This window comes from Capra hircus (genome assembly GCF_001704415.2).
Source record: "Capra hircus breed San Clemente chromosome X unlocalized genomic scaffold, ASM170441v1, whole genome shotgun sequence".
Classification (NCBI taxonomy): Eukaryota; Metazoa; Chordata; class Mammalia; order Artiodactyla; family Bovidae; genus Capra; species Capra hircus.
The window spans coordinates 20,470,000-20,614,178 of record NW_017189517.1 but is presented as its reverse complement, the minus strand read 5'-3'; the positions used below and the strand labels follow the sequence as shown (position 1 = coordinate 20,614,178).

Sequence of the window (144,179 nt, the reverse complement as noted above, 5' to 3'; positions counted from 1 at the left end):
TGTAGGAGGCTGGCTGTGTGAATGAGCCTAGGGGAAAAAAACCTACCAGGAAAAAATCCCCCACCTTCCACTCCAGACACAACAATTATCCATGTTTTGTTTGAGATGAGGAAGTAACCCTCAGGGTTCAAATTCTTCCCATGATTATTAGAAAATATCTCTGCTTAAGAATAGGATGTAGCCAGTGATCAAATCTCTTACAATTACCTGTTGACCATGATGGGATTCAGATGGTCTTTCATGGCCCTGAAATTGTAGGTACAATTTTGTGCTAATGTGAATTTGAGAGAGTGTCTGTCACTTTCATCAGTTTCCTAAGGTGGCCTGCGGTCAAAAGAAATATAAGATACACTGATCTAAAGGTTTCCTGGATTGAGACTCGGAAGTAGCAAACTGATGAAAGACATTCCTTTACCCCTACTTCCCTCTAATTCTTCAAAGACAGCTTTGAGCCTGGGGTTGTCCATGTATCTGAAGTTTCTTTGACATTATACCCAGGCAGAGGATGGAAACACTGATGGGATGGCTGGAGGCAGCAAAATCTGATGATGGTAGAAGGGTGCTTACAAGCTCCTAAACTGAAAGTGTCTTCAGGGAGAAAGATCTCTTCCAACTTTGAGAGTAGCTCCAGTCTTAGCCAGCTTGTGGAGCCAAGAGGAGAGGGAAGCTGGATTTTCTTGGATGTGAGGATCAGGTAATGAGTAATGACTGACATGTTAGGCACCATCATAGACCCAGTCCAGAAATCTGAGTCCTTTTCTAATTGCATGCACTTGGGCAAGACCCTTAACCTTTGGAGATCTCATTTCCTTCTCAGCAGACTGATTTTTGGACTAATGACACAAGAGTGCATAATTTTGAGTTTGGGGTTTTAAGTTTTGTTTATGTTTCCTATGGAGAAGGCAAAAGCACCCCACTCCAGTACTCTTGCTTGGAAAATCCCATGGATGGAGGAGCCTGGTAGGCTGCAGTCCATGGGGTCACTAGGAGTCGGACACGACTGAGTGACTTCCCTTCCCTATGTTTCCTAAACTTGGAAAAGCCTGACTTAGAAGCTAATTTGAAACAAAGCAAGATGTGACTGAGGTATCAACTATAAACAGTATCTACCTGTGACCCTGAGATGCCTCACATCACACTAGAGTAGACCTTAATGTCTCAATTTCTATCTTAGAGTGTGGAGATTTGAATGAGATACCAAGAGGAAAAGGCAAGAAGTGAAGTGATGCTCCAAAAATCGCTGCCTGAAAAGAAGAACTAGATTCATTAGTCCCTCTGGCAGAAGCAGCAAAATTGATCCAAGGGAAACTGGAAGAAGATCCATCTTGAAGGGATGATTCTTAGTCTATGTAGAGAATAACCACAGAGGCTCACCTGTTCCCTCAAAGCTGAAGCCTGTATCTATGGAGTGTTAAACTTCAGAAGTAGTTAATGAAATATATGGGAACACCAGTATATTACTGGTAAGAATGTCAATTGCTCTAATCCTTTTTAGAAACAGTTTTCAAATATTTAGTAAGAGCCATGAAACTCTGTGTACCTTCTAAAGTTCCCATTTTGGATACCATCTTAAAGAAATGATCCAAATGATTGAAAATTCATCGTGCACAGACCGTCATCAAGGTGCCATTGCTCCTACCAGAGTATGGGGAAATGATGCATAAATTATGTGAAACAACTGATGCTCACTGTCTTCTAACCTCTCCCCACATCCCCAGCCTCCACCAGCTGCCTAGCATCCCCATGTATCCTCTTCTTTCCATTCATTTACTTGCAAAAATTCTCCTTATCATAACATCACTGTGTGACCTTGTTGTTGTTGTGCTCAGTTGTTTCTGACTCTTTGTGACCCCATAGACTGTAGCCCGCCAGGCTCCTCTGTCCATGAAATTTTCCAGGTAAGAATACTGGAGCAGGTAGCCATTTCCTACTCCAGAGGATCTTCCCAGCCCAGGGATCAAACTTGCATCTCCTGCATTGGTAGGTGGATTCTTTACCTCTAGTGCCACCTGGGAAGCCCAGGTCACCTGCGTTATGCCAAGGGCACTCACCCCCTTCCCAAAGGAGATAACCCAAAGTCTCATCCTTGTTTTACATCAAGCTTCAGGTGCAGTACCTCTGGATACTTCTTGTTTCTTTCTGAATGTGACACCTCATAATTTAAAGACCTACAGTTAAGGATGACATTAAACATCCCCAATAGTCTCAATACAAGGTGACAATAAGATAACAGAATATGTGCAATGCAATATCCATTTAGAAAGGAAGAAGGGAGAAACCAACCTTGGTGGTCCCCAAATTCTCACACACCTCATGTTCTGCTGGAGAAGAGAAGGAGGGGCTCCCTGATGAAGGCATGAGTTACTTGGGCTACATTTCTGTTGCCCCTGGCTTCTGTTCTCTCAGAAGATCATCCTTGTCCATTTTTGTCATGGCCACATCTGAGGAAGGCATGGGGAAGGAGTCCATGTAGCAGCCCATTTGTTGGTAGGCTACATGCGTGGTGGGGTAAGCTCTCTCAGGTCCTTGATGGTGACGCTGGAGGTTTCTCCAGCAAGACGATCCTTTATCTACTGAGGAGATTAGACATCTCTTTGTTGTTGTTGTTGTTCAGTCACTCAGTCCTGTCCGACTCTTTGTGACCCATGGACTACAGCATGTCAGGTTTCCCTGTCTTTCACCATCTCCCAGAGTTTGCTCAAACTCATGTCTATTGAGTTTGTGCTGCCATCCAACCATCTCATCCTCTGTCATCCCCTTCTCCTCCTGCCTTCAATCTTTTCCAGCATTAGGCACTTTTCCAATGAGTTGGCTCTTTGCATCAGATGGCCAAAGTATTGGAGCTTCAGCTTCAGCATCAGTCCTTCCCATGGATATTCAGGGTTTATTTCCTTTAGGATTGACTGGTTGGATCTCCTTGCAGTCCAAAGGACGCTCAAGAATCTTCTCCAACACCACAGTCCAAAAGCATCAGTTCTTCGGTGCTCAGCCTTCTTTATGGTCCAACTCACATCCGTACATGACTACTGGGGAAACTATAGCTTTGACTATATGGACCTTTGTTAGCAAAGTAATGTCTCTGCTTTTTAATATGTTGTCTAGGTTTGTCATAGCTTTTCTTCCAAGGAACAAGTGTCTTTTAATTTCATGCCTGCAGTCACCATCTGCAGTGATTTTGGAGCCCAAGAAAGTAAAGGCAGCTTCTTTTCAAGACATCTCTTTTCTTCTAGTCAATTCTATGGACTGATGGCTAAAGCAGACATTTACCAAACACTAGATTCCAGACTGGGTGATTTTGTCCATAGCATCAGTACTTGTTGCCTAAGCCCATTCCCCTGTTTCTGATTTTAATGACTTCCTTGGTTTATGCTTTAGGATAATTCACAGAAATACCCTGGGATGGAGAGGCTGCAGGAAGGTAATTGTTATCTTTCCCAGGCTGGGGATGTCCAGCCTAAGGTGTTTGGTAAAAGCTGAAAGGATCAGGTTCTGGCTCCTCCAAGGTCTCTGTCTCTGCCTTCACTAATCTTACCTTCACCTTGGGGCAGATAATTGGGCTTTGTCCAGTGTGCACAATTGTCTGACTCAGCCAACTTGGAGTGTCAACTGCAGGGCTTCTATTAGGAGAGCTATATTTTCTGTCTCTCCTTTCAGACGGATCAGCTTCACCACCCAAAACTTGTCTCTTGCTTGTAGCACCTTTTTAAATGTCACAAGGAGAAACTAAAACAACACCAGTATCTCAGTTCTGTACAAAATCCCATAAAGCCCTAACCTTACTAGACACACAGTTAACAAAAAATGATCTCTTTGAAGCCACATAACTGGTTTGTCCATTTCCCAACTCAAGACAGAGGGCTTTCACTGTCATTTACCCAACCTAGGCTTAGACAGACCACCTAACCTGCCTCTTGAGAAACCTATATGCAGGTCAGGAAGCAACAGTTAGAACTGGACATGGAACAACAGACTGGTTCCAAATAGGAAAAGGAGTACATCAAGGCTGTATATTGTCACCCTGCTTATTTAACTTATATGCAGAGTACATCATGAGAAATGCTGGGCTGGAAGAAACACAAGCTGGAATCAAGATTGCTGGGAGAAATATCAATAACCTCAGATACGCAGATGGCACCACCCTTATGGCAGAAAGTGAAGAGGAACTAAAAAGCCTCTTGATGAAAGTGAAAGAGGAGAGTGAAAAAGTTGGCTTAAAGCTCAACATTCAGAAAACAAAGATCATGGCATCTGGTCCCATCACTTCATGGGAAATAGATGGGGAAACAGTGGAAACAGTGTCAGACTTTATTTTGGGGGGCTCCAAAATCACTGCAGATGGTGATTGCAGCCATGAAATTAAAAGACACTTACTCCTTGAAAGGAAAGTTATAACTAACCTAGATAGTATATTGAAAAGCAGAGATATTACTTTGCCAACAAAGGTCCATCTAGTCAAGGCTATGGTTTTTCCAGTGGTCATGTATGGATGTGAGAGTTGGACTGTGAAGAAAGCTGAGTGTGGAAGAATTGATGCTTTTGAACTGTGGTGTTAGAGAAGACTCTTGGGAGTCCCTTGGACTGCAAGGAGATCCAACCAGTCCATCCTAAAGGAGATCAGTCCTAGGTGTTCATTGGAAGGACTGATGCTGAAGCTGAATCTCCAATACTTTGGCCACCTCATGCGAAGTGTTGACTCATTGGAAAAGACCCTTATACTGGGAGGGATTGGGGGCAGGAGGAGGGGACGACAGAGGATGAGACGCCTGGATGGCATCACCGACTCGATGGACATGAGTTTGAGTGAACTCCGGAAGTTGGTGATGGACAGGGAGGCCTGCATGCTGTGATTCATGGGGTCACAAAGAGTCAGACACGACAGAGCAACTGAACTGAATTGAGGCTTAGACAATCCTACATTATTTGACTTGCTCCTTTGCCAGACCTTACTAGGGACCAGTTTCTGCACAGGAATCCTTTAGTTGCCTATGACAGAAAAAATCTAATTGCTGTGTTCTTGTGGTAAATTCAACTGAATGGGTGTTAAGTAATGCTGGGTCATGATATGGAGGTGAAGGAGTAGACATTTTCCATGCTTCAGTTTTAGTCTTTCTGATGCCTATCAGTGCTTCTTATGCTCCAATATTTGGGTAACTTGAAAGGGTGCCCTTCTGGCAATGATCACCAGGAGCACATCTGCAGTCAAAATAAGTTGTGTTTTCTACTGGTTTTGCAGTGAGGACAGATGAACCACAGGGAGAAACAATGAGATCTTTTAGTAAAAGAAGTGTGATGGTGTTCTTCCAACTATGTAGCACTGAAGGGTAAAGGGAACCAGAAAGTGGTAGTAGCAAGAAGATAATTGAAGGGTTGGATCTTGCTGTTCAGGCTCAGTAAGAAGTCGTGCCTGAAAGATAATTTTGGGAGTGGAGCAGAGGAGGACTGCAATCAACAATGTCCAATACTAGAGAGATGACCAGTAAAAAAGACAATATTATCAAAGCTATATCAATAGAATGATGGGGAGTAAAAGTCAGATTGAAGTAGTTGAGGAGTAAATAAGTCAGATATGAAGGCAGCAAATACAGACAATTTTTTTGAGGAGCATGATCTTGAAGGCAAAACAACAACAACAACAACAACAACAACAGGCCAATAGCTAAAGATGGACTGGGGACTTCCCTGGTGGTCCAGTCGTTAAGAATCCACCTTTGAGGGGGTGTACAGAATGATCACTTACCCTGAAGTTTCAAAAAAAAATCCTAGATTTATAAAGGGTTATGCCAGGTAACTAGGGGCTTCACTGAGCCACTAGACTCTTTCTTATGTCAACCCAACTTTTGCTGGTGGTCCTAGGGCACCCCCAGAGAAAGCTAGGGGTTCAGAATAAAGGACTTCCCCAAGGCAACCATTTGGGGATCAAATGAAGCCTCTCTTGCTCTCACCAAACATGGCTACAAGACTTTTTGTGTGAAATTGTAATGGCAAACAGACATTCAGTTCACCAGAGGGTGACTTCCTTTGGCCGTCACTAGGCAACAAATCAAGATGGATTTGTCTGTAACTAATTAGATGCTTGTCACAAAAAGATACTTTCTTTAGGAAGCAAACCTACCAGTTTTGTACAAGACTATACCCAAAGCAGAAATCCTTTACTTGGCTAAATACGCTTTCATCCTTTGAAGTTTCTTCAGGATGAAGGCCAAAATTTCATGCCATATACTGGGTTACATGTGTTGTTAGGACACTCGTTTTTGTATGAGGAATGTCTGGTTTTGTTTTGTAAAGTGAAGATGGCAGGTGACCCATTTCATTGACCTACTTTCAGTCTAAATTGGAAGTGTCAACTAAAACCCATTTCATGTCACTTGCAGAGATCTGTCTTTCAAAATTGATGTATGAAAGAAAAATATTACTTCAGGTTTCCTGATAATCAGCAACAAATGTCTATTGGACATTGACTCCAAAGATAAATAGGGCACAGTTCCTGCCCTCAATGTTATGTGCTACAACTTAATTGGGGAGACAGAACATGTAGATAGAAAGGTAATAATACAAAGCAGCATAGAAATGTTCTCATTTAATACCCAAAAGACTCCTGTGAGGGAGGTACTATTATTGTGGTCATTTTACAAATGAGGAAATCAAGGCACATAGAGGTTACATAACTTGCCTAAGAAAACAGAGCTATCATCTAGTATGTCCAGTATTTGACTCCATTTAGTCTGGTTTCAGAGTCCACACTGTTAAAGCTAAACTACAGTAAAAATAAATGACTCTTTTAATGAAAGCTTCTTAGGGACTCTGGGCTTTCCAGGTGGTGTTAGTGGTAAAGAACCCACCTGCCAATGCAGGAGATTCAAGTTCGACCCCTGAAGGAGGGCATGGCAACCCACTCCAGTATTCTTGATTGGAGAATTCCATTAACAGAGAAGCCTGGTGGACTGTAGTCCATGGGGTCACAGAGTTGGACACAACTGAAGAGGCCTAGCATGCACACACTTAGGTACTCTAAGTTTTGGAATAGAATGAGAAAATGGATTATTGAGACTTCCCTGGTGGTCTGGTGGCTAAAACTCCACACTTTCAGTGCAGGGGTCCTCAGTTTGTTCCCTGGCCAGGGAACTAGATCCCACATGCCACAGTAAGCCCTGGTTCAGTCAAATAAATAAATAAAAATGAATATTTTTAAACAAGATGGACTATTGAGATAGAAAAGCTTTTAAACAAAATTTCATTGTCAGATTCATAGAAGCTTTATAATATGCATAGCTTTTTAAAAGTACACTAGGTTGTTAACATATGAAAAAGATCATACATCATGACCAAGTGGGCTTTATCCCAGGGATCTTAAGAAAGAAGTATGGAACTGGAGGGATCAACGTGCCTGACTTCAGGCTCTACTACAAAGCCACAGTCATTAAGACAGTGTGGTACTGGCACAAAGACAGAAATATAGATCAATGGAACAAAATAGAAAGCTCAGATAAATCCATGCACCTATGGACACCTTATCTTTGACAAAGGAGGCAAGAATATACAATGGAGAAAAGACGATCTCTTTAACAAGTGGTGCTGGGAAAACTGATCAACCACTTGTAGAAGAATGAAACTAGAACACTTTCCAACACCACACACAAAAATAAACTCAAAATGGATTAATGATCTACATGTAAGACCAGAAACTATAAAACTCCTAGAGGAAAACATAGGCAAAACACTCTGACATAAATCATAGCAGGATCGTCTATGACCCACCTCCCTGAGTAATGGAAATAAAAGCAAAAATTAAAAAATGGGACCTAATTGAACTTAAAAGCTTTTGCACAACGAAGGAAACTATAAGCAAGTGACAAGACAGCCTTCAGCATGTGATAAAATAACAGCAAATGAAGCAACTGAAAAAGAATTAATCTCAAAAATATACAAGCAACTCCTGAAGCCCAATTCCAGAAAGATAAGCGACCCAATAAAGAAATGGGCCAAAGAACTAAACAGACATTTCTCCAAAGAAGACATACAGATGGCTAATTAACACATGAAAAGATGCTCAACATCACTCATTATCAGAGAAATGCAAATCAAAACCACAATGAGGTACCATCTCAGGCCGGTCAGAATGACTGCTATCATATAGTCTACAAACAATAAATGCTGGAGAGGATGCGGAGAAAAACGAACCCTCTTACACTGTTGGTGGGAATGCAAACTAGTACAGCCACAACGGAGAACAGTGTGGAGATTCCTTGAAAAACTGCAAATAGAACTGCAATCAGTTCAGTTTAGTTCAGTTCAGTCACTCAGTCGTGTCCAACTCTTTGCAACCCCATGAATCACAGCACGCGAGGCCTCCCTGTCCATCACCAATTCCCAGAGTTTACTCAAACTCATGTCCATTGAGTGGGTGATGCCATCCAGCCATCTCATCCTCTGTTGTCCCCTTCTCCTCCTGCCCCCAATCCCTCCTGGCATCAGGATCTTTTCCAATGAGTCAACTCTTCGCATCAGGTGGCCAAAGTATTGGAGTTTCAGCTTTAGCATCAGTCCTTTCAATGAACACCCAGGACTGATCTCCTTTAGGATGGACTGGTTGGATCTCCTTGCAGTCCAAGGGACTCTCAAGAGTCTTCTCCAACACCACAGTTCAAAAGCATCAATTCTTCGGCGCTCAGCTTTCTTTATAGTCGACCTCTCACATCCATACATGACTACTGGAAAAACCATAGTCTTGACTAGACGGACCTTTGTTGGCAAAGTAATATCTCTGCTTTTGAATATGCTATCTAGTTTGGTCATAACTTTTCTTCCAAGGAGTAAGCGTCTTTTAATTTCATGGCTGCAATCACCATCTGCAGTGATTTTGGAACCCAGAAAAACAAAGTCTGACACTGTTTCCACTGTTTCCCCATCTATTTCCCATGAAGTGATGGGACCAGATGCCATGATCTTCATTTTCTGAATGTTGAGCTTTAAGCCAACTTTTTCACTCTCCTCTTTCACTTTCATCAAGAGGCTTTTTAGTTCCTCTTCACTTTCTGCCAGAAGGGTGGTGCCATCTGCATATCTGAAGTTATTGATATTTCTCCCGGCAATCTTGATTCCAGCTTGTGCTTCTTCCAGCCCAGCGTTTCTCATGATGTACTCTGCATAGAATTTAAATAATCAGGGTGACAATATACAGCCTTGATGTACTCCTTTTCCTATTTGGAACCAGTCTGTTGTTCCATGTCCAGTTCTAACTGTTGCTTCCTGATCTGCATATAGGTTTCTCAAGAGGCAGGTCAGGTTTGGTCTGGTATTCCCATCTCGTTCAAAATTTTCCACAGTTTATTGTGATCCACACAGTCAAAGGCTTTGGCATAATCAATAAAGCAGAAATAGATGTTTTTCTGGAATTTTCTTGCTTGAGTAACAGGCAAATTTGGCCTTGGAGTACAGAATGAAGCAGGGCAAAGGCTATTAGAATTTTACCAAGAGAACGCACTGGTCATAGCAAACACCCTCTTCCAACAACACAAGAGAAGACTCTACACATGGACATCACCAGATGGTCAACACTGAAATCAGATTGATTATATGCTTTGCAGCCAAAGATGGAGAAGCTTTATACAGTCAGCAAAAACAAGACCGGGAGCTGACTGTGGCTCAGATCATGAACTCCTTATTGCCAAATTCAGAGTTAAATTGAAGAAAGTAGGGAAAACCACTAGACCATTCAGGTATGACCTAAATCAAATCCTTTATGATTCTATAGTGGAAGTGAGAAATAGATTAAAGGGACTAGATCTGATAGCTAGAGTGCCTGATAAACTATGGATGGAGGTTCATGACATTGTACAAGAGACAGGGATCAAGACCATCCCCAAGAAAAAGAAATGCAAAAAAGGAAAATGGCTATCTGAGGAGGCCTTACAAATAGTTGTGAAAAGAAGAGAAGTGAAAAGCAAAGGAGAAAAGGAAAGATATAAGCATCTGAATGCAGAGTTCCAAAGAATAGCAAGGAGAAATTAAAAAAAGCCTTCTTCAGCAATCAATGCAAAGAAATAGAGGAAAACAACAAAATGGGAAAGACTAGAGATCTCTTCAAGAAAATTAGAGATACTAGACTTCATGCAAAGATGGGCTCGATAAAGGACAGAAATGGTATGGACCTAACAGAAGCAGAAGATATTAAGAAGAGGTGGAAAGCATACACAGAAGAACTGTACAAAAAGAAAAATCTTCACGACCCAGATAATTGTGATGGTGTGATCACTCACCCAGAGCCAGACATCCTGGAATGCAAAGTTAAGAGGGCCTTAGGAAGCATCACTATGAATAAAGCTAGTGGAGGTGATGGAATTCCAGTTCAGCTATTTCAAATCCTGAAGGAGGACATTGTGAAAGTGCTGCACTCAATATGCCAGCAAATCTGGAAAACTCAGCAGTGGCCACAGGACTGGAAAAGGTCAGTTTTCATTCCAATCCCAAAGAAAGGCAATGCCAAAGAATGCTCAAACTACTGCACAATTGCACTCATCTCACATGCTAGTAAAGTAATGCTCAAAATTCTCCAAGCCAGGCTTTAGCAATACATGAACCATGAACTTCCAGATGTTCAAGCTGGTTTTAGAAAAGGCAGAGGAACCAGAGATCAAATTGCCAACATCCACTGGATCATGGAAAAAGCAAGAGAGTTCCAGAACTGCCATACGGCCCTGCAATCCCACTGCTGGGCATACACACTGAGGAAACCAGAATTGAAAGAGACATGTGTACCCCAATGTTCATCGCAGCACTATTTACAATAGCCAGGACATGGAAGCAACCTAGATGTCCATTGGCAGACGAATGAATAAGAAAGCTGTGGTACATATACACAATGGAATATTACTCAGCTATTAAAAAGAATGCATTTGAATCATTTCTAATGAGGTGGATGAAACTGGAGCTTATTATACAGAGTGAAGTAAGCCAGAAAGAAAAACACCAATATAGTATATTAACACATATATATGGAGTTTAGAAAAATGGTAACGATGACCCTATATGCGAGACAGTGAAGGAGACACAGATGTAAAGAACAGACTGTTGGACTGTGGGAGAGGTGAGGGTGGGATGATTTGAGAGAATAGCACTGAAACATGTATATTACCATATATGAAATAGATCACCAGTCCAGGTTCAATCCATGAGACAGAGTGCTCAAGGCTGGTGCACTGGGATGACCCTGAGGGATGGGATAGGGAGGGAGATGGGAGGGAGGGTCAGGATGGGGAACACATGTACACCCATAGCTGATTCATGTGAATGTATGGCAAAAACCACCACAATATTGTAAAGTAATTAGCCTCTAATTAAATAAGTAAATAAAAACAAAGTACACTAGTTTGTTATAGAAGGCAGCCAGTTGTTGTTAGTCACTAAGTTGTGTCTGCCTTTTGCAACCCCATGGACTGTATGTAGCATACCAGGCTGCTCTGTCCGTGGGATTTCCCAAGCAAGAATACTGGAATGGGTTGCCATTTCCTTCTCCATAGGATCTTCCAGACCCAGGGATCAAACTCACATCTCCTGCGTTCTTTACCCCTGAGATAAAGAAAGCAGTGAGGTTAAAGCACAGGGGTAAAGAATGCTTGGTGGATTCTTTACCACTGGGCCAGCAGGGAATACCAATGTAGCCAGTACTTGTTGTTGTTGTTCAGTTGCTAAGTCATGTCCGACTCTTTGCAACCGCATGGACTCCAGCATGCCAGGCTTCCCTGTCCTTCACTATCTCCCAGAGTTGGTTCAAATTCATGTCCACTGAGTCAGTGATGCCATTCAACCATCCTCTGTTGCCCCTTTCTCCTGCCTTCATCTTTCCCAACATCAGGGTCTTTTCCAATGAGTTAGCTCTTCACATTAGGCAGCCAAAGTATTGGAGCTTCAGCTCAGCATCAGTCCTTCCAATGAATATTCAAGGTTGATTTCCTTTAGGATTGACGAGTTTGATCTCCTTGCAGTTCAAGGAACTCTCAAGAGTCTTCTCCAGCACCAAAATTCTAACACACCAATTCTTTGGCACTCAACCTTCCTTATGGTCCAACTCTCACATCCATACATGACTACTGGAAAAACCATAGTTTTAACATTGACCATTATCAGCAAAGTAATGTCTCTGCTTTAAACATGCTGTCTAGGTTTGTCATAACTTTTCTTCCAAGGAGCAAGCATCTTTTAATTTCATGCCTGAAGTCACCATCCACAGTGATTTTGGAGCCCAAGAATATGAAGTCTGAAACTGTTACCACTTTTCCTCCATGTATTTACTATGAAGTGATGGGACCAGATGCTATGATCTTAGTTTTTTGAATGTTGAGCTTCAAGCCAGCTTTTTCATTCTTGTCTTTCACCTTCATCAAGAGGCTCTTTAATGCCTCTTCACTTTCTTCCATTAGAGTGGTATCATCTGCATATGTGATGTTATTTCTCAGGCAATCTTGATTCAAGCTTGTGATTCATCCAGCCTGGCATTTCACATGATGTACTCTGCATAGAAGTTAAATAAGAAGGGTGAAAATATACAGCCTTGATGTTGTACTCCTTTCCTAATTTTGAAGAAGTCTGTCTTTCCATGTCTGGTTCTAACTGTTGTTTCTTGACTGGGTATTCAGATTCCCATCTCGAATGCATGTACACCCGTGGTGGATTCATGTCAATGTATGGCAAAACCAATACAGTATTGTAAAGTAAAATAAAGTAAAAATAAAAAATTAAAAAAAAAAAAGAATTTTCCACAGTTTGTGATCCACACAGTCAAAGGCTTTAGTGTAGTCAATGAAGCAGAAGTAGATGTTTTCTGGAATCCCCTTGCTTTTTCTATGATCCAATGGATGTTGGCAATTTGATCTCTGGTTCCTCTGCCTTTTCTAAAACCAGCTTGAACATCTGGAAGTTTCTTGGTTTACATACTGCTGAAGCCTACCTTGAAGGATTTTGAGCATTACCTTGTTAGCATGTGAAATGAGTGCAATTGTGCGGTAGTCTGAGCATTCTTTGGCATTGCCTTTCTTTGGGAGTGGAAAGAAAACTGACCTTATCCAGTCCTGTGGCCACTGCTGAGTTTTCCAAATTGGCTGACATATTGAGTGCAGCACTTTCACAGCATCATCTTTCAGGATTTGAAATAGCTCAGCTGGAATTCCATCACCTCCACTGGCTTTGTTCGTAGTGATGCTTCCTAAGGCCCACTTGAATTTGCACTCCAGGATGTCTGGCAATAGGTGAGTGATCACACCACTGTGGTTATCTGGATTATTAAGACATTTTTTGTATAGTTCTTCTGTGTATTCTTTCCACCTCTTCTTAATATCTTCTGCTTCTATTAGGTCCATACCATCTCTGTCCTTTATTGTGCCCATCTTTGCATGTAATGTTCCCTTGGTATCTCCAATATTCTTGAAGCTATCTCTAGTCTTTCCCATTCTGTTGTTTTCCTCTATTTCTTTGCATTGTTCACTTAAGAAAGCTTTCTTATCCAGTCAATTACAAAAATCATAGGCGAGTGTGATGAAAGCTCAGTGGAGATTCTTCTCTCTGGATTCTTGTCTTAATTATTTCCATCATCATCTACTGACTCTACTGTGATGGTTGGCCATCTGGCCAGTTGAGAAAATACTACCACCAATAAGGAAATTGAAACCTTCCATTTGTATTTAAAGAGCAATGGCTATTATGACTATCTGTGAATATAGCCAAGACATGGGTGTAAGCCAAATGTCCATCAGCAGATGAATGGATAAAGAAGATATGGTACATATATACAACAGAATAGTACTCAGCCATGAAAAGCATGAAATAATGCCATTTATAGCAATATGGATGGACCTAGAGATTATCATAATAAGTGTAGTGAGACAAAAACAAAGTATCATATGATATTACTCATGTGAAATCTAAAATATAAAAGGAACTTATTTATAAAACAGAAATAGACTCACAGATATACATGTGTGCATCTCTCCTACACTTCCACAATCACTATGAAAGGGGGAAGGGAAAATGGAAGGTCTCACAGCAAAAACTGAAATATGTCATGAAGTAGCACTTCATCTCACAAGTTATTGGCCAGAGTGAGTGACGTGGTCCCTCTCATTGGCAAAGGGGAAAAGAGAAGTGGAATTTTCCAAAGTGCTCAAAAGATGATAGGAACCTGCTAGACTAGCAGTGGCTAGACTAATACAGGCTAGGTGAGTGCGAGACTTCTCTTAAACATATTACTTAGGATTATTGTGTGCTAAGTGAGTCCATTGGCTTATTGTGTTCAGGAAGTCAAGTATCCAAATGTTTGGGCTTAGATGGTTTTGTTACAGTTGTTACGTTTTCTGGCTGGAATCTATGCCTTCATCTTGGGCTTGAGCCAACAATGCTAGGTCATTTGGCAAGGTGATTACATTACTCGAGCCACAGTATTAGTGAAGTGCTGTCACCATTTGGAAAATGTGATTTGTACATGATATTAATGAAACAAGACAAAGCCAAGTGGCAGATCCAGGACAGATCCACTATACTCACTAGGTCTTCTTATCTATGATTTTTGATGGGCAATTTGTTTCCTTGGATCAACCTAGTTTGTAACCTAAGTCACGGCTATTATCCATTTCTATCTAAAATTCCTATATACAAACTCTATGAAGTAATATATACAAGACATATGTCTGATGTGTGCTCCCAGAGTGTGAACCTAATGTGCCAGGTCCTGGAAAAATGGCCCTTGGTACTTTGTGAAGATATTTGCAACTTATATGGAAGACTGACACAGGCTAGTAAACACTAGCTTCCTTGTTGTTGTTGTTCAGTCACTCAGTCATATTCAACTCTTCGAGATCCCATGAACTGCAGCATGCCAGGCTTCCCTATCCTTCACCATCTCCCGGAGTTTGCTCAAACTCATGTCCATTGAGTCGGTGATGCCATCCAATCATCTCATCCTCTCTCGTCCCCTTCTCCTGTCTGAATCTTTCTCAGCGTCAGTGTCTTTTTCAATGGTCGGCTCTTTGCATCAAGTGGCCAAAGTATCGGAGCTTCAGCTTCAGCATCAGTCCTTCCAATGAATATTCAGGGTTGATTTCCTTTCGGATTGACTTGTTTGATCTCCCTGCTGTCCAAGGGACTCTCAAGAGTCTTCTCCAGCACCACCTAAATATGGATGCTTACCATATATGCATTGATTTTTGGAACAATAAGATATCTTTTTTGTCCATCAGAGTAGAAAAGGTTTAAATGTTTGATAACATCAAAGAAGATATGGATAAGCCCACACACTCTTGCTGAAAGTGAAAATTGGAATAACATTTTCCAAGGGCAATTTGATAATATCTATTAAAAGATAAATTTTCAGATCCTATGATCCATTTCCAGTGCTAGAAATTTATCCTATAGAAAAATTGCTACAAATGCACAAAGATTTATGTACAAAGGTGTTTATTGCAATACCGTTCACATTAGAAAAAATGGAGACAGTCCAAATGTCTATCATAAAGCAACTGAGAAAATATGCAATAGTGCATTATTTAAAAAAAAAACTAGATAAATCTACATGTACTCATATGGCCCATGTTGTACAGATCAGTGAAGAAAGTTTAAAAATAGTATGAATAGGGGGTGGTCCTAAAATGGCAGAGGAATAGGACAGGGAGACCACTTTCTCCCCCACAAATTCATCGAAAGATCATTTGAATGCTGATCAAGTACCACAAAACAACTTCTGAAAACTGGCAGAGGACACCAGCACCCAGAAAGGCAGTCCATTTTCTTCAAAAGGAGGTAGGACAGAATATAGAAGATAAAAAGAGAGACAAAAGAGTTAGGGATGGAGACCCGTCCCGGAGAGGGAGTCATAAAAGAGAAGAAGTTTCCAAACACCAGGACACCCTCTCACTGGCAGGTCTGTGGGGAGTTTTGGAATCTCAGAGGACAGCGTAACCGGGAGGAAAATATAAATAAATAAAACCCACAGATTACGCGCCTAACTGCAACTCCTAGCGGAGAAGTAGCCCAGATGCTCGCGTCCACCACCAGCAAGCAGGGGCTGAACAGGGAGGCGCAGGCTGCATTGCTTAGGGTAAAGGCTGGGCCTGATTGTCCTGAGGGCAATCTTGGGAGCTAACGAGAGATAGCAACCCAAAATGTGGGATAGCCAGAGAGAGAGAGAGGAAAAAAAAAAAAAAGAGGAAAGAGAGAGAGAGAACTTTTCCGCGAAAAGCTCTAACCTGAGGCACTACTGGGCCCACTCACAGAACAAAGGACTGAGCGAATACCAAAGGAGAGCTAGCCGGCAGCGGACTGGCCCGACCCTGGCCGGAGGCAAGGAAGCAGGTGGGTGACAGCCAGAGCCGGGAGGCAAGGGGCAAACTCGGCCCCAGAGACGGCATCCTCTACCAAAGGCGAGCAGGCTCCCAGTTGCTACCCAAGTCTTCCTGGGATCCTGGATGGTTGACATCCACCAGAAGGGTTGCAGCCAGAGGTCAGCTCCCCAGAGGAGACACACGGCACACCTGAGATGGTGCTCCTGCTGCACACCTGGGAAACCGAGTGGCCAGGACTGAGGAGTTGCTAAGACGCACTGCCCCACCTGGGGAGAGTGTATTCACCATGCACCTGGTCGCCTGAGCTGCTCGGACCTGGGAAGGGCACAAAACGCAGGCCCAACCTAGTCTGTGCCTTTGTGGAGTACCCAAGAACCTGAACCCGAGCAGCTTAGACCTGGAAAGTGCATACAACCCAGGGCCTGCTTTAGACAGTTCCCCTGCAGAGCAACCTGGAGCCTGAACAGTGTAGACCAGGAAAGCACACACGCTGTGAGTGGGGGCAAACCCAGTGTGGCCCAGACATTGCGAGCACTCCCCACACACACCAGTGATATTTTTTTCCAGTGTTCCTCCCTCACCACAGCACAATTGAACAAGTGAGCCTAAATATATGACCACCTTCACTCCCTTGTGTCAGGGCGGAAGTTAGATACTGAAGAGACTTGCAAACAGAGGAAGCCAAAACAAACAAATAATAGGGAACCACTTTGGAAGTGACGGGTGCAACAGATTAAAACCCTGTAGTTGGCATTGACTACATTGGAAGGGACCTATAGACCTTGAGAAGAAGTATATGCTGGAAGAAGGAACTATCTAAAACTGAACTGACCCCACACTGTCCTCAACAGCTCCAGAGAAATTCCTAGATATATTTTACTATTAACATTTTTTAATTTTTTTATTTTAAAATTCTTTATTGCTCCTTTAATTTTCATTTTTAAAACCTACCATTACATTGCAAAAAAGATCCTATTTTTAAAGCAAATTTCATATATTTTTTATACCTTTTGCAATTTTTTTTAAATATTGTATTTTTGAGAGTCTAACCTCTACTCTAGATTTTTGGTATTTGTTATCAATTTTGTACCTTTAATAATCCAATCTTATTTTTACTTAGGAGTGTGATTACTGGCTTGGTTGCTCTCTCCCCGTTTGACTCTCCTTTTTCTCCCCCAGGTCACCTCTATCTCCTCCCTCTGCCTTGTCTTCTCTACTTAACCCTGTGAATCTCTTTGGGTGTTCCAGGCTGTGGAGAATACTTAGGGAACTGATCACTAGCTAGATTGGTCTCTCTCCTTTTGACTCCCCCTCCTCTCCTCCTGGTTACCTCTATCTCCCTCCTTCCTCTTCTCTTCTTTATGGAACTCTGTGAATCTCTCTGAGTGTTCCAGACTGTGGAGAGCAAATAGGGAATTTGATTACTGGCTAGACTGCTCTCGCCCCTTTTGATTCCCCCTCTTCTATTCCCAGTCACCTCTATGTCCCTTCTCCCTCTTCTCTTCTCCATGTAACTCTGTGAACCTCTCTGGATGTCCCTCACTGTGGAGAATCTTTTCACCATTAACCTAGATGTTTTATCATCAGTGCTGTATGGATGGAGAAGTCTTGAGGCTTCTATAAGAATACAACTGAAAGCCAGAGGCAGGAGGCTTAAATCCAAAACTTGAGAACACCAGAAAACTCCTGACTCCAGGGAACATTCATCAACAAGAGCTCATCCAAAAGCCTCCATACCTACACTGAAACCAAGCTCCACCAAAAAGCCAACAAGTTTCAGAGCAAGACATACCTAGCTAATTCTCCGACAATGCAGGAACATAACTCTGAGCACAAAAATACAGGCGGCCAAAAGTCACACCAAACCCATAGACACCTAAAAACTACTACTGGACACTTCATTGCACTCCAGAGAGAAGCGACAACCAGCTCCACCCACCAGAACACTGACGCAAGCTTCCCTAGCCAGGAAACCTTGACAAAACACCTGTCCAAACCCACTCACAGGGAGGAACCTCCACAATAAAGAGGAACCACAAACTTCCAGCATACAGAAAGGCCACCCCAAACACAGCAACCTAAACAAGATGAAAAGACAGAGAAATATTCAGCAGGTAAAGGAACATGATAAAAGCCCACCAAACAAAACAAACGAGGAGGAGATAGGGAGTCTACCTGAAAAAGAATTCAGGATAATGATAGTAAAAATGATTCAAAATCTTGAAAACAAAAGAGAGTTACAGATAAATAGTCTGGAGACAAGGATTGAGAAGATGCAAGAAAAGTTTAACAAGGACCTAGAAGAAATAAAAAAGAGTCAATTAATAATGAATAATGCAATAACTGAGATCAAAAGCACCCTGGAGGGAACCAACAGTAGAATAACTGAAGCAGAAGATAGGATAAGTGATATGGAAGAGAGAATGGTGGAAATAAATGAAGCAGAGAGGAAAAAAGAAAAAAGAATTAAAAGAAATGAGGACAACCTCAGAGACCTCTGAGACAATGTTAAACACCCCAGCATTCAAATCATAGGAGTCCCAGAAGGAGACGACAAAAAGAAAGGCCATGAGAAAATACTTGAGGAGATAATAGTTGAAAACTTCCCTAAAATGGGGAAGGAAATAGCCACCCAAGTCCAAGAAACCCAGACAGTCTCAAACAGGATAAACCCAAGGCGAAACAGCCCAAGACACATATTAATCAAATTAATGAAGATCAAACACAAAGAACAAATATTAAAAGCAGCAAGGGAAAAACAACAAAAAACTCAGAAGGGGATTCCCATAAGGATAACAGCTGATCTTTCAATAGAAGCTCTTCAAGCCAGAAGGGAATGGCAGGACATACTTCAAGTGATGAAAGAAAAAACCTACAACTCAGATTACTGCACCCAGCAAAGATCTCATTCAGATATGAAGGAGAAATCAAAAGCTTTAGACAAGCAAAAGCTAAGAGAATTCAGCACCACCAAACCAGCTCTTCAACAAATGCTAAAGGATCATCTCTAGACAGGAAACACAGAAAGTGTATAAACTTGAACCCAAAACAACAAAGTAAATGGCAATGGGATCACACTTATCAATCATTACCTTAAATGTAAATGGGTTGAATGCCCCAACCAAAAGACAAAGACTGGCTGAATGGGTACAAAAACAAGACCCCCGTATATGTTGTCTACAAGACACCTACCTCAAAACAAGGGACACATACAGACTGACAGTGAAGGGCTGGAAAAAGATATTCCATGCAAATAGAGACCAAGAGAAAGCAGGAGTAGCAATACTCATATCAGATAAAATAGACGTTAAAATAAAGGCTGTGAAAAGAGACAAAGAAGGACACTACATAATGATCAAAGGATCAATCTAAGATAAAACAATTATAAATATATGTGCACCCAACATAGGAGCACCACAATATGTAAGGCAAATGCTAACAAGTATGAAAGGGGAGATTAACAGTAACACAATAATAATGGGAGACTTTAATACCCCACTCACACCTATGGATAGATCAACTAAACAGAAAATAAGCAAGGAAACACAAACTTTAAATGATACAATGGACCAGTTAGACCTAATTGATATCTATAGGACATTTCACCCTAAAACAATAAATTTCACCTTTTTCTCAAGTGCACTTGGAACTTTCTGCAGGATAGATCACATCCTGGACCATAAACCTAGCCTTGAAAAATTCAAAAAAATTGAAATAATCTCAAGCATCTTTTCTGATCAAAATGTGGTAAAATTAGATGTCAACTATAGGAAAAAAAACTATTAAAAATGCTAACATATGGAGGCTAAACAACACACTTCTGAATAACCAACAAATCACAGAAAAAATCAAAAAAGAAATCAAAATATGCATAGAAATGAATGAAAATGAAAACACAACAACCCAAAATCTATGGGATTCAGTAAAAGCAGTGCTAAGGGGAAGGTTCATAGCAATACAAGCCTACCTCAAGAAACATGAGATAAATAAATAACCTAACTCTACACCTAAAGCGTAAGAAAGATAAGAAAGCTATGTTACATATACACAATGGAATATTACTCAGCCATTAAAAAGAATGCATTTGAATCAGTTCTAATGAGGTGGATGAAACCAGAGCCTATTATACAGAGCAAAGTAAGTCAGAAAGAAAAACACCAATACAGTATATTAACGCATATATATGGAATTTAGAAAGATGGTAACAATGACCCTATATGCGAGACAGCAAAGGAGACACTGATGTAAAGAACACACTGTTGGACTCTGTGGGAGAAGGCGAGGGTGAGATGATTTGAAAGAATAGCACTGAAACATGTATATTATCATATGTGAAATAGATTGTCAGTCCAAGTTCGATGCATGAAACGGTGCTCAGGGCTGGTGCACAGGGATGACCCCGAGGGATAGGATGGGAAGGGAGGTGGGAGGGGTTTCAGGATGAGGAACATATGTACAGCCGTGTCTGATTCATGTCAATATACTGCAAAAACCACCACCATATTGTAATTAGCCTCCAATTAAAATAAAAAAAATAAACATAAAATTATATTAAATGAGAAAAATAGTATGAATAGCTTATCTAAAATTTTTTTTACCTTAATAAGCACTGTTACACATACAAGAAAAATATTTAGAGAATAGAGGACACTTTCACTTTCTAGAATACTTGTATAGTTCTGTAACGCTAAAAAATTTTGGAATCAGGTAATGACATTAAATTTTTTTCTAATTTAAAAAAACAGTGTAAAGCTTTTCTCTGAGAAAACATATAACAACATTCTTTGAAGAAAAGCTAATTCTGAGAAATTCCTGGTTTACTCTATAGCTCAGGAAATAGATTTGACAGCTCTTAACTTGATCAGCCAAGTGTAACAGAGTGGAGTTTAGCAAAAGGCTCTGAGCAATTAAAGCTTCAGAATAACTACCGGCCATCAGAGTTTCTGATGGAACCCAGGCCTTTGCACTGTTGTCTTTGATCTGCTCTCAGGGCCTAATGGTCTAAGCACTTAGCCCCTTGGGGGATGAGAGCACAGTTCACATGAGATCATCTTCTTTAAAACCATCCTTGCTATCAGTTGCCTACAGACTAAACCAAATCACTTAACATGGCATTCAAGGCCCTATGCTATTTCACAGCCTGAAATTTCCAGCCCAGGCAAAGGGCTTATACAGCATAATGTTTAAGAGTCCAGGCTTTAGATATTTAGTCAGATCTAGGATTGAATTTTCTGACTAATCTCCATCTCAACAAACCCTAAACCATTTGTCTTTAAAAACCAAGTTCATCTGTCCTTTCTCCATACCCTGCTCTTTCCAGATTCCCATCAGAAACCATTAAACTGTTTTTTCCCTAAACTGCAATAGCTGTATCTACACTGCTTTCATGGCATACACTTACCCTATCTTACAGAGTAGCTTCTTGTAATGACCTCCCTAAAAAAGTCAGCCCCATGAAGGTAAGCCCCAGAGTGTGCAGCATATTGCTTATACATGCCAGCGTGATAACAAACATTCATGGAATTAAATGAATAACTGAAGGAACGAATTTCCCTTTTAACAATGGCCCGATCATTCATATGTGCTACCAGCAGGTGGCAGTATTCTTCTTTGGCTCTTGTACCGTTCAGCATACTGCTGGTCATCAGCGCCTAAAATCACTCTGCAAGTGGAGCAAATCTCAGTTTAAGATAGTTTGGCAGAGATGAAAATTCTGAACTCAGAGTCATATAACCTGATATTTTAGCTCCAGATCTGTCACTAACTATATGTAACCTTCAAATCTGTTCCTTCACTTCCTGGATCTGTTTCCGTGTATCTTCAGAATGAAGTAGTAGGATGGGATGATTTCCATAGTCTGACATTCTATGATTTTCATACTCTGCAAGCTAAAGATAACTAGAGTTATGAGATCCTTGGATGGTTGCCACCATTATTTCTAATCTATTCTAAAATGTTCTTGTGATAACAATATGGTCAGAGGCATTTCCTTAGAAGTCCTATCCAAATACTCTTGCCTTGTTTGGATATAATGGGCTACACAAGGGCCCAGTCATCCTGAATCTTTGACTAGTGTTAACTCTTAGGAGGAAACTGGGTAGTGATCCTTAGAAGTGGGAGAAAGAGGTTCATGAGGGGAGAAAACTCAGTTTGAGAGCCATGGAGTGAGTCAAAGCCTCTAATAGTGGAAAGAGACTCTGTTGTATTTATTTCAAAACTGTTTTTCTTCTGTATACTGTGTTTCAAAAGTCAGATTTGGGAATAAAGGAGTAGTTACTTCTTGTCACTACTATTATAATTCATCTATTTACACCTTTTAAAAACCACAGTTCTATATCAATAAAACACTGTTTTTGCCTTCCCAGTTGGCATGTAGACAGGAGGTGGAGGAAGTGCAGGTAGCTATAAGGAGAAGAAAAATTCTTTTTCTTGAGGTCAGGTTTTAAAGACAAGAAAGGACAAAGGGCTATCAAGTTACAAAAAAATGTATATAAATAAGGTTTTACATTTGGTTAACAGATTTAATGGGCACTACATTTAAAGTTTTGGTGTTTACAAAAATAAACTCAAAATGGATTAAAGATCTAAACATAAGACCAGAATATATAAAACTCCTAGAGGAAAACATAGGCAAAACTCTCTGACATAAATCATGGCAGGATCGTCTATGACCCACCTCCCAGAGTAATGGAAATAAAAGCAAAAATGAACAAATGGGACCTAATTAAACTTAAAAGCTTTTGCACAATGAAGGAAACTATAAGCAAGGTGAAAAGACAGCCTTCAGAATGGGAGAAAATAATAGCAAATGGAGCAACTGACAAAGAATTAATCTCGAAAATATACAAGCAGCTCCTGAAGCTCAATTCCAGAAAAATAAACGACCCGATCAAAAAATGGGCCACAGAACTAAACAGACATTTCTCCAAAGAAGACATACAGATGGCTAACAAACACATGAAAAGATGCTCAACATCACTCATTATCAGAGAAATGCAAATCAAAACCACAAAACCATCTCATGCCAGTCAGAATCACTGTTATCAAAAAGTCTACAAACAGTAAATGCTGGAGAGGGTGCGGAGGAAAAGAAACCTGCTTACACTGTTGGTGGCAATGCAAACTAGTACAGCCACTATGGAGAACAGTGTGGAGATTCCTTGAAAAACTGGAAATAGAACTGCCATACGACCCAGCAACCCCACTGCTGGGCATACACACCGAGGAAATCAGAATTGAAAGAGACACATGTACCCCAATGTTCATTGCAGCACTGTTTACAATAGCCAAGACATGGAAGCAACTTAGATATCCATCAGCAGACGAATGAATAAGAAAGCTGTGGTACATATGCACAATGGAGTATTACTCAGCTATTAAAAAGAATGCATTTGAATCAGTTCTAATGAGGTGGATAAAACTGGCGCCTATTATACAGAGTGAAGTAAGTCAGAAAGAAAAACACCAATACAGTATGCTAACGCATATATATGGAATTTAGAAAGATGGTAACGATGACCCTATATGCGAGACAGCAAAAGAGACACAGATGTAAAGAACAGTCTTTTGGACTCTGTGGGAGAAAGCGAGGGTGAGACGATTTGAGAGGGTAGCATTGAAACATGTATATTATCATATGTGAAGTGGATCACCAGTCCAGGTTCAATGTATGAGACAGGGTGCTCAGGGCTGGTGCACTGGGATGACCCTTGGGGGATGGGATGGGGAGGGAGGTGGGAGGGGGGTCTGGATGGGAAACACATGTGCGCCCGTGGCTGATTCATGTCAATGTTTGGCAAAAACCACTACAATATTGTAAAGTAATTAGCCTCCAATTAAAATAAATAAATTAATTTTTAAAAACCATTTTGGTGTTTATAAAGTTGTCATAAAGGGATATATTTTTTTAATTTTTATTTTTTAAATTATGAAAGCATGATAACACATTTACAAGAGACTTGGAAAATACAGAACAGAGTTACATATGGTTCCAGTATATATTGCAATTATTTTTAAATAGATAAATTAAGATTTTTAGGGGAAGTTTTAATATCAAACTCTCAAAACTTAATAGAATGAGTAGACAGGGAAGTAGAGGGATATAGTAGATCTGAAAAGCACTATGAACCAATTCAACATAATTAAGATTTATATAGTTTTCACACAGCAACAGGATATAAATTCTATTCAAGTTCCCATAGACTATAAACCAGAGACACTGGAACATATCCAGGCACATAAAACAAGCTACAAAAATTTCATGGTCTAAAGGTATTGAAATTATATAGTCTGTTCTCTTCAGTTCAGTTTGGTTCAGTCGCTCAGTCGTGTCCAACTCTTTGCGACCCCATGAATCGCAGCACGCCAGGCCTCCCTGTCCATCACCATCTTTTTGGTATCCTATCATTTTGCCTTTTCATACTGTTCATGGGGTTCTCAAGGCAAGAATACTGAAGTGGCTTGCCATTCCCTTCTCCAGTGGACCACATTCTGTCAGGCCTCTCCACCATGACCCGCCCGTCTTGGGTGGCCCCGCAGGCATGGCTTGGTTTCATTGAGTCAGACAAGGCTGTGGTCCTAGTGTGATTAGATTGACTAGTTTTCTGTGAGTATGGTTTCAGTGTGACTGCCTTCTGATGCCCTCTTGCAACACCTACCATCTTACTTGGGTTTCTCTTACCTTGGTGTGGGGTATCTCTTCACGGCTGCTCCAGCAAAGCACAGCCACTGCTCCTTACCTTGGACGAGGGCTATCTCCTTACCGCTGCCGTTCCTGACCTTCAACGTGGGATAGCTCCTCTAGGCCCTCCTGTGCCTGCTCAGCCACCACTCCTCAGGTTGCTCCTCCCGGCCGCCGGCCCTGGCCTCGGGCGTGAGGTGGCTTCTCCCGGCCACCCCCAGGAGGAGCTACCACGCGTCCGAGGCCAGTGGCGGCCGGGAGGAGACACCCCGCATCTGTTCTCTTATCACTATGGAATTACATTAGAAATCAATATCAAAAAATATGTGAAAATAACATAAAAAGATATGTTCTTTTGACAAAAAGTTGAACTAGTGTGGAAGTCTGAATTTAGCTCCAAGGGAGAATCCTCACCTTTGATGAAATTTGGCGAAAGGATCTCCTCTGACAGGCAAACTAACAGGTGGGAAAAAATTCTTCCTAGTTACAAACCAATCTGCTTAAACTTTAACTGAATCAATGATCTTAATGCATCTGAGCAGGAGAGAGAGGGAGATATTTTTGCTACATGTGCAGCAATAAGAGAGAGAGACTGAATCTCATAATATTAAGTGAAAAAACTCAATATGCTAGCAAATTTGGAAAACTCAGCAGTGGCCCACAGGACTGGAAAAGGTCAGTCTTCACTTCAATCCCAAAGAAAGGCAATGCCAAAGAATGTTCAAACTACCACACAATTGCACTCATCTCACATGCTAGCAAAGTAATACTCAAAATTCCCCAAGCTAGGCTTCAACAGCGCATGAACCGAGAACTTCCATATGTTCAAGCTGGATTTAGAAAAGGCAGGGGAACAAGGGATCAAAATGAAAACATCCACTGGATCATCGAAAAAGCAAGAGTTCCAGAAGAACATCTACTTCTGCTTCATTGACTACACTAAAGCCTTTGACTGTGTGGATCACAACAAACTGTGGAAAATTCTTAAAGAGATGGGAATACCAGACCACCTTGCCTGCCTCCTGAGAAATCTGCATGCAGGTCAGGAAGTAACAGTTAGAACCAGACATGGAAAAACAGACTGGTTCCAAATTGGGAAAGGGATATGTCAAGGGTGTTTATGGTCACCTAGCTTAATTAACCTATATGCAGAGTACATCATGCGAAATGCCAGGCTGGATGAAGCACAAACTGGATTCAAGATTGCTGGGAGAAATATCAATAACCTCAAATATGCAGATGACACCACCCTTATGGCAGAAAGCAAAGAGGAACTAAAGAGTCTCTTGATGAAAGTGAAAGAGGAGAGTGAAAAAGTTAGCTTAAAACTCAACATTCAAAAAACGAAGAACATGGCATTTGGTCCCATCACTTCATGGCAAATAGATGGGGAAATACTGGAAACAGTGACACATTTTATTTTCTTAGGCTCCAAAGTCACTGCAAATGGTGACTGCAGCCATGAAATTAAGACACTTGTTCCTTGGAAGAAAATCTATGACAAACCTAGACAGCATATTAAAAAGCAGCAGAGACATTACTTTGCTGACAAAGATCTGTAAAGTCAAAGCTATGGTTTTTCCAGTAGTCATGTATGGATGTGAGTGTTGGACCATAAAGACAGCTGAGTGCTGAAGAATTGATGCTTTCAAACTGTGATGTTGGAGAAGACTCTTCAGAGTCCCTTGGACTGCAAGGAGATCCAACCAGTTCACCATAAAGGAAATCAGTCCTGAATGTTTACTGAAAGGACTGATACTGAAACTCTAATACTTTGGCCACCTGATGCTAAGAACTGACTCATTGGAAAAGACTCTGCTGCTGGGAAAGATTGAAGGCAGGAGGAGAAGGGGACAACAGAGGATGAGATGGTTGGATGGCATCACTGACTCGACGGACATGAGTTTGAGCAAGCTCCGGAAGTTGGTGATAGACAGGGAAACCTAGCATGCTGAAGTCCATGGGTCACAAAGAGTTGGACATGACTGAGTGACTGAACGGGATGAAGTGAAAAAAACAGATTTCAACTTCTATACACAAAATAGTCCATTGTGCTTTATTGCAGTTTATACTCATAGAAAAATGAATGGCAGAAAATATAAAAATAGGTTCATAGCAGTTATGATGAAATGACAGGTGATAAGCAATTTTTTTTCTGTATAATTTTCTGTATCTTCTCAATTCTCTATAGAGCTTGTAGAACTTTTACAATAAAAAGTAAAATTTATGCCAAGGTCAATTATGTTAAGAGTGGAAAAGGCAGGTATGGTTAAAGTTCTGTGTATCCCTGAAGTTCATCTTGCTGCCCAATCCCCACAGATTCCTAAAAGTAGGAAGGATATAATCAGCAAAGGGTCCAGGAAAGAGTCTACTTAGTACTGAATTACTGAATAGTTATGTATTCTGCTAAACTGACCTGCATTATATGTGAAGTGAAAAGAGCAGTTTTGTCCATTGAGATTAAAGGAATTTAGGCTGAAAGTAGGCCTCAGCAGAACTAAGGTTGTGCTGTTGTTCAGCTGCTAAGTCACGTCCTACTCTTTTTGACCCTATGGACAACAGCACGCCAGGCTCCTCTGACCTTCACTATCTCCCAGAGTTTGCTCAAATTCATGTCCATTGAGTCGGTGATACTATCTAACCATCTCATTCTCTGCTGCTCCCTTCTCTTTTTGCCTCTGATCTTTCCCAGCATCAGCATCTTTTCCAATGAGTCAGCTCTTTGCATCAGATGGCCAAAGCTTCAGCATCAGTCCTTCCAATGAATAATCAGGGTTTATTTCCTTTAGGATTGACTGGTTTGATCTCTTTGCAGTCCAAGAGACTCCCAAGAGTCTTCTCCAGCACCACAGTTTGAAAGCATGAATTCTTCAGCACTCAGTCTTCTTTATGGTCCAGCTGTCACATCTGTATATGATTGATGGAAAAACCATAGCTTTGACTATAACAGACTTTGTTAGCAAAGTGATGTCTCTGCTTTTTAATACATTATCTAGGTTTGTCATAGCTTTTCTGCCAAGGAGCAAGCGTCTTTTAATTTCATGGCTGCATCACCATCTGCAGTGATTTTGGAGCCCAGGCCTACCATTTTCAGCTTGGCCCATACTGCTTTCCTCTTTGGGCAAGGTTGAAGGTTTCTGCTCATAACAGGAGGTGATCCTGGCCTTTCATGTCATAACTGCCCAGGAGATGCAGGGGTTAAGGGATACATGGAGATAACTTACTCCACACTGAAGAGCTGGATTCACTTCTATTCTAAAATAACTTTATTCCTCCCAGAAAAAGCTCCAGCCCCTAGCAGAGGAGGGAGAGGGGAGAAGCAGGGCCTCTTAAAGTTTGATTACAATTCCAGGACACACATAGGACAAACTCATTCACACACCTGAAACAAAATGTCCAAAGAGAATACCTTCTTTTTTCCACTTTAAAAAACTGAAGTGTAGTCCATTTAGAATGTCATGTTACCAACAGTTTCAAGTGTACAACGTATTAATTCAGTTATACACACACACACACACACACACACACACACATATTCTTTTTCAATCTTTCTTCGTAGCTCAGTCAGTAAAGAATCTGCCTGCTATGCAAGAGACCCAGGTTAGATTCCTGGGTTGGGAAAATCCCCTGGAGAAGGAAATGGCAACCCATTCCAGTATTCTTCCTTGGAGAATCCCATGGACATAGGAGCCTGGCAGGCTACAGTCCATGGGATTGCAAGAGTCAGACAAAGAGTAAGCGACTAAACCACTTCCATTCTTTATTAAATTCTTTTCCCTTATAGATTATTACAAAATACTGAGTGTAGTTCCATGTGCTATACACTAGGTCCTTGTTGATTATCTATTTTATATATAGCAGTATGTATATGTTGGGGGCTTCCTAGGTGGCACTATTGGTAAACAGCCCACCTGCCAATGCAGGGGATGTAAGAGATGAGGGTTTGATTCCTGGTTCAGGAAGATCCCCTGGAGAAGGGAATGGCTACCAACTCCAGTATTCTTGTCTGGATAATCCCACGGACAGGGGAGCCTGGCAGGCTACAGTCCATAGGGTTGCAAAGAGTCAGACATGACTGAAGCGATTTAGCAGGCACACATGCAGTGTGTATATGTTAATCTCACACTCCTAATCTATCCCCGGCCCCAATGCCCTTCCCCCTTTGGTCACCATAAATTTGTTTTTGTTTTCAAGGCACAGACAATACCTTATAATCAGGGCTGGCTACCTAGGCATGTGGCCTCTTAGGTAGCTCAGGGCTCTGTACTTGGGCCCACACTTAGTTTCATATTCTGCTGTCACTGTGTGTGTTTGAATTTGTGCTTTGCAAGTGAAGTCAGATAGAACAGTGGAGCATGACCGTGAGCAGATGCCATCTGGGTAGTACATGTATCTGCTGCTATCTCTTGCTGCCCCATTGGCACATAGCGTTCGTGATGCCCCGTGAGCAAAGAATTGCCTGGGCCCACATTGTGTGGGAGTTCAGCAAGCCTGAAAGGAAGGGCAAGGTCAGTGTTCTGAGGGTGGCTGGGCTGGGGTGGGGGAGCAGTGGTGGTAACAAACCAAAGAGGTCCTCCTTGCCTCTCCAACCAGAACTTGTTTCCAGTGCAGAAAGAATGAATAGGGTTCTGAGAAACATGAAGGCCAGGGAATCGTATCACACCCTATTGTGTTACTTCCCTGTATTAGCTAACCTCTTGTGCTGGAAATGATGACAGAGGAGGAAAGGGGACAATAAGCCAAGCTGTTTCCTCTCATCATCCTTTACTCATCAGTCAGCTAAAAGGAGAGTGTGGGTAGAAGTCTTGTGTGTGAAGCAGTGAAATAAAATACAACTGAATTAGTTTTGTGCAGCATGCCCACTGTTCTGGTAAGAACAACGTACATAATATACATGCTTGTATGAGCTGAAGAATGACATGATTTTGGTGATTTTGCATGTAAGTTAGGTACTCTTACATTTGCATTTATTTTATTTTTTAATATTTATTGGAGTATAGTTGATTTAAAATGTTGTGGGAGCTTCTGCTGTACAGCACAGTGAGTCAGTTATAAATGTATATCTATATAACTACACTTTTAAAAAAGGTCATTACAGAATATTGACATTTGCATTCTAAGACATTGAAAACATAAAGGTCTTGCAAGACATAAAGCCACATTTTTTCCCTACTTTTTGATCAAGAACTCCCACATTTCCATTTTGCTTTGCAAATTCTGTCACCAGTCTTCCTTATAATGTGTGAGGCCTTGTGATACTTGCTGTTTGGGTCTCCTCTGTTTGTTTTTGAATGTTGCTCAGGATCCACTAAATTGATTTCCTGACCCCTGAAGAGTTGTGATGGGCACTTGGAAGAACATTGAGTTAGAGGTTAGAGTGCATAGTCTACATTCCCCCAAACATTTTTCCTCTCAACTAAAGCAAAAGACTTAACAGCCAGGCCTGGGGTCAGTCAGAGGTGGTAGTGGTCCCCCTTGAGGGAGATAATCAAAGGTATCAGAAAAAGTCCTGCCAGCACCTTCACAAGACTACTTGATTCATTATTGCCATGGCTTCTAGAACCAATGAGATGAGATGATTTGGTGCCTTGAGGCATTATACATGTCTCTTTGATCTTACCTTAGAAGTTTCTGTAATCCATCAAAGTAATGCTTCAATTATGTTTATCCAAAGCTATTTCAGGTACTAGGTCAAGAAGTCACCCCCTATTCTATTTCCCATATAAAATCATGCATGATTCTGTGATCCCAATAAGGTCATCAGACAGGATTATACAATGTGCACCAGATATTAATATCCTGCAGAAGATACTACATTTCTAACAAAACTCATACTATGGTGCATAGAACAGAGCTTAGGCATCAATTAGATGAAGACACTGATCCCAGTTCTGCTCTTCTATTAGGCATGTGACTTAACTTTTCTGTGTTTTCATATCCTCATTGGTAAAACGGGAATATTAATATCTACCTCCTAGTCTTGCTGTGAGGATGAAATTAGCTCATGTTTGCAAAGTGCCTAATAAGGCTTAGTAAATGATAGATGTTGTTGCCATTTGAATTTTCAATTTAAGTAAAGCTACCTACACATCCATATTCCTCACACAACTTTCATCCTGAATTGTTCAGTCCAGCCAAAAGCGTCTTTCCGGAATGTCTGTTCAGTGGTTCTTAATCAGGGATGACTGCCCCACCAGACGATATTTGGCACTGTCTGGAGACATCTTTTGCTGTCATGGGTTGGGGAGGTTCTCGCTAGTGGGTAAAGGTCAGGGATGCAGCTAAACATCCTACAAGGCACAGTATGGCTCCTGCCCACACACAACAAAGAATGATCCAGTGCAAAATGTCAAGAGAAGCAAGGTTGAAAATCCTGGACTAACATCTATAGGAAGGTATAGAGCTCCTTCAATGCCTCCACTGTTGGATTATGCCAGGCCCACCACTCCAATCTTTCAAAGTTCTCAGAGCTATCAGAACACTTGGCACATGATGTAGTATCAAAGAATATTCAGGATTATCTGAGAAAGCTATTAAAATCTTCCTCTTTTCCCCAACTTTGTGTTGATATAAATTCTGATTCTTTTCCCATAATGTAACCAAAACAACTGACTGAACACAGAAACAGATATAAGAATCTAGCTGTCTTTTATTATTATTGTTGTTGTTTAGTTGCTATGTCATGTATGACTCTTTGTTACCCCATGGACCATAGTCCGCCAGGCTCCTCTGTCTGTGGGATTTCCCAGGCAAGAATACTGGAGTTGATTGTCATTTCCTTCTCCAAGGGATCTTCCTAACTCAGGGATCGAACCTGAGTCTCCTGCGTTGGCCAGCAAATTCTTTACCACTAAGCCACCTTGGAGGCCCTACCAGACATTAAAGAGATTTTCAAAAATCCAAAACAATGTCACTCTTCTCTCTATTTTTTAATTTTGGAAAATGTAACTTTTAAAAATTCATTTTACCAGTTTTGAAAAATACCTATATGAAATTAAAATTGCAAATGAGACACAGCCCTTGCTGCCAACCTGGATTACTATCACATCTAGGAATCATCATTCCAGAAGGAAAGATATTCAAAATAAGACTCTAGTTGGCTTTTATCATCTGTTTTCTAGGGATAGACACAACTGGAATGAGAATATGAGGCTTCCTGGAAAATGTAACTGCTTGGGATAAAAACAGAAGAGGATTCCCATAGAAAAAGTTAAAAGATTTTATGGAAAGGAATTGATACATAAAAGGGTAATAAGATGCGGAATTTGAAGTAGGAAATGATAAGATAGTGAATTGAAGCTGGATCTTGGTCTACTAATGAAACTGGAGACAGGCTGAAAGCTAACTAATGAGAAATCACTCAAAGTTTCATTCACATGATGATGGGTGACAAATTGAAAGTGCATTCATATGATGGAATGCTATTCAGCAACAGAAAGAATGACTCTCCACAACATTGTGATGAGTGAAACAAGCTAGACACAAAAAAATATATACAGTGTGACTCCACTTACATAAAGCTTCCCAGGGGGCACTAGTGGTAAAGAACCCACGTGTCAATGCAGGAGACAAAAGAGAAGCGGCTTCGATCCCTGGGTCAGGAAGATCCCCTGGAGAAGGAATTAGTAATCCACACTTGGTCGCTCAGATGGTAAAGAATCTGCCTGCAATTCGGGATACCTGGGCTTGATCCCTGGGTTGGGAAGATCCCTTGGAAATGGAAATGGCAACCCACTCCAGTATTCTTGCCTGGAGAATCCCATGGATAGAGAAGCCTGGGGGACTACGGTCCATAGGGTCGCAAAGAGTTGGGCACAGCACACAAAGAACATACAGAAATAATTGATGGTGATATGATTCAGGACAGTGAGTACCTATTTATGAGGTGGTATGCCCTGAAGGAGGCACAAGGGGATTTTCAGGGGTTACTTGGGTAATAGTGACATGGATATTTACATTTTTCAAAGGCCATAAGACTGCACACTTAAGGTCTATGTCTTTCAATGAATAAAATTATACATCAATAAAAAATGAAAATAAAGTAATAAACCCAGTAAACCTATGGCTGGTTCATGTTGATGTTTGCTAGAAACCAACAGAATACTGTAAAACAATTATCCTTCAATTAAAAATTAATTGGAAAAAAAAAAGGATCTGTCACTGATTTCACCTAAGATGCCAGTTTCTTTCCAACTGAAATGGCTGAAGCAAAGCTGTCACCCCTGTGCTGTGTTCTTGTGTGCGGAAGACAATCCTCACCCCCATCCTAGAGTATTTCTAGCCTTATGTTTATGTATCCCTGTGTTCTAACATGGAGCTTTACACGATTTCTCCTTCTCAGAGAAGAGAGAGGGTCAGAGTAGGGGAAAAGACTAGTCTTTTTCTAGCAAAAACATCCCAAATCCTCTATTTCCCCCCATCTTCACTACCCCACCAGGGTGCACTAGGAACCTCCCATGGGAGCCCCTGCTTCCCATCCTGCCCTGCCACAATGTTGGTTTACATAGCAGCTGCACCAATCAGATTACACCATTCCACGGCCCCACTCCTCTCGCAGACCTACCACTGGCTTCCCACCACATTCAGGAAGAAACCAAGCTCCTTCCTGTCTCCTGCAAAGCCCTGCCTGAACTGTCCCTGTCCTCCTCATTAGCCCCTCCACCATGTGTTACTGTGTTCCAGCTCTACTGCCCTTCTTTCATTTAAAAAGCACCATTGTTCTTCCTAACTCTGGACACTCACAGGAGCTATTTCTTCTTCCTAGAAAGCTCTTCTCTGCCCCTCTTCAGCTGACAAACTCTCAAACAATTTGAAAATCTGCTGGAATGTTGCTTCCTCAGAGATGCCTTCCCTGATTCTCCAGTCTGTTAGTGTTTCCTGTTAGTTATCCTTACAGCATACTGCATTCTTTTTTTTTTTCACAGAACTTCTCAATATTTATAGGTATATATTTATTGTGTGTTCATTTGTTTATTGTACGTATTACCTATTAAAATGTTGTTTCTTCAGGGTCTGTTGATTATTCATCAGTAAAAACATGGTGAATGAATGAATGAATGCTTTTATCCTGCTAACTACCTTGAAAGTGTTTCATCATGGAGCACTTTGGAGGGTGGTTATGAAGACTAGATTAATGAAAAGGACAAGAGAACATTAGAAGAACTACTCTGGACAGAGTAGAAAGAGCAATAGTGCAATAGGGAAGGACATCCATTGTTTCAGTGACTGATTCTGAAGCAGATGATCCTAAACTGGGACTCATTATTTTTTTTTATATATTTATTTGGCTGAGTCAGGTCTTAGCTGCAGAACGTGGGATCTTCAATCTTGTTGCTGGAGTCTTAACCACTAGGACCACCAGGGAAGTCCCAGGTCTCATTCTTCAGCCAATGTGTAATTAACATGTAATTATCACTGGGTGCTGGGGAGAAGGCAATGGCACCCCACTCCAGTACTCTTGCCTGGAAAATCCCATGGACGGAGGAGCCTGGTGGGCTGCAGTCCATGGGGTCGCTGAGGGTCAGACACGACTGAGCGACTTCTCTTTGACTTTTCACTTTCATGCATTGGAGAAGGAAATTGCAACCCACTCCAGTGTTCTTACCTGGAGAATCCCAGGGACGGGGGAGCCTGGTGGGCTGCCGTCTCTGGGGTCACACAGAGTCGGACACGACTGAAGTGACTTAGCAGCAGTGGAAAGAGCAAAGAACTAGATGATAGTCACTCCTTCAAGGAGTTCACATTCTAGTGAGCAACTGACTGTCCTATAATAATACAATGTGCTCAAGCTGTTACAGTGGTCCTTTCCCCTCCATCTCCACTCCTGCAATTAAAAGCCAAGCAAGGACTGAGAATACCACCCTGGCCTGATCATGTTGCTTCTCTCTGCCTTCTCACTATTTTAGACTAATTCCTGACCAGGTCATTTCCCTTTCTGTTTTCACTGTGTATCCCAACCATGACTGCACAACAAGATTGTTTAGGGAGCTCTTAAAAATACTGACATTCTGGGCTCTCCTCCCTCAGACCTTCTCTGGTGTGTGATCTGGGCATGTGGACTTTTTAAATTTTCCAAGGTGATTCTAATGTGTAGTCAAGGTTGAGATACCTCATTAGAGAGACTACTACAAGACACAGTAAGGCCTGGGTAGCTGTGATTTTTAATAAGCCCTCCCCCTTGCCCGAATTTCAACCCTAACCAGAAGTTCTCCATGTGCAGCACTCTGAGTGCCTGAATCTGCTGCTGCTGCTGCTGCTGCTAAGTCGCTTCAGTCGTGTCTGACCCTGTGCGACCCCATAGACGGCAGCCCACCAGGCTCCCCCGTCCCTGGGATTCTCCAGGCAAGAACACTGGAGTGGGGTGCCATTGCCTTCTCTGGAGTCTGCTAGAGAACATGTTAAATACAGACTTCTAGATTCTACATGCAAAGTTTGAGATGAAGGCCATGAGGCTGCATTGAAACAAGCATTCTCCATGGTTCTTAGGCACTACAAACCAAGAACCTTGGATCCTAGAGATAGACCACTCCTACCAATTGTGGGTCCAAAGTTTTAGGTGATGTGGTGAATTACAGAAAGAAAGAGTGCACTAAGGACTGCACAACCTAGTAGAAGAGAGGAAAACTGGGCATGGGCAGCTGAAAGGCTAGGGATGACATAGTAAAGATATTTAGGTAGAAAAACATGAAATTGATATTCAAACATTTTAAGATAGGCAAAACTTTAATAGGTCAAAATAGGGCTGGAAAGGGCAGACCCAGACACGCTCACCACCCCTCTTTTCTGATTTGGTGCATTGGGTCTCAATAGTGCCCGGTCTGAAGTGCAGAGTTTTCATTTCTCTGGGATAAATACCCAAGAGTGGCACTTACCATGGGTAATATCATGTCTATGTTTTTAAGAAATTTCCCAACTATTTTCCAGAGTGGCTGTAGCACTTTACATTCTCATTCACAATGTATAAGTGATTCAGTTTCTCTGCATCCTGGTCACCATTTGGTGGTGTTAACTTTTTTGTTTCAATTTTAGCTATTCTTATAGGTGACATTTTATTGTTGTTATAATTTGTATTTCCCTAATGACTAATGATATTGAATATCTTTTTATTTACTTATTTTTCCATCTGTGTATCCTCTTCAGCAAAAAGTCTCTTCATGTGTTTTACCCACTTTCTAATTAAATTATTGCTTTTTTACTGTTGAGTTTTGAAATTTCTTTATATATGCTAGACACTAGTCCTTTGTCAGATGTGTGCCTTGCAAATGTTTTCTTTCAGTCTGTAGCTAGTCTTTTCACTGTCTTCACAGGGTCTTTCACAGAGAAGAAATTTTTCTCTTTGATGAAGTGCAATTTATTGATTTTTTCTTTTATGAATCATGAATCATGTTTTGGGGGTCATGAGTTGACACTTGTATAAGGTATGAGGTTTAGATCAAGGTTAATGGTTTGCCTGTGGGTATCTGATTGAACTATTACCATTTGTTGAAAAGGCCGTTCTTCCTCCACTGCATTGCTTTTGCAAATTTGTTTTTAAAAAGTCAGCAGGCTGTACTTAACATAGGGCCATTTTTGGGTTCTCTACGTTGTTTTGCTGGTCCACCTCTCAATCAACACCACCCAGGCTCTATTAGTGTAGTTTAACAAAATACTCTTATTCCCACGTGGTGCTAGTGGTAAAGAATCTGCCTGCCAATGCAGGAGGCTCGGATTCGATCCCTGGATCAGGAAGATCCCCTGGACAAGGAAATGGCGCCCCACCCCAGTATTCCTGCCTGGAGAATTCCATGGCCAGAGGAGCCTGGTGGGCTACAGTCCATGGGGCCACAAAGAGTCCAACAAAATTGAGCATACAACATAACACACACAACAAAATATTAGCAAATAGAATTTAGCCATAAGTAAATATTTTATATCATGAAGTTGGATAGATGAATTCCTCTCATTTTATTTTTCTTTTTCAAAATTATTTTGGCTATTCTGATTCATTTTCCTTTCTATACAGATTTAGGAATAATCTTGTTTATGTTTGCAAAAAAATCTTACTAAGATTTTGAATTGTGTTAAAGCTGTACATCAATTTGAGGAGACCTGAAGTATTTACTATGTTGAGTCTTCCAATCCATGAATACGATATTTCTCTCCACTTATTTAGATAGTCTTTGATTTCTTGATCAGTCTTATGTAATTTTCAACATACAAATTCCAGCCCTTTTGTTAGATTTACACTTAATTATTTCACTTTTGAGCAATCATAAATGGTGCTGTATTTTTAATTTGTGTGCTTACATATTCATTGCTAGTATATAAAAATGCAGTTAATTTACATGCTTGTCTTGTATCCTGGGAACTTGATGAACTTACTTATCAGTTCTAAGGGTTTTGGGGAGATTCCTTGGGATTTTCTGCATAGACAATTTTATCGTCTACAAACAAAGACAGTTTTCTCTCTTCCTTTCTGATCTATATGCCTTGTTTCCTTTTCTAACCTCACTGAATTATAGAGAACTTCCAGCACTATGTTGAATGGTCATGATAAGAGCAAACATCTTTGCCTTGTTCACCATCTTAGGGGAAAGTATTTATTCTTTCCCCATGAAGCATCACGCTAGCTGAAGGCTTTTGCAGATGTTCTTTATCAAGTTGAGGAAGTTACCCTCTATTTCTATTTTTTGATAGTTTTAATTAAAAACTATATATATATCTTGGGCATGCTGCAGGGCATGTGGGATCTTAATTCCCTGACCAGGGATCAGGTTTGCACTCCCTGCATTGACAGCTTGGAGTCTTTACCACTGAACTGCCAAGGATGTCTTGATAGTTTTTTAAAGATTATAAATAGGTATTGGATTTTGTCAAATTTTTTCTGCATCGATTGATATGATCATGTGGTCTTTCTTCTTTAGCCAATTATTATAGTGGATTATGTTGAGTCATTTTTAAAAATTATTGACCCATCTTTGGGTCATTTGGTTAAATTATAGAATTGTTACATATCAAGATTTTGTTTGCTAATATATTCTTGAGTATTTTTGCATCTAAGTTCATGAAGGTTATTGGTCTACAGTTTTTGTTTTTGTGTCTGCAATCTCTTTGATTTTGATGCTTCACAGGTGGTTCTGTGGTAAAGGATCTGTCCTCCAATGCAGGAGACCCAGGTTCGATCCTTGGGTCAGGAAGATCCCCTGGAGAAGGCAATGGTAACTCACTCCAGTATTCTTGTCAGGGAAATCCCATGGACAGAGGAGCCTGGATGGCTAAAGTCCATGGGGTCGCAGAGTCGGACAAGACTGAGCAACTAACACTTTCACTTATGGTCTATCTTGGTATTATGTTCCATGGGTGCTTGAAAAGTACATGCATTCTGTTGTTGTTGGATGGAGTAGTCAATAAATGTTGATTAGATCCTTTTGGTTGATAGTATTGAGCTTTTCTATATCTTTGCAGTTTTTCTGCCTGGTGGTTCTTTTGATTGTTGAGAGAGGAATGTTGAAATTTCAACTATAATTGTGAATCTATTTTTTCTTTCAGTTCTATTCTTTTATTGCTTCACAAATTTCTCAGCTCTGCCATTTGGTGCATACACTTTGGGGATTCTTAGCAGGTTGGCTCCTTTATCATGTCACAAGTGTTAGTCACTCAGTCATGTCCAACTCTTTGCGACCCCATGGACTGCAGTCCACCAGGCTCCTCTGTCCATGGGATTTTCCAGGCAAGGATACTGGAGTGGGTTGCCATTTTCTTCTCCAGGGGATCTTACCTTTATCATATAATAATCTTTTCCTGCCACTTTTTTCTGTTTCATTGTTCCTGCCTTCTTGTAGGTTTTTAAGACATTTTTTAGAATTCTACTTTGAGTTATCGATAGTGTTTTCAGTGCATCTCTTTGCAGTTTTTCTAGTGGCTGCTTTAAGTATTTTGTTATACATACATAGCTTATCACAGACTACTGGTATCATCATTTTACCAGTTCAGGTGAGTGTAGAAACTTCATTTCCCTTTTTGTTAAACTTCCCCCCTCTATAATATAATTGCTTTAAACAATTGACAACCAGATCAAGATAGTGTTGTACTTTTTGCTCCAATCATTAAACATAATTTAGAAAACTCCAAAGGAGACAAAAGTCCATTGTATTTACCCATATTTTTTGTTCATGCTATTATTCTTCCTTCCTAATAATCTGAAACTCCTTTTATTATTTCCTGTCTGTTTATAAAAGTTTCTTTAAAGGTTCTTTTCCACTGGCATAGCATTCTCTTAGTTTATCTTTATCTAACACTGTCTTGATTTTTTTCTTCATTCCTGGAAGATATTTTTGCTGAATATAGAATTTTGAACTGCCAGTTCTTTTCTTTCAGCACTTGAAAATGTTGTCACTTCCTTTTGCCCTCCACGGTTTCTGATGAGAAACCTGAATTGCCTTGAATTGATTTCCCCCTCTTTGTTAGATGTAATTTCTCTCATTTTGGTTTCAAAAATTTCCTATTGTATTTAGTTTTTATTGTGATTTATCTTCACCTGAATTTCTTTGGATTTATCTTGTGTGGGATTTGTGCAGCTTCTTAGAGTTGTAAGTTTGTTTCTTTTGCCAAATTTTTTTTGGCATTTTTTTCTTTTAAATAAGGAACTTTTTCAGCTCCCCCCTTCTCTTTTGAGACTCTATTGACATAAATTTTAGATCTTTTTTTATAGTCCCACATGTCTCTGTTACAAGTTTTTAATAAAAGGAAATTTCTATTGCTCTGTTTTCAACGTCAGTGTTTCTTTCCTCTATCCTGCCCGTTCTGGTGATTGGCCATCAATTGCAATTTTATTTTTGCTTTTGTATTTTTCAATTCTAAAATTTCAGTTTGCTTCTTTTTATCTATTTCATTTATTTTCTGGGATTTTCTATTTGTTTCAAATGTGTCCATAATTGCTCCTTGAAGCATCTTTATGATGACTCCTTTAAATTCTTGGTTGACTAATTCTAGTATCTCTGTCATCTTGGTGTTGGCATCTTTTTCCTTTGTGGAATATCTCCCTGGTTCTTTGTATGACAAGTGATTTTTATTTTGTTATGGACATTGTGTATTATGTTGTGAGACTCTGGCTTTTATTTAAACCTTCTGTCTTAGCTGGTTTCTTCCAACACTGCTGTGGCAAGGGAAGGGCAGACAGTTCCTCCTTATGGACAGGTAGAGGGAAATAGGTTCTCTGCTTTGCCTGAATTGGCACCTGGGGTGGCTCCTCATTACTCTTATGCAGGGATGCTAGTTCTGCCTCCTCATGCTGATAACTGTTTGGCTGGGAGAGGTCAGAATGCCTTGTTACTGCTCCTCACGTGGCCTTTACTGACATCGGGGAGGTGTAAGTGATGTGGAGTGACCTATTTTCTACTGAGTAGTGGTAAAGTCCTGACTCTTCACTAGGTTTCCTCTGACTTCACCCTAGCATGGGCACCAGGGTAACTTCTTATGGCCTGTTGAGGGTGGAAGTCTAGGTTTACACTAGGACTTCCCTAGCATGGCGGGTTGGGGCCACAGTAATTTCTGTGGGGTTTGGCTGGAGTAGAGTGGTTATTGTCTAAAAGGTTTTTGTCTTGCTAGGCTACCCCTCTGCTTGCCTTTTCGCTGGAGACAGCAGGCTTTCCTTGGGGATTTTCTGTCTGTGCCTTTGGAATTCTGGGTCTCCAGCTTCTCCAACACCCACTCTGGGATCTAGGAGCCAAAAAGAAAACCAAGAGAATTCACCATTGTCTGGAAACTTGCATTCCCCAGGTTCCTGCTCCTGCCTTTTTCTCTCCACCTTTCAGTGTCTTCTTGGGTGTTTTTTTTTTTTTTAATTGAAGCATAGCTGATTTACAATGTTGTGTTAGTTTCAGTTGTACAGCAGAGTGATTCAGTTATACATGTACCCCTATTCTGTTTCAAATTCTTTTCTCATTTAGGTTATTACAGAGTACTGAGCAGAGTTCCCTGTGCTTTACAGTAGGTCCTTGGAGGTTATCTATTTTATATATAGTAGAGTGTGCTGTTAACCCCAAACTCCTAATTTATCCCTCCCCTTTCTTAGTCCATAGAGTCAAAGTTATGGTTTTTCCAGTAGTCATGAACGTATGTGAGAGTTGGACCATAAAGAAGGCTGAGTGCCAAAGAACTGATGCTTACAGAATATGCTGGAGAAGACTCTTGAGAGTCCCTTGGACTGCAAGGAGATCAAACCAGTCAATCCTAAAGGAAATCAACCCTGAATATTCATTGGAAGGACAGATGCTGAAGCTCCAAAACTTTGGCCACCTGATGCAAAGTGCTGGTTCACTGGAAAAGGCCCTGATGCTGAGAAAGATTGAGGGCAGGAGGAGAAGTGGGTGACACAGGATGAGATGGTTGGATGTCATCATTAACTCAATGGACATAAGCTTGAGTAAACTCCGGGAGAGGGAAGCCTGATGTGCTGGAGTCCATGGGGTCACAAAGAGTTGGACACAACTGAGCAACTGAACAACTTCTTGGGTTTGTTTTTATAAAACATGTCCAGAAGTTTTATCTGTTTTGTGGGAGGAATAGAGGAAAGCACATCTGCTCTATCTTTCTGGAAATCTATTTTGAAATTCAGATTTGGGGGGATTTTAAGATAGTGATTGGATGCACGGTAGTTCTCACACTTCGGTGTGCACCAGAATTGCACAGAGAGCTTATTAAAGCATAGTTTTCTGAGTGCATCTTCTAGATATTCTGATAGGGGTGATGTGCGGTAGGGTTTGGAAATTTACATTTCTAACAAGTCCTGGCCAATACTACTGGTTCAGAGACTACATTTTAAGACCACTCCCTTAGGGGTATCTAGCCTGATTATTGTCAATTCTGGCTACCCATTAGAATTGCTTGGTAAGCTTAATTTTAAAAAAAAAGTCCAGTCACCATCTATCCCCCCACCTCTCAGGTATTTTTATCCCATTGGTCTGAGGTAAGAACTGAGAATTTAGTAGTTTTAAAAGCTTCCCAGACATGAATGTTCACAGCAACATAATAGCCAAAAGGTGGAAATAACCCACATATGTTCAGTCCAGTCAGTCCAGTCACTCGGTCATGTTCGACTCTTTGTGATGCCATGGACTGCAGCACACCAGACTTCCTTGTCCATCACCAACTCCCAGAGCTTGCTCAAACTCATGTCCATCAAGTCAGTGCTGCCATCCAACCATCTCATCCTCTTGTTGTTCCCTTCTCCTCCTGCCTTCAATCTTTCCCAGCATCAGTGTCTTTTCAAATGAGTCAGTACTTCGCATCAGGTGGCCAAAGTATTGGAGCTTCAGCTTCAGCATCAGTACTTCCAATGAATATTCAGAACTGATTTCCTTTAGGGTGGACTTGTTGGATCTCCTTGCAGTCCAAGGGACTCTCAAGGGTCTCCTCCAACACCACAGTTCGAAGGCATCAATTCTTCAGTGATCAGCTTTCTTTATGGTCCAACTGTCACATCCATACATGACTACTGGAAACACCATAGCTTTGACTTTACAGACATTTGTCAGCAAAGTAATGTCTCTGCTTTTTGATATGCTGTCTAGGTTGGTCATAGCTTTTCTTCCAAGGAGCAGGGTCTTTTAATTTCATGGCTGGGTCACCATTTTCAGTGATTTTGGAGCCCAAGAAAATAAACTCTGTCACTATTTCCATTGTTTCCCCATCTCTTTGTCATAAAGTGATGGGACCAGATGCCATGATCTTTATTTTTTGAATGTTGAGTATTAAGCCAGCTTTTTCACTCTTCTCTTTCACTTTTATCAAGAGGCTCTTTAGTTCCTCTTCGCCTCCTGCCATATGGGTGGTGTCATCTGCATATCTGAGGTTACTGATATTTCTCCAGGCAGTCTTGAATCCAGCTTGTGCTTCATCCAACCCAGCATTTTGCATGATGTACTCTACATAGAAGTTAAATAGGCAGGGTGACAACATACAGCCTTGATGTACTCCTTTCCCAATCTGGAACCAGTCCCTTGTTCCATGTCTGGTTCTAAATGTTGCTTCTTGACCTGCATACAGATTTCTCAGGAGACAGGTAAGGTGGTCTGGTATTCCCATCTCTTTAAGAATTTTCCATAATTTGTATGTATCAGCTAGTAATTAAAATGTAAAAAAAAAAGTGTTACATCCATACAATGGAATAATATTCAGCAATGAAAAGGAATAAAGTACTGATGCATACTATAACATGGATGAACCTTGAAAATACTATGTAAAGTGAAAGAAGTCAGATACAAAGGGCTATATATTATATGATTCCATTTATATGAAATATCCAGAATGGGCAAATCCATAGAGCCAGAACTTGATTAGTGGTTGTCAGGGCCAGTGGAATTAGGAAGAAATGGGAAGTGACTGCTAATGGCCATGGAGTTTCCTTTTGGGGATGATGAAATATTCTGGAAGTAGAGAGTGCTGATGATTGTTCTATCTTGTGAATATGCTAACTGCCACTGAATAGTACTTTTTAAAAGGATCAATTTTACGGTATTTGCATTATATCTCAATTAAAAAGCATTCCTCCTGGGACTTCCCTGGTTGTCCGGTGGTTAAGACTCTGCATTTCCACTGCAGGGGCTCAGGTTTGATTCTCAGGGACTAAGATCCCACATGCTTTGTGATAATGTGGTCCAAAAAAGTAAAAATAAAAATAAATTAATTAATAAATTCCTGCTGGTTAGTATCTAACATGTTCCAACAACTGGAAGCATTATATTTCACATGAAGTTGCAAATGCTGACAGGAGTCTCAGAGAGTTTTTAAGTGTCCAGGTAAAAGGTTTGTATTTATATCTATAGATCACAAATTTAGTTTTCTGTATTTGTCTAATTAGAAAAATCACCCAAGAGCTTGTTAAAATTACAGAATTCCAGACCCCTTCAGTGAGGATTTAGATTCTGGGTCAAAATCAGATTTGGGCCTTGGGTGGTGCCTGAAAATCTATTCTTTTAACAATACCTAGAGTGATTTTGATGTTCAAACAAGTTTGGGTAACCCAGTCTTAAGTGATGGTGAGTTACTGAAGGTTCTTTTTTTCTCTTTTAATTGAAAATTATGTTATTTTCTTAAATGTCTCATTGTTTCAGCAGCTTCTTTGAATAGTGTTAATTTAATCAGAATTTGGATTTACTACAGATGTTTGCCAAAGAGCAAGGAAGTGTTCTTATATTTGAGCTATGTTAAACAATGGGGAATGGTCTGTGTATTTGTAAAGTCCATTTGATGTTAAGTCTAATTATGTCTCTGTAGTTAGTTCCCACAGTTTACAGATGTGAATTGATGTCAACTGTACATTTCTAATTGCTTTCTCATTGTTTCCTCCATCATGTTCCTTTTTTCTTTTATCCATGTGTAGCACATTGTTAACACATCATTCATGCAGTGTTTTTCTGAGTGAAAAATACCTCTCTTTTCTGAAAATATTAGAACAAATTTTTTAACTATAAAGTTCTACATAGATCTGTTTACTTCCTAGAAGGAACTTCTATTAAAGCTGTAGTATATATACTTTCAGACACTTTATGCATATATAAGAAGATAGAATCATACTATGCCTTCTGTCCTTTTCACTTAGTTTGACAAACAATTTTTTAAAAAGCTGTCTACCTTATCTATCTTGATGGCTGTCTAATATGAATGTTCACGTTATAGTTTACTTAATCAGTACCCTTTTGAGAGACTTAAGTTGTAATTTGTTTTGTTGCTAATGTGATTTCTTTTTTGGCCTTTGGAATAAAGATTTAAACACTTGAAAAATAAAACCGTGAATGTATTAGGAGAAAATACAGAACTTTCTTCATAGTCATGGATTAGAGAGAGTTTCTTAAATCACAACAATAAACCCAGAAGTCATAAAGAATATGTCAATCAAATTTGACACTAGAAAAGTTATAACACTTAGCAGACACCACGAACAATGGTAAAACTCATATTGGCAGGTTAGATCAAATAGTGACACAACAGAATGAAGAGTCATACTGAATAAAAAGCACATAGAAAGCATTAAGAAATATTGAAAATTCAGTAGAAAAATGGATAAAGGATGAGTCAATTCATGGGAAGGGAAATATAAGTGGCCTATAAACTTGAAAAACTATTCAACTCCATGAATTAAATAAATACAAATAAAAACAATGTAGAAGTGTGTTTTCCTATTAGCTTGAAACAAATAAAAATAATTAATAGTAGTCTGTTTTGGCTAGACTGTGAGAAAATGGGCACTGACACACTGTTATGGGGGTGACAATAGGTACAACAACCCCATTAGAAGGACAATTTAGTGCTCCTCATCAATTCATAAATTGTCCACACCCTGTGATTCAGTGGTTGCATTTTCTAGACTCTAATCTACAGAATTGGCACAAGTCCATAAAGATATTTGCACAGCAATACTCATTGCAGCACTATTTGAAGCAAAATGTAGAAACAACCAAATGTTTTTCAATAGGGAAATGGTTTAATAAATTATGGTGCAATACGTGCAACTTTAAAAATGAAGATCTGCATTGTGCTGTCATGAGAAGATAACTAGGAAGCCATAACAGGTAAAAAACAAAATTGGAGAACAAGATGTGTGTTGTGAGCCTATTTTTGATAAACAATGTTTCTTAAATGTATCTATCAAGCTGCTGCTGCTGCTACGTCACTTCAGTCCTGTCCGACTCTGTGCAACCCCACAGACGGCAGCCCACCAGGCCCCATTGTCCCTGGGATTCTGAAGGCAAGAACACTGGAGTGGGTTGCCATTTCCTTCTCCAGTATCTATCATGTATGTTTACATAACATGGAGTTCTATCTCTGTCTCTTTCTCTCTCTCTGTCTTTCTCTCTCACACACACTCACATACATCCCTAGAATACACACAAACACATTTACCTAGAAAAATGTCTGGAATGTAACATAGCAAATGTTAACAGTAATTACATTCACTATTTCTGCACATGGCTGTGTGATAACAAGTCAGAATTTGTTACAATGAACAAGCAAAGTATTATTTCTGTAAACATATGCAGACAGAATATGTATGTATTTAGATTGTATATATTCTAGATGGACTTACAAAATTCACCTAAAAAGTGTATTTCTGTGAAAGTTGACAGTTTTAGAGCGTATGAAAATGATTAGAGCTGGGCTTTGGTTTAATGTGGAGAGAGACAAGTACTGAGGAAAAGGATGGATGGCAGAGACAGTGTAGAAAGGAAAATCTATAGGATCTGACAACTAATTATATGTAAGTAGACAGATAACTGTGAGTTAAAAATAGCTCTGTCACTGAAAAATCTTGGAGATATCATTAACCTGAGGAGGGAAGCTGGAGGAGCTGATTTGGAAGGGAAAATCATAACTTCAGAGTCTAGACAGATATATTAGTTATCTACTGCTCCAAAACTTAGTGGCTTAAAATAACAATAATCATGTATTATCTCTATGGTTTCTGCGGGTTGGGATTTCAGACTAGACACAGTAGGGAAAACTTGTTTTTTGCCCCATGACATCTGCTAGGAGCTGGAATCATCTGATGGCTCTTTTGCTCACACATCTGACAATTGATGCTGGTGGCGGCTGGGGGCCAAGCTGGCAGTGTTTGCCAGGACACCAACATGTGGCCTTTTCATGTGGCCCTCCTCACAACATGGCAGTTGAGTTCCAAGGATAATCACCCTAACAGAGAGAAAGAGGATCCATCCAGGTGAAAGCCATTGTCTTTTATGGCCTTGCCTTGTCTATCTCCCAGCACTGCTTCCATTGCATGGCATTGACCAGTGCAGTCACAGACCCCTATCCCCAGATTCAACAGCAGGAAGCATAGACCTCCTCTCACAGTGGGAAGAATATTAGCAACATTGTAAGAGCATGCAGGTGAGATAAATAATAGGTGTGACTATCTCTGGAAAATACAATCTCTCATATTCCATTGTATTATAAAGTGAATAAGACTATTAATATTAATGGCTCTAAGTAATGAATTATCACTTTCAGAGTGATTTGTGTGTAACTAAGGACCCCAGTAGTCCCTCCATTCTTCAGCCTAAGTGCTGCTGCTGCTGCTAAGTTGCTTTAGTCGTGTCCAACTCTGTGCGACCCCATAGATGGCAGCCCACCAGGCTCCCCCATCCCTGGGATTCTCCAGGCAAGAACACTGGAGTGGGTTGCCATTTCCTTCTCCAATGCATGAAAGTGAAAAGTGAAAGTGAAGTCGCTCAGTTGTGTCCGACCCTCAGCAACCCCAGAGACTGCAGCCTTCCAGGCGCCTCCGTCCATGGGATTTTCCAGGCAAGAGTACTGGAGTGGGGTGCCATTGCCATAAGTCATTATAGGTGAGGAGGCTACATCATTAAAGGTGGGAAGCATGATTCAAAGAAGAGTATTTTTGTCTTTAACATAAAGGCTCAATATCAAAAGACTTAATATAAAAATTAAGAAGACTCAAAGTCTTTAATATGGGACACAAGGTTCTCTATGATCTGGTTCTTGCCTAATTCTTAGATTTAATCTTCCAATTATTTCTTCACTCACATCCTAAATATGAAGTATGTCAAAATATCGAGTATGCCAAATTTCAAGAAGTTCATCAAACATACTCTCCTAGGTCAGGTTCCCTGAAAGAGTTATCTCAAGAGGAAGGGCAAGGGAGAAGCAGGGTAGGCCAGGGAATGGAGCTAAGCAAGAATGTGGTCTCATTTGGAGTCCAGCTTTGGCCAGATCACTAAGGCTGTGAAGCACGAATGACATCACAGGGTGATCCCATTCTGAGGCCAGGGGACTGTGTCATTGGCTGCAGTTTGGGGGAGGGGAGTTGGGCAGGCTGCCCACATGGCATGGTGCCTTACCTCTGGGCCCAGGAGGCTCTCCCTCCTGAGGGGAATTTTCCAGAGTAGGGGAAGCAGCTGTGAGCCTGCAGCAGCCCATGTTCACAAGAGGGGACCTCGGCCGGGCACCAGCAGGGACCACAACACACATTCACTTGTTTCAAGGCCTCAGAACTCCTTTATCCTGAGATAAAACTGCCTCTCCTTTTCTTCGCTGATATCACCTCCTCCAGGAGGCTTTCCCTGATAACTAGCTGACTGCAGCCTACCCTTCTTGGCTCAAATAACATCCAGTTACAAATTCTTTCAATGTTTTCCCCCACACATGTCCTCAAACAAATACTTCCCAGTTAGAAAAAAGGGAATAATTCAAAACAGTTAATTAAAGCTAAACAAGAATTACAGGGGCAGGACTGCCTATCGATTATTGTACTTAGGATGTTAATTTGACTATTTCTTGTTGGACCTATGCTATAATATATAAGATTTTAAAAATCTAAACAATTTCGCTTATTAAGTATTGTAGCAAATGTTTAAACAACTAACTCTGAAAAATACAAAAAAAAAAACCACAACAAAACCAAAAACCAGTTGCAACTGTCTCTCTAGCTTAGTATCTACCACATTGTATTGAAAGTATCTGCTTTATATAACCAGTCTCCCCCAGTGGAGGAGACGCTCAGATGAACAGGAACCATGTCCTGTTCATCTTTTTGCCCCAGGCACTTAGCAGAGTGCCAAGCAGACGAGGCTGAAGTAGATATTCTGATAACCAAACACCAGGTAAGTGACTTCCTGGGTGGTGGTGCAAGGCCCACCAGCTCTACTCAAAAGATCTCTTCCATCCCCATGTAGTGGGAGGGGGATGAAAAACCTGGCAATATATTTAGGACAAATTAAGTGATTTACAACAAAGAAAGTAGCTGTAGAGTTTCTTGCTACACCTCAGTACAAGTACAGTTCTACCATTATTACATTGTAAAAGATATGTTCTAACATGGTTTAAATGCCGCAATTCTGTCAATTTTAAAAAACAGCCTTAAGAAGGAGAGGGAAGAATTATGAAATCTGTGCCTTAGCAGGAATAGAAATGTTTCTCCTTTTTATAAGTGGAAATAGCTTGGTGCAAGAGCTGTTGAAGAATTTTCTACAGCATTAAGCCTCCCCAGAAGTTAAAAAAGATGCGAAGGGCATAAACCAAGGGAAAAGGAATGAGATGAATTTGACTAATACCTGCAAGGCGAAACTCCCCAGTACCTGACACCCTGGTACATGTGGGGAAGGAGGGGGCAGAGGGCTCCAGGTGGCTGGAGGCCAGAGAGGCTGAGGCTGGTAGTGGTGGGCACTGCCTTCTCCACCGCTGTTCTAGCACTCACTCTCCCCAAACCCATGTGTGATGTGCCTCCCTGGAGCTCCACAGACTTGCCTTGTGAGTTCCTGACAAGTTCCGTACCACAGGTAACATGGGGTGGTGGTCTCGGGGTGGTGGTCTCAGGGTGGTGAGAGAGGAGGAGGGGAACATCACAAAAGATCTGAAAGAAAAAGAGGGAGGTTCCAAGATCTCCACCCAGAGACTTCCCTGGTGGTCCAGTGGCTAAAACTCCGAGCTCCCAATGCAGAGGGCCAGCGTTCCATTCCTGGTCAGGGAACTAGATCCCACACGCCATAACTAAAGATCCATCCACAATGAAGATGGAAGATCCTGAGTGCCACAACTAAGACCTGTTGCCATTGAATAAATTTAAAAATACAAAAAAAAAAAAAAAAAAAAAAACCACACACACAAAAACCCTCCACCCAGAGGCTCCTATGCCCTGACTGGTGACGAGAGGTTACCCAAGTGGCAAAAGCCCTGGGAAGCTTGTCTGGGGGCTGCCCTGGGCCAAGTTTCATCACTAGCTATTTTTATTTTTAGCCTATGCCGCTTCTCAGTGTCACCAGGTCTATAAATGTCCATATGATTTGCTGTGCCTGGGCCAGGGCAGAAGGGAGCAGCTAAAAAGTCTTGGGCCAGGCCCTGTGCTGGAAAATTCACTGCCCTCGACTGGCATACGCCTGTATCTCTGGTGCCCCAGGTTACCTCCATAGGGCACTGCCCTCAATTCTCTGGGCACCCCACCATGGTCATCACCCCTCACCAGCTCTCCTCCAATCAGGCTTCAGAAAGAGGGTTCCCTGAACACAGGTAAAATCAACAGGTGTCAGGAGGCAGATAATGGCAAATTCAGGTCTCTCACAATCCCACAGGGTGGCTTATCCAAGGCCAATCTTTTGGGGAATGAGAGAGCAGTCTCCAGGCCTGTGGTGCTGCCTGAAGCTAACAGACTCCCTCCAGCCCTCCTCTGTCTTCTAGCCACTCTGTACCCTGCTGGCAAGCTGCTTCCACCCTGGGCTGCTCTGAATGTGTGTCTGGGCTCTCAGGCATCCCGCACATCTCTCTCATTCTGGTGTTATTCCTGCAGAGTTGAGGGGAGCGGAGCTTGAGCTTCTACATTGGGTGGCTGACCAGCGGAGGAATCTGTTTCCCCACCTGCCAAAATGGGAAGAAGAATAGGCCTTACCTTACAGGACAGCTTACCCTTGCACACTGTGATTAAGAAATAAAGGACTCATGACTCTAGGGTATCCCCCCACCCAAATCTGCCAGAGGGGGCAGCTTGTCCCTACTGAGAGACTTATTTTTCTGCTTTCCTCAGTCAGCTTGTGCCCTTCCACGCAGACTGACCATTTACTTTCAATATTCTCTCCAGCCTCTTGTCACCATGACAGTTTAGAAGATTGAGATGAAAGAAACAGACTCTTCACTTATCTTCTGTATTCTGTTTTTACTCTCATCTCTCCCATTCACCAAGCTGAACATGATTGACAGAATCATCCTATGGTTCCTCATTGCTCCAAGGCTAAAATTCCAACTCCTCAACAGGGCCTGGTAGGCCTTGCATGACCTGACTCCTTCCAGCTCTGCAAGCTCATCCATCTCTAGCCACCTCCCTTCCCATTCTGTTCCCCCACCCCCAGCTACCCTACATTCCAGCAATATAGAACTTTCTTTTTTCCACTGGGTTTCTTTCAATGTCTCACCATCTGACCACCTCACCACTGCCTACCTAGAACATTCTCCCTCCTCCCCTGCCCCGTTCTCATCTCCACCAGCTCTCTATCACCAGGCTACTTCTCACATTTCCTGCACGTCGTATCCTTCAGGAAACCTTCTCTGTGTATCCCCCTCACGTCTCCAATTCTTCTAGAATATACATTTTTTCCAGTGCCCCCAGAGCACTATGCATTTCCTCTCTCATAGCACTTAATATAGCATTTTATCTACACTTTTATTTTCCCCACTAGAATGTTATCTACGTGGCCATGGACTATATCTATTCTTTTATTTAACACTTACATAGAACTGACTCTGTACTGAGCACTTCTGTAAACATTTTGTAAATATTAATTCATTTAATCCTCATAACAATTCTATGAGGTACTATTGTTATTGTCATACAGATGATGAAGCTGAGGCAGAGTTAACTAATTTGCCCAAAGTCACATAGCTAGTAAATGGCAGAGTTGGGATTTGAACCCCGAAATCCAAGTTCTTCACTGCTATAATATGCTGTGTCCCTTGTTCACCAATGTATTCTTGTTGCTTCTCATATAGAAGATCCACCCAAGGAATATTTGGATAAAGAAAGAATGGATAAACGAATAAAGATTGTGGAAATAACAAAGTCCTTAGTGGGACCAATGGGAGGAAAAGTGGTAGCCACAGACTGAGACAGAAATTAAATTGAGGATTCAGAGAAGTTGAAAGCAAATAGTCCAAGCAGTAAGGAAGATGCTGGGAGAAGTAGCAAGTGATGAAAGGCAAGGTGGCAGGTGCAGGGGGAGCTCAGAAAGGCAAGGGACAAATGGCTCTACAGTCAACAAAGAAAATATAAAACAGATAATTAGATTTGGCCAGGAACTTGCCCCTGGATCCTCAGAGAAGTTTCCAAAGAGTGCTGGGGAGAGAAATCAGATGGCATGGCCTTGAGGAAGGAATAGATGGTGGAGAAACCAGACAGTGAGATTTTACTCTTCTCTGAGCCAGGAAAGGTAAGTAAGGTCAGGTTAAGTAAGTTAAGGTCAGGTTAAGTAAGGTCTTTTTGTCAAGATGTGATGATTAGGGCTTGCTTAAAGGCAAAAGGTAACACATTTTTAGCAAGTCAGAAATCAAACCAACTCTCACCAAAACAAAGAGTCTGCTGTATGGGAGTGGACCACACCACAGTCAGCCACATGAAATGGAAACATGGGCAAAGGATGCTAACTTTCATTGTGAAGGGAATGAAGGCTAAGAGAGCAGTGCTTTGTAGGAATGCCTTCCTGAGAGATGTCCGGTAACCTCAGATAGGAAGTAGAAAGAGGTCTAGAATGAGGGACTATGGTGAAGTATTAAAGTCAATTGATTTAGAGAGTACAAGTGGAATAAAAGGGTAGAGACATGAAGGAAAAAGAAGAAAGTATGTTCAAAAGTTCAGGAGTTCAATCCCTTCCCGCTCAGTGCCTCATCTAGGAAAGCTCCTGAACTTCTGGACCACTGGATCGCTGCTTCTACTTCACCTTTTATTTGTATTACTTTTGTCCCTGATTCACATATTGCTTATGTGGCCTCTTCTGAAATCTTATTTTTATGAAAATGTTATTGAATATGTATTTTTAAATGTCTATTACAAGGGAACATAGCAAATGAAGTCATAAACACACTTTAGTTCAGGACTCCACGTTGGGCACAGCATAGTTCTGGGAATACACAGCTTCATATTTAAAATCTGAGTTACACGAAGCAGTCAGCCAAGCGTGATTGGCCACTCATTGAGTCTCTCCCTAGAGCCACACCTGAGCACATCCCTCAGTGCTTCCTCATTGACCTGAGCTGCACTTTGCTTTACTGAAAATTGAACATAATTCCACCTACCACAATGATTTCAAAGACTAAACGAGACTAATGTGGATGGCTGACACTTCATAGGTGCTCAATAAATGTGAGTTGAATCAGAAACCAGGTTGGCAAACCTTCCGTGTGTAAAGGCTGCAGAGACACAACAGTAGGTAGAATCATCACAGGCAGGCCAATACTTCGAAGTGCTCAACAAAACTGAAGAAGCTTGGGCACACAAAACGCCATTTAGGTAACCGTGTTTTAGTTTCCTTTCTAAGCAGAGATACGTGGAATGCAAGGCCAGCAACCGACTTACAAATACTGACCAAGAGTGGGGAGGGATCTGAAGGAATGCAAGTAAGTCTTGCCAGGAAAGAAGTTTGCTGCTTCTGAAATGTTTCGGTCTTAGCCAGTGGCAGGATTGATCGATTGCAGTAAGCAGAGTTTTCTGTGCAGCCTGTCCAAGCATCTGTTTCTGTACTTCTGCACAACTGTTGCTCAAATTCACTCTTCTTTTCGAATTATCATCTTTAAAGAGCAATCGAAAAATCCCTTCAAGCCACCCTAAGTATCCTAACAGCTTCCAAGTCCTCTAAAGGAGGGTCCTTAACATTTCCCCTTACCCCCTGCCTGGGTTCAAACTTCAACTCCCAAGGTCCGCCCAAGTCCCTCCCCTTGCCCTGTCATCTAATGAATATGCAAATACCACATAATTGGCAGCCAATGGCGTGGTTTCTGGTCACATGGTGCCCATGGTAGGTGAGCGGACAGAAGTTGTGTGTCGGTGAACAGAGACAGCTCTCAGTCTGGGGCGAGCGCTTCAGTGAGCGTGGACGGATGCTCGGGTAGTAGTCTCTGCGGCAGCAGCAGCGGCAGTAGTGGTGCCAGAAGAGAGGAAGGGGGAGGGCCCCGAGGGCTACACACGCTCACATTTTCAAGTTCCCTTGGAGGGAGAAGAGGTGGGGCTGCAAAAAGAGGAGGCCAGGAGCAGTTCCATCTGTCCCGTCCCGTCTTCCTCTTGCTCCCTGCACCCTGGCTCTGCGAGAGTTGAGGGTTCAGGTGGCAGTACGCGGCAGTGAGGGCAAGAGGGCCAAGAGAGTGGGGAGCGGAGCCAGGGGTGTGGGGGAAGATGCCCATCCTGCTGTTCCTCATAGACACGTCCGCCTCTATGAACCAGCGCACTGACCTGGGCACCTCCTATTTGGATATTGCCAAAGGCGCTGTGGAGTTATTCTTGAAGGTAAAGGGAGGGGAGGGGAGAGATGGGGAGAGTTCCCGAAGGATGGGGCCGGTGGTGGATTTAGGTGCTTCTGTAACGCTGGTATCGCCCCCTCCACCCCCTTCCCTTCGCGGCCCCCTCCGTCATCCCTCGTCCTGTAGCTGCGTGCCCGGGATCCGGCCAGCCGCGGAGACAGGTACATGCTGGTCACCTACGACGAACCCCCGTATTGCATCAAGGTAAAGGGCCATCCAGGGGGTGGGCCGGGCGGGAAGCAGGAGCCAGTCGGCCTGGGCAGTCGAGACCCCCTGCCCCCGCCCGAGGCGGTCCTGCGTCGCCAGGCGGGGCGGGCAGGGCGGGGTGGGGTGGGGGCGAGGGCGGGGGGAGTGGTGACTCCGCAGCTTCCGAGGAGCCGCGGCGCCTGGGGTCGGGAAGGGGGCCGGGGGAGGGGCGGCCCCGAGGAGAAACCGCAGGAGAGCCGGGCTGGTGGCGGCGACGGGCACAGCTGCCTCGGAAGATGGCGGACATTTTGCTTTTGTATGAACCGGAGAGGGAGACCGAGGGCGCTGCTGAGATGGAAAGGAGGGAGGGGAGGGAGGAGAGGAGAAGGAGGGCCCGAGACGCGAAGGGAGGCTGCGGACGGGCCCGCCCCTTCGGGTCGCACCGCGAGCGGTGGAGGCCGAGGGGCCGGACGGCGCCGGCTACTCCGCCCCGAGGTGCTGCGGACTCGCGCGCGGGTTTTCCTGGCGCCCGGGCTCCGCCCCCGGCCCCTCCTCCCCACTCCTCCCGCCCTGCGCTGCTTCTCCTCCCTCTCTTCCTCCCGCTCCCCTCCCCTTCCTGCTGAGAGCGTGGCAGAGCCGGCCGCCGGCCTTCAAAGATTAGACTGCTGCTTTTGTGCGTCTGTGGTCTCTAACCCACCCCCACCCAATGGAAAATCAGTCCGCGGAGCCAGCCTCCCAACCCCCCGGCCCGCAGAAACAGCCCTGTTCACTGCTTCTCCTGTGTCGGTCCGGTTAACCCCGGCTCTGTTACCTTAGCTACTGTTGGTGTTTCATTGTAGATTCCACCCAAGCCGCGATGGGGTGGGGCGGGGAGATGCCTAGTCGGAACCCGCGGGGACAGAGCTTTTGGGGGACCTGGCCTACCTATTGACATCATAAATTAGGTTTGTGTTAGTCACGTAGGGATTTGTCCAGGGAAGAGAAAGGAAGGAAGGGGAGGACTCGCTGTGCGCAGTTACAATAGCCAAATTCGATGACTTGATCCACGGGGTTCTGACCTGCAGGAGAGAAGTAGGGAGCATTTCACCTTCCAGCCCTCATCCTGATGGTGCGGAGATAAAGAACTGCTTTGCCTGCAGTGGCCCGATAAAATAGAATTCAGGCTATTAATACAACCTGCTTAAGAGTCCTGCTTGCATATTGAAATTTTAAACATATATTACCATAATCCTTGACGTCTTTTGCTAGATGCCCTCTTTTACTCAAATTCTCTTAACAGAGCCGAGGAGGCACTGAATGTGTTATAATCCGTTTTAGCCGAGTGAGGTGTTTAAAAGAATGGAACCTACCAAACTGAATAGTTGGCTAAAGAGAGCGTTCCTTCAGAAGTAAAACCAAAGAGAGACTTTACTTTTGTAACTCGTATCTTCGGTTAACAGTTTGATTAGTAGGTTCCCCTGAAAACCATTCTGGTTTTAATGCTTTGTTTTCCGTTTTTGATTTATCTATTTAGAAAAATGGAGCAAGTAGACATCTTTAAGAATGCCATAAGTTTTTTAACATGTCAGTTTCCTACAAGGGTGTGACCATTTTTTTCCACATAGAAAAGCAGATGTTTGTCCATCTTCAGTATGAAGGTCTACACCCTTGGAGTACTAATACAGATAAGAACCCACTGTTGTACTGTGGCCATTTAAAATCCTCCTTATTTTGAAATAGTAAACAGGATAAATTACAAAGCAGTAGACTTTTTTTTTCCTCTAAAGGAATAATTTAGTTAACATTTTGCTGAATGCCAAGACTCATAGATGAAAAATTATTTTTGATCTATAAAGCTTTTATGGCAATATTTACAGAATCTTTGGAAAGGAAAAAGAAAGTCTGGGCCCCCTCATCATCACAGCTGTTTTTTTTTTTTAACCTAGCATTGTAATCACAGTGTACTATATTACTTTTGAGTTCTACTTTTTCCATCTGTTTTGTTCTATGAATTATTCCCAGTAGCCACATAGTCTTCATACTTAAAATTTTTCGTGGCCGTGTAACTTACCCATGGTATTTTAGAGGCTCCAGGTAGTTCTGTGGGCAAAGGGGAAAAGTTGAATTTTTTTTTTTTAGTGGAAATTTCATCTGTCAGCTCTTTTTATCTTGCAATCTTGTACACTACATTTTATCCTGAAGTAAAAAACATTCTGAGGTGGCTTTGATCTTTTTTTTATGTGGACAGGTATGTGAAGACACTTTGATTAATACTTTCAATTGCTAATCATGAGCTATCCTCTTCCTTACGCTTTTCCAAAGTCATTCAGGTTTTTTTCTTTTTAATCTTACATGATAACTACATGTGCTAGGGAACAATTACTGATTTTAGTGATGTTCTTGTCATTTTGCTGTCTATAACTGAATTGCTAATGATATGCCATATTTTGGTAGCAGTTTCTTCTCTGAGTCCCTTTCAGTCACTCTTTTTCTGCCCATCCCATCCCTCCCCTCAGCATGTGGTAACTATTTGTTCTTCTGCTTCTAGGACCTAATCATTTTGGAAGGTCTGAAATTTTAGAACATCTGGTGAATTTTTCTTAAAATTTAATCTAATCTTTCACTTGCTGATAGCTGGGAGCCATAAATGTCTGTTTTCTGTCACACCAATTATCAAATAGGTCTTTATTTGACTGTCAGCAGGCGTCTTAGTTTCTACTTAAAACTTCACTCTTCCCTAGGAGTCTGAGGTCCTTTTAGCAAAGTGATGTTAGATGAGATTTTATTTGTAACTTATTCTTCTGCAGAATAATGTGAAGTGTATTTTTGGGTTTCTCTACAGTTGGAGGGCTTTATCTCTTGTCAAAGAAACTGCTTACTTATTTCTCAGGTCTTGGTTATGTCCAACTGTAAACACTGCAAAGCTGATTTTTTTCCTAGTAGAAGATTCAGTTTTATTGGTGGTGTAACAGGCATGAGTTGTGCATTTGGTTGGAAGGTTTATTCCCTAACAGGCGTGGAACTATTCCCAGTATATCCACTTACAAGCTCTGACAATAAATCTTGTTGTGAAAAGTTACTGTGACTGGAATTCTTCACTAAAGTGTACTGTTAAGCATATGAATATAGTGTTTCACCCAGGACTTCCTAGCTTCTTACTGCATAGCTCTTTTAAAATTAGTCATACCTGTTACTTGCAGTCAGCTTGGCATGGGTGGAAGTAAGTTTGATTTGGGGAACCATATAAAAGGCATATGAAATGCAAGTATTTTGTGCTACATCTGTTTCAAGTGTTGCTTTGTAGACACATTTTATACATAGTGTCACAAGTGTTAACACTACATTTATACAATGCTGTCTCTAGTGTACACAGCTAGGTTGAAGCTGTTTAATATTTTAAAATTTCCAGTGTATCCTTATAAGACTAATACATGGTTTTAAGAAGTGGGATGGGTTTCTTTTCTCTTTTTTTGGTAGAATAGTTCTTAATAGTTTTGGCTGAGGTTCTGCTGTCTTGTATGTTTTGTTTTGCTATGAGTCATAATTTCCTTTTATTCAGTGAATAGCAGAGGTAAGCTTGTCACTACTACTAAGTCTGAGCAAATTGAGGGCATCAAGAAGAAAGTGAGCCATGAGGCTGGAGTAGTTAAGTATTCAACATAGTTTGATGTTTGAAGCTACTTTCTTAAAGTGATTTCTTTTTATTAAAGGCAATACTATTTTTTAAAACATAAAACGGAGTCATTTTTCTAGAAATAACTGAAACACATGTGTACATCGCAGACAGAAGTGTTTTTTTTTTAATATAAATAGGGAGAGATGTTTCAAAGAAATATCCCAAGTCTGTAATTTGAAACAGAGAGCATTTGTAAAAGTAAAAATTTCCCTTGAGTGTTGCTTTTTCACATCCTATAGCCAGCCTTGCTTACTGATATCTGTGTGGCTCTGTCAACATGTATCAGCAAAAGGCAGCATTTTGGCTTACAGATTTAGGAAGTGAACCTGTGCTTTTTAAAGTGATCTTTATTGCAAACATTTACTGGTATTTTTAACTACGGCTTTACTTTTTCATATGCCCATGAGTATGTTTTGTGGGCCTAATTTGGAAAAGGAGTGACTTTTAGGGGAGCCTTTCACTGTGGTTGGAAGCTAAGGAAGTGCTTTTGGGTGAAGCAGCAGTAACATAGCCTGTGAGAACAAACAGAGGCAATTGCATCGAAAACTCAAAATGCTACAAAGGTGGTGCATCTACTTTTATGATTAGTTGTTTCTTCCCTGACCATGTTTCCTTTTCACCTTCCTCACTAGCCATTTGAAGCATTATTTTGAAATTGAAAAAGAGGAAAAAATCAACAAAATGAAAAGACAACCTGCTGAATGGGAGAAAATCTTTGCAAATTATGTATCTGATAAGATGTTACTATCTAAAATATTACAAGAACTCACATAACTCAATAGCAGAAAAAAACTAAACAATCTGATTTTTTAAATGGGCAGAAGATCTGAATAGACAGTTTTTCAAAGAAGATATACAGATGGACAGAGGGCTCATGAAAAGATGCTCACCATCACTAATCATCAGGGAAATGCAAATAAAACCACAATAGGATATCACCTCAGGCCTGTTAGAGTAGCTGTTATCAAAAAGACAACAGATAACAAGTGTTGGAAAGGATTTGGAGAAAAGGGAGGAGGGAATGTAAATTTGTGCAGCCACTGTGGAAAGCTGTATGGAGGTTCCTCAAAAGATTAAAGCTAGAAGTAGCATATGAGCCAGCAACTCTACTTCTGGGTATTTATCTGAAGAAAATGAAAACATTAACTTGAAAAGATATATGCACCCCCATGTTCATTGCAGTTTATTTACAATAACCAAGAAATGGAAATAACCTAAGTGTTCATTGATGTGTGAATAAAGAAAATGTAGTATATACATACAATGGAATATTATTCAGCCACAAAAAAGAAGGCAATCTTGCTATTTGTGACAACATGAATGAACCTTGAGAACATTATGTCAAGTGAAATAAGTCAGACAGAGAGAGACAAATACTATATGATCTCACTTAAATGTGGAATCGAAAACAAAACAAAAAAAGAACAAGCTCATAGATACAGAGAACAAATTGGTGGTTGTGAGAGGTGAAAGGTTGGAAGATGGGCAAAGTTGGTGAAGAATGTCAAAATGTACAAACCTCCAGGTATGAAAAAGTCATGAGATGTAATGTACAGTATGCTGATGATAGTTTATTGTATATTTGAAAATCGCTAGGAAAGTAAATCTTAAAAGTTCATAAGAAAAAAGGAAAAATGTTGTAACTTTATGTGGCAATGAGTATTAACTAGACTTATTGTGGTGATCATTTTGCGCTGTATACAAATATCAAATTATGTTGAAAACCTTAAATGAATACAGTTTTATATATCAATTACACATACATACCTAAAAAGGGAATGCTTCCAGATTTTAATCCAGCCTATAAATTAAATATATTTTACTAGAAGGAATTTTAGGAATGGAGTACTCTGACTGATAGCATTTTTTCTTTATATAAGGGTAAAAGATGGAGGAATTAGAACTTTCAGTCAGTCAGTTTAGTCGCTCAGTCGTGTCCGACTCTTTGTGACCCCATGGACTGCAGTACACCAGGCCTCCCTGTCCATCACCAATTCCCAGAGTTTACTCAAACTCATGTCCATTGAGTTGGTGATGCCATCCATGATGGGATCAGGATGGATGAGGATGCCATCTCATCCTCTGTCGTCCCTTTCTCCTCCTGCCTTCAATCTTTCCCAGCATCAGGGTCTTTTCCAGTGAGTCAGTTCTTTGCATCAGGTGGCCAAAGTATTGGAGCTTCAGCATCAGTCCTTCCAATGAATATTCAGGACTGATTTCCTTTAGGGTGGACTGGTTGGATCTCCTTGCAGTCCAAGGGACTCTCAAGAATCTTCTCCAACACCACAGTTCAAAAGCATCAATTCTTTGGTGCTCATCTTTCTTTATAGTCCAACTCACATCCATACATGACTACTGGAAAAACCATAGCCTTGATTGGATGGACCTTTGTCGTCAAAGTAATGTCTCTGCTTTTTAACATGCTGTCTAGGTTGGTCATAACTTTTCTTCCAAGGAGCAAGCATCTTTTAATTTCATGGCTGCAGTCACCATCTGCAGTGATTTTGGAGCCCCCCAAAATAGTCTGACACTGTTTCCCCATCTATTTGCCATGAAGTGATGGGGCCAGATGCCATGATCTTAGTTTTCTGAATGTTGAGCTTTAAACCAACTTTTTCACTCTCCTCTTTCACTTTCATCAAGAGGTACTTTAGTTCTTCTTTGCTTTCTGCCATTAGAACTTTAGTGAAAGCTTATACAGAGACCCCTCTACCAGTCATGTGTATACCACTATATTTATGTGCACTTTTGTTTGTTGTTTAGTTTTGCAGCGAAAAAATATTCCTTGTTTTAAAGAAGAGAGAGAAAAGTGGGGAAGTTTTGGTGGAAGACTAACTCTGTGGTCAAGGGAATTAACACTGCCATTTTCAGGTTAGGTGCAAGCTGGAAGATGACTGTGGAATGCTGAGAAAATTATGGAGTCCTGTCTGTTCTGTATTCTAAACCTCTCTTGTGCCCATTCATTCTTTTTTTCAAGTTTCTATTTTATTGATTTTGATTTTATTTATTTATTTTTGACTGTGCTGGGTCTTAGTTGCTGTGTGCAGCTTCCTCTGGTTGTGGTGAGCAGGGGCTACTCTCTAGTCGTGGTGCATTGGTTTCTCATTGCAGTGGCTTCTCTTGTTGCAGCTCACGGGCTCTAGGCGAACAGGCTCAGTAGTTATGGTGTGGACTTTGTTGCTCTGTGGCATGTGGGATCTTTCTGGACCAGGGATCAAACTTGTGTCCCTGCATTAGTAGGTGGATTCTTAACCACTGGACCACCAGGGAAGTCCCTATCCATTCATTCTTATTTGCTCCTCTCTTGTTTCAACTTTCAACAGTCTTCACCTGGACCATTGTGGCAGCAGCCACTCACTTGGTCTCCCTACTTCTGGTCTTGTTCACCTCTGATTCTTCACCCTCATTGCCACTAGATTGCTCATTCATAAAATAAAGTAAAATAAAAACTCATTCCCACACTAAAAATTCTTCACTGACTCCCCATTATATTTCAGAATAAAATGCCTGCTCCTTAGTTTGGCTTTGCCCACAGTGTCTCCTCACGCTCTTTTCCTGGACTTCAGGCTCCAACCACAATAAGAACTTGACCATCTTCTTCAGACTCAATATGCCTCTTGCTTCTGTATCATTGCTTATGTGGTTCCCTCTGCTTGATTAGCCTGACATGCCTCAATTCTTCATTCTACACTGTCAAAAGTCATCCTGCCCCTCTGCCCACCCCTACTGCAAACAGTGTAACAACTTCCACTATGATCCCTTATCCCTCTGTCCAGAAGGTGCTGCTTGCTTCTTGCAATCACTTCCTCTCCTGAAGATAGCCATTGTTCTAACTTTTACCACTATTGTGGTGATATGACCAAAATAGTGTTTCTGGAAGAGAAGTCTGACATTGGACTGCTACTACAGCAATCTAGGCTTTTATAAACCATATGTTCAATGAGCACCCTCTGTGGACTATACTATACTATACTTGGAGCCTAAGGTAATTCCAAGAAATACTTGGCCCAAGGGGAGATTGGAATAGCAAAAGATATAGTCTTAATCCTCAGGGTCTTGAGAATAGTCACTGGAAGAAGCTGACTGGAAAATGTGGAGTAAGGTATGGGGGATGTCAACAACAGTGGATTCTTAACCAACAGATTGGAGGTGAGGGAGGGAAGATTGACAAGACACAGTGTTAATTCAGTTTCAAAAGGGCTTTGAAACCTCCAAGCTAGAGTTTGTACATTTCTCCTGAAAGGAAGAGCTATGAGGTGGATTTGAAGACAAATAGGGTAAGGATTCGGAGAAGGAAATGGCAACCCACTCCAGTGTTCTTGCCTGGAGAATCCCAGGGGCAGGGGAGCCTGGTGGGCTGCTGTCTATGGGGTCGCATAGAGTCGGACACGACTGAAGCAACTTAGCAGCAGCAGCAGCAAGGTAAGGATTGTGTGCTTGTTTGATGATGAGGCAGAAGCCTGTGTTGAGATGGGCTGTGGAGAGGGGAGGATGAAAGGTGGGAGAGATTTAAAATATGTAGTTGAAGTTGCCCCATTTTGCATGAATGCTAGTCACTTGAAAGCTTTTGACTTTGAGGTTGGGATAGGGGGTAGGAGGGACTGTGGAAGGACAGGGCAACCATATGGAAAGGGCACATATGTCCTTTACATTTTGCCTTTGCTTCAAGAAGACAACTGCTCCGAATACAGGGTTCTCACTTTCACAGAGTGTTCCAAAATGACAGCTCGTCCACATTTCAGGAACAAATGTGCTTTCTAGAGAAGGGCAGGATTGAAGGACGCTCTGTGTGTGGGGAAGAGAGGACGGGGATGAAGAAGGGAACCAATTGGTTTAATTTAAGTACTTAAATGAGAAAGTCTTTGTAAACATGTCTTTCAGCACCCTTTTACCAAGAGTGTAGATGAGAGATCCAGGCAGTCCCTTTGTGTGCCTATTGGAAGCTTGGAACACACTATCTCCTGGATACAGTGTTCTAAATGGTGATTAGGTTCCCAGACCTTCCTCCCCAGGAAAGCCTATTTAACCCTTAATGCCACTTATCCATTGAACTATTGTGTTTGCTATTGTTTCTACTGGGAAATGGAGTTGGGATTCCAAGGTGCTTTGTTTAAAACACATCCTTTCCCCCCTTCTTCCTCATAGTTCCAGGTGGACTAGTAGTCCCAGAGAGGGGTGGGGACACTGTTAGAGCTCCAGCAATGAGGGTGAAGAGCTGAGACGGCAGTGAGGGCAGGTCTGACTCTTCAGATATAACAGTCATTCACAGTAGATTGGTTGTATTTGCACCATTCAGGACAGCATCCCCTAGCCACATGTGGTTATTCAGCACTTGAATAGGTGGCTAGTTGAAATCAAGATGTTCTGTAAGTATAAACTAAACGTGAGATTTTGAAGATTTAGTACCAAAACTGTATAAAATATATCATTAAGAATTTTTATATTGACTACAAATTTAAACAATATTTTTGATATACTTTGTTAAATATTTATCTCGCTTGTATTTTTTAAATGTGGCTACATATGTGGCTCACCCTATATTTTTATTAGACAGCACTGTTGGTCTTTATTTTTTTCTTCATATATTTATGACAGTCATGTCCTAGAAATTGTTACTGAACGAGGATCCTCTCTCTCAAAGTTCTGTTTTAAATGAGCACTTCCATAATGGAGTCATTTGTGCATGAAAGGTTATCATACAGTTCAGAGTTGATGGGTTGATAACCCTTGGCCCTGGGGCAAAAGTATGAAAGCATCCCATTCTTGTTTGTATTGAAAGCCAGTTTGGTTGCTTCGACTTTTGGATGTAGTTGGTGATCCAACTGGTTGGGTTAGAAGTTTTTTTCCTGGGCTAAGTACAAAAGAATATATATGTGAACTCCTAATAAGACTATAGTCATTTAGAATTCTGTTTGTAATATGTGGCTCATCAGTGGCATGAAATGTTCCATGCTTCTAGTGTTATTAGAAATATGTAACATATCCCTTACTAGATTTACATAGCTACTTGGCCCTAGAATTCCCAAGAACAGTATTCATCAAGAAAAAGAGGATAAAGGATAAATTCTTTAGCTTGGCATAGTGTAAAACCTAAGAAACAAAGAAGGGTTTGTATCAATGCTCTTGTTGAAGGCTTTCTTGAGGTTCCCTAGCAAAGCTCTTGTCTTGTATCATGGGAAGTCATCAGTAGCATTAAAAGGAAGGGGGTTGTCAAGTGAAGCCAATGGAGGGTTCCCAGAATTATTACTTTCTCTAAGCTCAGTATTCCTAAGGTGGTTACAGGAGTGACAATGTTATTTTTTGTTACTGTAATGGGTCCCATTTAAGGAATAAATACCAATATCTAATTCTGAGCCTGAGTGAGAGTACAGATATGCTGGTGAATAACATGTATATTGGAGAAAGCCATGGCAACCCACTTCAGTATTCTTGCCTGGAGAACTCCATGAACAGAGGAGCCTGGTGGGCTACAGTCCGTAGAGTTGCAAAGCGTCAAACACAACTGAGCGACTAACACACAACGTGTATATGATGTGGAGCCATTTTATAGCCCTAGTTATAAATCCTTCTGAAACTTATCTTATAGTCAAAGATGTTATCTGACTTTCACAGATATAACTTGACTTATATCTGCTTCCGTAATAATAAGCAATAATATAATAGCTTTCTAATAATAGCTGTTGACATTTATTGAGTAATGCTGATGTACAGGGCAATGTGCCAATGAATGTACAGTGCTTATTTCATTTATCTTCCCAACTAACCTAAATCGCAGGTACTACTATTATCCCCACTTAGCAGATAAGGAAACTGGGGCCCAGAAAGGTTAACTAATGTGGTTGAATAGTAACTTAGGTCTCTGTGTATTCCAGAGTCTTAAGTAGCGAGCCACTTCACTTTTTATCAATTATGGTAGGATATTCCTTTTAATAACTTCTCAGTGATATTTTCTAATTGTGGGATATGTCCTAGAATCATGTATTTTAGACAGAATTATCATGCTACTGTTTATAGTTGTTTTTGATAACAACGTGTGATATTGGGTTGGCCAAAAAAATAGTTCAGGTTTTTCTGTAACATTCTATGGAAACCCAAACAAACTTTTTGGCCAGCCCGATATTAGCGCAAGTACTTGATGAATGAAAATTATTACTGCTAGTGTTACCATTTTGACTATTTCTCTGACTCTATGTAGGTGAATATCATGGTACATTTTTCTGTGAAACGCTTAGGTCTTTGATTATGCCCCCACTGAGGGAAAGATGTGGAGTTGTTGGGACTCCCAGTTGATGGAGCTTGAGATAGTTGGGAGCAGAGGTTGAGGACTGGGGCCTAGGCTGAGTAGGCCCTGTAGGAAGAATGATAGGCTTGAAAAAGCAACAGGGTGGTCTTTGGCTATTTAGTGGTCTCCAGAAACTGAGATGTCATCTTCACTCTGTCAGTCTCCTGAAAATGTTTTTCTTGTAGGAGAACAAAAGACAGCCGATGTAGTACACAGTAGCCATTTAGTTGCCTTTAATCCACAACCTGCGGGAGAGGCAGCAGTGGTTTTGTAAAAAGCCTGAATGCACCCTACTGCCTTCACAGAGTTTTATCTATCAGCCAGTGCCTCCTCTCCCCGTTCACTCCTCATTTCAGCCGCATCTCTGCTTAGTTAGGTTGGTAAGAGGTGAATTTCAGAAGACTGGAGGTGCTACCCAACTAAGCCACTGGGGTCTTAACAAGAGAAAAGTCATACCACGACGTCTGTGCTGATGTGCCAGATGTTCATAGAAAAAATAGAGTTCTGTATCTTAAACTATATGTCTGATAAATTGCACTTGCTCTTTTGTTAGTTACATCCTGCTCTGTAAGACACACAGTTCAGTAAACTTAGTACTAAGTACTCTGGACTTGGATGTTATTGAACAGAAGACTCAAACCATTTATTTGGGCAATTAAGGAGTAGTACTGTTGAGGGAAGTAAAATATAGTTTATTAAGGTCTTCAGATTTATTGTGTGTGTGCTCAGTTCCCCAGTTGTGTCTGACTCTTTGTGGCCCAGTGGACTGTAGGCCGCTAGGCCCCTCTGTCCATGAGATTTCCCAGGCAAGAATACTGGAGTAGGTTTCCATTTCCTTCTTCAGGGGATCTTGCTGACCCAGGGATCAAACGCATGTCTCCTGTGTCCCCTGCATTGGTAGGGGGATTCTTTACCACTGAGTCACCTGGGAAGCCCACTATGTAGCTACTTGGGCTTATTTACTAATGTTTATTCTTTTTGTCCTTGCCTATATTTAAAACTGTTAATGCTCCTTCCTTCCAGAAACTTATCACCTTCTCCATTCTGTTTTTCCACCCCTCTTTTCTTTCTGATAAGTGTGTCCCTATCTGCAGAATTCTTTCCCTTGGTGAATGCATTCTACATCAATCATGGTTTCAAATATTCCTTTTACTCTCCATCTTTAGCTTCTCACCCGAGCATCTCTAGCTCATGACGGGACATCTACACTTGACTACCTTTTAATTTTAATTTTTTTAATTTTTTGGCCATGCTGCAGCCATGTGGGATCTTAGTTCCCCGACCAGGGACTGAACGTGTACCTCCTGCATTGGCAGTGCAGAGTCTTCACCACTGGACCACTAGGGAAGTCTCTGCCTATCTTTCCATCAGCTCATAGCATGTCAAACAGATCTCCCTATGGCTCTAAAACTATCCTGTCTTCTATATTCCCCATCTTTTACTCACCCAGGATTGCAAGCTGGGCATTATTCACCTTTGATCCTGTCCTTCCATCTTCTAAGGCCCATGCCTTTGAAATATCCTTTATATATGTTCCTTCAACTCAATTTCTGGTGCCATCACTTCAGTCCAGGTCCTGACTTCTATGCTTTGGCCTGTAACAACCTTCTTCTGGAATATCCCAGTGAGTTCAGTTCAGACGCTCAGCCATGTCCGACTCTTTGTGACCCCATGGACTGTAGCACGCGAGGCTTCCCTGTCCATCACCAACTCCAGGAGCTTGCTCAAACTCATGTCCATCGAGTCGGTGATGCCATCCAACCATCTCATCCTTTGTTGTCCCCTTCTCCTCCTGCCTTCAGTCTTTCCCAGTAGTGGAGTCTCCCAAGTGCCTCGCAAATTCCTATTCTACCCACACCAAGTGCTAACTTTCTAAAAAAGCTGATTTCATCCTATCACTCCCCTGCTCACAACCCTTCAGAGACTCCCCAGTGCCTATGGAATCAAGCCAAAATTGCTCAGTCTGCCATTCTGAGCTCTCTAGGGCCTGTTCCATGTATCTGTATAAACGTGTTTCCCCTCATTCCCTCACAGGAGACCTGCCCTTCAGCCAGACCTCTCTTTCTACCACCTGAGTTTGTGTCCCCATTCCTGATGCCAACTCTTAGACCATCAGTTAACCAAAGGGAGAAGAGATAGAGAGCCAGAGGAGCCAGAGGCCCAGGGGAGGAGAGAAAATGCACTGAAAGCATGCCAGTTAAGGGTGTGACTTGAGGAGAAGGAGGATGTGACAGAAGATGCTTTAAATGCTGTTGTAATGATGAGAATTTGCAGTAGGAAGGGGGAGAGAGCTGGATTACTAAAAGGTTAGATGTTAAAACATCTAAACCAAGATGTTTAGATTTAAATTGGCCTTCAGTTGCCAGGAAGCCCTGCTGTTTAATCAGAAGCCCCACACAACTAGACATTGAGTAATGGGATTCTTCCAGTGTTCTTGCCTGGAGAATTCCAGGGACTGGGGAGCCTGGTGGGCTGCCGTCTATGCGGTCGCATAGAGTTGGACACGACTGAAGTGACTTAGCAGCAGCAGGGAGAATATCTAGCCTTTTAATACAGCCACGACATGGGAAAGTTGGGGGTCCTTCCTGTTGTATGTCTTGTAGAAGAACATGCATGATGTTTGGAGCCCCAGTGGTCCATTTTTCTTAAAAGCTGAACTGTGTTTAGACATTGTAAATTCCATTTCATTCGTGAAGCTGTATGTTAGCAGTTTATTTCAAGTCTTTCTAGGTACTTTCATAAAAATTAGATTTGAAAAAGCGGTCACAGGATAGCCTGTCTGTTAGATCACACCATCCACAGTCAAGTAAGTCTGGCAAGTCATGTCTCTTTGGACTGGGAGGTAGAGACCAGGATTCTGTAGCCATAGTCTGCTACTGATTAGATACATGACCCAAGACAAGTCACTTAACCTTTTAAGGTGTCAGTTTTCTTATCTGTAAAATGAAGGGATTAGACTAGATTATTTCCACTATTCCTTCTGAAAAAGTCCAGGAGAGAATTGTATAACTGAAAGGCAGGAAGTGGAATAATTCAGGCTGGGAAGTCAGGGTGATTTCAAACTTGCTTCAAAATTTTAGAAAACAGTTTCTGTAAGTGGTTAATGTGCTGTATCACATATCTACTGGTTAGATCAGTCACTCCAACTTATTGGTAAATGTCATTTCATTTTATTGGAGTCATTTCTGTTTGCTGCCAAACAATTTAAAGTTCAAGACAGATTCCTAGCCATGGTTACCTCTAAAGAGTGGAACTGACAGTTTGGTGAAGAGATAGACTAACTTTGTATTTCTGTTGGGATTTTTAACGATGAATGTGCGTTACTTTTATCATGTGAAAAACAGTTTATAAAATTTTTTGAGAGAATTTTAAATAAAGAATTAGTCTGGAGGAAAGAGATGCCATAAGATCTTTAGAAAGTAAGGAATGACCATTCTGCTCTCTCCTTTGTTAAATACTTTCTGTAATGTTTGGGTGGCTTAATCTCACTCCTGTCCCTGTGTATTTTTTTCCCAAGGCCACTTTTGTTGATTTTTATCTTGTGTGTGTGTTCATAAAAATGTCTTCTATCAGAACCCCAAATCTAAACAGTTGAACATGAGCCTTGTACTATAGCATTTTTTTTGTTTGGTTGGGTTTTTTCTTTTTTTTAATAATGGCTATTGGTCAATAGTTACAGTTGAATTGGACAGGGAGTGAAAGAGGAAACAATATTTATATCTGACCACATTTGGTAAATTCTTTGCAACTCTATGGCATTTTTCTTTCAGTAGCAGTTCAATTGTTTCTCGGACAGAGGAAAAACTTTGCTTTCTACACGTTAGCATCCTCTGGTGGAGATCAAATTACTTTTGATCTTATGCTTTCTCTGAGAGGTGTGCTACTTTATAATTTTATTTTAATTCTCTGGGGTAAGAATTGAAAAGTAATACATGAATTTTGCAAATATTTTAGGCTAATCCCTATGATTGTTAATCTACCAAAAAACCCTCAAACTAGGTATCTTAAAGAGATCAGTGACACAAAAATGGTAAACTTTGTAAGGATGAAATCATGTCTTTGCCCAGTTTACTTAAAAACTTGTGGTTATGAGAGTCTTTAACCATCTGCTGAAAAAAAAAAACAATCCAGCAGGCCACAGTCTGTCAAATAAATTTCTGCAACATACTAGGAAATCAGTTTCTAAGAACTTCTTTAAAAAGTAGAAGACTCAAGTAAGCCAGATTTCTTTTACATGATCTTGGCTGGTAGTATTTCCTGAAGCTTGTGGATGGAAATTCATGGGCTGAACCACAGAATGATAGTATTCAGAGTTCTCTGGGAGAGAACTGATGTAATCAAATAAAATGGACTTCGGGCATTTTACCAAGTTCAAGACACTAAGAGTGCCCCTAGGGAAACGTTGACAAAAAGGAATCCAAGAAAACTGGATATTCTTAAAACAAGTTATTTTACAACAGAAAGCTGTACTGGTACACATAAAACACAGAATAATAGAATGCCTCCTTTGAACCTAGAAGTGTATCAGTACCTTGAATCAAGTGAGAAAACCACCCTCACACAAAAAAGTAAAATCAGACCAAATTACTAGAGTATTAAGGGGGAAAATTGTATTAGATAGGGTCTGAAAGTAGAATGCAAAATAGAGAGTTTTTCAAAGTTGATACAAGAAGGAAGAAAATCATAAAATGATACAGTGTCTTCCTAATGTGTATTTCACAAATTTAACAACCTTCTTTATAGGTGTGCTAGCTGTAAACACAATTTTAAAAGACATTTGAGCATATTAAAGTGATTTCAGCTGTTACATGTTCTGTTTACCTAAGAGGGTAAGTAAACCTCCTCTTATATGTATCAGAATTGGAGTCCGTTTTAGTTGCGAGAAGATAATTCTCAAAGTTGAAGACTTTTAACTTGCACAAATATTCCATATAAGGCTAAGGGCAAAGACCAAGGGGAAAGTCGTATGTCTTCTCAGGAGACAGAGTTGATTAGAAAAGCAGGGCTTCTTATTTTTCATGTCATCCTGTCCCACTGATCAGTTTACCAACACGAGAACAGTTTGTGATGACAAAGATGATAGAATGGTAAATTGGAGAAGAAGGTTAAGTTGGTTGAAAAGATACTGTTGAAGTTGATTTATTCAAATTGTCTGGGATGTTGCAGAACAAGTTTTTCCCAAACTATGGAGAGCAGATGGAAAAAGGAAAATAGTTTATCTTTCAAGGAGAGAAATGATGGCCCTGCTAAATTTAGACTCTTTGGCCTTAACTTGCAACATCTGGGAAAATACTCAAATCTGTTCATCATCTCGTTTGTAACCACCTAGAAGAAGAGCTCAAAGTTCAGGATAGTCTTCTGTATGGGTTTATGAAGGGCATATATAACTAGACTGATTTCATTTCCTTTCATTAAAGTTAAAAAGTCTTGTCAAAGAGAAGGAAACATGCATTTTCTCTCTGGAATCCAGTGAGGCTTTTTCTTCATTGTGATGCACTTGCTAACCAGCTAGGAAGCCTTGGACTGAATTGAACTGCTCTTCAGGGCAGGGTCCAAATAGGCTTTTCAGGACAGTCAGAGGGACTGAGCACGTGATGCTCCTTCAGTGAGAGAGAACCTGGCTTGTGACAATCTGTAATATAGAAGGATTATTTTTGCTATTTGAAAAGATTCACTGCCATTCATTCCCTTTCAGAAGCTGTCACCCTAGAAAATTTTAGCTATTTAACTTTTTAAATTTATAAATATTCCATTTGTAAGGTCTTTTAGGGGGCGTTTCTCCTGTGGAAAGTTAGATGCAGCTGCCCTAAAAAAATGTTTTTCAGTTACCTTGGATGGAGAAACCAAAAACACATTCATTAAATCTTCACTATATACTAAATCTAACACGATCATTTATAATTTGGAAAAGGATTACAGGTGACCTTTAGAGATAGAACAAGGGTTTATAGAACAAGCTCTAACACCACTCCCACATCCCCTCCAAGGACAGTTCATCTGTTCTTTGTCTCTTTTTCTTGTTTATACTTCCTGGTAAGATTTCCTTGGAGGAAAGGGGGTCTTCATTTTAAAAAATAAAAATAAAACAAGCATCAGTGAATCAGAGAAATGGTCCTGCTGAAATGGGGTGGAGTTCAGAAAGGACAAGTGTTAGGATACTGAGGTTTGGAGGAGCCGTTAAATAACATCCCTACCTTTCCCTCATCCATTGAAACCAATGGAGAAATAAGGCAGACACAGGAACCAGCCAGTGTTCTAAATAACAGCCTTATTCCTAATAAAAGCTATACTGGAGGGTGTAGCCTAGATGTGTGTTCATGAAAAGCTTCCACATAGTTCACATGTGTTGACAGACCTCCACTAAGGTCTGTTGTAGGGGCAGAACCTACCCTTTAAACACCATAACGTCAGAGGACAGACCAGATAAGAAGATGGAAATAGGGGTGCAGAGGGTAATAGAAAATATTTCTTTTAGGCTTTACCTTTCTGAGGAAATAAATACAAACTCTTTCCTTTCTGTGCTGATATTAGTGGGGAATAAACAACTAGTGGGATAGTCTGTAGAGCTTTGGGGAGAACCCAAGTCACTGATAGAGTAAAAGGCCCATGCTATTTCTGCTGACATTCAAAGATGTCTTTAGTTGGCTATACACATTTAAACCAGGCCTGAATTAGCATTTTTATTAAGATATGAGGCATTTTTCTTTCTGTAATTCAGATTTTTTTTTAACAAGGTCACTAGTAGAGAGTGACTGGGGGCTATTTTATTTATTTATTTATTTTTGGCTGTGCGCTGCAGCGTGTGGGATCTTAACTTCCTGACCACAGATCGAACCCATGCCCCCTGCATTGGGAGCACAGAGTCTTAACCACTGGACCATCAGGGAAGTCCCTGTAAGTCAAACTTATATAAAGGATGAATACAAGGTATGGAATAATAGAATATAAAGGCTGAAAAGGATCTTAGAATTGGTTTTCAATGTTTCATTGCTTAAATGAGGAAACAGCTCCAGTAAGGGGTAAACGGTTTACTCTGGACCACTTGTTTTGCTAGTTAATTATGGTCAGGATTGGACCAGGGTCTTCACTGGAGCAGGGTCTTCACTGCTCCCCACACCCAACTGTTCTGCATTCTGACATCAGGGAAAGTAGGCTTAAATGAAATTTGGAAATTCTATTAAACTTATGAACGTTTAAGCTAGTATAACAAGACATGTCTCTGGGTTGCCTATATGGAACATGTAGAAGAGTCTCTAGTAGAATGGTTTGCATTGGTGGGTCTACAGTTAGGCTGTGCTGTGTGCTGTGCTGTGCTTAGTCACTCAGTCGTGTCCAGCGCTTTGGGGCCCCGTGGACCGCAGCCCGCCAGGCTCCTCTGTCCATGGGATTCTCCAGGCAAGAATGCTGGAACGGGTTGCCATGCCCTCCTCCAGGGGATCTCCCCAACCCTGGGATCGAACCCAGGTCTCCCACATTGCAGGTGTATTCTTTACCGTCTGAGCCACTAGGGAAGCCCACAGTTAGGCTACCTGGGTTCAAATCCTGGCTGTGTCATTTACTAGTTGTTTTGACCTAGACAAGATGCTTATCCTCTCTGAGCCTCAGTGTGCTCATCTATTAAATGGGAAATAATAATAGTACCCACTTCGCAGGGTGGTTATGAGGCTCAGATGAGAAGGATACATATGAAATATTCTGTTTAGCATAAGCGAGTTCCTGACACATAGGCACTGATAAATATTGCCTGTGATTATTATTTATTGTCATATCATTATCCTCATTTTACTTCTGGGGGACTTTAAAAACTTGATCTGTGAAGACAGCAAAGTCTTAGTTTAGAATTCCCCCCACTCCAGCTTACTCCTTTTTCCTAAACATCTATTCTTCAGTTCTCTCAGGTTAGAAGTTTTGTAATCATCTTTTACTCTGCCTCCTTTAGGCCTATTGTCTGTCTGTCACCAAGTCCTGTCTTGGTGGTTCAAATGTTTCTCAATTAACCCCTTTCTCTTCATTTCTGTCCTAATTCAGACCCTGATTCCCTCAGACCTGGATGCCTATTCAAACCTCCTAGCTTCTTTTTCCTAGCCACAGCTTCTTCTTCTTCAGTCTATCCTATAATTCACTGCCAGACTGACCTTCCTGAGATGCTGTTTGATCCTGTCTCCCCCTGCCTTGGAATCTGTAATGAGTCTATTTTCTGCCAATGCAAGGCCAAGTTCTCCTGCCTGACCTTCAGCTCCCTCTAGATCCTCTCTACCCAATAGGTATTTAATGCCAGCCATCCACAGCAGTTCAGATTTTCTAGTAGCCACGTTAAAAAGTAATCTCTAGTCAGACTGGCCATGTTTCAAGTTCTCAGTGGCCCCGTGTGGCTGAATGGTGCAACTCCAGACTGTGCCTCTCTGACTGTCCCCACTCCCCAAACAAGACATACCCACATCTTACTTCCTCCTGGTTTATGAAAACAAAATAGGGACGGTAATACCATCCTTATTTTATAGGATTGTCTTAGGCAAATGTGAAGTGTGAAAGTGCTTTGTAAGCTGTAAAGCTCCATAAAAAATATGAAAATTATTGTCAAAAGTAAAGGCTTTACTGTGGGAGATTGAATACATGTATGTGTACATGTATATGTATGGCTGAGTCTCTTTGCTGTCCACCTGAAACTATCACAACATTGGTAATCAGCTATACTCCAATATAAAACAAGAAGTTATAAAAAAGAAAGGTTTTACTGACATAAAAGTAGGATATCTTTGGAGTAATTTGAAATAAAAGACTTTATTAAGAACAACGAGCTGTCCTAAATTCATTTATGAAAAAATCAACTACAAGCAGTGACTGAAGAATATAAACATCTACTTTCTCCCACTGGCTCTAAATAATTATCTTTTGGGAAGAATTTTTCACATTAATAAGACTCTCCAGATATTTAAATTCCTCTTTAGGCCTTTTTTCCCCTTCAGCATTCTGAGGACTGGATTTAGGGGCATTAATTCTTCTCTAGAAGAAACTAAACTGCTACCAGGAAGTTTATTGTTTTGGGTAGTAAGTATAGTCCATACACTTTTAGCACTGAGACAGCCCTAGCATTCAAATCTCGTGTATTATCTAATTCATTGCAAAGGATTGGAATTGGCCTAAAAATTGAATGCCAGTGATTCATTCAGGTGTAGTGATTCATTTCAATTTGTAAAACGTTTTCAACTCATATGATAAAGGAAATTTTAAGGAGCAATTATTCTGACAGGTGGATTAGTGACAATTTGTACACAATATTTGAAACACTGATGAGTTATAGGGTGCTTGCCTAGATGGTACTCAAACCTTATCCCAACCCTTTACCAGATTAAATAGTTCACTATTTTTTCTTTAGTTGTGCCTTGAATTATCTGGTGCCTCTCAGAAATTCAACACTCACTGCAGATAGAACTAAGATTGCAGTGTAGAAGTTAGATTGCTAAATGAAGTCATTCTGGAAAAAAAAAAGTCTATAAAGTGGCTTCTGGGTGAAAGACCCCACCATTCACAGGTTTGCCCAAGCCAGAAAACTCAGCCTAATGTATGACCCTTTTTATCCCTCATGCATCCCCCTAATTAGCTACTAAATCCTTCTGACTCCACCCACCTCTGAAATACTTCTTTAATCTGCAGCCTCCTCTCCATCTCCACTGCCCTCCCTCAGGCTTTCATCACATTTCTTGTAGGTTATTGCAACATTCCCCAAACCCGTTTCCCTACCTCAAGCGTCAGCTTCCCCTCCACCCCACAATTTATTCTCCAACTCCCAAGAGAATGATCTTGCTAAAATACAGATATGATCATGCCACTCCCCTAATAAAAACTTCAAGTCATTCCTAGGGCCGACAGATAAAATCCAAAGTACTGAGCACAATGTACAAAGCACATTACAGTCAGAGCCCAGCTTATCAGCTTTGCCTCCCACCGTGTACCCAGAGCGATGATAATCAAATTACTTGTGGCTCCCCAGGAAGCCCTAGCCTTTTATAAACTCTCTGTTCTCTTCCTTTGGACTGCCCCCTCCACTCCTCACATCAGCGTAGGGATCCCGTGATCTTTTCCTGCCATTGGGTGTGTGTGTTAGTCGCTCAGTCGTGTCCAACGCTTTGGGACCCCATGGACTGTAGCCCACCAGGCTCCTTTGTCCATGGGATTCTCCAGGCAAGACTACTGGAGTGGGTTGCCATTTCCTTCTCCAAGTCTCCTGCCATTAGACTTCTTCAAATGCCCAATCTTCTGTGACAGGCTTTCCTAACTCCCTGGTTATCTGTTCTTTCCGTCCCCATAACTGCATTTCTTATTCCTTTGCTGCTTGAACTCATCAAGGGCTAATTCCTTTCAATATCTCCAGCATAGCATAGTTGGTCCATAAAAATTGGTTGGATAAATAAAGGAAAGAATTGATACTATCCCTCTCCCCCACCCCCAGCTGTAGACCTTCTCTTCTACTTCAAAGAATAAGTTTTTAATTCAGTGTGATTTATAATCATCTGATATTTCTAAGTATTTGATGAGGACAGTTGAAATAATAATCCTTGCTTTTAAGTAAACTGATAAGATATTCCTTGGGCCAAAGGAATACATGGAAAGATTTTACCTTTAGATGCTTTGACTTATAGTGTATGTTAGGAAACACACATACAATGCACATTTTTAACTTCACAGAATCCAGACTGTTGGACAGGAAAGGATCTTAAATAAGGATCACCTTCACCTTGAATGGTTATGAAGATTGGGTACTGTTCAAAGCTAGGGGACACCATTCTCGTTTGAATGGCTCTCCAGGGCTGTAACATACACAGCCTCACACAATATCCCTGTTTATCTAAATCTCTTCATTTTCAGATAATGAAGTGTAGGTCCTAAGAGCCAACAAAGTTGCTCAAGGTTATGCAGATACTTCATAGCAGGGTACAGGCAATCTCTTCTGCCTCTCAGTCATTCTGACCCAGATTGCTTTAGAAGGCTATAAAACTAGAAAAGATAATGTTTGCTCTACTTGTATGGATAATGGTCTTTAGCTAAATATGAAACTTCAATCATTTCATTTAGTTTTGCATTCTTTGCTCTGGCTTTCCACCTCCAGCTGCACTGATCTGGTGGGCATGACTTCAGCTTTCAGCATATTACACGACTGCCCTTAGGGCAGTTACCCTTTGTCCCACCGGGTTGCCAAGCTGTGCTGCCTGCCCTCTACCTTGCTGGTCTACTCCTTTGTGACCTGTTAGCTGCCATCTTCTTTTTGCTTCTCTTCTTGGCATTTCGTGCTGCTTCGTTTTTATAGCCACGTTGCTGACCAGTCAATGTGGTCCTTTCCTTTTATTCCAAACCATTCAACCACAGCGTATTGGCTGTTGACCTTGAGTTTTTGGTTCTCTGCTACTGTTCGTACCAGCTAGGGATGCCTAGGCTATGCTGCTTCTTTGCCAAATGTTTTTGTTTCTTTTCTTTCTCCCTTACTCTAGATTTGGGGCTTTCTGAATGCTTAAAGATGCCAGACAGGTTGTCTCCAGATACTTGTGACTCCATTCCTATAATTCTCCTTATACTTTTGTTTAAAGTGAAAGTATTGTTTGGGAAGAATTATCTTGGTTAGAAAAGCTCAGGTAGGTCAGATGCTCATAATAGTTGATTGTATCAAGGATGATGCATTAAAAAAAAATAACTCCTTCTTCTCCCCCTTATTCCTTGTTCATCCTCAGTGTCAAACTAAAGTAAATACTGTGGTGTTTTGGTAGATTTGATTGAGCCTGAATAGAAAACTAGTAGACTTCTTGAGCCAAAGCCCACCAGCCATAATGGACTGAATTCACTGTTTGCATCTTTGCTCTTGATCATTAAGGGTGGCAGATCTTTCTCAAACTGGTTGCTTGCTTTAGTTCCATTTGATCAGTCAATATATAGAATATAATATACTTAATGAACTATCGGGCTTCCCCAATGGCTCAGTGGGTAAAGAATCTGCCTGCAATGCAGGAGATGTGGGTTTGGTCCCTGGGTTGGGAAGATCCCCTGGAGAAGGAAATGGCAACCCACTCCAGTATTTTTGCCTGGAGAATTCTATGGACTGAGGAGCCTGGGGACCTACAGTCCATGGGGTCGCAAAGAGTCAGACAACTGAGCAACTAAGCACACACATGCGCACAAGAAATTATTGATTTGTTAGAGGTTTGATACTTGTTATTTAGTGGTTGTTTGCATTTTATATATTGTTCATTGTGTAATTGGGAATTTTTTGTAAATGTTTGGCTTTCAGGCTGGTTGGAAGGAAAATCACGCAACATTCATGAGTGAACTAAAAAATCTTCAGGCTTCTGGACTGACTACTCTTGGTCAGGCTCTAAGATCCTCATTTGATTTGTTAAATCTCAATAGATTAATATCTGGAATAGACAATTATGGACAGGTAAAAAATTCTTTGAGTGAGTATAGCTAATTTATTTTGGTGACTTGGGGTAAGAATTTAAAATTGGGCATGGCAACCAAGTTTTCTGCTCCTTTTCATAACATCCAAAAGGAGGTCCATGTGTAGTTTAAATATATACTATAACAAAAATCCTTTATGTAGAGTCTTTTATGTGCTTTGACCATAAAATAGTTAAAATTGCCTACCCATCAGATCATCAGTTATAACGGGATGAATAAATTGTTGAAAAATATTGGAACAAGACAGTTGAAGAGAAATTTTCGGAGTCCTAAGTCCCTCATCCCTCCCAAGTCAATGAAAAAGCTCTATCATAAGAGGAAGGCAGAATAGCATTTGCTGCAGCTATCATTGCACTTTTCTACTGTATAAACTGCTCACAATAACCAGAGTCACGTCCAGGTTACAAATATAAGTCATTATATCCCCCTTTCTGTGCCAAGATTCTGAATGGAATCATGGGTGTGGATGATGCTGCCATTGTAATGTCTTTAATATCTTTCATGGTTACCTAGAAAGCAGAGCGGGGGCGGAGGGGATTTGGATGTTATAGTTTGAGAGGTTCCTGAATTATAAGAATTCCTCAGTTTATTCTGAATGTTACCTCTGCAGAGATTGTTATTTTGATCCCCACCCACTTCAGTCCCTAATCTTTTCCTTCTTATTTATCCAGGCAAATTTTATCACACACTTGAGAGATCATAGGCAAGATAAATGTAAAAATTGAAATACAGTTGTATTACTTTACATAGCTCTAATACTTTTTAAATGTATTTTAGGGACGAAATCCATTTTTTTTAGAACCATCTATTTTAATTACCATCACAGATGGAAACAAGTTAACAAGTACTTCTGGTGTTCAAGAAGAGGTGAGATTTCATTTTTTTAAAAAATTTCGTTTAAATGGCAGAGAACATGCAGCTATTTCTGCACGTGGGAGGCATACATTCCCAGTTAAAAATAAATTTAATCAAATGTTCCATCTTGGGGAATCCTTGAAAGATTGCCTCATTTTATTGACAGCATCAAAGAAAAGTGAACCCTTTAACTCTTGAATTGTCTTCATTTTCGTATGAGTTGTTATGATGAAACTTTTCCAATTTTGCCTTATCAGCTTCATCTGCCTTTGAATTCTCCTCTGCCTGGAAGTGAACTAACTAAAGAACCTTTTCGTTGGGATCAAAGGTTGTTTGCCCTGGTGTTGCGTTTGCCTGGATTGGCTTCTACTGAACCAGAGCAGATAGGGAGTGTACCAACTGATGAATCTGCCATCACACAGATGTGTGAAGTCACAGGAGGTACTGGCGGATATCTACTATTTCTAAAGGGAAGAATTCAGGGCAGCAGAGTACCACTTTCCGTAAATGCCATATCCTAGCTTTACTTTTTCCCCTTCTGTATCTTTTAACTCTGCTGCTTAAGCTCATCATTAGTGTGAGGTTTGCTGCCAGTGTGAGCTTCCCTGGTGGCTCATAGTTTTGATTATTTTGAGTTGTATTTTAGGATTTCAAATGCTTAGATTGTTAAGTAGTATTTTATTTGATCAACCTTGTACTATTTGTTTTTCCTTCTGGTTTAGGTCGCTCCTACTGTGTTAGAACACAAAGAATGTTGAATCAATGTTTAGAATCTTTAGTTCAAAAAGTTCAGAGTGGTGTAGTTATTAACTTTGAAAAAACAGGACCAGATCCACTTCCTATTGGAGAAGGTACAGTAGATCACCTTTTTTTCTTTTAACCTTAAAATGTTACATAGGAGAGCAATCTGAGACTGAGAAAACATCGAACTAATCGCAAAAGATACTGTCTTCACTAGCCACCCACATTCAAGTGGTTACAGACATCCATCCAAACAACTGCCATTCATCCATTGCCTGTGGCTACCTTTCTAGCTTTAATTCAATGTCAATTCTTCCTCAGAACATTCTTCCCTTTCCCTGCTCATTTCATATTTCTGGTCCTAGTGTTAGGATGACACTGACTTCTTCACTTCTCTAGTCATGAAATAGCTGGAGATTCACGACAGAGTGCCACTTAACCAGCCATATGGTTTTGGTCTTGTGAGCACCAATGTGTCAAACTATCTTGATGAAATCCATATTTGTTACCACACATCAGCAAGAGGTTGTGAATGTTTAGCCAGGACCTGCTAGTATTCCTACACCAGTATTTTCCTGGCCACTGTTCTTTCTTGGGGGAGGGGGTAAGTCGGGGAGGGCTCCACGTGGCTTGTGGGATCTTAGTTCCTTGATCAGGGATGGAACCTGGGCCCCTGCAGTGGAAGGGCAGAGTCTTAACCACTGAACTGCAAGGGAAGTCCCTCTTGGCCATTTATTAACTGCAGAACCTTTTGTCTTCAAATGAGATTTTATAGAAACTTCATCTCAAAATACGAAAGCAGAGATACTTTTGTATTGGGAAAGGAAATCATACCCCATTGCATGGCTCCCTCAGAGCTCTGGGCTTCCCTGGTGGCTCAGACAGTAAAGCAGCTGCCCGCAATGTGGGAGACCCGGGTTCGATCCCTGGGTGGGGAAGATCCCCTGGAGAAGGAAATGGCAACCCATTCCAGTACTCTTGCCTGGAGAATCCCATGGACTGGGGAGCCTGGTAGGCTACAGCCCATGGGGTCGCAAAGAGTCGGACACGACTGAGCGACTTCACTCGGAGCTGTGGCCCAGGCCGTCGCTTGTCTTCATTCCTGCTGGCTCACGCACAGCGCACATGCCCGTGTGCACCTAGACTCCATCGTCACCACAGTGCTTGTCTGATCTGATTCATGCATTTTCATTGTTGTGGCCACAATTAGTGGCAGCTGCCTGGAGAAGCAAAGGGGTAAGTGCAAAGGGGCAGAAAGACACATTTCTCGCGGAGGCAGTGGATCCTATGCTTCCTGAATTTTTTGCGTTTTAGTCTCTAAAACCCTTTAAGAAGCTAGTGGAAAAATAGAGACCCCTCTCTCCAGAAAAATGCACATGGACAACACATGCACACATAATTTTGTATTTCATTTCAGGGGTTCTTGGACTCCAATTTAAAAATACCTACTGTAGACATAGATAATGGACTTGTGCACACAGGGTGGGAAGGGGAGGGTGGGATGAAGTGAGAGCATGGCACTGCCATATATACGCTACCATGCATGGAATACATAGCTGAGGGGAAGCTGCTGCAGAGCAGAGGGAGCTCAGCTCCGTGCTCCGTGATGACCCATAAGGGGCGGGCTGGGGTGGGGGGTTGGAGAGAGGTTCAAGAGGGAGGGAACAGGTGTATACTTATGGCTGATTCACGTGGTTGTACAGTAGAAACAAATACAGCGTTGTAAAGCAATTATCCTCCAATTAAAATACAAGTTTTAAAAAACATATATAGAGATGGCCTAGGACTTCTATGACTAAATTTATAGAACTCTACCAAGAGAAACAAAAAAGTCTATATTAAACGGAGATGTACCATGTGCTTGACTGGGAAGAATGGATAGTGTGAAGGTATCACTTCTCAAATAAATATAAGTATATATATATATATATTTCATGTACTTTGATCTAAAAAATTTTAACAGGATTTTTGGGAAACATAAAAGATGACTTTAAAGTCCATTCAGAAATAAAATAATAAATGTTAAATACCTTAAGAAACACCTGCTGTAGAAGACTGAGGCCTCATAGCTTATTTCAAAGTAATTAATTGTAAAGGAAGGACACGTTGTGTTGGTAATGATAGACCACTCAAGTCCATAAGTTTGTGTTCATTACCTTCCCATGAACTGGGAACTTTCCTACTGAAAACCAGTTAAATCGTGCCATATAAATAGCTCAAACATTCTTTCTAGCTCCATTTCCCCTTTGTCCAGAGTTCTTAACGTTTGAGATTCTGATGAAAGCTAAGAATTTTCTCCTCAGAAAAATCCACATCCCCAGAACTGTAAACTGGGGGGATCTTTTGGTTCCCTGAAGCCATTATATGCATTCTCTATAGTTCCATGGACCTCAGTAAATCCCCTGCTCTAAAGTAATTACTTGTTTAAAGTAATGCTTAAATAAGTAAATCAAATGATATGTAATTTAAGAAAAATATGAGACTCAAATCATTATCATGTATTTTTACAATTATAATTTAGACTAATGAATCATAACATTAAAGGTTATGTAACTCTGCCTTGCCCTGTTTTCAGGGGGCAAATGAAATATGCTAGCTCAAATAATTAAAATACATTCAGGGTCTATTATTCAGCAGTATATGATGCCCAGTTTCCATGGGATTTTAATATGGGTGAAGAAGGAAACTAGAATGAAGTACCCCTTATAAACTTGAGGCATTCACTTTGTGTTTCCTCCCCAACTATATACATAGATTGATTGTATTGTCATCATTCCTTCTACCTTCTAGTGAATTTGCCTTTGTGGTCATTGGGTCTAATTGTTTAGGAAAGAATACTTTTTTTAAATCTAGTTGAAAATAGAAAAAAAAATCTAAATGGAGTTTATGACTTATTCTGTCAGATTCCAAACATGTGAAACTATACCAGGGAATGAACAATTTTCATATGCCTAATTTGAAAAAATCTCTGTTGTGGTTTAGTGTGTTTAATTTGTGTCAAATCTCAGAAAATTTAAAACTAACTTTATGACAGTTTTCCATATAACTACCTATTTTGGTTATAGTTAAGGAAGAAGGGTATGGGATGTCAGATTAGAGGGGTTGGATTAGATGATGAAAAGAGTTGCAATTGTAAAGCAACTGTACTCCAATAAAAATAATAATAGTAAAAACAGAACAAAAACAGAAAAGAGTAGCTCGAGAGCACATTTAGAAAGTCTAGTGGAGTCACTTTTTTTCTTCCATCTTTCATGAATCACTGTTTTGGTCTTGTTTTGTACTTTGCTTTCAACTGAAAAATCTGTACAAGGAGATCAGTGGCTGTACAAAGAAATTCATGGCTTATTCTGTCTTTTGCTTAATTTTCAGATGGACTTATGGATTCATCCAGGCCAAGCAATTCATTTGCTGCTCAGCCATGGCATAGTTGTCATAAGCTCATTTATGTGCGGCCTAACTCTAAGACTGGTGTTCCTGTTGGACATTGGCCAATTCCAGAATCTTTTTGGCCAGATCAGAATTTACCTTCACTAGTAAGTGTCATAAAACAAAAAGGTAAACATCATTCTGGATTTTCAATTTTCATCCCGCATGCTGTGCCTGACAGACTTAGGTTACAGAGAACCGTTTAAAATAGCTTGTAAACTTTTAAGCTGTGCCTTCTATCACTTACTGGAAAGTCTAGCTTATAACTAAAAGAAAGAGAGGACTTCCTTTCTGTTAGGGCATTCTTTCTTTCAGTTGCATTTACCACTTAATCTACCCTCTTTAGATTTTAAAATATTGTTATTTTTGATGCTGTTGCAATCTGTGGCTTGGTTTTTATTTCAGAGCCGCTGACTGGATTTCTGTGGTAAACACAATGTAAAAAGGGCAGGCATTGATTTCCTTGTACATCCTTGGGAAATTGGAGCTTAGTTTACACTGTGTATAGGTTCTAGAAACGTATTCAAAGCAGAGATTCATTCATTCTCTGAGGGAGCCATTGGCCATGTAGTGGGACTTTGTGGGCCTACTTTTCAGTATTTTTATAGTCAGTGGACTTGAGTTCCTTGGCAGTGTACTTTTCAGTTCAGTTCAGTTCAGTTGCTCAGTCGTGTCTGACTCTTCGCAATCCCATGGACTGCAGCACGCCAGGCCTCCCTGTCTATCACCAACTCCCAGAGTTTACTCAAACTCATGTCCATTGAGTCAGTGATACCATCCAACCATCTCATCCTCTGTCGTCCCCTTCTCTCCCGCCTTCAATCTTTCCCAGCATCAGGGTCTTTTCCAATGAGTCAGTTCTTCGCATGAGGTGGCCAAAGTATTGGAGTTTCAGCTTCAGCATCAGTCCTTCCAATGAATATTCAGGACTGATTTCCTTTAGGATGGATTGCTTGGATCTCCTTGCAGTCCAAGGGACTCTCAAGAGTCTTTGAATGATGAGTAACTAAGCAATATTTTAAAAATTATCTCTAAGCCAAGATTTATCTTTTTGTTCACTATATTTGGTGGAACAGGGTTTGATATTGTAGTTGCTCCATATGAAACCTATTCTCTCTTTCATCCTCCTCTCTCCTCCCAGCCAATATAAAAAGGCCAGAGCAATCCTTGGGGCACCCAGGTGTCTCAGTGGCAAAAAATTCGCCTGCCAATGCAGGAAACATGGGTTCAGTCTCTGAGTTCAGAAGATCCCCTGGAGAAGAAAATGGCAATCCACTGCAGAATTCTGGTCTGGAAAATACCATGGACAGGGAAGCCTGGCAGACTACAGTTCATGGAGTGACAAAGAGTTGTACATGACTTAGTGACTAAAGGCAACAACAATCCTTGCTAGGGGTGGGGCGGGGAAAGAGGCACAAAAAGGTCACTGCTTTTCCGCTACCTTCCAGATTCAGCCAATCTATAATTTTAGACATTTCTGACATGAACTGGATTTTTCTCCTGATTGCTATTTTGAGGTTCCTGCATTTTTTTCAGAGGTGCCCATGGAAGGCCAGAATATACGACTGAAGAGCCATCCTCAGTCCCTGCAGTGGGTGAGGCTCCATCTCCTCGTCTGTCCCTCAGGACACTGAGGTGGCATGGTTGTCAAACCTCAGAGCCCAGTTACTCTCAGCTCCTTCAAACCCCAGAGTGAATGTTTTAGTTACAAATCTGCATCATTATTGCTGGTGACAGGGTTTCACTCATGTCTTTTTTAGATTTCAATCTAATAAGTCAGAAATATTTCACAAGTTTAATTAAAATTAAAATCAGGGGAAAAAACAGAATTGAAGAAATTCCAGATAACTCACATAGCTCGTGTTACCATTCCTCCAGGTTTTTTTCTTTTTCTTTCTTTCTTTTTAAATTTTGGCCACATGACAGGGCATGTGGGATCCTAGTTCCCCAACCAGGGACCAAACCCATGGCCTCCACATTGGAAGTGCAGAGACCCAACCACTCAACCACCAGGGGTAGTCCCATCCTCCAGCTTTAAAAGCACATTGGAAGGCTATTTTTCTCAGTCCCCAAAACCTCTTGTAGGTTTGTAAACCATAAAGGCAAATTAGCATGTTTTTCCCTTTTATAAAGAAAAGAAGATGTTTTATCATATTCACATCAGCCTTACATATCTCTGAACAAGAGTACGCAGAGCCATGTCTCACTCTTGACCCTGTGACTTGTCCTATCTCTTTCTCTCTCCATTTGCCTTTGCTGCCAACATTTCTCTCACTGGTGCTCTCCATCCCCACAAGCTAAACCTGTTAATAAAATGACTGCTCCATCAATCTGCTCTGGTACCCCAGGTACACGGGCCTTTCAGCCCACCCAAGAGCATCCCCATCTCTAGCTGTTCAGGAAGTGTTTGGGTGTGAGAAATGCTATAAAAATTCAGCTGCAAAGAAAATTTCAGCCAGGCCCTGGAGTTGTGACGGGCCCATTTTCAGTCTCTATCTTGCCTTTTCCATTCCTTTGTAATTGTTTGTCTTGCTTGTTAGTGGCTCCAGCTCTGTCATTACCTCATTAGAAAGCTTCATGGATTTCCTCTTCCCTAGCAGTTTCTGACTTATCTGAAACCTTACAGTACAAAGTAGTGAAGGGAAGATAGTCCTTGAATGTCACAAAGTGGATCTGAATTTCCGGGTTCTTAATATTCAAGGCAGTTTTCTTTTTTACTTTCCTAAAACTGTAATTATGAGTGTTATAATTTACCTTTCTTCTTCCCAATGCCAAGTAGATGGTAGAGCAAAAGAATCTGAGTCCCCTCTGCCACTGATGACACTTAGAGCTCAAGAGCCATCTTTCTCAAAACGGCCCATCTATATCTCAGCGATGGTTTAACAAAACATAAAAGACTTGCATGTAACTATGGCTGATTCTTGTTGATGTATGACAGAAAACCACAAAATTCTGTAAAGCAATTATCCTTCAATTAAAATTTTTTTTAAAAAATGAATGACCAACCAGGACTTAAAAAGAATTTCAGAGTTGTCAGATATATCAACTGTCTTGATAACAGATTGTATTTTCCCCTCTTGTTTTTTAGCCTCCACGAACATCTCATCCTATTGTGAGGTTCTCCTGTATAGATTGTGAGCCAATGGTAATAGACAAACTTCCCTTTGACAAATATGAACTTGAACCTTCACCCTTAACTCAGTACATCCTGGAACGAAAGTCTCCCCATACTTGCTGGCAGGTACTTGCCCTTTGTTGTTAGCCAAATGTCTGGAACCACTCGGAGATCTGGGACTTGTTTAAAGAACTTTCAAAGGTTAATCTGGGAATAGTTGGGCTGAGTCTATTAATAATGTTTCTCACAAATGCTATCAAGTAAGCAACATGGCTAAGCAAATAACTTCAGGCTGATATGAATCACTAGCCTACAGTACATTGCCATTTAAGGAACCTGATGAAACCTACATATTTGAGGATTTGGGGACTCCCCTGAAGCCTATCCAGGGACCCCAGGTTAAGAATTCCTAACCTAAAGGATGTAACTCTATTCAGCTATGGCTTCTGCAGATGAAGCAATGTTCTCAGTCCTTATTGTGAACTTGACAGATTGGACTAAGTTTTTTTTGTTTTGTTTTGTTTTGTTTTTTTGGTCAAACCACATGACTTGCAGGATCTTAGGTCCCCAACCAGGGATCAAACTTGCACCCTCTTCAGTAAAAATGTAGAGCCCTAACCACTGGACTGCCAGGGAATTCCCAGTACAAGACATTTTTGACAAACAAAACAAAACAAAAACATAAACCTGAAATTACTTTATGTATTAGTATTATGTAATCAAACTCTTCTTGTAGTACAAACCACATTGGTGTGTGTGGTATGGATTTTCCTTGGATGAAGGAGATGCATAGGCAGATGTACAACACTGACTCTTCCAAGAGGTATACTTCAGCCAGGAGGGCTTGCTTACTTGTTAATAAACTCACCTTTGGATTTTAATTTGTGAAAATCCATGTGTGGTAATCACAGCTATTTTATTTGAATATAATAAGGAAGTCCTACACTGTAAGAATGTTCTATTTGTAAACTACAGCAATCAGTAATTGTTACGTTTTACTTACGCAAGGGACACTTTCAGACCACCATCTGTTTCAACCTAAAATGTGAAATCATTGCTACTAGTTGTCTTTAAACTACTTAAATTCTACAAAAATGCTAAAACTGGGTAGAAAAAAAGGAACAGGTGTAAAGTAAGGATGTAAAAGTGCAAGAAACAGAGTGATCTCATAAATATAATACTGAGCGAAATAAGCCAGACATAAAAGGTCACCCTTTTATTTTGTTAAAAGTCAGGAGAGTGGTTTCTCTAGGGGGTACAGAATGGTGACCAGAAAGACACAAAGGGTTTTCTGGTCAGGTTCTATTTCTTGATCCAGGTGCTGATGACACATATACGTGCATTTTTTGAACATTGATTGAACTGTATACTTATAATTCATGCATTTTTTAATGTATGTTTATATTTCAATAAAATACACCAAAATGTGCTAGAAATGTAGATATAGGGATGAGAGCATGCTAAGTTAAAAATCAAGGTAAAAGCTTGAATTTATGAATTGAAAAACATTTTGGAATACAAGCATATAAAATTACAAATTACAGTTTTCCCCCCAAATAAACCCTTTATTCTATATAGCATCTTCCTTGTAAATCTTCTCCAAAGGAACTTAAGAAATCCTGTCCTTGATCCTTACAGCACCCCTTAAATATGCCATACATCTTTCTCTGGCATCTTATGTTACTTTGGTTTAGAGTAGTTTAATACGATGAGTTAGTGGGAATGAAAAAGAATAAGATGAACCAGGAGCCAGGAAATTTTGTAAAGTCATAATGGAAACTGGATTCTAACCCTAGCTTTCCCACCAACTATGTGGTTTTTGGACCAGACACTTTCTCTAGACTAGATGATCCCTAATGATCCCCTTGAACCCCCAAATTCTGTGAATCTGCAGGTGATAAAGAATTTGGAAAAACTCAATGGGCTTATGGGAAGGAAGGAAGGTATGAGGGTGGGAAGGGAGGAAATAAAGACAGAAAGAGAGTGAGCAAGGAACAAAAAAACAGTGCTTCTCCTTGCAGAAGAGTTATAGGTATGATCCTTGCTGGCTGTAACTTTTTTATCCTTTATGACGATTTCCCCCCTTTCTGTTATACACACTTAGGAAACAGGAGGAAATCCAATGTGTGTGAAAGTCGCTCAGTTGTGTCCAACTCTGTGACCCCATGGACTGTATAGTCCATGGAATTCTCCAGGCCAGAATACTGGAGTGGGTAGCCTTTCCCTTCTCCAGCAGATCTCCCCAACCCAGGGATGGAACCCAGTTCTCCTGTATTGCAGGCAGATTCTTTACTGGCTGAGCTACCAGGGAAGCCCAGGTCCAACATGTTTTATTACAATTGTCTGTTTCTATTAAGGTTCAAATTAAGAGAGGAAATCTAGTAGATGAGTCATGTTTTAACACAATTTTTGTGGAGGCATCCATTACATAGGAAAGATTTATTTTGAGCTACCGCTAAGTATAGAAAGAATTCAGTGAACTGGTAGGTGATGTTGCTGGTTGAACAAGAATTAGCAAAGTAAGTGGGTTCTGTTCACCATCAGGGTTTGACTTCTGTCTTCAATATCCTGCTGAAGGATGTTAGGAAAGGTAAAGGTCTAGGTCCATAAAATTACATACTAATGTCCTGATTTGGCCAAACAGTGAATGTGGAACAGAGAAATCATGATAGCTAGAGGACTCCAGAGTAGCATCTCAGGTGAATGGGACCTGACAATATCATATATATCAAATTAGGAATAAGGAATAAGATGCCTAGTCATGTGGAATAAAGATTAATGTTCTCATTTTTATTGAATGTTTGTTCCACCAGGATTATTTACAAGAGAAAATGCCTTCCAGATTGAACCAAAGCATCTCCTTGCTCAATATAATTGTCTCAAAATAATTAGCACCAGTGCCTGCCTTGTAATAGACTCCTCAATAAATATTTATTGGATGAAAAATGAATAAATGGGTAGGGAAATGGGGCATCAAAGGGAAGTAGAGCAAAACTTAATAGTAGTTCACATAAGGAGTGTTAGCGTACTCCTTTAAATGGGCTTTGTTTCTGTAATTGCATGCTTTAGGCATGGGGCCATGCTCCATTTTCCCAACAGTCTCCACTCTGGTCACCACTTGTTCTTTTGAGAAGTCAATTTGTTTTAATGGCTGGTATCACTTAGTGGTATTTCAGCCTAATTTTCCATTGTGCTAAGTAAGTAAATATTGGGGTATTGTTGCTGCAGCCTGTGGTCTCCGAATGGTTATTTCATTTCCTAACACAATTTATAAAAGAATTGCAATCTGAACGTTCTATTTTTTGACATAAATATAGAGAAAGCAGTATTCCCGTTTTTAAATTACAATTGTGCCAGAGATGCTGGTATAGCATATTGCTGTGAGTTTGGTTTGACATAAAATCCTTATTGTCATAACTGTACATTACTTCATGATCTTTTCAGGTATTTGTTACTAGCAGTGGAAAATACAATGAACTTGGATATCCATTTGGTTATTTAAAAGCCAGTACGACTTTAACTTGTGTAAACCTCTTTGTGATGCCGTACAACTACCCAGTTTTACTCCCTCTTTTAGGTAAGTCAAGTATGTGCCATTCAGTCATCTTTTCAGTGTGGTGGTAGTTTAGTTACTAAGTTGGCTCTGACTCTTTGTGACCCTATGGCCTATAACCTGCCTCCTCTGTCCATGGAATTTCCCAGGCAAGAATACTGGAGTGGGTTGCCATTACCTTCTCCAGGGGATCTTCCCTGCCCAGGGATTGAAAGTTTCCTGCATTGCAGGCAGATTCTTTACCACTGAGCCACCAGGGAAGCCCTTAGTCATCTTTAAAATACAGCAAAAATGAAAAGTTGATGATGAACTAAGCATTTTAAATGGATCCAAAGAGTAATGGGTGTCAGTATATATAAAAGTCTAAAAACTGATTCAGAAAGATAGAATTGGCATCCTGCTTTCTGTTGTGTTCATTTTCCTTTTGTCGTTTTTGCATCAGACAGAAAAGACTCTTCACCTGGGAAGGTGGAAGTATTAGTCACTCAGTCGTGTCCGACTCTTTGTGACCCCATGGACTGTAGCCCGCCAGGCTCCTCTGTCCATGGGATTCTCCAGGCAGGAACACTGGAGCGGGTCGCCGTGCCCTCCTCCAGGGGGTGGGGGTGTGAATCTTATGCTGCTCTTCGGTTTGCAAGCTCCAGTGTCGTCACCCCTCTTCTTCTTCTTTTTTTTAATATGTGTGTGTACACACTTCCTTGTTTTCTTATTGTTTCACTTATTTACATTTATTTTATTTTTGGCTATGCCAAAAGTACAGAGTCCTAACCACTGGACGGCCAGGGAATTCCCACTTTTCTCTGGTTTTAAGTGCACTTGGCTTTTGGTAAACTAGTTTGGGCACCCCCAAAATTGATTGTGGTTGACACTTCAAGAATCTGATGGGTTTTTTTCAGAAAATAGGGCTTCCATGGCATTACTGGATTGCAGTTAGTTCCTCTACAAAAGAATATGAAATGCTCTTGAGGTGTCTGTTTTAAGCAAGGTAGCAAGTTAAAGTAATAGATACAAGAGTGACTTCTGCAGTGACTGCAGTTGTAGAAGCTGTGGTTTCCATGGCAAAATTCTAAAAGGAACAACTTCAGAAGCTGTTACTCAGATATCACTGAAAATGCGTATGGAGATTTTTTTTTTCTCATTTAAGGAGCCACGTCTGTTTAGAGTAATATAGTACCGCATGGTATCCTTCTCCTTGTAAGGTTACGAACATTTTTAGTTGCTGAGGTTTCTTAATTTTTGCAAAAAGGATCAAACCTTTACCGGTTTTAATATAGTCACTAAAAGCATAAGATTTTTAGTGCTATAAATAGTCTATGTATCAAATGTCCTGATAAAGCAGTTCTTTTAAATGTTGCAAATGAAGAAGATTAAGAGTGGGTCATCATAAATGATAGTTTTGGCTAGCCTATTTACTTTATTCCTTTGTCTACTCTAAAAATATCCTCTAAGAGGTGATTGTCACTTATATAAAATATAGATTATGTCTTTGAGATTAATAATGTTACCAATAAAAAGTGTTTTGTGGGGTTATTTACCCTGTCTTATTAAATATACCTTTATGACCTCTGGTTTTCACAGCTATAAAATGAAGGATCAAACTAGCTAATCTTCACTTAAACTGTTAAGAATATTATTTTTCTGTTTCTTAAGTACACTTTTTATTTTGAGATAATTGTGGATTCACATGCAATTATAAGAATGATAAAAAAGAGACAACAACCAAAGCGCAGACAACAGAAGCGAAAATAAATACATGGGACTACATCAAACTTAAAGACTTTTGTGGATCAAAGGATACAGTAGAGAGCAAAAGGAAACCTATGAAATGGGAAAAAAATTTGCAAATCGTCTATCTGATCATTTGGGGGAGGGCTCTATCCAACCCTGCCTAGACCATCATTATTCCTTTGCAAACATTCCAAACCAGAAACCCCAGAGGCATCTTTGATTTCTTCCCCTTCCCTGATCCCACACATCCATTTGAGGTTCACCTCATCCTTGACTCAGTTCGTATTTTTCTCTTTGGCTTCAAATATCCATTTCTAGGCTTTTCTATAACCCGTGTCTTCCAAGGAGTATAGGGTTTTTTACACCCTTTGAGGCTGAGGTCCTTGTGCCCTTGAATCCCTAACTTGGGCTTCATGTTGAGGTTCTGCAATAGTTTCCACCCATACTTATGCCATTACTTCACTTTCTGGGTTGTGTGGTTTCCATAGAAATTTGGAGTCTGAACTGTAGGATATAGCTGCCCTGATAATGAATCCTGGCTCTGCTGTTTGTTAGCTTCATGACCCTGGATAAGATACTTAAACTCTCTGTGCCTTAACTATTTCATCTGTAAAGTGGGGATAATAATAGCACCTACCTGAAAGGGATTTCATTGGGGTTAAATGAATTGTGTTAGTCGCTCAGTCATGTCAGACTCTCTGTGATCCCATGGACTATAGCCCGCCAAGGCTGCTCCATCCATGGAATTCTCCAGGCAAGAACACCAGAGTGGGTAGCCCTTCCCTTCTCCAGGGGACCTTCCCGACCCAGGGATCGAACTCATGTGTCCCACATTGCAGGCAGATTCTTTACTGTCTGAACCACCAGGGAAGCCCTTAATACAGTTAAATTGCATCGAACTCACCTGGCAAAAAGTAAGTGTTCATTAATGCTTTCAGTCATTATTGTCTGATTAATAATACTATTCTCATTATTAATATCTATGTTATCTTAGTAGCTCTTGAAGGCCCTGATAGTCCATATAATATAATTATATATTCTAATTATATGTAAGGATATAATATAAAGATATAATATAAAGATATAGGACAGTTTTGTAGCTTTAGTAGGCAGTTCAGGTCAGTTCAGTCACACAGTCATGTCCGACTCTTTGCAACCCCATGAACTGCAGCACGCCAGGCCTCCCTGTCCATCACCAACTCCCAGAGTTTACTCAAACTCATGTCCATTGAGTCGGTGATGCCATCCAACCATCTCATCCTCTGTCGTCCCCTTCTCCTCCTGCCCTCAATTTTTCCCAGCATCAGGGTCTTTTCCAATGAGTCAGCTCTTTGCATCAGGTGGCCAAAGTATTGGAGTTTCAGCTTTAGCATCAGTCCTTCCAAAGAAATCCCAGGACTGATCTCCTTCAGAATGGACTGGTTGGATCTCCTTGCAGTCCAAGGGACTCTCAAGAGTCTTCTCCAACACTACACTTCAAAAGCATCAATTCTTCGGCGCTCAGCTTTCTTTATAGTCCAACTCTCACATCCATACATGACTACTGGAAAAACCATAGCCTTGACGAGACGGACCTTTGTTGGCAAACTAATGTCTCTACTTTTTAATATGCTATCTAGGTTGGTCATAACTTCCCTTCCAAGGAGTAAGCATCTTTTAATTTCATGGCTGCAGTCACCATCTGCAGTGACTTTGGAGCCCCCAAAAATAAAGTCAGCCACTGTTTCCACTGTTTCCCTGTCTATTTGCCATGAAGTGATGGGACCAGATGCCATGATCTTCGCTTTGTGAATGTTGAGCTTTAAGCCAACTTTTTCACTCTCCTCTTTCACTTTCATCAAGAGGCTTTTTAGTTCCTCTTCACTTTCTGCCATAAGGATGGTGTCATCTGCATATCTGAGGTTATTGATATTTCTCCCAGCAATCTTGATTTGGGCTTTTACTTTTTTCAGCCCAGTGTTTCTCATGATGTACTCTGCATAGAAGTTAAATAATCAGGGTGACAGTATACAGCCTTGACGTACTCCTTTTCCTATTTGGAACCAGTCTGTTGTTCCATGTCCAGTTCTAACTGTTGCTTCCTGACCTGCATACAGATTTCTCAGGAGGCAGGTTAGGTGGTCTGGTATTCCCATCTCTTTCAGAATTTTCCACAGTTTATTGTGATCCACACAGTCAAAGGCTTTGGCATAGTCAATAAAGCAGAAATAGATGTTTTTCTGGAACTCTCTTGCTTTTTCGACGATCCAACAGATGTTGGCAATTTGATCTCTGGTTCCTCTCCCTTTTCTAAAACCAGCTTGAACATCTGGAAGGTCACGGTTCACGTATTGCTGAAGCCTAGCTTGGAGAATTTTGAGCATTACTTTGCTAGCGTGTGTGATGAGTGCAATTGTGCAGTAGTTTGAGCATTCTTTGGCATTTCCTTTCTTTGGGATTGGAATGAAAACTGACCTTTTCCAGTCCTGTGGCCACTGCTGAGTTTTCCAAATTTGCTGACATATTGAGCACAGCACTTTCTTTTAGGATTTGAAATAGCTTAACTGGGATTCCATCACGAAGGCATTTAGTAAAAAGTGGTGAATTTAAGTCATGTACACTTTGATGTCTGGAACATCCCTATGGTACTGCAGAGTACAATAACTGTCCATAAAAGTGACCCCCGTTTATTAATTAAAGATTTTCATCAAAAGTAGTTAAGAAAAATTTAATTGTTTAAGCACCAAAATGTACCTGGGTGAGGCTTAATTGAATCAATGAGCTACCATAAGAATCATGTCAGTAGGGTGGTAACCAGATTATCACAGATGGAGAGATTCTCTCTCAATTGGGAAATTAGGAATTTTTTTTTTCTATTGAAGGTCATTGACTAAAGCATTTGTAGCAACTTGTCTTTTTGTCCTCTTCTTTAATATGCCACATTCAGTCACTTATTTTGAAAAAATTAAGAACTGGGGACTTGTGTAAAGAATAAAGCTCATCTCCATCTTAAGACCAGTTATTATCAGGAAGAGGAAAAGAGAATAATTGAAAAAGGATAATTTGATATTTATTCATCACTGTATATCCAGTGCTTTTCAGTTTATGCTATTTATAAATTTTGTATATTATTTTCACATCCATAATCTAGTTACTCAGAACAATCCTATGGGGTAAGGCAGTGATCATTAAACTCATTTTATGGATAAAATAGAGGCACAAAATGATGAAGTGATTTCCTGAAGCTCACTGAGCTAAGTACATAGCATGTGTCTGAGCTTGGACTCAAACCCTACCTTTTTGAAGCAGAAAATGGGGAGAAAGGAACTGGAAGAGAAAATATCTGTAGGTTTTGAGGTGTTGACAGTGTTGTTTTACTCTCGTTCCACACTCTCACCTCCTCATCTTTCAAAGGTGGATGGGCTAATTGTTCATGGTATCTTTACCACTCTCCAGGCTCCATGTGAATGGAAATCTAATACCATGGAAATCATTTTCTGAGCAACAAAGATAGTGACTAAACCAGTGTAAGCTTCCCTGGTGGTTCAGATGGTAAAGCGTCTGCCTGCAATGCGGGAGAACCGGGTTTGATCCCTGGGTTGGGAAGAAGATCCTCTGGAGAAGGAAATGGCAACCCACTCCAGTACTGTTGCCTGGAAAATTCCACGGACGGAGGAGCCTGGTAGGCTGCAGTCTATGAGGTCACAAAAGTGGTGTCACCCTAACTGCTCTCTACCCTTAATCTAGTCAGTGGAAGATTTTCTTCCTCTCACCCCCATTAAAAAGTAAATCCAACAAGAAATAACTAGACTAAATTAGCTCCTGGGTAGAATCATTGCAATTGGCATTGTTAGAAATATTAGGACTATTATTGACTCTCATTATCTAATCTATTTATATCTAAATGTCTCTTCAGTCTGGTGGTATTTAAATTTGTCAGTTTCCAAAATCTGCCTAAGTCCCCACAGACTTCACACAAAGACATGGTATAACAGGATATTTCCACGGTCTATCATTTCTTTCTTTAAGATATGAATGGTCTTTAAGGACCTGCATGCTGCAATGAGCCAGAAATCTCTTCAGATCTTTTTCCCTTTGTTCTTTCTACCCTGTACCAAAAGAAGAAAAGACCTACGTTTTGTAAATTCATTTAAATTAGCTTCAGCAGGAGTGAATAATTTATTATAGCAGTAAAAGGAAGAAAATATGTAGTTGCCTTTCTTAACCAGAGTAATTCATAATTTCAAAGAATACCCCTATTTGTAGAGAAATTATGCATACAGCACAGAGATGGTTTTGTTCCTAGAAGTAAAGCATTTGTTTTTTGGATAAAAGCCAATTAAACCTGAAGAAACAATATAGAGAATGAATTTATAATATCTTTGCTATTTATAATAGGTGTAGCAGGTTCATGTTTGTTGATGTCTGGGATATCAACTTTGAATTATTATATTAAAAATTTCTTACCCTTGGAAGGAAATAATGAGACATTTTGGGAATTTTTCATGTAGTGTACATAATGCATTTAAATTATTTAAATAATTAAATTTGAGTGTGAAAATATCAGGAATATCTGCTTATTTAAAGAATATCTTTAGTTCTATTAATAATGCACATGATATTCAAGAACCATATTTATTGAGGTATAATTGACATTCTGTTAGCTTCAGGTGTGCAACATAATGATGCAATATTTGTATATATTGCAAAATGATCATCACAATAAATCTAGTTAATGTCTGTCACTGTACATAGTCCCAATTTTTCTCTTGTGATGAAAAAATTAAGATTTACTCTCAAAAAAAAAAAACAAAAAACAAAAAAAAAAGATTTACTCTCGCTGCTGCTGCTGCTAAGTCGCTTCAGTCGTGTCCGACTCTGTGCGACCCCATAGGCGGCAGCCCATCAGGCTCCACCATCCCTGGGATTCTCCAGGCAAGAACACTGGAGTGGGTTGCCATTTCCTTCTCCAATGCATGAAAGTGAAAAGTGAAAGTCAAGTTGCTCAGTCGTGTCCGACTCTTAGCGACCCCATGGACTGCAGCCTTCCAGGCTCCTCCGTCCATGGGATTTTCCAGGCAAGAGTACTGGAGTGGGGTGCCATTACCTTCTCTGATTTACTCTCTTAGTAACTTTCAAATATGCAATACAGTGTAGTTAACTATAATCATGCTGTACATTACATCCCCATGACCTATTTCTCTTATAACTGGAAGTCTGTATTTAAACCCCTTCAAGCATTTCAACCCCTCCACCCCTCACTTCAGGCAACCACCAATCTGTTCTCTGTGTCTACAAGTTTGTTTTGTTGTTGTTGTTTTAACATTCTCTATTTTAAAAAAATAAATATTCTAGCAATCAGTGACCATGGATTCATCCTTAGGTGAAAATTACTACACTAGAATTACCAATACATAAGAGGCCAGAAGGGTTTCCCTGGTGGCTCAGTGATAAAGAATCTGCCTGCGAGTGCATGAGACGCAGGTTTGATCCCTGGGTTGGAAAGATCCCCTGGAGGAGGGCGTGGCAACCCACTCCAGTATTTTTGCCTGGGAAACCCCTGAACAGAGCAGCATGGAGGGCTACAGTCCATGGGGCTGCCAAAGAATCGGACACGACTTGGCAACTAAACAACAAGAGGTCAGAGAAATATTTCACATAGATCAGAGTCAGTGTTTTAATATTATGCTATGTGGCTTCACAGATGAAAGATAAATATGTAACCTGAGAATTTATCTCATTTTCTAGAAAACTACTATATATAATTTTGGTACACAGTACCCCCCCAAATCAAATAAACTCGAATGGAATATTCATCTAATGTAATTGAAACTAGAAATTTCTAGGGAATGGTATAATAGATGTGTGTTGCTTGATTTAGATCTTGGAATTTAGGACTGGAATAATGTAATATTTTCTTGGGTTTTCTCTTGCAGATGACTTGTTTAAAGTTCACAAGCTTAAGCCAAATCTGAAGTGGCGACAGGCTTTTGACAGCTACTTAAAAACTCTGCCTCCATACTACTTATTAGTATGTATTTCTGTATATATATATATATATGTATTAACTCTATCCATGATGATTCCTGTCACAAAAAATGTCAATGAATCAAAAACTTCACCCCTGAAATAAGATTTTCTTTAATTTATAAATTTGAGTCGCCATTGTCTTTTCAAATTATGCCTAAGAGCTTGGAGATGTCATGGCGGCACAAAAGAGAACTGCTTATTTTATTTCCTTTAACTGCCATGGTTATTGTTATAAAACACATCTATATTTCTCTTATAAAATTAACCTTATGATATTATAATTTTGGAATTTAAGAAAAAATATACCTGGATTCACGTATTATATTAGCCTCCCTTTTTAACTCTAGAAATTCGAAGTATGGGGTTTTCCTCTGAAAAAAAAAACAAAACAAAACAAAACCTGACGACATTATATTTACTTATTGCTTGTTAAATGTGTCCTAGACACAGCATGAAATAGAGGCACTGATTGAGGGGAATCCCAAAAAAGTAAAAAATGACTTGGTGTCATTTGGATTTTTATAATTTGAGAAAAATATTCATAATTATTTTGAACTGGTCATATAATCTAAATCAAGATTATCAAAATCAGTTCAGAGGTGGATGTGGTCAACTGTAAGCCAAGTTTCTAGAGGTGAAAAGGCAGAATCTCAAGTGGTACCATTTGTGTCACTGGGAGGAGAAATTGGGGTGTGTTAGTATTTACCATGGCAGGAATGGGGTGCACAATTAAATGTAATGTGAAATGATTTTATGACTTGGAAATTAAGACTGAAAGTAATTTACCTGTTTGAATTTGCTGTTACTTGCTCTTCTTATCCCACTCTCTTCTGATTTTTTTGCTTTCTGCTCCTTACTTCTCTGCTGTTTTCATTGCCACTTTTTAATGTTCCATGTTTGGTTTTATGTGCAGCACCTTGACTTCTAAGAAATGAATCATGTCCCTTTGCCCCTTATAACTGAACTTTGAGTATTTTAAGATTTATTCTATTCTTACTGTTGTGTATTTTGTTTCCTTATAGCCATTAAAGAAAGCACTAAGGATGATGGGAGCTCCAAATCTGATATCAGATAATTTAGATTGTGGACTTAGTTACAGTGTTATCTCTTACCTTAAAAAACTCAGCCAACAGGTAGTATTGGTAAAAACAAACAAACAAAAATCCTTTGCCCTCAGAAGTGCATTTCCTTATTCTTTAGTGTAATTGTAATTTTCAAATTAAATGTGTATATATTTCTACACTTTATGAATTAGTAGTAATGTGATTCTCTATGGCTTCTGGCTTCACCATTAAACTGCAGTTAAGGGTCTGTCAGTATCATTGGATGCTGTGCCATTTCTCCTTTTGCTTGCCAGTTTGTTTTACCCCAAGCTGGTTGATACTTTGTGGCCTAAGAGGGGCAGAGGCTTAATAGATTTATCTCATGGGTCACATTTTGTCTATCCTCAACGTAGTTTCTCCTCAAATCACATTGGGCTAGAGCATCCCCCGTTTTAGGTCAGCACACTGAGGCATGGTGTGATTAAATGACTTGCCTGAAATTCATTTTTAGGCAACAAATACCAGCATGCTTTTTCTTGGAGAGGGGGAGATGAGACCAGTGTACCTCACACTGGAGGGTGGCAGGCCCTCCCTCTGTTCCTTTACACCCCCACCTCATTTACCATTATTCACCTTGTCCCTCGCCTGCCCCTCTCTATTAGTACCTCATCCTCCACTCACCCCTACTTATCATACTTCTCACCTCTACTTAGCCCATTCTTGCAAGGTGAAAATGCTTGAGAACTACTGAGTTAGAGCTTTACTGCCATACAAATGTGTTATGTTATATGACAAATTACTGCAGCAGCTTAACTTTGTTCTTATGCACAAATGTATTCCCAGGTAGGGACTAGTATAGCATTTGCAGTGACAATAATACTTCAAGTTGGATATGTTTCAAAGCTGGGCCTTTAGAAAACAGAGAGTAGTAAGTAAATAAGTGTCAGATTTCTGACACCAAAGAACATAGATGACTCTGCAGTTTGGGATGCTGACACACCTTGCTAGGAACTGGCAAAAACTTAAGTATAGTCTGGAGTTTACCAGCTCCTACCAGGCCAGTGTGCTTATACATGCAAAACAGAGTAAAGCAAACCCAGATTTCTGATCTACCAAGCATCCCCTTAACTCCGTTCCTCTCTGCTAATAGATTTTTGTTGGTGGTGTTAATGTTTTGTTTTGGTTATTTATTGATTGATCTCTTGATTTATCTTTTTTTATTTGATGTTTGCCTTAGGCCTTTAAGGCTATGTCAGCAAGGTATGGCCAGAAGGAAGAATAGTGAACAGACTTGAAACTCATGCAAGTTCTGGGACCTTCTGGGATACATTGCTTGTATAGTTTTATAAATGGGCTTTTAGGACCCTTTGTGGAAACAGACTCTTCATTTGCTCTTATCCCCTATTTCATGACTAAATTTTTTAAAAGATAATAAATATACCTCATTCTAATAATTAAAATTAATGAATATCTCTGACCAAACCACAAGAAATTCAAAATTAATTTGGGCTTATAGGACATTGGTGGAATTCTACCTTTTAGAAAAAAAAAGATCATTACTAATTTATACTAGCTCTAATTACTAATTTACTTACTAATTTAATAATTCTATGTCACCAGTGTTCTTTGAACCATCTCAGATGTATGTAAATCAGAAAATATGCCCAATATACTGCTATAATACACTCTCAAGCAATATTTATCAGTATGATATAATAGGATCTATTAAGAGAATTTTTTGTTGTGAATTATAAACTTGAGTACTATTACAAATTATTTACTTGGTAATATTTGTTAAATTAAGTATCACATTTTTGTGAGTGGTCTGATACTAGAAATAAACACTATAAGTTTTTTCAGATACAATGCCAATCTATATAATTTGAATTTCAGCACTAGTGCAATTTTATAAATGTAGAGTTTTACCTTTTATAACTGGGTTCGAAATGAGTATGTTGACTTAGACTAGATTTTACAGAAACAAAATGTGATTTTAAATATCTATGAATGTAATTCTTACCCATGGTTTTCATTCTTTCCATGATTCAATCATAATTTTGACACTAGAGAAGAGGAAAAAATGTATTATTGGTCTTTCTAGCCCCCTCTGTTCTTTGTGGTAGTACAGAGAAGCACAGGAACATGTTTAATTATCTGCTTTTCTGTGATTTGTAATTTAAATTTGTTCAGTGGGGTTCTTAAAGTATCATCTTTCTTAAGTAGTAAAAACAACAGTGATAATATAGCTCTTTTTATAACATACTATGTACTTTCATTTTAGACCAAACTAGAGTCAGAACGAATACTAGCATCAGTGGGGAAGAAACCTCCCCAGGAAATTGGAATCAAAGTGAAAAACCATTCTGGAGGTGGTGTTTCCTTGACTCACAATAAAAACTTTAGAAAACTATTGAAAGAAATCATTGGGGATACTGCACCGAGACTGACAGAATTGAACACCAAAGAATTTGCCGGCTTCCAAGTAGGGCTCTTAAACAAGGTAAATTGTGACATAGATAACTTGTTGGGGGTGGTGGGGGGAAAATACGGTCTGTGAAATACAAAGGGGAGAAGGAATGGGAACAAACAAGGAGAGCTTTCAGATCCCTTGCAGAACATTCGGTCCTATCCAACATATCCATAAGACATGTAGTCCACATGAAAAGGCCCTTGAAATCTGGTCCAATCATATTTGGTTCATGCCAAATGGACAGAACCAAGTATCAAGGACCTCTTGGTATGTACTACATGTCTTATGAACATTCTGGACAGCACCAAGTATGACCAAATATCAAGGATCCTTGAGGTGGACCAAATGTCTGCTAAACTTCAGATCATACTGCTGAACTAACATTTGTGAGAGAATGGGGAAAGGAAGGAGGAATGAGTATGAAGAGCTTCAGGCATCAGTATAGCTTGTAGAAAGTCTTGGCCAGCCCAACAGGGAACCCTGGCACCACAAGATCCCATAGAGGCGGTCCACATTGGCAGAACTGGCCAGGCCTGAACATCCCCCATCATTCTCAATCACTGGCTGGGGGCAACCTGTAAAGAGCATGGCCTCTGTTCCAGCGCTGCCCCAGATCCTGAAGGTACTGTGGCTGGAGGTGCTCAGATCACTGTACCCCTTGTGGATCAGCCATTGCTTCCTGGATGGACATCTCATCAGCTCCTCTCCATGGCTGCCAGGGGAGGACATCTGGATTATAAATAATGGGCCTGCAAGGCTGCCACAGGCACAGATCTCAGGATCTGAGGTCTTAAATGGTATACTTGAAAAAGGATATACGCATGGCTTTAAAGCTACGTGGATGTAGTAGAATTCAGAACAGGGCCAGCAAAGGCGAATTTTCCACTGCAAAATTGTACCGAAGTCAGTTGTAATGAATATCCCTCTCTTTGCTAAGATTTTAAGAGGATTAGGAATTACATTTCTATATTAAAAGCCTCAGGAGTAACTGAAATTGTTTCATTTCAAATAGGATTTGAAACCTCAGACATATAGAAATGCTTATGATATTCCACGTAGAGATCTTTTAGACCAGTTAACCAGAATGCGATCCAATCTGCTGAAAACACACAAGTTTATTGTCGGACAAGATGAAGGTAAGTGAACAAAGAAGTACTTTTTGTTAATAAAATGTCAAATCTGACTAACATGAAGGTGTTTGTTGCATAAAGTGTATGTTATTTTGTAATACTTTAATATTTATAATACCTATTTTCTCTAAATCCCTTCATCTACTAGCATAAGTTTATTGTTCTTGGGTTTAAGGGGAAGTGGACATTAATTGGCATGTATATTACACTACACATGCTTTAGCTCTTGTAAGTCTCAAAACAACCCCGTGAGATAGATACTGTTTTTATGCCCCTTTTTATGGACACTGGAACTCAGAATGAGCGTTTTAATAGCTTCCCCAGTTCTAGTGAGCTGGAAAGCAGCAGAAACTAGGTCTATCAGAATTCAGAAATTGTACACCCTGACACTGTACCACCTAGCCTGCTCTGATAAGTACAATCCAGATTCCTCATTTACAGGAAAAGAATGAACCTGATACTGTCAAGGATAATTGATGATGATGTACAATTCCCCTTGATTCCATTTTGTTCATTTTAAACAGTGTCATTTGTCCATTAAAATGAGCAAATCTTAGCCTGGCCAACCTCCTGAAATTATATGTCAGTATTTTTTTTGAGGGGGGGTAGGATCTTTTTTGGGGGAGGGCTTAGAAAACCTGTAGATCTAATCAAGTTTTCCAAAAGAGTATGGCCCACTAACCAAGATTCTCTAGATGATAAGAGAAAGCCAGAGAGCCTAGGCTCTTCGAAACACAAAATATTGGGTTTTGAGTTGGAATGTGGTATAGGGAATGTCAGCCCATTCTCAAACCTGTGATGAAGAGTGAGGGAGTTGTTCTTGGTCTAGGGATTTGAGCTTGTAGGCCGTGGTGATGTTAGACTGAGTGATGAATGGGATGAAGAGAGATGATTTTATTATTTTTTAAAATAAATTTATTTATTTTAATTGGAGGTTAATTACTTTACAATATTATATTGGTTTTGAGAGATGATTTTAGATCCTAGAATGCTAGATTCAAGATTTTAGCCTATCGGTTGCTGAGATACACAATGCTAAACCAGACTATGATCATGTCCTCTCAGAAGGACCACACACACTTCAACTATAGAACATGTGTAGAACATCTGTTTGTCTTCTGGTGATTTTGCAGATACTCTTCATAGTGTTCCAGTCGCACAAATGGGTAACTATCAAGAATATCTAAAGACATTGGCTTCTCCACTTCGAGAGATTGATCCAGATCAACCAAAAAGACTACATACTTTTGGCAATCCATTTAAACAAGATAAGAAGGTGGGATACCAAGTTCTATGTCTGCGTAAATCATTATATTCTTGGAATAACTCCTTCCTTTTTGGCAAGGTGTATATAAGTCAGAGGCCTTACTTCTATTTGTTTAAAAGATAAAATATGTCTCCAGGGCTCTTTGTGAATGGAAAGTGGGAGCCTCCTGATGGAAGAGTATGTTGGTTAAAAAATGGTAGCTGGCATTTACTGCATACATAGTAGGAGCTGATGTTCTAAATGATAACATTGAATGCACACAACCATTCTGCAGATGAGTATAACTGTCTGCCCTATAATATGAAGAAATCAGAGCTCATTGTGGTCAAATGATTCACCCTGAGTGACACAGCCAGTTAGAGCTAAGATTTGAACCTCTGTCTTCCCAGATCCAGAGTCTATATTTACTCCCAGCTCCACATTCCTTCAATATTGAGATCACCATTTATTTCCTTTGTTTACCTTATTCAGATCTTTAGTGCTCTATCTAGACAGTTATTAAGTGTTCTTCTTGAAATATGAAGTACTAAGTGATGTTGCTTTATTGGCTTGTCCTACAAGAGATACAAACATGAGATGTGTGTGCACACGCATGTGTGTGTGTGTATGTATCTCTGTGTGTATATGTGAGAGATATGCTGACTTGATGATATAAGCGTGAAGACAAATAAGAATTATATCTGCAATCATGGAAGAAACCATTGTGACAAAGGTGCAGAGCACGCAATAATGTCTTCTGTAACAAAACTGGACCAAAAGTGTTCTACTTTACCTGAATCCTCAGTTAACTGGAGTTCTTAATCTTCTGTGTCTTGGTTTTTGTCACTGGTAGCACTGGCGATGACTATGACATCTAACTAATAGAGCTCTGTGGAGAATTGAGTTAGTACCTGTACATCATTTAGAACATTACCTGACATGTGGTACATGCTCAGTGAACATGTTTTCCTCTTTCTGTACTGTTTTGCTTTGGGGAATGCTTTGGAAAAGTCATTTATCATGGCTTTATTCAAATAATGGAAGTGCATCTTCCTGGGTTATCCTTGGATGAAAACAGCTTTTAGTTAACCTTCTATACTGCTGTCTCTCATCTTTTATTCCCAGGGGTGAAAAGCCCACTCCTTCATTTGTGTCCAGCACCAAGGTGAATATATATGAATCTCTGTGAGGTTGCTACTGAAGGAATGACATTTTCCATCTACCTATCTGTCACCATTTACATGCAGCATTCTGTATAGTGATTATCAATATTTCTTAAGAATGTGTTTAAATCACACAAAAGAGAATGATTTCCTTCCCAAGGGTTGATGCAAACTGGTTTGTAGCTTCTTCAGAAGGGTAACTGTGGGTTAATTTCCATTTTGGTTGATGAGAGCTTCTTATTCCCCAGGCTTTCAGGTTAATCATGATTGTGTTATGTTTGACCGTAAAACAAGTTTCCTCCTTGTTCCACTTAGACTGGATTAAAATTGAGTAGTGTTTTCTGAAAAGTCTGTGTGAGGTATGGCAAATCTTTGGCCCATGATTAAGATCTATATTGTTGACATAATGCATGATCATATATGCATGTGAAGAGTGTGTCCAATGTTCTCTTTAATGGAATATTGTTCATTGATGTTTTCTAGGGAATGATGATCGATGAAGCAGATGAGTTTGTAGCAGGGCCGCAAAACAAAGTGAAACGTCCTGGAGAAGTCAACAGTGCTTTGTCATCTAAGAGAAGGCGGAGTATGTCCCTGCTGTTGAGGAAAGCACAAACACCACCTACTGTAACTAACCATGTGGGCGGAAAGGGACCACCCTCAGCCTCGTGGTTCCCATCTTATTCAAACCTCATAAAACCCACCCTTGTATATACAGGTATAGAGTAGTGGTTGTGACTTCCTTATGGCCCCTAGAGGACTAAGACACTAAACAATTTTCTTTTATATTCATTTCTTTTGTATTCAGTTTTTGTTCATTAAGTAAGCCATTATTAATCATCCATGTGGTAGGTACAAAGCACCCTGTGAGAGAAGAGACCTTGTTTCAAGGATCTCCATCTATATGAGGGGAGGGAGATCCCTACTTACATAGTAGTTAACACAAGATGGAAAAATGTTGAAAGGTGTGCCTGTTGACTTTGTCAAGTCAAGGCTGAAGGAGGTGCAACAATTTGGAGTTGCTGCAGAAGTCAGTAGGAGCAAATGGGCTCAGTAAAGGCTGGGTCTGCACTGGGTCAGTAAAGGCTGGTGCTGTCTGTGTGCCCATCTCCTCTCCTCACTCCAGCCCAGTGCAGTCTGGCCCAGCCTCCTCCATTCCACTGGATGGTGCCAAGTATAAAACCCACACCCCACCATTACTCTCCATTCCTCTGATCTATGCTGCCATCATGTCACCAAGATACTCCAATAGCTTTTTATTTTTCTACTTTCCAACCTCATCTAACTAATTTTCTGACCTGCAGCCAGAGTGATCATATCAACAAAGAAATCAGATCATACCACATCCATGCCGAAAATGCCTCATTACCTTTCCTTGGCACTCAGAGCACAATATGAGCTCCTGACTCTGGTCCACCAGCTCTGCACGACCTGGGCCCACCATCCTCTCCTAACACGTGTCCTCTGCATGGGCACAGGCCAGCTCTCCCTCCTCCTCCAGCCTCTGCCCAAAGGACACCTGCTCAGAAGGGATCTGCCTGACCTCGTGATCCACTGAGGCTCCCCCTCCTGCTCTCTGTCCCCTCCCTGCTTGGTTCTCCCCAAACACGAATTTGAACTGTAATTATTTTGTTGGATCATAGTACACTTCCTGCCTGGCCTTCCCGTGAGCATGGACATTCCATAAGGGTGGGGACTGTTTCTCTATGTGCTGTTGGAGGCTGCCCCCAGCTCCTGGCACGGTGCCCAGCACAGAGGACGATGAGTCAATGGAGGAAAGGTGTTAGACCTGGAGTAAAAAGAAATTCACTTTTCTGAGACAGAAAAGATTAATGAGGAGGATCATGTACTGGCAGAGAATTGGGGTGATGGAGGACATATAGAGCCTTCAGATCTAGTGGTCACCAACTCTGTTTCCTCAGAACTTTTAAGGAAGAGAGGACGGAGTTTGAGGGGGGCACATGTAGTCTGGTGTCAAGCTCAGTAGAGCATGGCATTTCATAGGTAAATGACAGAAACCATGATATCAAGTGAGACTTGCTGCTTTTCAGCTTGTAAAGCACAAGCTGCAGCTAAGCCCTCAGTGCCAGGGATCTGAGACTGTTTATTAGTTGTTCTGTCTTGTTTCCATATATATTCTTGGTGCCATGGAGATTATCTTCCTGAGCTCAATTTGAGGGGTCTTGAGCTCCATCAGGTACATCCTCTTGCTTTATGAAACCATTTCCTCAAAACTGAGGAGCACCATGATATCTCTTTGGAGTTACTATAACACATCTACCCCACAGCTCAACTTCTCATTTTGGTTTCCAGGTGTTACTGTCACTCACGATGCTCATGAGGAGAAGATGGAAAATGGTCAGATCTCACCTGATGGCTTCTTGTCAAAATCTGCTTCACCAGAGCTTATGAATATGGCAGGAGATGGTATCCCACCCGACCAAGTGGATTCCCTATCTGATGATTTCACTAGTCTCAGGGAAGATGGCCCGATTCACAAACCTGGGAGTAATGCACTTATAGGAGAAACCAAGAACTGCAGCATCTCTGTGGATGATCAAAAAGTCTCAGTAACATCTGCTTTGGAAATTGTGCCAAGTACATTGCAGATAACTCCTGCTATGGCACAAGGAATCAATGCTGATATAAAACACCAGTTAATGAAGGAAGTTCGAAAATTTGGACGAAGTAAGTAGTAGAAGAACATCTATCAGTAATATAATGGGGAGATCCCGTTCATTTTAAGGTTAAAAATAGATTCAGGGTAACTCTTAAGGTGCTTTTTTGGGAAATATTGGACTTTCACATAATTGAGAATGATTCCTCTTGTTTTACCTAAACAACTCAATACACCTTTCTGGTTGTCCCCCCTTACTTATTGTAATAATTTCCTTTTGCTGCTGTAACAGGTTGTCACAAACTTTGTAGCTCAAAACTGAATTATCTTAGAATTGTGGAAGTGAGATTTGAAATTCTTTTCACTGGGCTAACATGAAGGTGCTGGCAGGCTAGCGTCCCTTCTGGATGCTCAGGGGAGTCTGTTTCCTTACCTCTTCCAGCCTCCGCAGGCTGCCTGTGCTCCTTGACTCATGGCCCCTTCCTCCATCTTAAACCAGCAATGTAGCCCCTTCTTAAGCCAGCAATGTAGCCAAGCAATGTAGCTCCTCTCTAACCTCTGCCCCCACCCTTACATCTTTTCTCCCTGACCAACTCTACTGCCTCCCTTTCCTGAGGATATTTGTGATTATATTGGGCCTCCATGTATAAACCTGGATAATCTCCCCAGCTCCAGATCCATAACTTAATCCCATCTACAAAGTAAAGTCTCTTTTGCGAGATAAGGTAATATGTTGACAGTTTCTGAGAATTAGGACATGGACAACTTGGGGGGTGGGGCATCATTCAGCTGACCACATTTGATTAGTGTTTACAGGTTTCCCTAACAGATACGTGCAGATGTCTTGATGATTGTTGAAGATGTGTAAATATTGAATTTTATTTTTCGTCCATATTTTTAACAATAATAATATTTTTAATATCTTCAGAGTATGAAAGAATTTTCACTTTGCTTGAAGGAGTACAAGGACCTCTTGCAGTCAAGAAACAGTTTGTTGAATTTACCATCAAGGAAGCTGCACGGTGGGTGTGAAGAGGAACTCTTCATTGTGTTTTTTATTTATTTAATTATTTTTGGTGACGCTGGGTCTTCCTGTGCTCAGGCTTTCTCTAGTTGCGGTGCACAGGCTTGTTATTTCAGAGGCTTCTCTTGTTGCGGAGCACGGGCTCTAGGGTGTGCAGGCTTCAATAGTTGCAGCATCTGGGTTCAGTAGTTGCAGCTCCTGCGCTCTAGAGCACAGGCTCAGTAGTTTGAGTGTGTGGGCTTAGTTGCCCCGAGGCATGTGGAATCAATCAAACCTGTGTCCCCTGCATTGCAGAGCAGATTCCATTAGACAACCAGGGAAGTCACTTGTGTGTTTTTGTGAGCATAAGGACCCAATGTAAGACAGGCAGAGGGATTGATCCTGCCTTTCTTTTGTAAGCCCTGGCCTTCATGCATAGTTACAGCTATCTCCAGAGGCATTTAGATTGCTATTATCCAAGTCCAACTCATTCAGCAAAGTCTATGGGAGCTTTCTGGACTCTTCACAGTCTGAGGTGGGCTTGGGCTCTCAGTTGGTACTCTTGGTATTAGCTAAGCCCCATCTTTACATGAAGATACATTCTCTATTTCCCATGTAAATTGTTGGTTCCACCTGGTACCCCACACGGTGCTTTAAGGACCTTTTGGTTAATAAAATTCCTCTTTCTTTTTTAGGTTCAAAAGACGAGTCTTAATTCAGTACCTTGAGAAGGTACTAGAAAAAATAGAATCCTATCACCTTCTCAACAATGTTAATCACATCAACAGCAGATCATGATGTTACGGCAGAGACCAAGAAGGAAAAAAAGAACAAGTTCTCTGTGTTGTAGGACAGAGCGGGATGTTGTTGAACATCCTAGGATGTTTTAATCAAGGGAACTGGCTTCCAGAGGTTAAGAAAAAACAATGACACCTTTCATTTTCTGATTCTCTGGCAGTAAAAGCTGGCTTTGCCCTATGTTTTCTTTGAAAGTACTAACTGGTTGTTTTATTGTTACTTTTCCCAATTGAGGAAGGTGACATGATTAATCCAGCAGATTAAGTTCAGTGAACACACACAAGTGATAAGGGTTCACTCTTGAGTTTGGTCATCCTGGGCATGTCCAGAGTGACTAGGGGCCACCTGCAGGTAGAGCACTACTTGATGCTCTTACTATGGCATTTAGAAAGAAGAGGGGTTCAGAGTCCAACTGCTAATTGTGTGTGTTCTGAATGAAGTTTTCAACAATTCCTAGTTGTGCCTTTAAAACCATGCAATATTCAGGACAGTTTGGATCAAAGAGTGAGAAAGCTGCTATTTGGGTAACTTATTTCTCCATGGGAGGGGGCAGGGAGAGTCACCAAATGATCTACCTCCAACTGTCTTCTATTTTGTCTAGAGACATTACAAAGTACACCTGAGGCCACCTCCACCCCTGACATTTGTTCTTGCATGTGATGCCAGAAAGGCTTCAGGTGGACTTGTGCATTCTGTGCTTCAGAAGCACTAAAAGAAAAAGTAATGTAGATATTTCCTTTAATGTTTATACAAAAGTTTTTATGGAACAGTATTGTTATGTTTGTATTTGCAGAAATTTAAGTGTACAAAGAGATTTTGACTTTTCATATATAAAATAAATCATTTTATTGATTTTTCACAAGGTCATTGATGCTTGAGAAATTTCTAGTTTTATCTTTCTTGTGATTTGTAACTCCTTTCAGAAAAAATGCCCACTGTAACTAAGATGTTAGCAGAATGATGTAAACTTCAAAATGTCACTCACTGAAGTGGTGAAACTGGTGGAGTGGGGTACTCCAGAAACACTGAAAATGCTGGGGAAAATGATTGGAATCAAGTTTACTGGGACTCTGGAAAATAGAGGTTTACAGCAACCAAGTGAATATTGAGTCAGAAGAAGACCCAGTGAAATGTGATAGGAAAATCTGGTAGCATTTTAACTTATTCTTGCCTCATTCTCCTCCCCAGTATAACAGTGGTCTTGAAGATGTCAGCCTGCATTCCAACTGAGGGTTCCTGGCTCAAGAGGGAGGAGAATAGACCTTATTCCCAAGGAATTGTGTTTGTTTAAACCTGTCCAGAGGCCTCCCTGAAGGACTGATCAATGGGATTGATTGCTTTTCTTTTGTCTAACTATTAAAAGACGCTTACTCCTTGGAAGAAAAGTTATGACCAACCCAGATAGCATATTGAAAAGCAGAGACATTACTTTGCCAACAAAGGTCCGTCTAGTCAAGGCTATGGTTTTTCCAGTGGTCATGTATGGATGTGAGAGTTGGACTGTAAAGAAAGCTAAGTGCTGAAGAATTGATGCTTTTGAAGTGTGTTGTTGGAGAAGACTCTTGAGAGTCCCTTGGACTGCAAGGAGATCCAACCAGTCCATTCTAAAGGAGATCAGCCCTGGGATTTCTTTGGAAGGAATGATGCTAAAGCTGAAACTCCAGTACTTTGGCCACCTCATGTGAAGAGTTGACTCACTGGAAAAGACCCTGATGCTGGGAGGGATTGGGGGCAGGAGGAGAAGGGGACGACAGAGGATGAGATGGTTGGATGGCATCACCGACTCAATGGACATGAGTTTGAGTGAACTCCAGGAGTTGGTGATGGACAGGGAGGCCTGACGTGCTGCGGTTCATGGGGTCGCAAAGAGTCGGACATGACTGAGTGACTGGACTGAACTGAACTCTTATAAGGACTTCCTTGGTGGTCCAGTGGTTAAGACTGTACTTCCACTGCAAAGAGCACAGGTTTGATTCCTGATGCAGGAACTAAGATCCCTCATGCCACGTGGTGCAACCAAAAAAATTTTTTTAATTTTAAAAATAAACTGTTATAGTAGAGAAGCAGCTATGTGAAGGATGTTCCTCAAAAACATTGAAAGGCAAGTGAGGGGCTTCCCTGATGGTCCAGTGGTTAGGAATCCACCGGCCAGTGCAGGGGACAGGGATTCAATCCCTGGTACAGGAGAAGTCCACATGCCACAGAGCAGCTAAACCCGTGTGCCATAACTACTGAGCCTAGAGCGCATGCTCCTGAAAAAAAAAAAAATGAAAAAGGCAAGTGAATAAGCTCCTGATGCTTATGGCAAGTAAAGTGTTAGTTGCTCAGTCATGATGGTGGTTATTGTTCAGCTGCTAAGTCTTGTCCAACTCTTTGTGACCCCATGGACTCCAGCATACCAGGCTGCTTTGTTCTTCACTATCTCCCAGAGTTTGCTCAAACTCATGTCCACTGAGTTGATGATGCCATCCAACCATCTCATCCTCTGTTGTCTCCTTCTCTTCCTGCACTCAGTCTTTTCCAGCATCAGCGGCTTTTCCAAGGAGTCAGCTCTTCACATCAGGTGCCCAACATATTGGAGCTTCAACTTCAGCATCAGTCCTTCCAAGAATATTCAGGGTTGATTTCCTTTAGGATTGACTGGTTGGATCTCCTTGCAGTCTTAGGGACTCTCTAGAGGTCTTCTCCAGCACCAAAATTAGAAAGCACCAATTCTTCAGCGCTTAGCCTTCTTTATGGTCCAACTCTCACATCTGTACATGACTACTGGAAAAACCATAGCTTTGACTATATGGACCTATGTCAACAAAGTGATGTCTCTACTTTTTAATATGCTGTCTGAGTTTGTCGTAGCTTTTCTTCCCCGCTGGCACTAGTGGTAAAGAATCTGCCTGCCAGTGCAGGAGATGCAGGAGACACAGGTTCGAGCCCTGAGTTGGGAAGATCCACTGGCATAGGAAATGGTAACCCACTCCAGCATTCTTGCCTGGAAAATTCCATGGACAGAGGAGCCTGTCAGGCTACAGTTCATGGGGTCACAAAGAATTGGACATGACTGAGCACATACACATCTTAGATTCCATATATATGAGTTAATATGCGATATTTGTTTATCTCTTTCTGACTTACTTGACTGTATATAATAAGCTCAAGGTTCACTCACCTCATTAGAACTGACTCAAATGTGTTCCTTTCTATGGCTGAGTAATATTCCATTGTATATATGTACCACAGCATCTTTATCCATTCATCTGTCGGTGGGCATCTGGTTTGATAACATGTCCTAGCTATTGCAAATAGTGCTGAAGTGAACATTGGTGTACGTGTGTCTTTTTCAATTATGATTTTCTCAGGGTATATGCCCAGTAGTGGAGTCATTGGGCCTTATAGTAGTTTTATTCCTAGTTTTTTAAGGAATCTCCACACTGTCCTCCATAGTGGCTGTATCAATTTACATTCCCACCAACAGTGCAAGAGGGTTCCCTTTTCTCCACATCCTCTCCAGCACTTATTGTTTGTAGACTTTTTGATGATAGCCATTCTGACTGGTGTGAGGTGATATCTCATTGTAGTTTTGATTTGCATTTCTTTAATAATGAGTGATATTGAGCATCTTTTCATGTGTTTATCAGTCATCTGTATGTCTTCTTTGGAGATATGTCTTTTTAGGTCTTCTGCCCACTTTTTGATTGGGTTGTTTGTTTTTCTGGTATTGAGTTACATGAGCTGCTTGTATATTTTGAAGACTAATCCTTTGTCAGCTGTTTCATTTGTTTTCACCTTATTTATAGTTTTCTTTGCTGTGAAAAAGCTCTTAAGTTTAATTAGGTCCCACTTTATTTTTGTTTTTATTTCCATTACTCTGGGAGGTGGATCATAGAGGATCTTGCTGTGATTTATGTCAGAGAGTGTTCTGCCTATGTTTTCCTCTAAGAGTTGTATAGTTTATGGTTCTACATTTAGGCCCTTCATCCATTTTGAGTTTATCTTTGTGTATGGTGTTAGGAGGGGTTCTAATTTAATTCTTTCACACTTAGCTGTCCAGTTTTCCCAGCACCACTTATTGAAGACACTATCTTTTTTCATTGTATAGTCTTGCCTCCTTTGTCAAAGATAAGGTGCCCATAGGTGCATGGGTTTATCTCTGGGCTTTCTATCTTGCTCCATTGGTCTATATTTCTGTTTTTCTGCCAGTACCATACTGTCTTGATGAGTGTAGCTTTGTAGTATAGTCTGAAGTCAGGAAGGTTGATTCCTCCAACTCCATTCTTCTTTCCCAAAATTTCTTTAGCTATTCAGGGTCTTTTGTGTTTCCATATGAATTGTGAAAATTTTTATTCTAGTTCTGTGAAAAATACCATTAGTAATTTGATAGGGATTGCCTTGAATCTGGATTGCTTTTGGTAGTATAGTCATTTTCCCAATATTGATTCTTTTTCAGCCCAGGAACATGGAATATCTCTCCATTTGTTTAGTCATTTGTTTAGGTCATCTTTGATTTCTTTCATCTGTGTCTTAAAGTAGTAAAACAGTTTTAGGATAAGATAGTCCTGTAATGGTACTTTATGCCATTGAGTTGTACTTTATGCCATTGAGTTGTATATGTAAAAATGTACAACAATTTTTAAATGGTAAACTTTAAGGAATTTCCTGGTTGCCTAGTGGTTAGGATTCCATGCTTCCACTGCCAGGGTCCTAGGTTCAATCCTTGGTCAAGTAACTAAAATCCTGCAAGCCGCGGCATAACCAAAAAATAAAACTAAAAGGTGCTGTCACCTCAACAGAGGTAGGGAGGAAAACAAACAGATTAAAACCACAAACATGACCTAGAACCCCATAAGGACAGACAAATACATCTCCATTATTGTTGCCTTTGATCCTGGTGACAAAATATCTGCAGAAAGATATTTTCTGCAGGGCTCTACTTCACGGAGTTAAACATAAACACCTGGTCCAAAAGATAGAGATACTGAGAGTGAATCCAGGGGAAGACAAAGAAATTGCAGACCCAGCTGCTGCTTCATGCCAAAAGGTGAATCTGCAGATCAGCAACAAGATGTGGGAGCTGCAAAATGGTGGCTGCTTCTCTTCCACCACAGTCTCTGACCTCCCAGAGTCCCTCTGTGGCAGCCTCTGACCAAAAATATGCAGGAAGTAGAAGTGTCTGTGATGTGAGTCACCTAACCAAAGTGACACTTTACAACGGGCACCTCTTGTCATCTTGCTACTTATGAACATCTCTTTAAACCATACTTCATCTGTAAATAGAAACAACAGAGATGTGATTCTGCCTAACCGGATACATTTCTCCCACCTACAACCAAGAGAACACTAACACATCTCTGAAAGAGGGCACGAAGTCATATCTTTTAAGTCTTATTCATTCTTTACCTGATTCACACCCCAGTTTAATATCGTGTACCTTAAATACCAAAAAATAAAATTAACTAATAATACATCTTGTGTCAGAAGATAAGATGAGAGGGTGTTTGAAATTATTTGGTTAATGTATATGTGAGTCGATTCATACAAAAATAAATGATACTCATAATCATTACAGTCCTTGTTTCTGCATATGGTTACGTGGTTACTTCTACTTCCCATTCCACGGTTTCTTACCCTCACAAGCCCTTTCCCTGGTGATTGTCCTTTCCATGATGAAGTGACCCAACCTCTCACTCTTTAGGTTCATGGCCATTAGCAGTCCTAAATGAATTAGGGTGGTGTAGTTTCCATTGACTTTAATCAGTGGGCATGAGAGTACTGAGAAGTGCCTTATAGCAGCTCCTGCAGTGAATAGGAGGCATGATGGTGGGCATCCTTGTCTTGTTTTTAATCTTAAAAAGAATATTTCCAGTTATTCACATAGAAATACAGTATGCTACGGATTTCTGATGTGTAACCTTCTTAACAAATGCTTTCAAAATTTTCTTTATGAATAGTTGTTGCATCTCATCCCATATGCTGTATGCATTTATTAGGCTAATCTTATGACTTTCCTCTTTTAATCTGTCAATAAAGTTGATGGTTCAATTGCCTGTAAGCTCCAAATTCCCCTTTTCGTCCTGCTCTGTGAAAATGTTTTGGGCTCTTGCCATTTTTTTCCTGTGGCAGTTGTTACTAAAGTTTACCACTGGAGGGCGCCAGAGACAGTGAAAAGCAAGAGATTCGCTTCTGGTTCTGGCTTGAGGGCACAGCCATCTTCTGCAGGGCACCAGGCTTCTCCGGCGCCAGGCTCTCCCCCTCACATGGCTTCTACAGGGCCCGACTGGTGCAGAGCAATGTGGCCAGCACCACTCCATAGCCAGAAGCCTCCTTTAGACCTCCCTCAGGCAGTATTATTTGGGTTGGCCAAAAAGTTCCTTCTATTTTGTCTGTAAGCTATGATGGAAAAACCTGGATGAACTTTTTGGCAAACCCAATATATCAGAATGTTTCTAGTAAGACACTTGCCCGTGTACAACATTGCCAGTCACCTTAGAGAAAGATTTCCAGCAACTTTCAGAGGGCAGATTTCCAGATAGTTCCACTAGTGTGTCTCCACTACACAGCAACCAGTAACGCTGAAGAAGCTGAAGTTGAACAGTTCTATGAAGACCTACAAGACCTTCTACAACTAGTACCCAAAAGAGATGTCCTTTTCATTATAGGGGACTGGAATGCAAAAGTAGGAAGTCAAGAAACACCTGGAGTAACAGGCAAATTTGGCCTTGGAGTACAGAATGAAGCAGGGCGAAGTCTAATAGAGTTCTGCCAAGAGAACACACTGGTCATAGTGCATTCCAACAACACAAGAGAAGACTCTACACATGGACATCACCAGATGGTCGACACTGAAATCAGATTGATTATATTCTTTGCAGCCAAAGATGGAAAAGCTCTATACAGTCAGCAAAAACAAGACCGGGAGCTGACTGTGGCTCAGATCATGAGCTCCTTATTGCCAAATTCAGACTGAAATTGAAGAAAGTGGAGAAAACCACTAGACCATTCAGGTATGACCTAAATCAAATCCCTTATGATTAAACACTGGAAGTGAGAAACAGATTTAAGGGACTAGATCTGATAGACAGAGTGCCTGATGAACTATGGACGGAGGTTCGTGACATTGTACAGGAGACAGGGATCAAGACCATCCCCATGGAAAAGAAATGCAAAAGAGCAAAATGGCTGTCTGGGGAGGCCTTACAAATAGCTGTGAAAAGAAGGAAAGTGAAAAGCAAAGGGGAAAAGGAAAGATATACCCATTTGAATGCAGAGTTCCAAAGAATAGCAAGAAGAGATAAGAAAGCCTTCCTCAGCGATCAATGCAAAGAAATAGAGGAAAACAACAGAATGGGAAAGACTAGAGATCTCTTCAAGAAAATTAGAGATACCAAGGGGACATTTTATACAAAGATGGGCTCGATAAAGGACATAAATGGCAGGGACCTAACAGAAACAGAAGATATTAAGAAGAGGTGGAAGAATACACAGAAAAACTGCACAAGAAAGATCTTCACAACGCAGATAATCACGATGGTGTGATCACTCACTTAGAGCCAGACATCCTGGAATGTGAAGTCAAGTGGGCCTTAGAAAGCATCACTTCGAACAAAGCTAGTAGAGGTGATGGAATTCCAGTTGAGCTGTTTCAAATCCTGAAAGATGATGCTGTGAAAGTGCTGCACTCAATATGCCAGCACATTTGGAAAACTCAGCAGTGGCCACAGGACTGGAAAAGGTCAGTCTTCATTCCACTCCCAAAGAAAGGCAATGCCAAAGAATGCTCAAACTACCGCACAATTGCACTCATCTCACATGCTAGTAAAGTAATGCTCAAAATTCTCCAAGCCAGGCTTCAGCAATACGTGAACGGTGAACTTTCTGATGTTCAAGCTGATTTTATAAACGGCAGAGGCACCAGAGATCAAATTGCCAACATCCACTGGATCATCGAAAAAGCAAGAGAGTTCCAGAAAAACATCTATTTCTTCTTTATTGACTATGCCAAAGCCTTTGACTGTGTGGATCACAATACAGTCTGGAAAATTCTGAAAGAGATGGGAATACCAGACCACCTGACCTGCCTCCTGAGAAATCTGTATGCAGGTCAGGAAGCAACAGTTAGAACTGGACATGGAACAACAGACTGGTTCCAAAGAGGAAAATGAGTACGTCAAGGCTGTATACTGTCACCCTGCTTATTTAACTTATATGCAGAGTACATCATGAGAAACGCTGGACTGGAGGAAGCACAAGCTGGAATCAAGATTGCCAGGAGAAATCTCAATAACCTCAGATATGCAGATGACACCACCCTTATGGCAGAAAGTGAAGAGGAACTAAAGAGCCTCTTGATGAAAGTGAAAGAGGAGAGTGAAAAAGTTGGCTTAAAGCTCAACATTCAGAAAACTAAGATCATGGCATCTGGGCCCATCACTTCATGGCAAATAGATGGGGAACCAGTGGCTGACTTTATTTTGGGGGGCTCCGAAATCACTGCAGATGGTGATTGCAGCCATGAAATTAAAAGATGCTTACTCCTTAGAAGGAAAATTATGACCAACCTAGACAGCATATTACAAAGCAGAGACATTACTTTGCCAACAAAGGTCCATCTCGTTAAGGCTATGGTTTTTCCAGTAGTCATGTATGGATGGGAGAGTTGGACTATAAAGAAAGCTGAGTGCCGAAGAATTGATGCTTTTGAAGTGTGGTGTTGGAGAAGACTCTTGAGAGTCCCTTGGACTGCGAGGAGATCCAAGTAGTCCATCCTAAAGTAGATCAGTCCTGGGTGTTCATTGGTAGGACTGATGTTGAAGCTGAGACTCCAGTACTTTGGCCACCTGATGCGAAGAGCTGACTCATTGGAAAGGACCCTGATGCTGGAAAAGATTGAGGGCAGGAGGAGAAGGGAATGATAGAGGATGAGATGGTTGGATGGCATCACCGACTCAATGGACATGGGTTTGGGTGGACTCCGGGAGTTGGTGATGGACAGGGAGGCCTGGCGTGCTGTGGCTCATGGGGTCGCAAAGAGTAGGACACGACTGAGCGACTGAACTGACTGAACTGAACTACATGTTTTATTGACATTCTGTGCATTTCTGCCAGGTTCCTCCAGCCAGGTGAGAATTTCAACAGGAGGAACGGGAATTCTTTTCCTTGGGTGGCAAAGTATCTCCTGTGTGGGTTACTAGAGTATTTAATTCAGCCCTGTAGTGAGGCACTGTCTCCAGTGACCCGTATCTCAGCCATATTTCAGGAGGGACTTTTCCCTGGGTGACCTATCTCAGCCCTGGGCCAAGGGATGTTGCTTTGGGTGCTTTGTCTCTAATTTCAAAAGGTTGCACCACAAAAATTCTCTGCCACTCATTGAATCACAGCTGGGCCTCTCCAAAAAGATCTAGACTTTAGCCCTTGAGGCATAGTGAGAGCTTGCACTGGTCCTCCATCTCAGCCTAAGGGTGGTGACTCTTCCTGGAAGAGGGCTCATACGTGAGTGCACTACCCCAAATCAGGGCTAGATGGTTCCTCATGGACTCTGTCTCATAATCTCTGTGAAGTGGGGCTTTTTCTGAGGTGCTCTATCTCAGCTCAAGAAGAGAACTTTCTGTAAGTTCTCTCTCTCCCTCAGTCCTGAGGGATGACATGTTCTTGAGGGCTCGATCTTGCCCTTGAGAAAGAATACTTTTCCTTGGATGTTTTATATCAGCACTGTGGAGGACTTGGTTATGTTGGGGGTGCTTTCCTTGGTTGCTTCATGGCAGCCATTGAAGTGGGCAGCTTCTGTGGATGCGCTATATCAGTCCTGGGGTGGGGGTGACTATTCTTTCTTTGAGTGCTATATCACAATCCTGTGGGGGACCCTTCCTTGAGTGCTCATCACAGTGAAGTTGGAGGGTGGTTGCTGGATATTGAACCTCAACCTGGGTCAGGAAGTCTTCCTTGGGAACTCTGCTACATATTTAGGAGAGCAGATGTCTAGAAGATTCTGCTGCTATTGTACCACAATGCCTTCTCTGCCATTCAGTGATCCACACCCTGACTTTTCCAACCAGGCATGAGTTTCAGCTTCTGGAAGGTGCAGTGGGATTCTCGTGGGTGTTGTATCTCAGCCCAGGAGGAGTGCTATTTCTTAGTGGCTTTATATCATGTTCCAGAGCATGGAGTTCAAGCAAATTCCACTGGTGTGACACTACCCACACCTTCTCCACCATTCTGCGAGCCACAGCTGGGCTTCTCCAACATGGTCTGGATTTCTGCCCATGGAATGGAGGGGAGTGACTCTTTCTCTGGTTGGGAGTGCTCTTCCCGGGGCACTCTGTCCTCCATTTGGGATAGGAGGACATTTCCTTGGCTGCTGTTTATCAGCACTGCAGGTTGTGGCTTCTTCCTTGAGTGCACTCTCTCGGCTCCAAGGTGGCGGGGGAGTTTTCTCTAGATGTTCTCCCTCAGTCTGAGGGGGGTGGCTTTTCTTTGTGAACTCTCTCAGGTGTGGGAAGGCTCAAGGCAGTGGCTGCTTTCTTTTAGTCTTGGAGCAAGCTTCTTCTTCCTTTGTTGCCCTGTGTCAGCTCTTCAGTTGGAGTGGGAGGGGGCGATATATCCTTGGGAGCTCTGCCCCCATGTGGGGGCAGACTTTCTTTGAGTGTACCATTTCAGCTATGGAGGGATATATACCGCAGATGTTCTATGTCAGCCAGGATGATGGCTCATCATTACCATGCTTTGTAATAATTTTGAAGTGGAAGCTCTCATTGTAGTTTTCTTTCTCAGTTCTGGCAGACAGCTTTTCCTTGGGGACTGTCTCAGCCTTGTTAGATACGGGCTTTTCCTTGTGGCTTGTCATTTGTATTCTATTTCAGCATTGTTGTGATTTTTCTCAACTCTGAGGAATAAGACATTTCCTTGAGTGTTATATCCCCTTGGGAGATTCTTCTCTGTGTCCAACTCTTCCCTGGGAGGACCTTACTTGGTGCTCTGTCTCAACTTGGAGGGAGAAGGAGGGTGGAGAATTGTACTTCCGTTTCTCTCTTTCCCATGAGGGGTTTGAAGCCTTCTTCATGGGACTCATCCATAGAGAGGGCTCTTCTTTGGGTCTCTATCTTAGCTCTGTGGGAAAGACTCTTTAGGAGCTCTATCACAGCTCTCCCTGGTGCAGGGATGGTGGGGAGAGACTATGCCTTGGATAGCCTGTGGAATTTTTCTTTGGGTGCTCCAGCTCAGTTCTGAGGACAGACTTACTTGTGGGATCCAACTCAATCCTCGAGGCCTTCAGCCTAGAGTGCTTTAACGCAGCCAAGAAGTGGGGATGGCTTTTCCTTGAGTGTTCTATCTCAGCAATGGCTGGACATAAGGGTAAGGGGATGAACTTCCTTGGGTTCTATAAGGAATTACTGTAGACTAGGTGGCTTATCAACAACGGAAATTCATTTTGTACAGTTCTGAAGGCTGGAAGTTTGAGATCAGGGTGCCAATATGGACAGATTCTGGTGAGAGCTCTCTCCCAAATATGACTCCACTTTTTTCCATTTGACTATCCTGAACATGGTAAAGAGCTAGCTAGCTCTTTGGCCTCTTCTTATGATGGCACTAATTCCATTCCCATGAGAGCTCCACTCTCATGACTGAATTACTTTCCCCAAACCCCACCTCCAAATGCCATCACATTGATGTTAGGGTTTCAGTATATGACTTTTGGGGAGTGGGTACAATCAATCCATCGCAGGTGCTCTATTTCAGCTTTGGAGATAGTGACGGCTCCTTATATCTTCTCTTTCTATATTTAGAGTGCTCTTGACTTCTTACTAACCAATCTCTTTTTACTTTATTCCCCCATTACAGGCAATAATTCTTTATATTAAATGTTCACTGTTCAAATTACTGTGTGGTTTCTCTCTCTTGATTCAGCACAGTCTCAACTAGAATTGGTGCTGTGAGTAATCCCTAAGGTAGGCCCTTGGGGACTTCTTTGATTGTGCCTTTAGGCTTGAGTACAGTGCTCTGCTTCTTGCTAATGGGAAATAGGATGAAAGTAATCCATGGCATGAAGCAACATCACAATTTGTAAAACTGTCATGATGGATGATTGCCATAAAGTGCTAACCAAAGTACTGGGGAGCTGAAGTATCAAAATGGTTCCAGCAATGCGTGAGAGTTCCTCTTGTATCATATGCTCACAAATGTGTAGTGTAGTCTGTCCTCAATTTAGACATTTTGGTGGACCTTTAATGGTATCTCATTATGGCTTTAATTTGCATTCCTTTGATGATTAGCTTTGGAGCACCCATTTATAAGTTTAGTAGCCATTTGGATGTGTTCTTATGAAGTAACTTTTAAGATATTTTGCTCATATTTGAGTTGTCTTTTTCTTATCAACTTGTAAGAGTTCTGAATTCAGCTCCTTTGCTGGATATATATATACTATGAGTATCTTCTATGAGTCTCTGGGTTACCTTTTCACTCTCTTATTAGTGTTTGTTGATGAAAAAAAGTTCTTAATTTAATCAAATCCAATTGATTAATCTTGAGTTTTTTGATATCCTGTTTAAAAATCTATTCCTACCCCAAAGTTATGGAGATGATGTCCCAAGTTGTCTTATAGATCTCTGGCCCATCTCAAATAACATTGTGTATGCAATGAAGTGAAGGTCAGTATTCATGTTTCCTGTATGGTTATCTAGTGGATTTATTTTTAAAATGATTATTTCTACATAGATATGCAGTTAAGTTTTTCTGTAAATTTGTCTATTTCACCTAGGTTTTCAATTTTAATATGAAGTTGTTCACTATGTTCCAACCCCCTTTCAAAATCCTTGCTGGATCCATAGTTAGGTCTCCTTTTTCATCCCCAATGTTATTTATTTGTGGATTATTTTTCTCTTGACAGTTTCACTAACGGTTTGTCTATGGTTTTGTTGCTTTCAAAGGACAAACTTTTGGTTTTGTTGTTTTTCTCTATTGCAGTCTCTTATTGATTTCTTCTTTATTTTTACTACCTCCTTCTTTCTATTTTCTCTGGGTTTATTATACTCTTCTAACACTGGACACATGTCATTAATTTTCAGGCTTTTTTTTTTCTTCTAACATACAAATGCAAAGGCTATGCACTTCCAGCGAAGGTCCACTTTCACTGCATCCAAAATGTTTTGATATGTAATATTCTTCTTCATTTCCAAGTATTTATTTGAAAGAGTGTTTTAAAATCCTTGAATACATTTTGTTGTTGTTACTATTGACTTCTTTTTTTTAGTTGATTGGAGAGTATTATTCATGAAATTATTAATAAGTATTTTAACATTGTTGAGACTAAAGATCATTTTTATGTGCATGCTTGAGAAGAACTTATATTCTAACTGTTGTATACAGATTTCCATAAATGATTGATTAAGCTTATTAATTTTGTTGAAAATATTTATGCATTTACTAATTTTTTTTTCTGTTTGAACTAACAATAATTTCGAGAATTATGTTAAAATGTCCCACAATAAAGGTGGATTTTTCAGTTTCCTTCAATAGTTTTACTTATTTTCTTCTATTATAAATGTTAAGGCTGTTTTATTATTAGGTGCATTCAGATGTACTGTTGTTAAATGTTTCTGGTGAAATCAAATTTGGTTATTTTATAGTGAGCTTTTATACTCCACTTATGCATTTTTAAAAAGTCTCTTTTGTCTGATATTAGTATAACTACCTCAGCTTTCTTTTGGTTAATTTTTGCCTGTTATACAATATTAATTTATTTACATTTAATCATTCTATGTCCTCAAATTTTAAATCTTTATCTTAGCATAAAACTAGAATTTTTAAAAAATCGATTCTGACCACCTTAACTGGCAAATGTGGTATATTTACATTTATTATCATTACACATAATATTTAGACTTGCCTTTGGCAGGTTGCTTTGTGCCTTTTCTTTGTACTTCATGCTTATGTTCTTTATTACTAATTTTTTAATTTAAATTTTGACAATGAATGAAAGCATGAAAGTGAAAGGTGCTCAGTCGTCCAGGCCAGAATACTGCAGTGGGTAGCCTTTCCCATCTCCAGGGGATCTTCCCAACCTAGGGATCGAACCCAGGTCTCCTGCATTGCAGATTCTTTACCACACAGGTCAAGAAGCAACAGTTAGAACTGGACATGCAATAACAGACTGGTTCCAAATCGGGAAAGGAGTACTTCAAGACTATATTTTGTTACCCTGCTTATTCAACTTATATGCAGAGTACATCATGAGAAACGCTGGGCTGGAGGAAGCACAAGCTGGGACCAAGATTGCTGGAAGAAATATCAATAACCCCAGATATGCAGATGCTGCTGCTGCTGCTGCTGCTATGTCGCTTCAGTCATGTCCGACTCTGTGCGACCCCATAGACAGCAGCCCACTAGGCTCCTCCATCCCTGGGATTCTCCAGGCAAGAATACTGGAGTGGGTTGCCATTTCCTTCTCCAATGCATGAAAGTGAAAAGTGAAAGTGAAGTCGCTCAGTAATGCCCGACTCTTCACGACCCCATGGACTGCAGCCCACCAGGCTCCTCCGTCCATGGGATTTTCCAGGCAAGAGTACTGGAGTGGTTTGCCATATGCAGATGACACCACCCTTATGGCAGAATGTAAAGAAGAACTAAGGAGCCTCTTGATGGAAGTGAAAGAGGAGAGTGAAAAAATTGGCTTAAAGCTCCACATTCAGAAAACTAAGATCATGGCATCTGGTCCCATTTCTTCATGGCAAGATGGGGAAACAATGGAAACAATGACAGACTTTTGAGGGAGGGGGGGCTCCAAAATCACTGCAGATGGTGACTGCAGCCATGAAATTAAAAGACGCTTGCTTCTTGGAAGAAAAGTTATGACCAACCGAGACAGCATATTAAAAAGCAGAGACATTACTTTGCCAGCAAAGGTCCGTCTAGTCAAAGCTATGGTTTTTCCAGTAGTCATGTATGGATGTGAGAGTTGGACTATAAAGAAAGCTGAACGCTGAAGAATTGATACTTTTGAACTGTTGTGTTGGAGAAGACTCTTTAGAATCCCTTGGATAGCAAGGAGTTCCAACCAGTCCATGCTAAAGGAAGCCAGTCATGAATATTCATTGGAAGGACTGATGCTGAAGCTAAGCTCCAATACTTTGGCCACCTGATGTGAAGAACCGACTCATCTGAAAAGACCCTGATGCTAGGAAAGATTGAGGGTAGGAGGAGAAGGGAATGACAGAGGATGAGATGGTTGGATGGCATCACCGACTCAATGGACATAAGTTTGAGTAAACTCCGGGAGTTGGTGGTTGACAGGGAGCCCAGGCGTGCTGCAGTCCATGGGGTTGCAAAGAGTTGGAAATGGCTGAGCCAGTGAACTGAACTGAAGGCACGAATGAATGCTGTGTGAATTTTTTTTTTTCTTTTCTGATCAAGAAGCCTATTTGTAGTTGGCATTTGTTATTTGCTTACACTGGTTCCACTTTGGCTTGATGTTTGTATTTGGTGTGAGAAAGGTGTTCAGCTTTATTATTTTTTGCATGTAGACATCCAGTTCTCCAAGCAACATTTGTTGGAAAGACTATTCTTTCCCCATTGAATAGGCTTAGCACCCTTGTCAAAATGTAATTGACCATAAATTAAGGTTCTAGTTCTAGACTCTTAGGTTTGTTCCTTTGACCTATATGTCAGTCCTTATACCAGCACCACACAGTCTTGATTATTGTAGCTTTGTAGTAAGCTTTGAAATCTGGAAATGTTTGTTCCCTTTCCTTGTTCTTTTTCAGTGTTTTGTTTGTATTTTGGCTATTTACTTCCCTGTGAATTTCAGAGTTACTTTGCCAAATTCTGCCAAAAAAGAAAAAAAACTAGCTAGAATTTTGATAGGAATTATATTACATCTGTAGATCAATTAGGAGAGTATTGCCAACTTAACACGTTTTCCAATCTGTAAACATGGGAAGTCTATTTGTTTATGCCTTCTTTGAATTCTTCCAGTAATGTGTAGTTTTCAGAGTACATGTTTTCTGCTTTTTAAATAAATTTATTCACAACTATTTTATGTTTTTAAATCACTGTAAATGAGATTGGCTCAGCTAAATTTTCTTATTGGTTATTGCTAGTGTAGAAAAAATTGATTTTTTATTTATTGCTCTTATATCCTGCAACTGTACTGAACTTATTTATTAGTTTGGATATATTTTTAGTGGATTCCTTAGAATTTTCTATGTACAAAATCATGTTATATGCAAATTGTGATGGTAATTCCTCCTATCCAGACTTGATGCATTTTATTATGATTTCTTATCTAATATTCCCTGCTAGAACTTCTAGTACAGTATTGAAAAGAACTGTTCAGAACAGACATCCTTGCCTTGTTTCCAATAGGAGTTTACATATCCAGTACTATAGTTTACATATTTCATACCGATGTTAGGTCTGAGGTTTTTGTAGATGCTTGTTAACAGATTGAGAAAGTACCCATCTATTCCAAATTTATTGGGTACTTTTGTCCTGAAGAGATTTTTATTTTGTCAAATGCTTTTTCTGTACCTATGGACACAATCATATAGTTTTTTTGTCCTGTCTTTTGTTAATATGATGTATTACATTAATTAATTTTCATGTATTAACCCAACTTTCATTCCTGGCATAAATGCTGCTTGATCTCAGTGTACAATCTTTTTTATATGCAGATGGATTTGGTTGGTCAATATTGTGTTGAAGATTTTTCATCTATAGTTATGATATTATTTTTCTTGTTATGTCTCTTTCTGGCTTTGGTATGAGGATTAATACTGGCCTCATAAAATGAAGTAGGATTCCTTCCTCCTTTCTTTTTTTGAAGACATTGCTAAAGATTCATATTATTTCTTTCTTAAATGTTTGATAGAATTTACAAGTAAGATCACCTCATCTGGGCTTGTATTTGTGGGAAGATTTTTAACTTCTAATTTAATCCTTTATCTTAGTATAGTTCTACTTACATATTTTTTCTTGAATCATTTCAATAATCTGTGTCTTCCAGGAATTTTCAAGTTTCATCTAAATTGTCTAATTTTTTGACATAAAGTTGTTCATAATATAATCCTTTAATTTCTGTAAGATCAACATTGATGTTCCCACTTTCCTGATTTTGATAATTTGAGCATTTTTCCCTTGACCAGTCAAACTGAAGGTCTGTTATTTTTTTATCTTCTCAATGAACTGACTTTTGATTTCATTGATTTTCCTCATGGTTTTTCTGTTTTATAGTTCATTGATTTTCCACCCTAATCTCCATCATTTCCTCTCTTTTGTTTGCTTTTATTAAGTATATAAGTTTAAAACTTTAGGGTAACTAAAATTATTTGCTTCATTTAAAGTGGGGTTTGAGACATCAGACATATAGAAATGTTTATGATATTGCACATAGCAGTCATTTAGACCAGTTAACAAGGAGGAGAGCCAATCTGCTAAAAACAGATAAGATTTTGTTTAGAACATTTGTTGATGAATGAAATTTCAAGTCTGACTTGCATGAAGGTGTTTATTGCATGAGTAGGTGGTTTAAACAATCTGATCACATGTACCACAGCCTTGTCTAACTCGGTGAAACTATGAGCCATGCTGTGTAGGGCCACCCAAGATGGACGGATCACGGTGGAGAGTTCTGACAGAACATCCACTGGAGAAGAGAATGGCAAACCACTTCAGTATTCTTGCTTTGAGAACCCCATGAACAGTATGAAAAAGCAAAAAATAGGACACTGAAAGATGAACTCTTCAGGGTCCATGGGGTCGCAGAGTCAGACACAACTGAGCAACTGAACTGAACTGAACTGAGGTTATTTTGTAGTACTTTAATATTTATAATATTCATTTTCACTGAATCTTTACATCTAACTAGGTCCAAGTTTATTTTTTTTAGCTTAAGGAGAGGTGTGTTTTAATCAGCACACATACTACCCACTTTATGTTTGTCTCTTGTAATAACCTTTAAAACAGTCCATAAGGTAGATAGTTTCTATATATTTTATGGAAATAGAAACTTCTAGTAAGCCTTTAAGTAGTTTCCCCAGGTTTAACCAGTTGAAAAGTGGAAGAATCTAGATGCATAAGATTCCAGATAATGTATACTTACATATCACAGTGCCTATAGCTATGAGTTCAGCAGAGAATTCCTTGTTTACATGGAAATATTGAAACTGATAGTATTCAGGATAGTTGGTGTCAGTTTATAAAGCCTCTTTTTTCAATTTTGTTGATTTTAAGCAGGATCATCTGTTCATTAAATTGAGCAGCTTTCACAGCTGGACACAGCCATGAAATTATATTCCAAGATTCATATATAAAGTGACTTTTCTGGGAAGAAAGTCTGTACATTTAATCAAATTATCCAAAGAGAGCAATTATCAGTGCCCACTATCCAGGGTTCTCTGGGGAAAGAATGCCATGGAGCCTAGGCTCTTGCAAATAGGGAAAAAGAATGACCTTTTAGTTGGGATGGTGCTATAATGGAAGTCAGTCCATTCTCAAACTTGGTTTGCAACATAGGGGAGTTGTTCTAGACCTAGTTGTTAGAGCCAATAGGCAGTGGTAACAGTGGACTGATAAATTACTTAGACGAAGGGAGATGATTCTAGATCTTAGAACATGATGTAGACCCTAGATACAAGATTCTAAACTCTGTTTGGTGCCATGGTATAGGTTGCTAACACAGTCTATGACCATGTCCTCCCTAGAGGATCGTTCATTTGAGCTGTGTAACATTAATTACTTTTCTAGTGCTTTTCCACTCTCTCACCAAGGTGTTCTACTCATGCAAATAGTTAACTATGAGGAAGATCTGAAGACTCTGGCCTCCCCACCTCAAGAGATTGATCCAGGTCAACCTAAAACAGTTTATACTTTCAACCATATGTTTAGAAATGAGAAGGTCTGTCCAAATTTTGATACTTGTATAAGTATTAGTATTATACTTGTATTAGTATAAGTATTTTCTTCTTCCAAGGATGAATGTAAATCTCAGGCTTTACTTCTGTTTATTTAAAAGATAAAATATGACATAGTGATTCTTGTGTAAACAAACTGAGAGCCTCCTAGTACAAGAATGTGTTGGTTGAACAGAAATAATAGTTGTTTTTTATTGGACTAAGTCTTGGGGTTTTTTATTCTTTTTATAATTGAGGTATATTTAATTTACAATGTTGTATTAATTTCAAGTGTACAGCAAAGTGATTCAGTTATACATATGTTCTTTTTCAGATTCTTTTCCATTATAGGTTATTACACGATATTGAGTATAGTTCCCTGTGTTACACAGTAGGTTCTTGTTTCTTACCTATTTTATATATAGTAGTGTGTTAGGATCTGGTGTTTAAATTATAACATTTAATGCCCACAATTGTTCTGTATATGAGTATTACTATCTGCCCTTTAATAAGAAGAAATCAAGGTTGACAGTGGTCAAATGCCTTGCCCTGAGTTACACAGCTAAGAGATAGAGTCAGGATTTGAATCTATATCTTCCTGGCTCCAAAGTCTATATTCTTTCTCACCCGCATAGTAACTCTCTTAATTCCAGATTATATTCTACTTCCTGTTTCCATTATTCAAGCCACTAGTGCTCTATCTAGACAATCACTGAATGTTCCTCTTGAAAAATGAAGTACTAGGGACTTCCTTGGCGGTTCAGTGGTTAGGACTCTGCACTTCCACTGAGCTTTTGTGTAATAAAGTTTTATTAAAGTATAAAGGAGATAGAGAAAGCTTCTGACATAGGCATCAGAAGGGGGTAGAAAGAGCACCCCTCTGCTAGTCTTCAGCTGGATGTTATATAGTCACTGCTGCTGCTGCTGCTAAGTCGCTTCAGTTGCGTCCAGCTCTGTGCGACCCCATAGACAGCAGCCCACCAGGCTCCCCCGTCCCTGGGATTCTCCAGGCAAGAACACTGGAGTGGGTTGCCATTTCCTTCTCCAATGCATGAAAGTGAAAAGTGAAAGTGAAGTCGCTCAGTGGTGTCAAACTTTTCGCCACCCCGACTGCAGCGTACCAGGCTCCTCCGCCCATGGGATTTTCCAGGCAAGAGTACTGGAGTGGGGTGCCACTGCCTTCTCCACTAGCAGTCTGTTAGTGAAAGAAAGGAATGTCTTAAAACTCAGAATGGCACCAGGCCCCCCATCCATAAGATGTATTTTGAAATAATCTTGGCACCAGATGATTCATCCCGGGCCATAAAATGATTAACTTGAATCTTGTAGAAGGGCAGATTACCATACAAATAGTTTCATTTACATAGATTAGGGGAGCAATACCTGAGTATAACATAATGGTTTGTCAAGTAGTTTCTGAGCCATTAAGTGGAACCGACTTGAAGACAAGAGTCTGGGGTAAGTGCATAGTACATTAACATCGCTTAAGACAAACATTTCCATAACAAAAACGCATTGGTTAACTGAAGGTTTGAGAATAGTTAACTTTGGGTGAGACCAGGTGTCATTATGGCAACACAGTATTTTAAGAGAAACCTTCTTTTAAATTTGTATGAAAAGTGAAAGTGAAGTCGCTCAGTCGTGTCCGACTCTTTACAATCCCATGGACCGTAGCCTACCAGGCTTCTCCGTCCATGGGCTTCTCCAGGCAAGAATACTGGAGTGGGTTACCACTTCCTTCTCCAGCGGATCTTCCCGACCCTGGGATCGAACCCGGGTCTCCCACATTGGAGGCAGACGCTTTACCCTCTAGAGAAGGGAAAAACATTGTTAGTTTGTTTCCTCCTGCCGCTTAAGAGAGATAAAAATGTCTGACACTTGCAGCCTATTTCCTCCGTTTGGAGACCCCTGGCCTTCCTGCCTGTTACCCTCTCAGGGTCAGGTTCGGTCCCTGGTTAGGGAACTAAGATCCCACAAGCATGTGGCATGGCCAAAAAGAGAGAAAGAAAAGAGAAATAAAGTACTAGGTGATGTTGCCATGATTGGATTACCCTCATGAATGTCTTATGTGAGAGTGTTTTGTGTGTGAGAGAAAGACATACTGACTTGATCATTAAACCATGAAAACAAAGAGAATTATATCTGCACTCATGGAAGAGATCACTGATATAGAGGCACAGAACATGCAGCAGTCTCTTCTATAACAAAACTAGAGTAAAAGCTATTCTACTTCACCCCCAAAATTCTTCCTTAATTTGAGTTTTTCTTAATCTTCTGTGCCTTAGTTTCCTCAACTTAAACAATGGAGATAACAATCACACCTAACTTACAGGGTTTGGTGAAGGATTGAGTTAATACATGGAAAGCATTTAAAACAGTACCTGGTAGAGACAAATGTTCAATGAAAATGTTTTCACCCATTATGGGGTATTTTTTTATGGGAAAGTATTTTTGTCACAGTTGTATTTGGATAATGCAAAGGCATATTCTTGGGTTATCCTTTGATGAAAATAACTCTTAGCTAACCTATTATACCCTTCAATTTCATGTTTTATCTGCCACAAACACTGAAAAATACTCTGAACACCTGCCCAGCCCCAAAAGTGACATATTTGAATCTCCATAGGTTAGAGATGTGAAGATTTACATTACCAATACTCTAACTTTCACCATCAACATGTACCATTTAATAAAGTGTTAATCAGTGTGCTAATAGATTTAAAGCACAAAATGACAAAAAAATTTTCCTTTTTTCCTCCCCTAAGAAGAGCTAAAACAAAATGGTGTGTATTTCTCTAAATTTAGAGATAACCATGTATTTATCACTTTGGTTAATGAGAACCACTCATTCCCCAGCATTCTTAGTAATCAGAGTTGTACCATGTTTGGCTTTGGCCAACACCTCCTATTTTACCTTCTCCTTATTTCACTTAGACTGGATTGAAATTGGATTGTGTTTTCTGAGAGCAGAGTGTGTGTTGAGTGATGGTAAATCTTTGACCCATGATTAAAACTTCTTTTAATGATATAAATGCACGGCTGTATATGCATATGAAGCCTGTGACTGCATATTGTCTTTAATGGAATATGTCCACTGATGTTTTTCAGCAAATGAAGGGTGATAAAGCAGTTCAATTCACAGCAGGGCATCAAAAACAAATGAAACATCCTGGAGAGCCCAAGGGCCACTCATCATCTAAGAGAAGGCGAAGTATGTCACCACGGCTAAGCAATCAAGGAGGGGGAACTCTATCTCTGGGGTTTAGTCATGTCAAAAGAAGCTTATAGCTATGTCCTTGAAGGATGGACAGATATGAGCATATTTGCAAGTAGAGGAGCAAGGCACTAGTTAGGTCTAATCATTTGGAGTTGCTGCAAGAGTTAATAAAGCAGGTTCCTGAGACAGAAGAAGATGAAGGGCTAAATAAGAGGACAGATCTGCTCACATTCTTCCTGTGTTCACATTTTGTTCATGCTCTAACTAAGTGCAGCCTGGCTCCTTCTTATGGTACTCCAATGAAACAGTGTCAAAGTCACCAGTGTCTGCTACACTTTGGCATTAATTTCTCAGCAGCATGTGATACAGTTGTTCACTCCCTCTTCCATGGAAAATTTTTAGTGTCCCCAGACATCACAGTCTCCCAGATTCCTTGCCCTTTTATTAGTGACTTATTTTTTTTCTTCCTTTTCTGTCTTCTTTCCCACCTCTAAGTACTGCAGAGACCCAAAGCTGAATATTGGGCTCCTTTCTCTTCAATTCACCATCTCTGTAGATGATCCCATGCAGTCTTACAGCTTTAAATATAATTCACACTACAAAAATTCTTACCTTTATTCATCTAGATCACAACTTGCTCCTGAACTTCAGACTCATATACAACTGCCTACATGGTATTTCCATTGAGTATCTATTATTACTAGAAATCTAAAATTCAACTGGTTCTACATGTTTGATCTTCTGACCTTTTCCCTTTTCAAAGATGCTCTACTTTTAGCCTTCTGTATCTCAGCTAATAATACCATTCATCAGATGTAATGTATATAAATGTGTAACAACCTGTTATCCACAGGTATAGGGGACGTGGAAGGGTTTAGAAGTCCTAGTATTTAAAGTTTGCAGATATCCATAGTATAAGTAGTCCCACCATGGCCTAGGTCAGGCTACCAATGTGAGGTCACTGAACTAGAATCAGGAAAGGTTGGCCACACTCCAATATTGCGAGCAGTTGCTTAATATCTGCACACACTTGGTCTATCCAGTAGTTCAAACTAAAATATTCAGATTCACTCGAGATTCTTATTCTTTTATTATTCTTTCACTTATATCACTTAGCAAGTTCACCAATTTGATACTAAGTATAAATTTCACATCCCACCATTACTCTCCATTCCTCTGATCTATGCTGCCATCGTGTCACCAAGATACTCCAATAGTTAATTTTTCTCCTTTCCAACCTTCTCATCTAACTCATTTTCTGACCTGTAGCCAGAGTGATCATATCAACACAGAAATCAGATCATACCACATCCATGCTGAAAATGCCTCATTACCTTTCCTCAGTACTCAGAGCACATTATGAGCTCCTGACTCTGGTCCACCAGCTCTGCACGACCTGGGCCCACCATCCTCTCCTAACACGTGTCCTCTGCATGGGCGCAGGCTGGCTCTCTCTCCTCCTCCAGCCTCTGCCCAAAGGACACCTGCTCAGAAGGGATCTGCCTGACCTCGTGATCCACTGAGGCTCCCCCTCCTGCTCTCTGTCCCTTCCCTGCTTGCTTCTCCCCAAACACAAATTTAAACTGTAATTATTTTGTTGGATCATAGTACACTTCCTGCCTGGCCTTCCCATGAGCATAGACATTCCATAAGGGCAGGGATTGTTTCTTTGTGTGCTGTTGGAGGCTGCCCCCAGCTCCTGGCACGGTGCCCAGTACAGAGGATGATGAGTCAATGGAGGAGATATGTCAGACCTGGAGTAAAAAGAAATTCACTTTTCTGAGACAGAAAAGATGGATAAGGAGGATCATGTACTGGCAGGGATTTGAGGTGATAGACTGTGGATATCAGACATCTTGACATCGAGTGAGACTTGCAGCTTTTCAACTCATACAGAGCATTGAGGAGACATTAAATCATGAGTGCCAGGGCTCTATGAATGTTTGCATAGTAGTTCAACTGTTCAGATACATTACTGTATGTATTGAGAGTGTCAAGAGAGAAAAAGTGGTCTATTGTATGTTCCTTGCTCAGTCCTATTTTGGGGATTTATTTCCACTTGGAACATCCTCTTGCTTTATGAAATAATTTCTTCAAAACTGCAGTGCACAGGGATGTCCCTGTGGGGGTGGTAAGATGCATCTAATTCACAGCTCAATCTCTTAATTTGGTTTCCAGTTGCTACTGTCACTCACGATGTTCATGAGGAGAAGATGGAAAATAATCAAACTCCACCTAGGGGCTTCTTTTCAACATCTGCTTCACCAGAGCTTATGAATATGGCAGGAGATGGTATCCCACTCAACCAAGTGGATTCCCTGTCTGATGATTTCACTAGTCTCAAGAAAGATGGGCCGATTCACAAACCCAGGAATAATGCACTCATAGGAGGAACCAAGAACTGCAGTGTCTCTGCAGATGACTCCAAAGCCACAGCAATGTCTTCAAAGGGAACTGTGCCAAATAAATTGCAGATGAGTCCTGCTATGGCACAGAAAATTAACGATGATATAAAATATCAATTAATGAAAGAAGTTCGGAAGTTTGGACGAAGTAAGTAGCTAAAGAATATCTATTAATAAAAGCATGGGAAGTTGCTCATTTAGAGCAAACTGAACCTACCCTTTGAACTCATCTTTTGATTGAATTGGGTTTTTACATAATTTACAATAGTTTGTCTAAAAATTCCTAATACCCCTGTTAGTTTTTTTTGTTTTGCATGGTTAATATTTACAGAAGTTTCCTTAGTAGAGATGTACAGGTGTTATAATTCATCATTGGAAAGGCATGTGTAACACTGTGAAATAGAGTGTAACACTGTGAAATAGAGTGTAACATTGTAGCCCATGAAGAATGGTTGCTGAAGTGGTAGATGCACTATTCTCATCTCTTTAGAAATATTTTTTTTTAATATCTTCAGATTTTGAAAGAATTTTCACTTTGTTTGAAGAAGTACAAGGACCTCTTGCAGTCAAGAAAAAATTTGTTGAATTTACCATCAAGGAAGCTACAAGGTGAGTATAAAAAAGAACTCCTCAGCTTTTTTAATGCAGTTCTGCCCAATGCTGAACAGGGGCAGGAACAGGCCTTGTTTATGCCAAACCCTGGCCCTCAATTACAGCTTATGCTATTTCCATAGGCATTAGATGACTATTATTTTAGTCTAACTCATCCACAGAGCCTTCTAAGCTCGCTATAGTCTGGGGTGGGCCTGGGCCCTTGATTGCCTCTCTCGGTATTTTCCTAGACCGTATCTTTCCATTAGGATATGTTTTCTGTTCCCATGTAGATTGTAAGCTTTATTTTCTATTTATTACTGTGCCTTAAACATCATAGATGCTTAAATCTCTTCTGGTTAATTCAATGCCTCTTTATTTTCAGGTTTAAAAGAGTAGTCTTAATTCAGCAACTTGAAAAGGTCCTAGAAAAAGTTGAATCCGACCACCTGAGCAAAAATAATTAATCACAAGAAAAATAGATAACCGTGTTCTTGCAAAGAACAGTGAGAAGCAAGTACACATTTTCTATGCTGCATGGTGGGATGAGATGCTGCTGAAGATTCTTAAAATATTGTTGTCAAGAAAATTGCCCTTCTAGAGGCTAAGAGAAAAAGCAGCGGAGCCTTTCAATTTTATGGTTCTCTGTCAGTATAAGCTGGGCTATTGCCCTAAGAATTTCTGGTGAAAGTATAGCTTGTTGTCTGTCTTTGTTCTCCTACCTGAGGAGGGGGATGTTATTAACACATTAAGCTAAATGGGTCCTGGGAGCAGGTCCAATAGTTGTAGCTGGTAGTCATAACTGCTCTCTTTCACTATTCATTTCTTATTCCTTTTGCCCAGAGGCAGCCCTATAGTTGGTCGTGGTTCTTTGCCTTGTAGGATGATTAAATCTTAATTATTGAAGGGTCTGGGCTAGATGTCCTGCCTTCAGTGGGTTATTGTTTTCCATAAACTTTAATCAGAAGACGTGAGAGTAGTCAGCTCTTCAGCAATGTTGGGTATACTCTTCTTTAGCCCCTTGTATAGTAGGAACCCCAAAACCCTTTGATTGTCAGGTTCCATTACCCGAGCCTGTAGGGGATCCCCTTCTTCACCTCTTGATTGAAAGGGATGAGGGGACCAAAATGGCTAGCTGACAGTCTGAATTCCATATCACTGTCATCCATCATGTTCCTTAGCGGACTAAGATCTCTGGTTCACTAAAACAAAGTAACAAGGATGGGAAGCATTTTAGGGATAAGTAGTGAGAGGAGGCACTTCCATCTCCACCCCTTGATTTCAAGACCCATGAATCGACTATGGCAGAAAAAACAAACTGCTTTCTAGAATTACTTCAAGCATAATCTCCATCCCTGCTCACTTGGTTCTTGAGTCCGCTGGGTTATGATCTGAATGCTGGAGAAGGAAGCTGATTGAGGTCTAGATGATGAATACCTATCCATCGGATTATTAAAATTCTGCTCTGGTAAGCTTATTTACAGAGAATTCTCACAAGACACAAGTATCTTCATATCATGTATCCATTTGGACAGGTGCATCCACATATTTTTCCCCTGGACCTCCTTGTCCCAACTGTTCAACTATGTATCCTCAAAGCCCTCGACCCCTCGGCCAATGAAGTGGACATGACCTAGGCATGGATATGCACTCATACTTGTGGCCATCTCTCCTGGCAGAAGGAACGACATGTGCACCGCTCAAAGTTCTTCCCTGGGAGGATTACCCTTCACCATGTCCTTCCAGGCTGTCCCAAATTGGACTGGACTGCTGCAGCTGTCCACTTCTGGCTTGAGTGGTAGGCAGGATTCTCAGTGTGCCCTTCAAGATTCCAGTCTTCTGGTTATTTAATCAATCTCTAACATGAGTACTGCTGTGGTGGGATTTTTTTAATGCAAAATAAGTTTTATTTTGTTGGCACTGAAAGAAAAAAACAAGCAAAATAACAGTATTTCTACACTGAGGTGAAAGCAATGTTTAAACTATCTTAGCAATGAAATGTATCCCAAAAGAAAGTATGTTTCATGAAGATTCCAAAGTATAGGTGAATCTTAACACAACAGTATAGGAATCTGTAATACTGAAGATGACTCTCTTCTGACAGGATGTTTAGCAAATATATTTTTAAAATTATAAAGGCAGTGAAGCAATCCCTTTTAAATAACTGTGTCAACAGTGATATGGTTTTTTCCATTAATACTCTAACAATCTCATTTTAATATTTTTTACTGCTATGACAATTTTATTTAACACATAAATTCTGCTGTACTTAAGATAAACATTGTAATTAAACTTAAAAGCTTTTGTACAGCAAAGGAAATTATAGACAAAATGAAAAGACAACCTATAGAATGGAAGAGAATATTTGCAAATGATGCAACTGATAGGGATTAATTTACAAAATATATGATAGTTAATACAGCTCAATACCACACCCAAAACACCCAATCCAATCAAAAACTGGACTGATGATCTTAATAGACATTTCTCCAAAGAAGACATACAGGTGGCCAACACACACGTGAAAAGATGTTCAATGTCTCCAATTATTGGAGAAATGCAAATCTAAACTATGATGAGGTTATCACCCCACACCAGTCAGAATGGCCATCATCAAAAAGTCTACAAATAACAATTCTGAAGAGGGTGTAGAGAAAAGGGAACCCTCTTACACTGTTGGTGGGAATGTAGATTGGTGCAGCCACTATGGAAAACAGTATGGAGATTCCTTACAAAACTAACAGTCAAGCTACCATATGATTTAGTAATCTCACTCTTGGGCATATATCTGAAGAAAACCATACTTCAAAAAGACACATGCACCCCAATGTTTACTGCAGCGTTATTTATAATAGCTAAGACATGGAAGCCCTAGAGGAGGGCATGGTAACCCACTCCAGTATTCTTGCCTGGAGAATTCCATGGACAGAGGAGTCTGGTAGGTTACAGTCTATAGAATCACAAAGAGTCAGACATGACTGAAGTGACTTAGCTCACACACAGGACATGGAAGCAACCTAATCTGTCCATCGACAGATGAATGGATAAAGAAGATGTGGTATGTATATATGTATATATATACAATATTCCATTATCTATATATTAACAATAATGGAATATTATTCAGCCATAAAAATGAAATAATGCCATTTGCAACATCATGAATGGGCCTAGAGATTATCATATATCATACTATGTGAAGTAAGCCAGATGAAGACAAATATCATGTTTTATCACTTATATGTAGAATCTGAAAATATGATATAAATGAACTTATTTACAAAACAAATAGACATCAAAAACAAACTAATGGTTACCAAAGTGATAGTGGTGGCAGGGGAGCAGGAGGGGATAAATTAGGAGTTTGGGATAACATATACAAACTACTATATATAAAATAATAAGCAACAAGGACCTACCATATAGCACAGGGAATTCTTTCAATATCTTATAATAACCTATAATGGAAAAGAATCTGAAAAAGAATATGTGTGTGTGTGTGTGTGTGTGTGGAAGGAAGACACTAGGGTATAAGTCTGGCTTCAGCCGACAACCAGTTCTCCTGACCTTGGGCAATGACATGAACCCTGGAGGACTTAAGTGTAAATCATGGCCCTGACTCAAGAGATACTGCCGGGTTGAGGTGAGCATGAAGGTAAGAAGCCACAGCCAATCCTGGCATGTATTATTAATATGTTCTCAGTCAGTGTTCTCCCAGGCCTTGGTGCTGCATATAGGAAATGGTCATGACCCAGTACCTAGGAAAGGCAACAAGGCCTGGGACAGAGAGTTCAAGGTGGGTCATTCACTGATGATTAGTGATCTAATTTGGGGGACAGAGAAAACAGATTCTATAAATAGTGATCTAATCTGGGGGACAGAGAAAACAGATTCTAGGAGCCAGAGATTAACTGAATGAGAGAAGTTTCACCAAGCCTGACAGGACAGCAGTTACTGAGAGTCATCAGAGCTGAAGGGCTGAGGCAGATGACACCTAGGTCCTCCCTCCCCTGGGTACTCCTGTCAGGGAAGGAAGGTGAAAAGAGCGTGTGATGTATCCAGGGTCACATGACAGACAGGGACCAATGGGATGCTGTGGACCAGGGAAGCCTAAGCCTGCAGTCTGAGGGCAGCACCACCAGAGGAGGAGAAGAAGCTTGAGCTCAGGACAGAGCTGTGCAATGAGTCATAGATCCAGGGAAACCCTGATGTGCTCGTGCCCTGGGCTACTTAGCTAACCTCTTAATGATTCCACATCCTCTTCTGTCATCTGAGGGTCATGACAGCATTGACCTGTTGGGCTTATTGTGAGGATTTACAAAATAGCTCATTTAATGTGTATTAGATATTTTCAAAATACCAGACCCTTATCTAGGTGTGAAATCACAGTGAACCAACACTCGCTCATGGATCCTTTGAGATAAAGACACCAGACAACCAGAGCTTCTGTCAAATGCTCTGAAAAAAAGTTGAAGTCAGGTGAAGAGGAGGAAAACAAGTGAATGGTACTGTGAATTTCGTAGTCAGGGGAGGCCTTTCTGAGGAGACACCTAAGCTGAGAAAGAAGGAAAGTGCTTGAGTTCTGCCAGGCTCAGGTTTCTTCAAAGTATCCTACCCAAGGTCAGAGCAAAGGAAAAGATATGTGTCTTAATTAAATCTTTGTGGGGAGTTCCAGCTCATATATGTGGGGTCCAGCCTGGCTGTGACCTTTCTTCCTGAATGTCTGAGCTGCTTCAGCATCAGATGAAGAGACAACAGTTTTATGGAGATGGCTGAACAAGCTCCTACCATTGCATAAGTCAGTTCTCTGTGATGAATCCATACAACACACGTGTGCATGTGCGTGCACACACACACACACACACACACACACACACACACCTCCTACTGGTTCTCCTTTTCTAGCTGAAGCCTGAATTATAGATTTTGGTATTGAAAGAGGTTCTAGAGAACACATATTAAGGGTGAATTCTCTGAGATTGTTCTGTGTTTCTGGAATTCCTTCTTTAATCAGATTAAAGTCGTTAGTAACTTTTATCCTGAGTTTTAAAGGGGACTGGTAGTCCATTGCAGTAAGTAGCAAAGGGGTTTCTCAAATTACCATATTCGGATACCTATAATCAAGTGCCTATGAAAGGCAAAGGTACAAGTGAGCAAGTAGATGCTATTTGTGACCATTTCAGTCAAAATAAGGAGTGTAATGGAGATGACTGGCTGCTTCTAAATCTGCTGGATAATTTAGGAAAGAAAATAATATGCTCAGGTCCATAAAGTCTCCTTTGAAGATCTACATAAAGGACCTGAAAGTTTCTACTAACTGCTATAATCTCTTGTAGCCCCAGGGCCAACAGGTGGGAAAACCAAACCCGAAGTCTAATGCTATGGTTGGCTGAACTACAACACAAACTGAATTCTCAAGTTCTCAAGATCTCCTCTGTTAATCTTAGGGCACTAGTTAGAAATGAATGGGACCCCGAAAAGTGGAATGGGACACAGGCACAAACTCTGATGAAACTGGGTACTTGGAACCCCTAAATTCTGTGAGGTAATTTTCCAGTAGAAGCAAAACTTCTGTCAGAGGTGACTTTTACTTTGCTTGAAGAATCAGTGATCCTCTGGCCTGAAGGAGCAGCCTTGCAGGGCATGGGTGATCTTACTCAAAAGTTGCATCTACCACCTCTCTTTCCTTCAGAATCCTGTGAGAAGCCTCAAACTCCCACAGGCCACCAAGTATGTAAAGTGTGACCCTTGCAGAGGTACAGAATTTGCCAAAAGAACTACATAAATTTCAAAATGTGTACAGACAGAATTCTGCGGAATTTGTGTGTAAATAGTTCTTTACAGTGAAGTGGAGGTAGAAGGAAAATACAGTTTAATCAGACCAAATTTTTCATATGTGGGCTTATTAACCTGAGACTCTGGATTAAATGTTTTGGTGTCAGGGGTTAAGAAAGCCTCTCAGAGTTTGTGAAGCTGGTGCCTTAGTCTATTCAGGATGCTCTAGTAAAATACAAGAGGCTGGATGGTTTGCACAACAAACATCACAGGTCTGGAGCTCCCAAAGCCCAAGATCAAGGCAGCAGCAGTTTTGGTGTCTGGTGAAAGTCCACTTCCAGGTTCATACAAGGCCCACTTCTCACTATGTTCTCATGTGTTGGAAGGGGGAAGGGAGCTCTCCATGGTCTCTTTTATAAGGTCAGTAATTCCATTCATAAGGGCTCCATCCTTGTGACCCAATCACCTCCTAAAGGTCCCACCTCCAGATACCATCACATTAGAGGTTAGGGTTTTGACATTTTCTTGGGAGGTATATGAACGTTTACTCCATTGTAGTTAGTTGATTGAAAAAGCCCCAGAGGACTCAAAGAAATGCAGGAACTTCCTTGACATACTACAGAGTGAGACATCCAAAGGCTTAGGGAGACTGGAACATTAGCGTGAACTTATTACATAATATGTGCTCATTCGCCTCAGGATATCCAAAGAACACAACTTTCACCAAGGCAGTGGTATACTGATTTCCAAGGGGAGCCTAGGCATCTGTGAAGAGCTCTGTGATGGGTCTTCTCTGTTGATCATAATGACTGCAGCTTGCCCTTGAGGAAGGCCATGCTACACTGCCAAATATCACTGTCCCAACTTTAAATGGACCTGTGGCCAGTGACAAGGAGGCTGTGCAAAGGTGGAACTTCAAGTCATCAGAATTCTAAGAGATTATTCAGCACCAGCTCTGAACTAACACTGATGTTTGGGCTTACATAAGTTGTGGAATCAATGTGGTTTTACCTCATGTCCATCTCAGTGGTTAGTCCCTGAATCTACCCTTTGCTTATTTCCTAAGATTCAGAATGTATAACTGTATAAATATATTCAGAAAATGATAAAATTCCCACACTGGTTCTCTGACTTGTTAAATGAGGGCTATCATGAAATAGGCCTTTGGGGAGAATGGATACATATTCGGAGCTTCCCCAGTGGCTCAGTGGTAAAGAATCCACCTGCAATGCAGGAGCCACAGTAGATGTGGTTTCGATTCCTGGGTCAGGAAGATCCCCTGGAAGAGGGCATGGCAATCCACTTCAGTATTCTTGCCTAGAGAATTCCATGGACAGAGGAGCCTGGCATGCTAAGTCCATAGAGTCACAAAGAGTCGGACATGACTGAAGCGACTTAGCATACATGCACACAAGGATATATGTATATGTTTTTATGGCTGAGTCCCTTTGCTATCTACTTGAAACTATCACAACATTGTTAATTGGCTATATGCCAATATAAAATAAAGAGGTTTAAAATAAAAAAGTAAATAAAGAGCAAAAAACCAAACCGAAAAAAAAAATGGAGTTCCTCTATAGTATGGAGTGATGGAATCTGATTATCAAAGGAAATTGTGTTGTAACTACACAGGGTCTAAGATATGTGCAGAATGTCTAGAGCTCTTCTTGGTACTTTCATGTTTTGTGATTAGAGTTAATGAGAAATTACAACTCAACTCTGGGAAGATATCTAATGGTCCAGACTCTTTTGTAATTGAGGTTTGAGTCCTCCCTCAAGCCAAGCACCAAAACCAGCTGAGTTTTGCCTCAGTGGTGCCTCGGGGAAAAAAAAAAAGAAATGGATAGGGAAAGGGTGTAGTAATAAATACCAGCTACACATGGTGACATGCTGAAGAAACCAGAACTGTAACAGTATTTACTGGATGATTTAATAACACCCCCACCTCAGGTGAGAAGACAAACAACAAATTATTCATTCAAATAAAATGCTTAGGGCAAATGCCCAGTTTTACTAACAGAAATTTATAACATTAAATTTCCAATGCTTTTTCTTAGCCTCTGGAGACAATTTTGTTAACCAAATACATGCTGAGAGGCTTTAACAACATTCTATTCCATTCCAGAAGATGGCAATCTGGTCATTATTTCTTATTGATCATGACGATAACAGGATTATATGCTTAGAATGCAAATGTCTTTGTTGAGAAAATGGTCAGAATCTATTTTTTCTAGTATTATCTTAAGGTGCTTGATTAAGTGCCCTCTTTTAAATCTGAAAATAAAGAGACAAGTCATTAACCAAGAGACATGCAAAGAAATTGTCATGTAGGAGCACTGTAGGGAACAGAAAGAGGAGCTTGATTTTACAAAAGAATATGAATGGACCCTGATGGTAAGAGACAATCCAGCAAATACAGAGTGTCAACTGAAGTTCAAGGCCCAATCACACTCTGGTGATAGGGGAGCTTGGAAGAATGAGATGGACTCAGATAATATGAACCTAAATAACTATGGAGACAACTTTAACTCTCACAAAGGACTTGGGTCCGAGAAATACCAGGCAGAGCTGTACTCAACCCTCGGCCCAGCACTGCATTGGGCCCAACTCCTTAAAAACAATGGAGAGTTCTTCTTTACACTCACCTTGCTGCTTCCTTGATGGCAAATTCAACAAATTGTTTCCTTACATCTGGAGGTCCTTGCACTTCTTCAAGCAATTTGAAGATTTTTTCATATTCTGAAAATATTTTAAAAATAAACTTTCAGTAGTTCTCAAATATAAAGTTGAGTTAGAATCCAGCCTTGGTGTATCCAATAAACTCATTAACCATTCTTCATAAACTAGAATGTTATACAATATATGTGTTTTTAATGTTTAAATCAAGATACCTGAATATATCTAATAATAAAACTTTTGTAAACAATAACTAAGTAAGAGTAAAAAAGGAAAAGAAAGAGAAAAAAGGGGAAAAAAAGCGAAAAATATGTTAACATTTTAGTCAAACTATAAAGGAATCATTCTAAATTATGTGAAAGCCCATTTCTGGGAACTAATGAGCCTTAAGAGATATGTTCAATCTATTTTAAATCACAAAATGAGAGTCTTCCAATGGTATGATAGAAACTGTTATACAACATACTTCGTCCAAACTGTCGAATTTCCTTCCTTAACTGATGTTTTATATCAGCACTGGTTTCCTCTAGACATAATGGTGGTTTTGGGGGCATCATTCCAAGTGGAGACATTGCGATGGCTTTTTGGTCATCTGTAGAGACATAGCTGGTAATGAGTCCTCCTAGAGGGCATTACTAGAAGGTCTGTGAATCAGCCCACCTCGGCTGAAGCTAGTTAAGTCACTGGATAGAGCATCTAATTGGTTGGGTGGGATACCATCTCCTACCATATTCATAAGCTCTCGTGGAGCGGATTTTGAGAAGAAGCCATGAAGTGGGGGTATGACCACTTTCCCTCCCCTCCTCATGGATATTGTGAATGACAAAGGCTTCTGGAAACCTAATATAGAGATTGAACTAAAATTAGGTGTCTTACATCAACCCTACATGGACATTCATGTGCTCCTCAGTTTCTAAAATTATTTATTTCACAGTAGGAGAATAGACCACAGAGAAATCTCAGAACTGAAAAATTCTCAGGAGTCAGTAAGTTCAAAATGAGCAAGTGAAATAATTATAGTTTGAATTTGTGTTAGGGAAGAAGTAAGCTGGGATGGGACAGAGAGCAGGAGCTGGAGGAGGAGAGGGCCAGCCTGTGCACAAACATAGAAAGACTTCCAGGCTGAGGTAAGGGCGTACACAGGGCCCTGGGGAGGGGACTGGCCAGGGATGACAGAGCAGAGGACAAAGGCAGAGAGACCAAGGAGGAGACATTAGGACATGCATTAGGAGAGGATGGCAGGGCCAGGGCATGCAGAGCTGGTGGTCCAGAGTCAGCAGTTCAGACTGTGCTCTAAGTGCCTAGTAAAGGCGATGGTGAGTTTTCAGTATGGATGCGGCACACATCCTGGTTTCCGTGTTGACATGATCACTTCAGATGCAGATCAGAAAGTGGGCTGGCAGAGGGAAGCTGGAAAATAGGGACATGCGTGAAGAACTTATACTGTAGTAGCTTGGTGAGCAATTCAGCAGTGTGGACTAAGGGATAGAGAAAAATGGCGGGATCTGAGAATAATTACAATATTTGGAGGGAAAAAGGCAGAAAAAAAGAATGAAAAAGTACATCCAATAAAGAGGAAAAAACCAGCAGACTGTGGAGTATAAGAATCAAAGAATCTTTCTGTAAAGGAGTGGTTGAACATACGTATCAAATGTGGCTGAGAAGGTTTCCCTGGTGGTCCAGTGGTTAACAATCTGCCTGCCAATGCAGGAGACACAGGTTCGATCCCTGGTCCAGGAGGATCTCACATGGCACAGAGCAACTGAGCCCATGCACCACAACTATTGTGCCTGTGCTCTAGAGCCCATGTGCCACAAGTACCGAAGCCTGTGCTCCACAAGAGAAGCCACTGCAATGAGAAGCCCACACACAACTAGAGAGTAGACCCCCCTCACCACAACTAGAGAAAGCCGGTGCACAGCAATGAAGACCCAGCACAGCCAAAAATAACAAAATTATTTTTAAAACGTGGCTGAGAAATCAACAGCAGTGTCAACCAAAACTGGTGACCCTAATGAGATTAGCTCCAATGGAGTAGGGAAGGCAGAAGCAGACTCTCCTGGGTAAGATCACAAAGAGGAGTTGAGGATAAGTATCCTCACCATCTTCCATGGACATGGATGAGGCCCCAAGATGGGATTCTCCATCTCCTGTTTGTTCCATTGACGGCAATGCCATACTTGACCTC

The 144,179-nt window shown here is 40.6% G+C and overlaps 1 protein-coding gene across 4 annotated transcripts; it reads left to right on the top strand.

Moving 5' to 3' along the window:
* Positions 1-53,535: 53,535 nt before the first annotated feature.
* LOC102169654 (integrator complex subunit 6-like) lies at positions 53,536-109,329 on the top strand. 4 transcript variants are annotated; one of them, XM_018044219.1, is made up of 19 exons: positions 53,536-53,696; positions 53,892-53,977; positions 54,118-54,195; positions 77,392-77,541; positions 78,339-78,428; positions 78,674-78,857; positions 79,139-79,267; positions 82,527-82,690; positions 85,672-85,824; positions 89,143-89,275; positions 96,895-96,989; positions 98,011-98,121; positions 100,313-100,531; positions 101,514-101,637; positions 102,765-102,907; positions 104,524-104,758; positions 106,354-106,728; positions 107,586-107,679; positions 108,356-109,329. In XM_018044219.1, exons 2-19 carry the CDS (start codon positions 53,906-53,908, stop codon positions 108,456-108,458), a joined length of 2,652 nt encoding a protein of 883 aa, XP_017899708.1. In that variant the 5' UTR covers positions 53,536-53,696; positions 53,892-53,905; the 3' UTR covers positions 108,459-109,329. The 4 variants fall into 4 exon arrangements, with proteins under 4 accessions (XP_017899708.1, XP_017899710.1, XP_017899707.1 ...); XM_018044221.1 differs by having other exon boundaries at positions 53,536-53,977; positions 104,524-104,626; XM_018044218.1 differs by having other exon boundaries at positions 53,536-53,977.
* The last annotated feature ends 34,850 nt before the right edge of the window (positions 109,330-144,179 follow it).

Excerpts from the sequence above, each read along its gene's own strand:
- LOC102169654 (XM_018044218.1), top strand. The coding sequence starts at position 53,867 with ATGCCCATCCTGCTGTTCCTCATAGACACGTCCGCCTCTATGAACCAG. Across the intron at positions 101,638-102,764 it reads TATTGTCGGACAAGATGAAG|ATACTCTTCATAGTGTTCCA; the intron begins GTAAGTGAACAA and ends GTGATTTTGCAG. Across the intron at positions 106,729-107,585 it reads AGTTCGAAAATTTGGACGAA|AGTATGAAAGAATTTTCACT; the intron begins GTAAGTAGTAGA and ends TAATATCTTCAG.